Source organism: Neofelis nebulosa, chromosome 10 (assembly GCF_028018385.1).
Source record: "Neofelis nebulosa isolate mNeoNeb1 chromosome 10, mNeoNeb1.pri, whole genome shotgun sequence".
Taxonomy (NCBI): domain Eukaryota; kingdom Metazoa; phylum Chordata; class Mammalia; order Carnivora; family Felidae; genus Neofelis; species Neofelis nebulosa.
This window is the reverse complement of record NC_080791.1, coordinates 11,164,216-11,270,074: the sequence shown is the minus strand read 5'-3', so window position 1 is coordinate 11,270,074 and position 105,859 is coordinate 11,164,216. Positions and strand designations below refer to the sequence as shown.

The window sequence follows — 105,859 nt, the reverse complement described above, 5'->3', positions numbered from 1 at the left end:
ATGTGGTTGAGAGCTCATGAAATAGCTGAGGGATGGATGGGTGGACGGATGGACGATGGACGGATGGACAAACTGAATGAATGAATGAGTGAAGGTGAAACTCAGGCTGACTTTCAGCAGTTCCTCCCGCCTCTCTCCAGGGTCTTCTCTAGTCCCAGTGAGCTTCTCCATCCCTTACAGTTTCCACATCTGCCCACAGCCTGTGGCCAAGATGCTAAGAGCTATAGGCAGTTAAACTTCTGGACGTAAGTGTCTGTGACTGTCCATGGACTCCTTTTTTCTGGGGGAAATCCTTCAGAGATTCCCGTCCCCACTGCTCTCCTCCCATCAGATCCTTATGATCATTTACTATGCTCTGTGCATGTTTTTATAAATACAGTGTTTTTTTGTTTTTTTTTTTTTTTTTCCTGGCAAAGGCTTTTCTGATGAATGAGAAGAAATTGATGGTGAGGCGTTTAGGGACCAAAACAATGATAAGACTTGTCATTTGCGAGTCTTAGCTTTGTGCCCATTCCATCCTCAGTGAGCAGCCTGCATTACCGCCTCTAATCGATCCCCTGAGGTAAGTGCTATTATTATTCCTATTTTTACAAGTGTAGAGGAGCTATGTAACTTGCCTACGGTCATGCAGTAGGTAATTAGACGCCCCAGGACTTGAATCTGGCTTGCCCCTTGCCAAGGCAAATGCTCTTAGCACTGTAACAGGCCTGAAGAGTTTTGATAAAATCAAACATGGACCTAAGACTTAAGTCAGCAGTGGGTGTTCAGTGACACCCCCATCCTCCATCAACCTCTCAGGTGAATGAATGTGAGGGTAGGTGGGCTGGTACTGAAGACCGAGCTTTGAGTAATATACTGTCAGGACTTTGCCTGAGGCTAAGAGATATCTTTGGAAGCTGTGCCTGTAGAAAGGTCTGTATTAACTCAATCAATTTCAGCGTCTGGAGAAACTTATAGATTATTTAGTCATAGTGGAAATGAATCTTTGTCTCTGCCTTTTTTTTTTTTTTTTTTTTTGGCTGGAAAGAAAACAGTGTGTCCCTAGGATGGTCAAAAGACTTTTCCACCAGTAAGAGGGGACTATGCATGTGCTGGTAAATTTGCATTTGAATATGGAACCTCAGAGCATAAAGTGTCACACACAGATGGAGTCTCTGGCTGAGAAAGGGGAGCCTTCCTCCAGCTCTGAGGTATCCTGTGTTTCCTGGAAGAGTTACACAGGGATGTCCCAGAAGGAAAGGAGTGATGGGTGGTCCTGGGAGCACGCAGGCAGGAGCAATTTGGAGCAGAGGTGAGTTATCAAGGAGGAGAACTGAAGCGTCGCCCCCTTGCCAGGCATCCAGCGGCACGGGTGTGGACTGCGAGGGCTGGCTTTTCACAGAAACAAAGATGACACTGAATGATGTGGAAGCAGGTGACCAAAGGAGTTTGAGTCTTTTTGACTTCAAACACAAGCATAAAAGGCCCCCACTATGTGGCCTTGTGAGGGAGAACATGGTCTGGAAGCAGAGAATAGATAAGGGCCTAATGGAGCTGTCTTAGGGCAGCCCAGCCCAGTGAAGGAGGGAATCAGCACACATTTTCCTGCCCCAGCCCTTGGCATAGTCTGAATTTCTTCATTTCTTGCCATCTTCTCTCCCCACTCAACCTATGCCCACCCTCCATGTCCTTCCATCTTAGGAAGGGGACAGCTCAGATAGCACCTCTTCCAGGGAGGAGCCTCTGATCCCTGTGGTCCTTGCTGGGCTAAAAGCACTAGCTCTATATTGCACACATCACATTAGGCCCAATGGTACATGATTATCTGTGTGTCCACCCCATTTCTCTTGACCTGATCCCCCACCCTTGAGAGAAGAAACCGTGTCTGTCTTCTGTGTGTGCCCAGCACTTACTTCAGTGCCTGGCACATGGTGGGCACTTAACAAATGGAAGCTGGTGTTCATTGTAGTATTTTACCCCAAACCATTACCACAGGTAGGAGGTGGAGGCAGGCATGGAGTTTAAAATGGGAGTGGGTGGGCATAACCAGACTTCACCCCAAACTGGCCCTGCTGTGAGTCTCCTAATGCCTTGCCCTGCTAAATTTTATCATTCAAACACTCGGTGTTTTGTTTTGTTTTGTTTTTTTACATTTATTTATTTTCGAGAGAGAGTGAGACAAAGTGAGAGCGGGGGAGGGGCAGAGAGAGAGGGAGACACAGGATCGGAAGCAGGCTCCAGGCTCTGAGCTGTCAGCACAGAGCCCGATGTGGGGCTTGAACCCACAGACCGTGAGATCATGACCTGAGCCGAAGTTGGACGCTCAACCGACTGAGCTACCCAGTCACCCCTCAAACAAGTGTTTATTGAGCACCTATTATGTGTTGGCACTTTTCTAAGTACTTGGTCACACTAGTGAACAGAACTAACAGAAACCATGGAGTTCACATTTTGGTGGGCAGAGAGGTGGTGTGCAAGTAGTAAAGAGTACATCCTGATAAATGATATAGGATGCTATAATGGTACATGTCTATTAAGATCTTAAATTGTGGGAAGAAAGGAGCTGGGGAAAATAGGGCAGGACCACTCAACATTTAAACAGGTACTTTCCGGGTAAGTAGAACTTAGGCAGGATAAAAGGGACAAGGGGACAGATAAGGGCTCCTTTGGTAATAGCAACAACTCAAACTGGCTGAAGCAAAGGGGGATTTGTTATTTCAAGTAACTGGGAAGCCCTGATAGCCTTGGGCACACAGGATCTAGGGGCTCAAACAATGGTGTCAGGGCTCTCAACTGCTTGGTTCTGCTCTCATCTGTTGACTCTGTTCTCTGAGAAGCCCAGCTCAAGGATCATAAAATCACCAGCACCCCTCCAAACTCATCTCCTACTATCTGAGCAACATCAGCGGAAAAAAAGAGAGCTCTTTCCTTTCCTTTGCTCTGGCCCAAGTCCGGGCTGAGCTCTGACTGGCACTGCTCAGGTCACATGACCATCTCTGAACCAACTGCTGTGATGAGAGGGACATGCTAGGCTGTGATTGGCAGGTCCTGGATTCTGTGTTCATCTCTGGAACCAGAGTTAGAATCAGCTCCACCTGCATCCTGTGCTTAAGCATGGCAGAGGAATAGTTCCCCGGGGGGGAAATCGAGCTGTCATTACCAGCACAGAGGAAATGGGTACTGGGCTAGAGAATATCAATTGTCCGGTCTACAGAGAGATGGCAAGTCAGAGGCTGGGACCCAGGGAGGTCAGCTGATGAGTCCTGGGTCATAAACCTGGCTAGGGCAAGGCTGGCACTCCAGCTGTTGGTCCATGCTGGTTTCAGAGTGCCTTCAGAAAGAAGCCAGTGGGGGCTCACCTTTCCTAGCCTCCTGCTCAACAAGTGACATTTCTCCACTCCTGCAGATAGTGATTTTATTTTCTCAATGACCTTGGTAATAGCAGCACATAGCCCAGTGATTTTAAAAGTTCTTATTTCAAAAATGCCATTTCTGCTTCAATTCCTGACCTGAATTTTATTATGATTCTACTTGTTCTGAGAAGTCGATATACATGTGTGTGTGTGTGTGTGTGTGTGTGTGTGTGTGTGTGTATTTTTTTTTTCTTTTTTAATGTTCCAGAGGCTCAGCTGTGTGGTCCAAGCAGGATCCCAAACAGACAGCACTTTAAGGGAGGAGGGCATCGCCAGCAAACATCTAGGGGAAAGATGAGAACAGGCCTAGCTCTACTTCTCAGACATTAGTAACTGGTGCTCAGGGTGTCGGCCCCGGGGGCGGGGGTGGGGGGGTGGTGGCTGTCCACCCCTTCTGCTGATTGTGTAAATTGGGCACACCAAATTTCTCCTGACATATTTCCAAAATGCCCTGGGGGGAAAAAGTCACAGCTGAGTCAGGCACAAACACTGACCTAGAAATACAGACCACATAGGAGAGGGTCTGCTTCATCAGGCGCAATCCCTCCCTTTATAAACTACTATAGTACTGGTCACAGACCAAGAGAAGTCTGAAGACTTCTAGATGCTTCCCTTTGCTTGAAGGACACCAGGCACCCTGCCATACCTCGATTTTGGAGTGATAATCCCTGTAATCCAAGGGCTGGGGTTTTGAGAACCCTCAGCAGATGTTGGCAGGTGCGTGGATCAGGGGCCAAGACCACATTAGCACAAAGAGGAGGTCTCTGCTGTGTCTCATTTTTTTTTCACCCTCATAATGCTCTGCTATCATTATAGTAGAAATTGTGAGGAGAGGTTATTCAGTTCACTCAAAGGCATTTTATGCTATCTAGCACAGTGCTTGGCACATAGTAGGTGCTTGATAAATATTTATTGAATGAATGAGGAGTTTTTCAGGGTCGAGTTGCCATTTAAATGACCTTGGCTGAGGAACTGCTTAATGGAACAACATGCTCTGAGCTCCCCCGTGTTGAGGATCCCTCAGTCCATCTGGAAACCCAAGCAGGGTCACAGAGAAGGCACGCTGGCCTCAGCACACCGCCATCCCACGCCTCTGGTAATGTGCCACGCCAGATCGGCTGGGAAGGTAATCCTTTGCAATGGGGAGACTTAAGCTGTTATCTAACTGACCGCTGATGGATTAGCAGGGCTTTCAGATAAAACCCTAAAGGGGTTAGGGTTTCACTTTCCCCTTCATGCTCAGGGAGTGAGTGAGGAGTGGCCACTTCCCTGAGCTGCGGCTTAGGCCAGAAAATCAATGAGAGGAGAGACAGGGATGGGCAGTGGGCAACGAGGCTCAAGGGTAAGGCTGGATTCGGGCCCCAGCTCCGCCATGATGTCCCCAGGAAATTCCGGGCGACACATCAAGTCTCTGAGTTTCTCTTTCCTTGGCCTCAAATGGAAAGTAATGATGGCTACTCGAGAGGGGTGTTGTTCACATGAACTGAGTGCAAGGCATGCAAGCCCTTTGAAGAAGTTAAAAGTACTTCCCTGTGGGAGGCTGCTATCATGCCACAAAAGACAGGCTGCAGGCTGAGGGCACTGCCCAAAACCCCAGGATAGTCTGGGTGGGACCTTGAGTGAGGTTTTGGCCTAGGTTTGCTCAGCACCAGTGTAGAGGGGACCGTCCTATTCCACATCCTATAGCTACTGTGAGGGAGAATTGTGGTAGCGGTCACATTCTGAGGAGCAGGGGACCCAGGGGCCTGGGAGCCAGACACGGTGATGCCTTCACTGAGAAGGAAGCCACTGTCACTCTAGTGACTCATCCACGTGCTTTTGAAGACTGGGCCAAGCACAAAGTTAAGGCATGCCCTCCTTAGAGTAAGGTTGATGAACACCTTTTGCACATACCTGTCATGTGTGTCCATGAAGCTTTTCACAGAAGAAATCTTCCAGGTCCTCCAACTAGACTTTATTCATTTTTTTAAATGTTTCATTAATTTTTGAGAGAGTGAGAGTGAGAGCAAGAATGAGAGAGAGAGCATGAGCAGAGGAGGGACAGAGAGAGAGAGGGAGACACAGAATCTGAAGCGGGCTCCAGGCTCTGAGCTTTCAGCACAGAGCCCAACATGGGGCTCGAACCCACGAACTATGAGATCGTGACCTGAGCTGAAGTCAGATGCTTAACCGACTGAGCCACCCAGGCGCCCCTAGAGTTTAAATTCTAGTTCTAGAGGGAAAAACACAAAGACACAGAAAATAATTTCACAGGAATGAAGTTCAGGAAAACCTTGGATTGGGAGTAACTTGTTCTGCGAATGTTCTACAAGATGAGCAAACATTTCTAATGAATTTTAACTTGATAAACGAGCGATGTCTTACAAGTAGTATGTGACCCTGAGCATCACATGATCACAACTGAGCCAATGGTTCTTGAAATCTGCTTTGGTGTACAAGTACTTTGGATTTCAAGCATGTTTCCAGAACAAATTGCACTTGCAAAGCGAGGTTTTCCTGTATTTAAAAGTGTAGCACAGCCATGAAAGACTGAGAGAAAGGCTAGCCTCGTGGGCTGGAGAGGGCATCATGTGGAGTAGGGGGGTTGCCTGCCTGGGGAACCTTGTGCAGATCATGGACCAGCTGCTTGACCCCTAAGTGTTCTCATCTGTAAAAGTACTCATCTCATTAGGCAGGACATGAAACCTAGTGAGTACTTAACAAAAAGTACCTGCCAGTTTTATGATGTTGGGGCTTTGAGGACGGGTAGGGTTTAAAAACAGGGAAGGAGAAGGTGTTTTAAATGAGGGTCGGCAGGAGCAAGAGGATAGAAATGAGCAGGATGTACACAGACAAATATTGGGGAGCTGGCCTAAGGGGACAGAGCACGTTGTGGGGAACCACCATTCAAGTGTGCCCTTGGCTTCATGAGGTGATGAGCCCCATGAGAACCACAAGATCAGCCAGAATATGACTCCCAAACCAGGCTGACTTAAGGCTCAGCGAGATCACACTGAATGGGCCCTGGGTGATTTTATCAATATTATTTATAGGAACAATTAATTTGGGGGGTAATAATAGATATGCTTGTTTTAAATTATACCTAGGGCACCTGGGTGGCTCAGTTGGTTAAGCGTCCAACTTTGGCTAAGGTCATAGTCTTGCAGTTCATGAGTTTGAGCCCCATGTCAGGATCTGCACTGACAGCTTGGAGCCTGGAGTCGGCTTCGGATCTGTGTCTCCCTCTCTCTGCCCCTCCTCCACTTGTACTGTGTCTCTCTCTCAAAAATAAATAAACAGTTAAAAAAAACACCTAAACTTATGAATCATAGCTCTTACTCACATGCAGTGTTAGGAGTGCATATAAATCCTACAGTAATTCAAGCAAGAGAAGATGAGTGCTTTATGAGCAAAACTTTAGAAAATTTAGAAAGTGCTATAAAAAAAAAAGCATTGTGTTCTTACCATCCCACTCACATACGCACACCCCCTCACACCCCACACACAAACACACACCCCAGCAGAGGAGTTTGCCCTTGATCCTGTAGGCAGTTGTGCGAAGGTGCCTGAGAGGGGTACATCACAATGAAAGTGGTGTTTAAGAGGATTATTTGGGCTGCAGTGTGCAGGAGGCTCAGAGGACAAAGCAGGGACAAAGGAACAAGCATGCCTGTATTTCTGACCCCTGTTCCCCCAGAAATTGAGGATGCATTGCTGGATTACCATCGCTGCGTAGCTCAGTCCCTCAGGCTCTCCCTTGCCTGCCTCTACCCCCACCTTGACTCCCTCCACCCATCCTCACCAGCCTGGCCCTCCACACCCCGGGGAATGGTCCTCTATCTTCCTCCTTTGGTGAGAGTCACATACCAGCACTTCTGACCCTGATAAGAATCCTCATACTTAACTCTGCAAAAGAGCACTTAGGGATGGCCAGGCCCGGGGTGCCTATGGAAGCAACCGATTCAGTATAAGGGTCACACGGTGGCTACTATTTCCTGTGGGCTTACTGTGTGCCCAGCCCAATGCCGAGAGCCTTCCGGAAATTGTCTCATTGAATCCTTACTTCACAACCACCTGCACCTTCTATGAACAAGGCAATTGAGGGGCTCAGTGACACACTGGGCCGTGAGCCCAGGCATCTAGACATCCAGACCCCAAATGGGCACTCTGGCCCCTGTGCAGAACTGCTTCCCCACATCTCCTGTGAGACCCTGCCCTTCTCTGCACCCTTGGCTCAGAGGTTCTCATGCGTAGAGGACAACTCAGCCTCCTGGAGTCTTGATTTCCTTATTTGTAAATGATGGACTGTGGATGGACACTTTTGAGCAGTGAATTATATTTAGCTGGTGAAATCAGATGAATTCCAATTAAGCAGACACTGGACTAGATGGTCCCTGAGTTATTCTCAGCTTGAACATTCTGGAAACCTTTGTCCTCATCACCCATTCAGTATTTGTCATGATCTTGAGTGCCTTTGATCCGACCTAAGTCCCCACTGCATGTGAAGTAACCCATTTGTATGTGGAAACTCGTGTCTCTGCAGCAGAGGCAGTGTGCGTGTGTGCATGTGCGTGGTGGACGTGGGGCTCGAGGGGCGGGTGAGGGATCTAAATGAGCAGATGGAGCGGCTGAAGAAGAAAAGCACAAATGGGGAGACAGACGTGTGGCAGGGCCGCGATGCTCTGGCTGAGCTGATCGGGCACATCTGGCAGGCAGCCACCCTCACACGGGTCAGCAGCTCCTCTCAACCCACCAGCGGCCAGAGCCCAGCCCGGAACCAGGCTGACCTGAGGCTGGGGTGGCTGGGAGCAGACGGGCAGTCACTGCGGTTGCTGCTCTGCTGGGACCCAAGGGCCCCTTCATACCCCTGCCAGGGCTGACACAGAACAGCCAGAGAAATCCGATCCTGGCTCAAGGGCAAAATCAGACTGAGGGCAGAATGCGTTCCAGGAGAGCCCATTCTTCATTTTGCCATTAAAACAAAACAAAACAAAACCAAAAGCCATATTAAGTTTATTTATTTTTGAGAAACAGCATGAACAGGGGAGGGGGAGAGGGAGAGAGGGAGAGAGAGAATCCCAAGTGTTCCCATTTTGCCATTTTAAAAGTGAGATCAAATTAGAAGTCTCATTTATTTATTTAATTATTAAATTTTTAAAAAATTTATTATTTTTTAATATGAAATTTATTGTCAGATTGGTTTCCAAACAACACCCAGTGCTCATCCCAACAGGTGCCCTCCTCAATGCCCATCACCCACTTTCCCCTACCTCCCACCCTCCATCAACTCTCAGTTTATTCCGTTTTTAAGAGTCTCTTCTGGTTTGCCTCCCTCCCTCTCTAACTCTTTTTTTTCCCCCTTCCCCTTCCCCATGGTCTTCTGTTAAGTTTCTCAGGATCCACCTAAGAGTGAAAACATATGGTATCTGTCTTTCTCTGTATGGCTTATTTCACTTAGCATCACACTCTCCAGTTCCATCCACGTTGCTACAAAAGGCCAGATTTCATTCTTTCTCATTGCCAAGTTGTATTCTATTGTGTATATAAACCACAATGTCTTTATCCATTCATCAGTTGATGGACATTTAGGCTCTTTCCATAACTTGGCTATTGTTGAAAGTGCTGCTATAAACATTGAGGTACAAGTGCCCCTATGCATCGGCACTCCTGTATCCCTTGGGTAAATTCCTAGCAATGCTATTGCTGGGTCATAGGGTAGATCTATTTTTAATTTTTTGAGGCATCTCCACACTGTTTTCCAGAGCGGCTGCACCAGTTTGCATTCCCACCAACAGTGCAAGAGGGTTCCCATTTCTCCACATCCTCACCAGCATCTATAGTTTCCTGATTTGTTCATTTTAGCCACTCTGACAGGTGTGAGGTTGTATCTGAGTGTGGTTTTGATTTGTATTTACCTGATGAGGAGTGACATTGAGCATCTTTTCATGTGTCTGTTGGCCATCTGGATGTCTCATCTTTGGAAAAGTGTCTATTCATGTATTCTGCCCATTTCTTCACTGGATTATTTGTTTTTTGGGTGTGGAGTTTGGTGAGTTCTTTATAGATTTTGGATACTAGCCCTTTGTCTGATATGTCATTTTCTTCTTGAAGCTAGAACAAGCAATCCTAAAATATGTATGGAACCACAAAAGGCCCCGAATAGCCAAAGTAATTTTGAAGAAGACCAAAGCAGGAGGCATCACAATCCCAGACTTTAGCCTCCACTACAAAGCTGTCCTCATCAAGACAGCATGGTATTGGCACAAAAACAGATACACAGACCAATGGAATAGAATAGAGGCTCCAGAATTGGACCCACAAAAGTATGGCCAACTAATCTTTGACAAAGCAGGAAAGAATATCCAATGGAAAAAAGACAGTCTCTTTAACAAATGGTGCTGGGAGAACTGGACAGCAACATGCAGAAGAATGAAACTAGACCACTTTCTTACACCATTCACAAAAATAAACTCAAAATGGATGAAGGACCTGAATATGAGACAGGAAACCATCCAAACCCTATAGGAGAAAGCAGGAAAAAACCTCTCTGATCTCAGCCACAGTAATTTCTTACTTGACACATCTCCAAAGGCAAGGGAATTAAAAGCAAAAATGAACTATTAGGACCTCTAGATAAAAAGTTTCTGCACTGCAAAGGAAACAATCAACAAAACTAAAAGGCAAGGGAAGGAATGGGAAAAGATATTTGTAAATAGAAGTCTCATTTAAATAATAATTAAAAAAGTCATCCGGCAGGCTTCAGATCACAGGTGCCAGGCCACAGCAGGACCCCTGGAAGCTCCTTGTTGGAGGCGATTGTCAGCTGTTACTCCCTTTCCTGGGCACTCACTGAAGGTGGCGGGGGTGGGGGTGGGGGGTCTGTAGTCTCTGGCAGTATCTTGATGAATGAGCACCGTCAATTTTTTTTAATCTTTATTTTTGAGGGAGGGAGAGAGACAGAGTGTGAGCAGGGGAGGAGAAGAGAGGGAGACACAGAATCTGAAGGAGGCTCCAGGCCCCGAGCTGTCAGCACAGAACCCATCGCGGGGCTTGAACTCACCAACCGTGAGATCATGACCTGAGCCAAAGTCAGACAACAGACTGAGCCACCCAGGCGCCCCCAGGCTCTCTTGATTCTAAAGTGAGGACAAATACAGGGAGCATCTGTAAGTCATGGGGGCTTTGAAGCCCTTCCCGTTTCAGGGCTCCCAGCCCACTGCTCATGGGGTGCTGCTGGCGTAAATGCAGCCTGTCCCCCCTCACCTCCACAGGCAGTAAGCACTGTCACACCACCAGTGAGCCCTGTTCATGGCCCCACCCCGCCCAGGCCACCAGACCTTGATGCCTTGGAGGTGTTAGAAGGCAGGTCCACAGCTGGGTCTTGGGGAACCCTCATGTTTGCCAGCGGGCACAGGAGAGAGGGAAAGGCAAACACACCTTGCCTGCGTTGAGATGGGCTGCCTAGGAGATGAGTGTATTTTGGTGAGGGTGGGAGGAGGCAGGTAATGAGCTCCTGGTAATTTCTAGCCTAAAAATAGTCACCTGAATAGTCACCATTAAGTACAAGCCTTCTGTTTTCCAGTCACCTGTGCCAGGCACTTCAAGGTTGTTAAATTCAAACCCAGGAATGCTGTAAGTAGGGACTGCTGCTCCCATTTTACAGAGTGGAAACTGAGTCTCAGAGAAACTAGAAGCCTTTCACCCCAAGCTATGTTCAGTAAGTGGAGGCATGTTTGCATCTGGAAGGAGTGAAGACCCAGGCTGGAGTGAAATTCTGACTCCCCTACTTACCAGCCATGTGGTTCTTGATAAGAAGTACTTACTGTCTTCATGTCTTAGTTTCTCTACCCATCACATGGAGATGATACCTGCCTCACAGCGTCTCTGTGAGGCTTTGATGGGGCAAGATATTTAGGCAACTATTACAGTGCCTCGCATAGAGCAAATGCTCAGTGCATGGGCGTGATTCATTCTCTCTGTAGGCCTGCAGGTCAATGGCCCGTGGGGACCAAGAGTCCCTCCTCTGGCAAGGCGCCTGGGTGGCTCAGTTGGTTAAGCATCTGACTTTGGCTCAAGTCATGATCAAATGGTTTGTGAGCTCGAGCCCTGCGTCGGGCTCTGTGCCGACAGCTCAGAGCCCAGAGCCTGCTTCGGATTCTGTGTCTCCCTCTCTCTCTGCCCCTCCCTCATTCGCACTTTCTCTCTGCCTCTCAAAAAATAAATAAAACAAAATAAAGAGAGAGTCTCTCATATGGGGGAGAAGAGTAAATGTTTTCTTCACCTCCAATGACTCTCTCCTCTTACGGGGCCTTCTGAAGAGCCCCTACTCTAAAGGCATTTAGAAAACAGGCTCTCCAAGCCAGGAAGTTCTTGTTAACAGATCCTCAGGAAAGTGCCTGCAGAGGCATGTCCTGCCCCTTCCTGCTATTTCCTCCCAACATTTAACCTTAGTCCTGCCTTGCTGACCTCTAGGACCATGGCCGTCACATTGTCTAGGACAGCTGTTTGCCATCTGTTACCTGACATCCCTGTTGTGGCCTCAGGGTGGTCATTCTGTTCCATATTGGTCATGGCCACATTCTCTTTAGGATGGATAATCTCAACCCCTTTGCCCATGGAACCAGTGGTTGGCTTTCCCTGAATAAGCCGTGGCCCAGAGAGTGGGAAGGATGGTGGGAGCTGTATTTTCCATGCCTCCTGGGAGCCTGGCATGGTGACGTGTGCTGGGGATGACAAGGTTAGGGAGGGCTGGCTTGCACTGGAGATGAACACCGGCATGGAAAACATCTCTCTCCATCCTTGAGAGGGGAGAGCTCTTCGGGGGCAGCCACACCTTCCTCCAAAGCGGGGAACATTACTGCTCTGGCAGGCACTCTGAGGCAAAGAGAATAATATAATCTGATATTTCCCACTCTTTGGGGAAGAGATTACACATATAGTAGCCATTTTCAAGAGCCACGGAGGAGTGCAGCCAGAGGGGGAGGAGGGGCCTGAACTTGGAATCCAAGGAGAGGAGCCTGCTGGTTGTGCAGGCAGGCAGTCTTTTCCATTTTTAAAGCTCCACTGCATTCCCTCTGAAAACAGCACATTTGGCGGCCTCTGACTTTCTTCTCTGGGCTCTGCTTAGTTAGCATCACGCCGACTCCCTTTGCAATCCAGTAGCCTCTTGAAGTGTGTTTGTTTGCCTGATGGGACTGAGTGGACAGGTCCTGGCCTCTCTGCTGCAGCCTGTCCCTGCCCCTGGGGATGGTGCTGTGGCCGCATCACAGTGCTCTAGCGAGCTCACTCCAGCCCCAGGCAGTGCTCCGATCCCAGCTCTAGGGTCTCAGGGCTATTGATTTCCTTTTGGCCCCTCAAAATGCCAATTCTCTATCATGGTTTCAGGAGCAGAGTTCTTAATTCATGCCAAGGGCTACCTCACTTGTGGAGAATCATTTCTTGGGTGTGTTGAATAAATACTCTGAGGAGGGGGAGGATTTCATTTCCTATATGGCCTGGAAAATGTCCAGCTCTGATTCCTTAAGGGACATGGGCTTTACCCTGGCTTGGGGCCCTCACATTTAATCTAGCTGATGCCACAGTCAGTCCCCTCAACCTCAAGGTCCACCCTGGTAATCTATTTGTGCAGCACTTTGTAATTCCCAAAGTGCCCTTAGCTCCCAAACTTCATTTAGGCTTGACGGCAACATGGGTGATAGGTTGGACAGCTATTAGTCTGGCTTTTCCAGAAGCTGCAAAGCTCAGACAGGTTAAGCGACTTGTCCAGAGTCATGCACCTGCCAGGAAGCGGGGTAGGACCGTAAGTTTTGGGAACTCCAGTCTGAGACTCTCGGCGTTCACTATACCATGAGGGGCCTGCTCTCTACCCTGAGATGGTCACGTGACTGTGCTGAGATGCCAAGGAGTCGTGTCACTCACTAGACTCTTCACTTAAGGACTTGGGGTCCAGAGGTGGCCGCTGTAAGGGTGCAGTGCATTTTGGGGATGGGGCAAGGGTGCAGAGTGGGCTCAGGGAACAAATATGTCGATGTTTATGCGAGTTCAGGGCAGAAACAGATGCCCCTGCTTTGGCACTTGAAGCAGAAAACCATCTGACACAAGGAACAGGGTGCTGAGAACACCCTTAGATGGGCCGGACTAAGACACCAGGCGGCGCCTCCAGGAACGATTCCCTGGATCACAGAGAACTCCCTGCCTCGGGAGCCTCCCCCTACTACTCAACCCCCTGAATTCAAGAGTACATGGCACAGTGGCAGGCCAGGCCCAAAGAAGCTGCCACTGCCGCTGCCACTGTCCCTGGGCACTCTGGAGCTGGAGTTCAGACACTGAGATCCCGCTGTCGAAAAACTTGATGTTTCTTGGATGTTACCAGCAGAAACAGCCAAAGGGGCGGGAAGAGTCTGGTTCCTGTCTAGAAACATTGCTTACAAGGGGATCTGGGAAATGTGGCTTTTTGTTTGCTGGCATCCAGGCCCTGCAGGGCAGGAAGGGACAGGAGGAGGAAAGTGTGATGGATGCTGAGTGGTTTCCAACACCGCGGCCGGCCTGACGCCCACTCTGCCATTACCAGTGAGAACCAGAAGCCAAACGTCTGAAAACAATGCCCAGCTCTGGAGTGGCCATTCAGACAGTCTTTATTAGCACAGGAACCACCCCTAGCACACAGTCCCGTGATGCTGAAAATGTGCACAGATGCCATGTATCTTAAGAATCAGCCACGTACTTCATGGTGGAGTTGAGAATCTCTATCCCGTGCAGCTCTCTCAGCTGAGCGACAAATCTGCCATAATCAGAACACCAAGTTCAGGACATCAATGCCATGGTGCCTGGAGCCACCCCCTCTCAGGTAGAAGCTGGCTGGTGAGGCAGAAAGGGGAAGTAGCTGTTGCCCTGGGAGCCCTGGCAATCAAAGCATGTAAGGTGCTCAGGGAGGTACAAAAAGCACAGTAAATACTGTCATGAGTGGCAGATGGACAGGCTGATCCGACGGGGCCTTGCTCTCGGGGACTCCCCGGTAGGTTGCCACTTTGAGCTCAACCTAGCTAACGTGCCTTGCTTTCTGTAGAAGAAAGATTTTATCTGTGCCTTCCGTCTAAAAATCAGACAGAACTTGAAGGGGCCTCAGATGTGATCCCAGTCAACCCTTTCACTCTCTGGGGAGGAATCAGAGGGCTTAGTCTGGAAGAGAAGGAGCCAGCTCTGCTCCCTGTCCATGGAAGGCACCCCCCTCCTATGCCGGGACTCCATCCCTCAGACACGCATGATAACTAGGGGTTTCAGCACATCAGAACCCAGCCAGAGCAAAACATAAGCCTGAGCTAAAAGGGAAGCAATGCACACAGTGAGAGCAGAGATCTCTTGCCCTGGCTTGTCTTAAACATGCCATTCTTGCTTCAGTTTCCTCCAGCACGGGAATGTGGCCCTCACTGGGCATTCTCCCACATGCTCAGGCAACGGGCAAAAAAGTGAAGGAGGAGGGATGCGTGGACAGATGGGCAAGAAGCTAGAAGAGAAGGAGAGAATGGAATGGAGGGAAGATGATGGCAGTGAGTGGACAGGACAGATGTCTGTCAAAGAAGCATCTTCCCCCTCTCTCACTGGAGCCTGAGAGCCCAGGTCTCTCAGGGATGTAGCTACTGGGCCTAACACCTGTGTGCACAGGAAGCACCAGGACTCCCGGGGCTCTCCACGGAGTTCTGGGTGGCACGGAGGCCCAGCCACCACATGGCCACCGCATGGTACCTCTGCTGGCCGTGCGTCTTCCAGGATGTAACTGACGCGGGCCACCCCAGCTTGGAGCGGGTGCATACCTGGGCTCGGCCGTGCACAGCTTCCCCAGGGCGATCCCTGAGTTCAGCTGCACGGCTGTCTTCTGGGCGTCGCCACCTGCGTGCCTTAGCAGCACCTGCACAATGTCCGTCTTCAGCAGGGAAGACGCGGCACGGGGCACCTCCATGCAGTTCCCCAGGCAGAGGGCAGCGTTGGCCACCACAATCTCATCCTCTGAGCTGAGCAGCCTCAGCAGAATGCCAAACTCTAGAGGGAGGGGAGAGAACCAGCATCTGTCCCTCTGAACCTCAAACAGCAAGGGACAGGAGGAGCACCTGGAGTCAGTGACACTGAGCCTCCCCAAAGCTCTGACATGTCACTTGGTCACTCGGCAAGTATTTGCTGAGTACTGTGGACCTCCTCGGCTCCTGGATGCGTCTCTGATGTTTCTCGGGTGCCCAGGGCAGTGCCCAGAGTGGCACAGTCGTTGTGTGGCTGAATGTTATGTGTCACACAGGTCTGTCTTCCCTAAAGTCCCCGTTCTAAGCCCCTGCACTCCACCTGAGGGCCCCGAGTAGGGGGCCCCGGGCCTGCTCCCTGTGGCTGCAGGGCAAGGAGCAGGATGCAAAAGAAGGGCTCCTTCTTCCACGCCAGAGGACGTGTGAAGAACATTCGCAGGCTGCCTCGCTGGGAACACCTGCTGTACATGACCGCAGCCATGTTTAGTTACTAGACTAAGGCTGCCTCCGACTCTGCTACCTTCCCTGCTCACTAAAGGTCCGTGAAGGGAGAGAATTCGCGTTAGATCAGCCGAAGCAGATGCTCTGCATGAGCCCACTCATGCTCTGTCTCTCTCTTAAAAATAAATAAATGTTAAAAAAATTAATAAAAAAACCCAAAGAAACCATTCCAGTTTACTAGGAGAGAGGCAGTGGCTCCTGGCCTCGACCCTGTCATCTTTGAGTTGCTTCACAGCAGGGTCTCCAGCATGGGTGTGCTACCTGTGTGCAGTTGAAGGCTAATTAAATGCTTCCAGAACAGGGTGAAACAGATAATCTTAGTAAACAGTGCAGAAGTCTAGAGAGAGGTTAACAGGGCTCTGCAATGCCTCTCCCCACGCCTCGCCCCTGCTCCCTGGGCAGCTGTGAGGCGGGATTAACCTCTGGGATGTAGACTCTTGCCTAGGGAAACTATCACTTACTTTGATCCAGTCTTATCACTTCTTCTCGTGCTTCGTGTTGGCTATTAGTGCAGATAGCTAGTATCTTCACGGCATATCGTGATGCGGTCTGGCCTCCCGTCTGGGTTTCAGAATGAAATTGGAAAAATAAAGTCACTCCTCTGATTGTTCTTGGCCACAAACCAGCGAGCAGCTGTGCCTGTGTGAGCGGCTTCCTAAACTTCTAAAACACAGTTCCCCCGAGAATGGCGGGTGCTTCCCGGTGAGCAGGCCCAGGCCCTGCCAGGCTGGTGTCATTCCCGTCCCCAGCAGCACAGCCCACAGCCCGACAGGAATGCGGGCCTGTCATGTGCACCTGGGTAATTGCCTGGAGAAGGTTTTATGAGTGAGTGGCTGAGGAAGGCATGATGCTGTTGACTGGCAGATGTACCAAAGAGGGAGGAAGGGCCCCCCCCCCACCCGCCTTTCACCGTGTCACCTCACCACTGGAGAATGGGGAATGACTTGCTAAGGCTGTCAGGCTGACAGGCCTGCATGGAGAACATCACAAATCTAGATCATTTTAAGAGGTGACAACTGTCAACTCATAACCCTCAAAATCACCCAATGCAGGATCTTCAAGAGGCACACGTGCATATATACATGCACAGTGCACACGTGTGTGCATGTGATCAGCAGTTTCCGGCGGGGTGCAAGACTTGCATCGGGTGAGTGTTGGTCATTGTCCATGTGGCAGCTTAATAACGCTGACCCAACCTTCTACCCCTCAATGTTGCCCCTGCCTCAGCAGCGGCCCCCCGACAGAGCATGCCTCCTGGCCCTGCTCAGCCTGGGGTTTTATGAGAAGGCCTCCTGTGGGGTCCTTATTCACCTGGTCCTTCTGGTGGGTCTACTTCAGCTGCTGCGCTGACTCAGATCACGGAAGCACCATTTTGTCCCAGAGCAACGCTGCCCCCTTCCTCCCTCATAAGCGGAGCTACAGCCAACATTCTCCAGACAGCCGGAGAAAGCATGGCCAGCAGAACACGAGCCAAACAAGGGGCCCGTGGGACCTTGTGGAAAGCCACACCAACCATCTTTTTTGGGGACAGAGCCTGTATATTTTAAGTGAGGCTCGAGTGGCCACCAATTGTTATGGATGCTTCTAATGAACAATTTACGGATTTGTTCAGCAATCTTACGGTGACGTTCAGAGCACTGTCTTGGGTGACAGGTGGAAGGAATCCTCATTCAAGAAGTTTCACAGAGGGCAGGGGTGAAATGGCAGCCCCTGAATGGAACAAAACCCTCCTTAATTCTTTCCCTCAGATAACCTGTGCCGCTCCTGCAAATGCAAGTGGTTGTAACCCAGTAAGTTGCTCTACCTTTAGGAACTTAATCATCTTCTTCACCACTCCTGCTCTGAGGGCCTCCTCAATAATCTTCCGAGAGGAAGACAGGGTGCGGCTGAGGACGCCAGCGGCTCTCTGGGTGAAGCGGAAAGTGAAGATCATTAATCGTTCTGTTCATAAATTCTGATGACCTTTAAAAGTCAGCAAGTAGTTTAGTGAGGCGAAAACAATCATTAGTGTGGGGAGCAAAACACGCACCTTGGTTTTACAAATATGTAGTGGCCAAGGAATAGGCAGGAAGCAGTGTTCATTGTACAGGTACAGGACAGGTGACTCAAGGGCTGGAAACAGGGCCCCTGGCATGCAGGGGCCCCGTTCATTTCAGCTCTACATGGAACCGAGCAGGTCAGCTCTGGCACAGAAAGTCCTGCCCCGACACCCTGCAGTGCTCCGGGAGTAGCAGGGTCTTTACTAGACGGCAGACTTCTTGGATTGATCCTCAGGGTCTCTCTCTTAGCTTGTCCTTCATCTTGTCTGAATCTCTGTCTGCCGGTTCTGCTTTCTGGCGGACGCCATTTATGATTTTCTAGTTCCACTTTGCTTTTTATCAAAGAGCTAGCTGTTGTTTTTATCAAAGAACTAGCTAGGTGTTATAGATATGTTATCTTGAATCTTTCGGAGGACACAAACGATCGTCACTTTTTCTTTTGTTTCCTATATCATCTCTATTTCTTCTGGGTTCATGTTTTTCTGTTTCACTTGGTTTTTCTATTTCTGTGTGTGGCTTCCCTGAAATGTCCCGTGACCCTTAGCTGCCCATTTATGGGCACACTTATGAAAGAGCAATAAAAATATATTCCGGTGTGCTGTGTTTATTGGGAGTCTGTCGACTGACACGTGCAGAGGTAGCACTCCCGGACACTAGAAAGCAAAACATTTTTCTCTGGTCTGTCAATTCCCTTAGAGAAAAAAAGCTCTGATTTTCCACCAGAGGTATAGACACCTGAGTGCCACACGTGGTCCCCCATCTCTTACTTGTAGCCTCTGTAGCACCTGGTGTTCTGGAGTCTCGAGCCTCTCCAGGGTCCTACAAGGCAAATCTGTGTCCTCTGTATCTGTTCTCTGCACTGAGGTTCCTTCAGCCCTGACTCACTAGCTATGACGTTTGTAGGTGTTCTTTATCTTCCAGAAACGGGTTAAAATTATTTAAAAACTGACTGATGATCTCTTGCCTGTTCATTTTGTCAGTGTGGATTTCTAGTTTTTTTTCCTTCCCTAATGTTTTCAGTCTGATTTTAATGAGGTTTCCCTACAGAGAAGGGATAAATATGGGTATTACCATATGATCAGTCTTATTTCCCTCATCTGCTCCCTACAGGTGCCAGAATGTTGCCACAGCTGACACTGCAGATCTCTTGTTAGGCCCAAGACAGAGGGGAGAGCCCACTACCAAGGGACCAGATGGCCCTGGTGACACTGCTGCTCTGTCCAACAAGCCGGTCGGTCAGCACCTGACTGAGGCACAGGCAGAGAGTCCTAGAAACATCTGGCCAGGAGAGTCCTTAAAAGGTTAGCTCACTAGCTCTGGTCAAAACCATTCTGGAAAACCCAAGCACCTGACAATAGCGATGCTTGCCACTTTTGGGGTGATGGGTCTTTATTTTGAGGATCTGATGAAAGGCATGATGCCTTTGCCATGAAAATGCATGTGCCCCCAAAACCGTCTATACAATTTCAGGGGGTTCCAGGGACCCTGAAGACCTGCCATGCACTCCAGGAGTCCACATGAAAACCCTCCACCCTGTCCTGTCTGAATTGACTTTGGGGAAGTTGCAGGCACACTAGTCCCACACAGGGTTTGTTGCATCTGTTCAGAACCTTTATTGTGATCCTGGACCCAGTCTCCAGTATGTGCTCCCTTGGAGGACTGGTTTCCCACACCTGCTGGATGTGCCCCAGGTGTTTCTCTGAGCACTAGGGCCCTGACCTAATAGGTGGAGAAGTTGGGGTGATTACTTCTGTGAGTAAACAACACATCCTTGGATGACAGCAAATGGTCTCCCCCGATGCTCTGTGTTGACCACAGGTCTTTCTCAGCTTTCTTGTCCAAATGTCAGAAGCACAAATAAGAAAGCCACCCCAGCATGCATGTCCAAGGGGGCTAAAACCATTGTGCATAAACAGCCTCTGGGATCATGGGCTTCAAAATACAGGCCTGGCTTTCTTGACTACGGAAAAAGATTGTAAATGAAATCTCATCACCTGTACAATTTGCACCAGGATATCTTGGAATAGGACAAATCCTATAATTAAACTGTGGAAGTTGTTAGTTGCAAACCATACAGAAAAGAGATTCCTGACTTGGGTCCATGGACTCTTGGGGGTCCACAGATGGGCACTGGGTTGGAGGGTCACCGACTCCCCTGGAACAACAAAGGAAGCTGTTTCTGGATCTCCCGGGGAGACACTTACTGTCAGGATCCCTCCATCCTGGCTGTTGAGTAGAAACATGCACCTTCTGCTCACCTCCACAGCCCAAACCTGCCACGACAGGAGAGAGGAGGAGGTCTGAATGGCCTGTTAATCTGAATCCTCCATGGAGCTCCTTCTGAGCCAACAGCACTGGCCTCTCCCTCTTCAGCATGGCCACACTCTGTCCATATTTCCCTCATGATCCCTTCTTCCATCGCTCTTGCTTCTTCCCACAACTGTCTCATCTCCCTAACTACAGGGCAATGCCTTGGGGGCGGGGAGCACATTTTACTTGACTTTGGAAAGGCAGAACCTAGCACTGTGCTCAGCACATCCTGGACACTCAGTCCACTTTCTGGAGCAGAGTGACACAGCGTCCGTCCTGCTCTCCCCATTCCCGCCACCAGGGTGTGAGTCCCCCGCTTCTACTCTCTCTCTGAAAGCCAGAGCAGTTCTATCAATGCACAGGCTTGGGCTTGGGTTGTGCCGGGGCTCCCGGCAGGGAGGAAAGACTGCTGTACCTCACAGATGAAGGGGGACTGAAGACACAAGTTCATCACAAGTCCCAGGAGCGTGTACAGGACATCTCTGAACAGGTCCACAGCCTCTTCACACCTGGCCTTGGGAAACAAAGCAAAGGGATCAGTGACCTTTCTGCCCTGCAGCTTTTCACGGCCACCTCATCCCTTTGGCAGTGATCTTAGTTACTCACGCGCCCTGAACTGTCAGTGTTGTGACCCTAGGAGATGGTGGAAGATCAGAGACCAGTTCCGTGAATTAGTGTTAGTGGAGAAGACTTGCAAGGAATCTCTGGTGCCTGAACCATGAGACTGTGGCTTGGCCCGGTCCTATGTTTAAACTGGGGAGTGGGCAGTCAGGCCAACTCCACCGGAAAGTCCTCCAAACTCTCCAGGGTGGATGGAGGGCTCTTTAAGGCCGGCCACCCATAAAATCTATGGTTGTGGAAGGGGTAAGCCACTGGCTCCAGCACCCTCAAAAAGAATTTTTGGAAAAGCCGGCTAATCAAGAAGAAGCCACTGCTCCCAAAACAGGTAAAGGACTACATTCTGAACGGAAGAGTCACAGTACCATGAGGCCCAGACAGGCATCCCCGAACTCTTCAGAGGCACACATCTGTCTTCGGACGGCAGCCTCAGCACTAAGGTTTCCCACGAGGGCAATACACTGGCAAAGAGCTGACGTGTTGGTTATTGTAGGTTCTCTCCTCTAAGAACGAGCCAAGAGAAGGAAAGTCTGCAGAGAGCAGGCAAACGATGCCAGAGCAATCTGTAGGGGCATCCCTCACTCAGCAAAACGCCTGGGAAGCAGACTGCGGAATGTCACCCAGGGCCACCAATGGGGCCACCTGGCACCAGCATGGAGGGAGGCACACAGGCAGTGGACCCAAAAGCACCCTAGCCTGGGATGGGGAGGCCTGGGGCTTCATCTCAGTGACTCCACCAACCCGCTGGGAGGGCTTGGGTGAGTCTCGTCCCTTCTCAGAGCTTCCATTTCCATGTGCGTGGAATACGGGCATGTGGGCAAGTTCTCAGGTCCCCTGAGACTTTGATGACTCCCATGGCACAGGGTCCAGTCATAGCATGCTGTCCTAGGAGGACCCCACCTTGCTATGTCCTGCTTCATCAGCTCAAATCACTACTTGCCTTCCCGCTGGGGATGACCACCACTCAAGGACACGGCTGCCCGTGGTACTTACGACGAGCCTTGGGGTCAGAAGGGGACTGACCGACCGGAGCTGACACCCTCTCTCTGCCTCCACCTAAGACACAGTCCACACCCATCCTCTTTTCCCCGGCACTCGAGCCCCATCCATAGGCCCTCCCCACCTGTCCCAACTGCACTTGTTGTAATAACAGAATTGTGTCAATTCCAGCTGTGAAGAAATGATTAATCAACCCGAGAGACAACAGGAGTTCTGGAGCGTAAACTGTGTTTAAACGGCTCTGCTCACGCGTCTGCGAATGTCTGTCACAGGTGCGAAAAATGCGGGCTTGCTCACCAGAACACCTGTGAGTGCCGGGAGCACACCTGGAAGGTTGGCCTGGAACCAGACTTGGAATCTGTGGAGAAAACATCCCTACGATTTAGTTCTACACTGTACAAACTATAACAGAAATACGGTGTCTTGGGTAAGGGAGCAGAGTATCAGAGGCTCAGGAACCGTGTGATGTGCAGTGTGCATGGATGATTTATTCTGAACAACAACAACAAAAAATGTCACTGGGTATGTAATGTGGCTTTAATTTTTCTAAGTCTGGAGAATTGCCTTTGACGTTAAACAGCAGACCTCACGTGGTAACTCTTTTAGTGCGGAAGTTGCTGGAATCCCTCGATTTCTGCCAAGCTCACTCACCACCAGCCCGGCCCTCCCCTGGTTCTGTGTGCCATGCAAACAGGAAACACAGAGCAAGCATGTTTATTGCACAGCGGTGAGGAGGGCCCAGATACACACACATCTGCTCCTACTAGAGCGGCTTTGACACATTCCCAGCCCATGCCATGGCCTGTCTGTGGGCACAGACAGCTCTTTCTCATCATAGGACCATGCTAAGCAAGACACCCTTAAGTTTGTGAGATTTAAAAACAGACCAAAGATGCACTTAAACCCCCAAGAATTATGAAAATTGAAGACCTCTGCTGTCTTCCCCAGCAGCTAAGTGGAGGGAAGGGGGGATTACCCATAATGCCACTGAGAACCCAAGGGCAGGTTGCTTTCTATTCTCAGACTCATTCAACACACATTTGCTGGGCAGTTCTGAGTGGGCACTGATGAAGGGAAGGAAGCTTCTCCAACTGACAGTAGCTTTGTAAACTGTGAGAGGTACCGTTTTTTAAGTCTGTTACTGCTTCCAGACCCATCAAGGACGGGGGTCCCCCTGCAGGCAGGGGGGACTGGAAGGGCCAGCCACAGCTCCCTGCTTGGAAGGCAGCGGCCCTTCTACTCAGTGAATCTTATGCTCAGTTGGCCAAACCTGCCTGCATACTGCATATTTTTAAAGATCAGACAGTTTTACAAATGTTGAAAAGGAAATGTCAGTTTCTGGAAATAAAAATTACCTTTCTTCCAGAGCCAAGTCTGTGAGCAGTCCCATAGCAGAGTTGGCCTTCTTATCTGAGAAATCAAGAAAGGACACCAGGGCTTCCAACAATCTGCAAAAATCCAGAACAACCTCAGAGCGGGCTGTCCTCCAGCTGACAGCATCCCCAACAAGGAGACCTCACAAAAAGGCCAGAAAGGAGTCTGCGTCTGGGTCACATAAGCTGAAAGGTGGCCTCACTACGTCCTCCTGAGCAGCCCAGCTCCCTGCCCACCCCAAAGAGACAGACGCTTTCCTATGGGGATGACTCTGCCACTTAAACTCCCAGAGGGTTGAACAGTTTTAACCAAAGTTCACTGACTATCAGATGCCAACTGGGACGGAATCTCTGGCACCTCTGCCAAGTTCAATCACCATAAGTGACATCTAGGTGGCATGCTTCCTAATCTGCTGCCGACTCAAGTGGGAGGGAGGGCCCCCTAACGAGGTGGGGGATGGAGTAAGTTTTCAACAAGATTTTGACGGGCTGCTGAATATGTCGGATGATATTGAATAGGGTTAAATTCAAAGCCCTCCCTTTAGAGCTGCAAATTCTGTATGAGCAATAGACCTGGGAGACCTGGTTCAGACCTGGCTCATATGAAAGATTCAAGGGCATTTAGCCGATCGCAAACCCAGGATGAACAAACAGTGTGCTACAGCTGCCAAAAAAAGCTAATGCAATCTGTGGCTGTCCTAACGGCCTGGCTGCCACCGCTAGGAGTCATCTGTCCAGCCAACCCGCACTAACCACCTACTGTGTGCTCGGTGCTGGGCTCAGTGCAGGGATACAGTGCTGGGCGCCTGGTCCCCTACAGTGACACACGTGTTAGGTGGTATGTTAGAAACAGATGCATGTAAAGTGGGCACAGTGTCTACCTGGCGTGTGGTGTGGGAGGACGGAGATAAAGGCTTCAGAGAGCAGAGGGCATGTCGGCTGTCCCCCGAAAGTACAGTGTTCACTTGTGTTTGTTCGTTCAAGCGACGTCACTTACTGATGACAAAGTGCCAGGCGGTGTGGTGGGTTCTGGGGCCGCAGCAAGGAAATAAGACAACGTCTCAGCTCCGTGTCAGGCACACGGGGGCAGGGGCAGAGCATCACAAGCAGAGCACACGGCATTCACAAGGACGGTGAGGCACAAAACGGCAGGGGCACACGTGGGGACGCCAGCAGTTCCTCATAGCTGCTGCTTATGGCACGAGGACAGGACAGCGAGCGGCAAGGTGAGGTGCTGCGCCTTCTGTGGCCTGCTGGCCATTTGTGCTTCACCCGCGGGCCTAGGTTTTGCCGAGTGTGCTGGTGTATGGTGGGGGAGGCAGCTTCGTGGGCCTCTCGGTCTTTGGCGGAGGCTGCGTCTTAGTGAAGTGTGCAGGGAGTTCCCGAGCACTGTGTTTCGCGGTGTTGGACAATTAATGCTATAGGCCGTAGAGAGTCATTCTGGAGTTTTAAGTAGGCACATAACAGAACAGATGTGCATAGGAGGCAAATCCCTTTGGTGGAATGGCGGAGGCCGGACTGGAGCCCACCGTACAGGAGACAGGGGATCCAACGGGGGGAGAACTGGAATGGTCCAGACAGTAAAGATGGGGGGATTCGCTGAGGCAGGGGCAGGGCGAGACACACAGTTGGGAAGAGAGAGGCCCTCGTGAAGGCCTAGAAGGGGTGCTCACAGATGCCAGAAGAGAGCCCTAAGGAAGGATCCCGGGATGCGGAAGAGGGAGAAGTGACAATATACCATCTTCCCACCCAGAGGGGCCCTCAGGAGTCTGGCTTAAGCGACTGGGTGGATGGAAGTGCCACCTATGAAGATAGGAAATTCAGGCAGAGGGTCTGCTTTGAAGAACCATTTGTGATTTAACCTAGTGATGCCTGTGGTGTTGACATGGAAGATGTCCGGCAGCAGAGGAGGGTCTTCTGGCACTCAAGAGAGGGACTTGTATGTGATAATTGAGGCCACGAATGAGAAGAGAGCCAAGAGTAGGATCCCTGATTTGCAAGGGTGACCGCATAAGGGGAGCTTGCCAAGGAAACCAGGAAGGAAGAGCCTGGGGGCAGAAGGAGGGCCACGAGGGGTGGCCAGCCACGTGCTGGAGTTTCACGAAGAGTGCAGCAATCCACAGGACCCAGTGCCACGGGGCAGCCAACAATAGAGGCAGAAAAGGGACCATTGGGTTGGGGATTGGGGTTTAGGAGTGGACTCCAGCCACCCACATCTATGCCACTGGATTGTTCAGCAGCTCGTTCCAGGAGGGGTCTGGAAGTCAAATAATCTGAAGAATGGTCAAGGAAACCAGGATGCTTAACCTGGAAAAGATCGGTGTCTTGAGATGCCGCAAACACTGGAAAGTGGGAGAATTGAAGCGGTCCGGAGGCCTCCAACAGACTGGACCAAGGCCTCCCTGTAAGGAGTGTGGAATGGGGCAGGCAGTTTGTGTCCAGTGCAAGGAGATAGCTTTCCATCAGTCAGAACTAGCCCGGAACAGGATGGGCTGCCCTGGGAGGTGAGATCTGCATCCTCTAATTGGCTGGGGCAAGTTTCCCAGTCTACTAGCTGCTCTAGCGCCCGTCCTAATCACATGGAGAAGAATACAATGACGATGCTGGAGTCTTCCCTGGAGGGCATCACACACAGACCATAGTGGGGTACCGCAAAGGGGACAGCGGCACTGGATGGGGCTGGACTGGACTGTTTCTGTGGTCCCAGGTAACTCCAAGCTTCTGCAAATCCCCAACTTCCTTAGAACAGTGTTCTAGTGTTCCTGCTATCAGAAATTATGGATTTTACAGTTAGTTCAGAGTCTTCACTCATCAGTTTAACTCTGTTTTCCTCAGTCTTGAGGGTGGACAAAATGACGCTGAAATGCACAGAAGTGGAGCCGGCAGTCTTGGCTCACCTTGGTGTTTGTCTCGAGAGACATGAACAACAAGACTTCCTCTCCATGTGACAAGACACACATCCTAACTGGAGTCATTATCCAGTAAGGACATAGCGGTCCTTTCTCCTCCCTCCTGTCTCCTTTTTGGATGGCAGATTTTCTGCTCTGCTGACAGACAGTTGTCCCTATAGTGGACCCCAGGTCAGAAAATGCTCTGGTGAACCAACAAATGCATGTTCACCTCAGTTTAGGACCCTGAGCAAATAGACCCTGAAGAGAGAAAATGAAAATGCTTTTAAAAGTTATTGAGTCCACACCATGTGTCAGGTATGACTCCAGTTCCTTCCTTCCTTCCTTCCTTCCTTCCTTCCTTCCTTCCTTCCTTCCTTCCTTCCTTCCTTCCTTCCTTCCTTCCTTCCTTCCCTCTTTCTTTCTTTCTTTCTTTCTTTCTTTCTTTCTTTCTTTCTTTCTCTCTCTCTTTCTTTCTTTCTTTCTTTCATGTTTATTTTTGAGACAGAGTTCGAGCAGGGGAGGGGTAGAGAGAGAGAGGGAGACACAGAATCCAAAGCAGGCTCCAGGCTCTGAGCTGTCAGCACAGAGCCTGACCTGGGGCTCAAACCCACGAACCGCAAGATGATGACCTGAGCTGAAGCTGGACGCTTAACCAACTGAGCCACCCAGGCACCCCACCAGTTCCTTTCTTTACTGTGGCAGATGCCGTTTGGTGGCTAATCCCACAGATACGCTGCTCTCCCCTTCTATCCTACCTGAGTCTCCTGGAACCACTTTCCCCACAGGAGTAGCATGGGACACAATCCTGATCCAACAGAAATAAGGAGTAGCTTCTCTTGATAAATGGGACAGATCCTAGCTGCTATTAACCTGTCTCAACAAGGGATGTGATACTTGGAGCTGCAGCACCCTCGTGGGACCATGAGGGAAAGGTCAAGAGAAGGACAGAGACCTTGACCCGGATATCTTTAAGTCATTGAACTGGTGTTGCCATCTTTAGTCTTTTTTCTTACGTGAGGTAAATGAGACCAGCGTCTCCTGGCCAAGTGCTGTGTAAAATGCTGCAGAGAAAACTGTAACTGGCATACGTGTATCACTTCTGTTAAGCTTCATCGTTAGCCTGTGATACAGATTGAGACACCGGAGTGCGGGAAGGCTAAGCAGCTTTCCTGGGCCACATGAATAGGAGACGAGCAGAGGCTGTGGGGTCATGACTGCTGAACTGAAAACCCCAGTGCTTTCCACAAAGTGATACTAGCCCTCGCTCGGTTCCTGTCAGAGCACATTTGTTGCTCCAACGTCTCATTTGGGGAAAAGCACGTGAAGAGGAATGTGGTATGTGTGCCCGTGAGGGTCATGGGACCTGGGTGCCTCCTTGTCCTGCGCGGAACCATCTCCCTTCATTTCAGAGAACACATTCCATCTCTTTCTGGTTTAATAGTGGGCAGAAGGTAAGAAGCTGAGGTGTCTTCGACAGCCTGGGGACTAGGCCGTACTGTGTGAGATGCTCATAAATGCCACTCTCCAAAACAATGGAAAAATTCAAATTACAATTCAAGCAATTCAGAGACAGCTGGGAGGGGGTGGCTTATGACAACTCAGCTACATTTACTCAGACCAAAACCAAATGAAAAACCATGAGGAAGGTACTGGGGAAATGACTGCAGTCATGTGAAATGTGAAACGTGCTTTTGAGGACTTAACTCGAATGATCCATCTGCTTGTGTGGGCTGAGCTTCAGGGGGGTTGCCTTTGCCTGTGAGCCATGGGGGCTGCCCCTGGGCTGAGACGGGGAGGGGCTCAATAACCACCCGGTCCTGAGCACAGAGGACGTCCTCCCCACACGGGGTGGGGCCCCGGAGGCCTCAGCTTGGTCGGGGATCGGAGAGAGGGCGGGCCTGCAGAGACGTGGCAGGGTGAGATTCCCTGCTTCTCTGAGGCAGCGCCCCCTGCCCCATTTGTGAAATGGTGTCATAACACTGATCTCGCCAACCTCCCAGGCTGAGAAGAGAGAAGGTGAGGTAATGATAGTGAGAAGAATCGGAAGCCAGCTCATTTTTAGACGGTGTGTGAAACACGAATAGAGCAAGCTGTCGTCACGGCTCCTGCTTCTACTGGGTTGAACGACACGAAATTGCCAACGTGCAACTCTTTTCATGGAGAAAATGAGAATTTTGCATGGAAAAACTAATATTTCGACTGAAAAGCACCGGACAGAATCACTGGGGTTCAGTTGTTTCTTTTATCAGGTGTAGTAAGGGAGAGGCACATGCTGTTTCTACAGCCGGACGCCTTGGACAGACCTATGTGCAAGAGTATTCGAGATGTGTCTGATTTCTTTATGCTCTACCTTGCTCCAGAAGGGCTTGAAGAACATGCAAAATCAGTTACCACAAAGAGGAATGGAAGAAGTACAGGCAAAAAGAGGGTAGAAGGAGCACTGAGGCCGAGGGGGCAGGAGCCCACAGCCTGTCCTAGGGCTGGATGCCCAGTCCAGATGGGGGGCCACCATCTCCGCCATCTCTAGAATCTGTGAGACAGAGGCGGGTCAGAGGGGTGCCACTGCCCACGGGTGCTAAGTTCAGACGGGAGGTCGTCCCGTGTCGGATGGCGTGGGAAGGGGGACGGGCAAGCCTTAACGTGGCAGGTGACCGTGTGAGAAGCCGCAGAGAAGACCCTGCCAGCAGAGCCCTACCGGGTCAGGTCAAGGTGGCCGACGACAAGGCTCCGTCCGTGGTCCGTCCTGGCGAGCTGCAGCAGCAGGGCCAGGCTCTGCTTCCGGAGGCCCAGAACCCGGGAGGTCAGCAGGGAGGGCAGCAGGCCGCCCATCTCGGGGCGCAGCAGCAGCAGGTGCTGGTTCTCCTCTGCAAGACAGGGGACGGGCATCTCAGGCACGCGACAGCGGTCAAACCAGTCATTTGCCACCATCCCAACGGGCAAACCAGCTCTTCTGCCCTCATTTGAGAGGCAGAGTAATAAAGTGTTAGAGCCTGAGCTCTAGAGCCAGGCCGCCGGGTCCCGATGGCCAGGGAAACGATTGAGGCTGAGTCATCAACTCCCGCGCTCCTCAGTTTCCTCATCAGAGAAATGGGGAAGACAGCCAACATGGCCGAGGTGTTAGGAGGGTTCAGTGAGTGAGTCCGTGATGGCGCTCGGAACAGGGCCTGGCACACACGTTCGGTCACAGGCTCCTTGGTGTGCGGGATTTGGGATGTGAGGAAAGGGACAAGAATCAGCTTACCTGTGGCTAACTTTAGAGAGTCAATTTTCATATGGTGGCCAGAGGAACCACCGGTTCTTTCTAGAAAACTGGGGTATCATGTGAGGACATTGATTAATAGAGATGTAAGTGACTTCCAGAGTGCTGGCACGGATCTGCCCCCTTTCACCTGGTTCATTTTCTAGCCAGGTGCATGAATTTGAGAGGAAGCAGAGGGACAGGCTGGAGTGGAGACTTCACCAAGAAAGAGAGCAGAGTTTGTGCAGTTTATATATTTTTTCTCATACCGGAAAAGCAGCTCACTGCAAACAATCCAAAAGCTGAAAATGTGGGTTCCCTCGTCTTGGGACCCCTCCAGGTGACCTCACTCCTTAAAGGAGCTGTGAATAACATAAGAGAATGACCCATCCTATCCTGTAATTGGCTTCTGTCTCCCACTCAACAGTCTATCACAGACATGTGTCTCTGTCCTTAACTTTTTAAGCACCCCCTTGTCCTTTCTAAAGTCTTCTTTGTATTTACTGAGTTGGGTACACCAAGATTTCACGGCTCTGATAGAGCGTTTATATCACAGGCGGTGTCTGACAATATTTCTTCTGATGTCAAAGAAAAATGTGACCCCCAAGGTTCACAGAAACCCAAGTAGGTGCGTGCTGAGGAAATCAGGGCTGCAGGGAGGGAGGGCTATCTCTGGTTTTCCCTGAGTAAACGCACGGCCACCAAGCCCTGCCTCTCTCACCCTCCTGTGGTGGGGGAATGTGAGATCGCCCCCCACCCCCCAGGCAAGTGCAGGATCCTAAGGAGCGGCAAGGCACCTTGATAATGGTATTAGTCTGAGCATAATTCCCTTCAGGAAAGAGTCCCCCGGATTCTCTAGTCTTCTGCAACTTCCGATGATTCCCTGGCTCTACTAAATCAATGGAAAAAATCCTATTTTCCCATATTCAGCGTGTCATGGTCTGCAAATTGCACCCACAAACTCTTCTGCTGGCTTCCCACAGAAGCCTTGCAAAAAGGAGACCCAGGCATCACTATTCCCATTTTCAGTGTTTTCTGTCCAAGGTCGGACCTTTTCCTATGGAAACACCACTTTTTTAACATGAGGGAAATACGTAAAAAAATTTTTTTTACATTCACTACATTACAAAGGGGTAAGAGAGATTGTGCAGAAACTTCATGAACCCCAGAAGATGCTGATATGTAAAAAGGTAAATAAATGTTAATATGGTAAATAAAAGCCCTGCAGCATTTTACTGTCTCATTATCACACGAATCAGTGTCACAAGATGCTAGCAGGGACAACCGAAAATCTCAGGATGCTGAAATGGGTACCATGGTCAGCCAAAAGGAACCGTAGTTTTAGGTGGACAGGAAAGGAACATCTCCGTCCCCACCCGAGGCACAAAGCCCAAGGGGTGCCCGTGGAGCAGGAGCTGAGGTCATGAGTCTGCAAAGGGCAGAGAGGTAAGACCTCTCAGTATGCTGACAGTGACTGTGTCCACCGTCAAGGCAGTAGTAAGGGTGGCAGAGACATGACTCTAACGCAGGCCTCGCCTCTGATCGATATGCTCTTTCTGGGGGAAGGTCTGGACATCAGCTCCCTCGGGACCGGCCAGGATCACGCCCGAGCGCGGTGCTCCCGCATCAACAGTACGCTAACGGTGATGAGCAGTGACCACCCTGGCTTACCATTCCCAGCGCACACTGCCTGCCAGAGTCTGAGGACGGACACACAGACCGTCTCTTCCACTGCATCTTTCCCTGCCGTGGAGAAGCACCTAGAACAGACAAAGGATGGCAATATTAAAACTGGAAAGCAGTACTGATCTTTGTAGTTGGTTTTACTTCACCTCCAGACTTCTCCAATGTGGGTTTAAGAAAGTCATGTTATAGCCCAGAGCCACAGGTCACCAGGACTGGAGGGCAGAGAGCTCCAGGATAGTCATGCAGGCCGAGGAGTCGGGGCTGCACAGAGGGAGGCTGGTGAGCCGCGGCCATGGGCAATGGCTGCACGGTGACCGGTGAACTGTAGTGGGCCAGCAGGCCACTGAGGGTCCATGGGCTTCCTCACACATGCAAACGTGTGCCAGTGAGTCCAGCCCATAGCAGTGTCCTCCTTAGCCTGGGGGGCTGCACCCAAACCATCAAAATAGGAAATAAAATAAAAATAAAATAACATTTAGCAATCCACTTCTTTCCATATGGATCTCTTTTCAGATAAAAATTAGAAATGGGATCAGCCAGGACCCAGCTGGTCTCACTTCTTGAGGCGATCAGCAAATTCCAAAAGAGAACAAATAGCAATCTTGCAAACATTGGTGGGAAACCAGGAAAAGATGGTCACTTCTCGGGCTCTGCAGTGCCTGGAGGGACCCGGGAAGTTTTGCGGACCCCTTCTCTCTCTGCGGTCGTTGCCTGTGGTGTAACTCAAACCACCCGAGGCACAAGGCCCAAGGGGTGCCCGTGGAGCAGCACCGCTCTCTCCCAGGGGCCCCCAACACTGACTAAATGGTCAGGCCACCCGGTGAAGCCACTGCCTGTGCGGGCAGGGGTTTTGGGGGAAACTGGTTGTCCTTCCTCGCTCTACTGCTGGCTGACTTTACAAACACCCCTACCTTCTTATGACCTCATTCTCGCTGATGACACTGAATCCGTTGTGTGTTCTGAATAAAGTCTGTTCTGGGCCTGGAACAAATTCATAAAAAACCGGGTCAGACTCCTGAACTGTCTGGCTGAGGTCTAGCGGACAGTGAGAAACCCAACATGGAATGTCAAGCTCACCAAATTAACGGTTTGGGCGGAAACAAATACCTTTCCTTTCTGAAACCTATGGCTGTCATCAGCCACTTGTTGCCCCAGTAGAAGGGACATCCTGTTCAGAGAAGGGGAGCCGAGCCTGCGTGGCCTCGTGGGTTATCTGACATCTCGTCATTTTACAATCTTTAGAGAGTCTCCAGGAGCTGCTTAACCTCTGGGACGAACTAGCATATTCACCTCTCTTGAATATTTATTTTGAAGCTCTGTCTAGGCTCTAGAGAACCTAAAACCTCCAAGAAACTACTGCAGGGAGTATTTGAGTGTCTTCCATCATATGCTAAAGGGAGGTCAGAGATCCTGCCTCATTGTACAAACGGCATCCTGTCACTGAGTGAAAAAGTGGCGTAAGCCCCGATGGCAAGAACTGGTGAAGGAGAACAGCACGGCTCTCGTTAGCAGGAGAGCTCATGTTTGCTCTGAAACTACGTGTCCCAGGCAGCCATTAAACATAACGGGATGAACCTTAGAGTTTATCCTACAGAATCGGGTCTTCCATTCCTCGACGTTTGGGAGATTTGTGAGGGCAGTATACGGTGTTCGGGGTGTACGTGGGGTACGCGTGGGATATGCAGCAGGTGTGCAGGTATGTGTATGATGTGTGGAGGGGGGAGTATGTGTGGCGTGTGTGTATGTGATGTAAACAGATGCGGTGCGTGTGTGTTCTGTGCTTTATTGCGTGGAGGGTGTTTACTGCATATGTGCTGAGCACATGCAGGCTCTGGGGGAGGATGGAGCTGGGGCGGGGGTATATTTCCTGCACCCCCTGTTTAGTCCCCACATCACAGTACATCTTGAGTATCTGTGGAAGGAAGGGACACAGAGATTCTTTGCCTCATCAGGGCTGACCTCTCAACTGCCCCTTTACACCAACTATATCCACGAGGCCATACGCGTCTCCGGCTTACAATCCTTTATCATTTCAGTCAGGATTTCAATCCCTCCTGCATAGAACAAGGGGGTCTGATCAGGCTTGCAGAGAGTCTCCAGGACATTCTTGACTGTCACTGCCGTGTTCTTTCCCGAATCCAGCAATTCGTGGGCTTCCTTCTCTTGAAGATCTGCTTTCTCCCGGAGATTTACTTGATTGAGGTATTCTAGCAAAACAAGAAGGAAAACAAAAGGAAAGAAACCAAATAAAACTCTAACCATCAACATCACCACGCAAAGAGCAGCGTTTTTGAGGACGGGAGGTTGAGATGATGAAGCATTAAAATCATTCTTACCTGGTTTCAGGAAGGAAAATTTTAGGAAGGGTGGACAGTCTATACCCAGAATCTTAAACCATCTTGGGGATTCAAGGACAACATTACTGCCTTGTCTAGAAGGTTTCTAAGGGGCAATGGTTGTAGAAAGGAGGAAGGCAAAGGTCTGAGTGGGAGAACAGAGGAAAGAGAAGGAGGTAGCCTGCTAACAGTGAGGGTTTGATGTGGCTTTGAGGCCAAGAGCAGAGAAGGAGTGGAAGGCACCTTAGGGCCAGAGCACAAAGCAAAAGTGGAATTCAAACTAAGGACACCAGCAGGAACATTCTCACCTTTCACTTGGGTCTGCAGCTGGGGGTTTATTTCTAAGATCTTCTGATAACACTCTCTAGACTGGAAAAAAAGAAACGCGACCTTGAAGAGTGGTCAGGGGTAAAGGTGATTATTAAGAAAGACACTGGGTACCACAAGCCTTGGCTTCATTATTTCCTCCCAGCCTCCTCTTGCTCCCAGCGTAGGAGGTAGGCATGGGGAACACAGCATGCGTGTGACATTTTGTTTAGGCTTCTCTGGTTCTGTGGGACAAGAGGTATTATTTCAGAGTTTATTTTTAAAAAGTAGTATTGTCAGATACAGCCTGTGATGGAAAAATAGCTAGTCCTAAATTCTCATGGATTATGTCTGGTTGGAATAGGATTAATCATAAGGTAATTGCAAAATTTAGATATGATATTTGCACTGAGAGAGAACGGGAGGCTACTTGTCAGATATGCCCACAAGGAAGGAAATAAATGAAGCTAGACACTGTTGACAGAAACTTTTGGGAATAGGAAAAGAGAAGTACCTATTTATTTATTTATTTTTTTAACGTTTATTTATTTTTGAGACACAGAGAGACAGAGCATGAACGGGGGAGGGGCAGAGAGAGAGGGAGACACAGAATCGGAAGCAGGCTCCAGGCTCTGAGCCGTCAGCCCAGAGCCCGATGCGGGGCTCGAACTCACGGACTGCGAGATTGTGACCCAGGCCGAAGTCGGATGCTTAACCGACTGAGCCACCCAGGCGCCCCGAGAAGTACCTATTTAAATTAACAGGGCTGCAAAGACAGCCAGGAAGGGGTCCACTCACTGGCCATATAAGGGTCGCAAGAAAACTTGAGTGAGGGGCTCTCAGTGAAGAAATTTCTAGGAAGTTTCTGGAGAAAAGACAGATTGTAGTTCGTGGGGCATGTTACTGGGTTTAGAGCAGTACTGTCCTCAGGGTTATCAAGAACGGCCTCGTCATTGAGAAAAAAGCTAAAAAAAAATGGTTCTGAGACATCTTGAAAGCTCAAGGCTCATCTAGAAGATTAGGATGAAGAAAGGAACTGAAGAAAAAAACATCACATTAAAACAGAGAATAGTGTTGCAGGACAGAAGTATACACATCAAACATGGTAACTGCTATAGACTGAGTGCTTGTGTCTCCCCAAAATTCATATGTTGAAACTGAACCCCCAATGTGATGCACTTGGAGGTGGGGCCTTTGGGAGGTGATTAGGTCATCGGGGTGGAGCCCTCATGAATGACATTTGTGCCCTTATCAAAAGACCCCAGAGCACTCTCTTAACCCTTCTGGCTGTCTGTCAACTAGGAAGCAGGCCTCACCAGACACCAAATCTACTGGTATTTTGATTTAGACACTCCAGTCTTCAGAACTGTGAGAAATGAATGCTTGTTGTTTAAGCCTCCTGGCCCCTGGTAGTTTCTATATGGCAGCCCAAAAGGACTAGGACAGTGAACCTGTGTCCAACTTCTTTTTAACCCTAGATCTAGGCTACCAGCAATGGCTCTTGGCTTCACTGTTGGTATATATCCAGATTCCCATCATTTCTTACCACCTCCCTCAACACCAACCTGATACAAGCCATCATTACATCTCACTTGGAAAGTCTGTTGCATTAGCCTTCTAACTAGTTCTCTGTTCTTTTCTGACTGGGCCAAGATCTATTCTCGATGCAGCAGAGCGATCCTTTAAAGCATGAGTCGCATCATTTCACTCCTTCCCTTAAAACCCTCCAATGGCTCCCACCTCACTCACAGTAAAAGCCAAAATCCTTCCAAAAGCCTGGAAGGCATAGGGAATTAGTCCCCTACCATACCCCCCTCACCTGTCTGACCTCATCTCCTATCACTCTTCTCTAGCTATTCTGCTAACTGGACCACTACTCTATTATGTATCCACATGGCTTGCTCACTTCACTCCCTCCCTTCCTTCAGAGAGGCCTTCCCTGACCACTCCATATAAAACCAATCTCACCTTCATTACTTCCTGATTTTGTTTGCCCAATAACACTTATCACCATCCAACATACTACACATCTATTTATTTGGTTCCTGTCTCCCGGCCCCACCTATCCCAAGAATGTAAGTTCCATTTAGTCAAGGAGTTTGTCTTGTTCACTACTATATTCCTATTGTCTAGGACAGTACCAGAGACACAGAAAGCATGTATACATGTTGGCTAAGTGAATTAATTAACTCAATGAACGAGTGAATAGAATTTGGTGGAGAAGGGAGGATTAACATTTTGTTCTTCCACTTTTTTATTATTTGACCTTACTAGAATAAGCCTGTATTACTTTTAGGATTAAAATCCAACAAAGCAAAGAATTCTTAAAATGTACAATAGAAGTCAATTTCTTTTTTAAAAACATAATATCTTCTAAGTGGAAAGACATCCCACGTTCATGGATCATAAAACTTAATATTGTTAAGATAGCAATACTCCCCAAATTGATCTACAGATTCAATGTAATCTCCATCAAAATTCCATCTGGCTTCTTTGCAGAAATTGATAAGCTGATCCTAAAATTTGTATGGTAATTCAAGGGACCTAGAATAACTAAACAAGCTTGAAAAGGCAGAGCAAAGTTAGAAGACTCAAACTTCCCAATTTCAAATTCTACTAAAGCTATAGGAATTAGGACAATATGGCATAGAGATAAGAACAGACATAGATCAATGAAATAAAATGGAGAGTTCAGAAATAAATCCATTCATTTATGATCAATTGATTTTTGACAAGGGTGCCAAAATCATTCAGTAGGAGACAGAATAGTCATTTTAACAAATGGGGCTGGGATAACTGGATATCCACATGCAAAAGAATAAAATTAGGTCCCTTCCTCACACCATATCTAAAAATTAACTCAAAATCAGAGCTAAAGTCATAAAACAGAAGAAAACATGGAAGTAAATCTTGGATTAGGCAATGATTTCTTATATATGACACCAAAAGTATAAGCAATCAAAGGAAAAAATAAATAATTTAGACTCCCATCAAAATTAAAAATTTTTTTGTGCTACAAAGGACACAATCAAGAAAGTTAAAGGACAACGCAAAGAATGAAAGAAAATATCTGAAAAATCATTTATCTGATAAGGAACTTGTATCCACAATATATAAGGTACTGTTTATTTAATATAAAAATACAAATAACCTAATAAAACATGGGCAAAGAATCTGGAGACATTTCTCCAAAGGAGATATACAAATGGCCAACAAGCATGTGAAAAGAGACGTAACGTCATTAGCTGTCAAGGAAATGCAGATCAAAACAACAACGAGTTATGTTTTACACCCACTGGGATGACTATAATCAAAAAGAGATAATGAGAAGTATTGCGCACGATGTAGAGAAATGGAAACCATGTCCTGCCAGTGGGCCTGTAAGACGGTGCAGCCACTTTGGAAAACACTTTGGCAGTTCCTCCAACGGTTAAACATAGAGTTATGTAACTGAGCAGTTCCACTCCTGGATAGAATGTACTCAACAGGACCATACACACATGCCCACACAAAAACTTGTACGTGGATGTTCATATAATGGTCCTAAGGGAAAATAACCCAAATGTTCATCAACTGATGAATGGATACATAAAATGTAGCCTATTGATACAATGGAATATTATTCAGCACTAAAAGGAACGAAGTCCTGATAGGTGCTACAACATGGGTGAACCTTGAAAACATCATATTAAGTGAAAGAGGCCAGTCACAAAAGACTATCTCTTGCATAATTCTATTTATATGAAAAGCCTAGGCAAATGTATACAGACAGAAGTAGATTAGTGACTGCCGTGGGTTGAGGTTAGGGTGGGGGGAAGGAGAGTGCTACTAATGGCTAGAGTGCTTTTGGGGAGGTGACAAAAATGTTCTAAAGTTGAGTGTGGTGATGGTTGCACATCTCTGTGAATACATGAAAACCCACTGAATTGTATACCGTCCACAGATGAACTGTCTGGTATGTGAATTATATCTCAATAAAGCTGCTATTCACAACATATTATATCTTAGTCTGCCTATATATCCGCATGGTTACTTTTGAGTGAAGAGATTACAAGTGAGTTTTCTTTTCATTTGTTGGCTTATATTTTTCTCTCCAGAGATGCTCCTCCTGGGGCTAACGGAACAGTAAAAGATATTGCAGAAGGGATTCCCAGAGAAGGTGGGGATGCCACTCAACGTCCTTCCCAACTCAACATATGGTAAGATGTTCCTTGGAAAATACTGTAAAAGGCAGATTAATATCTAATCGGCTTGGAGGAACGTAGTCCTTCTCTGAGACAATCTGGAGCATTGCTCTGGGATCAAACAAGCCACTTCTACTCCTCTAAGAACTTACCACATTGTAGTTCTTCAGGGCCAGATGGGCCTTTCCCATATGGAAATATGCTTTTGTGCATTTTTCATCACACTGCATAAAAGAGAATGATCAGATGTTTGAAGTCATTAGCCACTCCCCTCATCGCCTGGCTAATAGAGTTAAGGCAGTACTTCGGTTCTCAGCACAGCTACCACGGTTGACAATTAAAACTTTTCTGTGCATTTGTGACTAAACTAATTGGTGCATGCTGCATGTACAAGTAAGCTCTCCATCAAATTAATTAATGATACTTGCCAGTTTTCATTTCCACGTAATGAGACTCAATCAGGAGACAAACCAGAAACCCTTAGTTTAGGAGAGCTCTCAACCTTGCCTAAACATTAGAATCGCCTGGGATGCTAATCAAAATCTGGAAGGCCAGGCTGAAGCCCATACCAATTAAATTATACTCCAGGGTAGGGCTCAGGCATCGACAGTTTTTTTAAGCTCTCTAGGTGCTGTAAACATGCAGCCAAGCTTAAGGACCACTGGTTTAACAGAAGAGAGAGACACCAACCCTGGGTCAACAGCTGAGGTTATGGTTACATCTTAGCGGGTCTGGCAATAAATCACACCACACATCCTGGGAACTTCTATTCTTTTTTTTTTTTAATTTTTTTTTCAACGTTTTTTATTTATTTTTGGGACAGAGAGAGACAGAGCATGAACGGGGGAGGGGCAGAGAGAGAGGGAGACACAGAATCGGAAACAGGCTCCAGGCTCCGAGCCATCAGCCCAGAGCCTGACGCGGGGCTCGAACTCACGGACCGCGAGATCGTGACCTGGCTGAAGTCGGACGCTTAACTGACTGCGCCACCCAGGCGCCCCGGGAACTTCTATTCTTATCACTGAAGATCAGGAGGGATGCCTCCTTCAAAAGGCACGATCAGGATCGAAACTTATGGGAGACCACGGCATCTGCACAGGGGCCCTACACCTGCCTGCCCCTAATGATTACAACTTCAGAGGGACTGATTGGGCACAAAGACGTCAACTGTAACTTCTAGCATCCAGTTAATCAAACCCTTTTCCATGCGAGGCATTGTGCCAGGGATGCCCTCCAAGGGTCTAGATTTAAAGAGGTGATGCGTGCCAGCTCAGGAGTCTAAAAAGTCCTGGGTGAACGCCTGGCCCGCCTCTCAGCAGAAGTGGGGTGTTGGCCAGGCCACCTAACTTCTGTGATGCTCATTCTCCTCATGTGGAAAGTGCAGACAGTGACAGTGTCTCGCTCGCAGGTTGTCATGGGGAGGAGACGCACGTGGCACTCAGTGCAGCACCAGGTGGTGCGGCATCAGCAGTTGTTGCCACAACTGTTACCACAGCAGCTGCTGTCCATTTCAGGGCAGAAGGGACGTTTGAAGAAAAGCTAAGTGGTCATAGAAGAGGTGACACGGTCATACTTGGAGAGGGCTTTATAGCTGATTTTCATGAACATCATTTGCTGACGCGCTGAGTGAATGGCAGCGGTAAGTAATAGTGCATTATTGTTCAGTCCTAACCGTGCGGCTCATAGGACTTGTCTCGTATAATCCTTGTAACAAGTCTACAAAGTTGATGCAGTTACTATCCCCATTTTACAGAGGAGGAAACTAGGGGGTGGAGAGGTTCAAGGTCACATAGATACTAAGTGGATGAGCTGGGATTTAAAATGTGGCCATCTCACTCTGCCCCAAAGGCTTCAAAGGACACCAAATCACCTTGAGAAAAGTGCCCCAGCAGGTGAGGAGAGGGAAACCCACTCCAAAGAGGCCTGGTCTAACAAAGAGTGTGCGAAGGAGGGATCTGAGGTGGGTCTCAAAGGATGTGGAGAGGTGGAGAGAAGGAGGGAGGGAGAATGGGCTGAGCAAGGTCGGGAGGTGGGAGGGGGCAGGGAGCTTCCATCCAGGACAAAGGGCAGGGGCAGGGCAGGGAGGGTGTGGCTGGAAGGGGTGAGTGAGCAGCGGGGGCATACAGGATAGTCTAGAGGTGGCGCACAGAACTGACCAGAGGCGGGAAAGGCAGGGGCCAAGTGAGGAAACCAAGACAGTCATGCAGAATGAGCGGCCGCATCTGCCCTGGTGGAGCAGCAGAGAGAGTGCAGACGCCAGAGCTCTGTCACAGACAGATGACAAAGAAGAGGAGGATGTCAAGTAACGAGTTTGGGGTTCGGATGTCTGGAAGGCAGCGCACGCCATTAACAGAAGGGGAAGTCGGGGCTGGTAGTGAGGAAGGCTGGGGGAAGATGATGAGTTTGTTCCTAGACGCATCATCTTTCCAGTGATGCGAAGACAATCACGGAGACCTGCGCCCTGCGGTCCTCGGAGGTGGAGATGGGGAACAAGGTCTCCGGGCCGGGTGGACCCAGGAGAGACAAGAGCTTTGAGGCGGAAGCTGCAGAGGGAGGGCAGGGAGCCCAGGAGTGAAGCCTGGAGAATCCACAAAGGAAGAGGTTGAGGGGGCAGGAAAGGAATGGTGAGGGGGAAAGAAAGTGCCAGTGCCGCAGCCCATGAAAGCCAAATGTTCACTGTCCCTTGGCTGCAGGGTTACAGCAGGGGGCAAAATAAACCCGGAGCCTCAGAGCCCTGTCCTTGCCACCCTGTGTGTCCCTGTGTGTCCCAGAGATGGGGCGTGGTCATGACTCTGCCCGCCCTGGCTGCTAACAGAAGTCCTCTCTGATGGGTCCTTCTCCTCTGATCATGTGTCAACATTCACCAGGATTTTTTCAGGTGAGTCCCAGATCCCCTTAAAAGGAGTCCTGTTTTGGGACACGTGGGTGGTTCAGCCAGTTAAGCGTCCGACTCGGGCTCACGTCATGATCTCACGGTCCGTGGGTTTGAGCCCCCATATCGGGCTCTGCTGACAGCTCAGAGCCTGGAACCTGCTTTGGATTCTGTGTCTCCCTCTCTCTCTGCCCCTCTCCTGTTCACACACTCCCTCTCTCTGTCAAAAATAAACATTAAAAAAGATTTTTAAAAAAAGGAGTCCAGTTTTCAGAGGATGATGGATTTTATCATGCAGAAAGTATTCCACCAAGAAAGAAATGACTCTGACTGGAACCAGCTTCACTGCCTCATCTTCCCTGATGAGGAACGGGAGTCTTGAAATATCCTCATGTGAGCTTGTCTCTACCAATTCAAAAGTGTCAACAATCTTAAATGAGCATGAAAGTTACTAACACCATTAATAATGGGATGGCAATGACATGCGTTATTGATATACTACTTTTAAAGAGAGAAACTTTTGATTCACCACTTTGACACAGAACTGACACTGTTAGTTTTTAGAGCTCCTCATGCATTTCCCCCCAGCCCTCCAAGTGTTTACACAGCCTCTTCAACTGGGAGCCTCGCTGAGCATTTCACAAGACTGGCTGCTGAATGTCAGAGTTTTTTAATGTCAGCTTTGCTGGGCCCGCTTTGCCTTGGTTTCACCATTAATTACACTGTGCTTCATTTAACATTTGGGAACCGGCCAGCATGTTACCCTGAATCCGCATGCTGATGGTGTCACTACCTCTTTGGTCCTTTTCAGATCAGAACAGATGCTCCTGGGAGCCCCACTGGGAGATCTTGCTTCTCCCACGGAAGGGAGCAAGATCCACACCCAGGGACTGTAGCGTTTCTCAGGTCCAGTAGAGAAGCTGTACGAAGTACAGGATTCACACACTGGCTTACGGTGAGACTAACATCAGCTATGCGGTTCGGCACAGGTTACTTCATTCACCTTCAAGGCTTGGTTTCCTTGCCAGAAAAATAAGGATGACGGTGGTAATGAACAGAAGAGAAGGTTGTGAGGCTCATGGCCAGCACGCCGCAAACGGGGGCTTTAACACTTGATCTTAGCCAAAAGGCCGAGAAGCAATAAACGGGGGCTTTTGCTGTGATTATTGGAATAATTGAGGAAAACATCCTTGCCTCTCTCTTCTCTTATGGAATGGGGGCAGAAAAGAAATTATGGTCACATAAAGTGACAAGACAGGTTGGGGACCTAGGCTGGCCCTAAGCTGTGAAGAACCTGAGGTCATCAGCTCTGGGCAGCTCTTGTAACCTCAAGACCATAACGCAATGGGACAGGATTTGCCAATACGCCGGATCTTCTAAGGGAAAGGGGAATCATGCACCCCACCTGTCAGTTCCGGAGGAGCCCTCGTACTTTATAAACCATCATTCATCAAGGTGAGTTTCTAACTCTCCCCAGTTTCCCTTGCTTACATTGTCAATAAAAAAATAAGGAAGGAGGTGTGGCCAATATGCTGCTGTCAAAACATGCTCTAGTTTTGGGCCACGCTCACTGCCCTGGGGTTCAGTGGGCTGAACTGGAGGAATCTGGGCCAGAAGATAAACCTGGCATGTTCTCCTGGCACTTCAGTTTTACGTGATTGTAAGTTACCGAAGATACTATGGGGATATTAAGACAGATAAATTTCATGGAATGCCATGCCAAATTTGCAAGATTTTTATGATAAAACATGTATCTAACAAGAAAAGTCCTGCTCTCCGCCTCTAGACCCTGTGGTGGGTGGGGGGGTGGTGGTCCTCATGTTCCTCTGTCAGCAGCCCTTCCGTGAAGAGAGAAACGCTCGTTTTGGTTCTTCAGTTAAAGCCCCTACAACACAGCGACTCAGCTGAACGGGATGAAGACTTATTTAAATATTTAGTCATCTGAAATAATGTCCCTAAGAAGTGATCATGACATTTCTCTTTTAAAAACTCTTGTACTATTTCCACTGACAGTCCTTCCCTCTCCTCACCTTAAATGAGCTATTTTGGCAGATTTGGGAGGAAGTATCCTGCACAGAAGTATGTGATCTGCCTGAGCCTTGACTAGTATCCAGGCTGAACAGCAGGAATTCTACGTGCTGATCATTCCTCTGCAAATATGCCAAATTACTGGAGCTAGAGGAAAAGCACAGACTGATGAGGAAGAACAACACTGCACAAACGAGTTCCCGTGGTTGGTTCTAGAAACAGAAAGAGGCGTTACCACTGCCACATGAAGCAGAGCTGCTGATAATACAGCAGAAAAGAATGAGCCCTTGCAAAATAAACCTTGAAAAACCAGCATTAACAGCAGCCTCTCTGGAGTACTTACTACGAGCTGGGTGTTCCATATGCATTACCGTGACCCTTACAACAATTCTGTTTATCCCATTTTATAGATGAGGAAACTGAGGCTCTGACTGCAGAGCTCATGGCCCGCCATGAAACTCTGGCCGCTCCCCTCCATTCCCTTCAGGACCGAGATGCCCTGCCTGGCAGGCCAGGCTCCATCATGTGGAAAAGGACCCATCTTCTTACCTTCAGAGCCCACTCACAATCCACTACTGCTTTCTGGAAGTCCCCGAGTTTTATATAAGCCTGTAATGACACAAACAGCTGCTGTTGATACATAATTCTTCAGCAAGTGGTCTTCAGTTGACACAGAAAGAGCAGTCCAACAACAGAAGGGTGATGACAGGGAACCAGCCCCTCCCCATGTCAGCCAGGGCTCCAGCAGAAAACGGAGGGCACACACACGAGGTGACTTTAACAGAAGGACTACTTACAAGCTGAGGGCAAGGCTCAGGGAAACCAACAGGAACGTTACAGAACCCCAAGTCTAGCAACAATGGACAGCCGTTACCGCTGCTAGGGTGAGGGGGCAGAAGGACGAGCCATGGACAGATGGGAAAGGACAGCTTTGTGGACAGCACTGCCTGGTGGGAGCTGAGGCCTTTAGTAGGGCTACAGGTGGGAGAATAAATACCCCACTCTCATTTCCTCCTTCCTTCTGATCTCACTGGCTGAACCCATGCAAGCTAGAAAGCTGGGAAGTCAGGGGGCCAGTCCACAGAGGTCAGTCCCCCCAGGGCACAGAAGGCAGGGAGGAAGAGGATCTGGAAAGGCAAAAGAAAGTACGTAGCACACTAAACACATCTACGAAGTAAGAGCTGACTTCTAGAGTCTACCCTACTGTGGATGCTCCAGAAGGAAACCAAATGGTAGAGCGAATCAAAGAGGTAATAAAAAGTGTTGGTGAGAATGCAGAAAAATCAGAACCCTCACACACTGCTGGTGGGAATGTAAAGTGGGGTAGCCACTTTGGTAGACAGTCTGGCAGTTAGTTCTTCAAAGGGTTAAACACGGAATTACCATATGATCCAGCCACTCCTGGGTGTATGTATACCCAAAGGGACTGTAAACACAGGCACATAAAAACTTGTACACAGATGTTCACAGCAGCATTGTTGATAATACCCAAAAAGCAGAAACAACTCAAATGTCCATCAACTGATGAATGGATAACTAAAACGTGGTCCATCCATACAGTGGAATATTATTTGGCAATAAAAAGGAATGAAGCATCAGTACATATTACAACATGGATGAGCTTTGAAAACATGTTATAGGAGAGAAGCCAGACACAAAAGGAAAAAATATGCATGGCTCTATTAGAATGAAATGTACAGAGGAGGCAGATGTATGGAGACAGAAAGTCGACTCGTGGTTGCCTAGGGCTGTGGGTAGAGGTGCACAGGAGGGCTGGGGCTGGGGGCAGGGGTGCATGGGAGCAGTGAGGGTGCAGGGGAGCACTGAGGTGGGGGTAGGGGTGCATGGGAGCACTGGGGCTGGGGGCAGGGGTGCATGGGAGCGGTGGGGGTGCAGGGGAACACTGGGGCGGGGGGGTAAGGGTGCACGGGAGTGCTGGGGCTGGGTGCATGGGAGCACTGAGGCAGGGGTAGGGGTGTACGGGAGCATGGAGGGCTACTTAAAGGGTATGGGGTTTCTTTTTGTGATCATGACAATGTTCTAAGATTGCTTACAGTGATGGTTGCACAACTCTGTGAATACACTAAAAACCACTGATTCGTGTACTTTAAATGGGTGAATTGCATGTTACTCCAATTATATCTCAATAAAGCTGGTACTACAAAAAAGACGAAGAAAAATTTCTCCTTCTTTCCTCATAAGCACAGCAAGAAGGAAGGGATATAGAAAATGGGCTGACATTTAAGAGTCAGACCATCACTACAATCCACCAGTGCCAAATGCCCTGGGAGCCTCTTCTGGGATTCCCTCCTACCCCCTCCCCCCACCCCAGACTCAGAATTGGGGACAATCTTGAAAATCAAGAATCGACTCAGAATCCTGGGGTCCACTCAATCGAAACTGAATTCAGTTCATTTATAGTTTCAGAGAACCAGTGACATATAAACTAACAAAGCGCTGCTCAACAGCAAGTGTGATGGCTACCATACCTTCTGAATTAATTCTGGACACAATAGGTACTCAATAAATTCTTATTAAGTTGAACTAAACAGACTTTAAGCACTCTTCTCTTGGAAAGCTCCCAGGAAGCAGCAATGATCACTCTGGTGTGAAAAAGGAAAACCAGGCACTTGGAGAATAAGGGGTTCCCCAGGGTCCCATAAGTCACCCAAGCTAGAGCCCATACATGTATACTTCTGCCCCTGATCAAAACTGTACTGGGCACCGTGACATTGTTATTGATAACTCTGAGCAGATATTTACATGGTCAAGCCAATTATGGGGCCAGTGTTATAACTCATCCCAAGCAAGGAGGGAGCAGGCAAGAGCTGGCTAATGAAGTTCAGCAGGGCAGCGATTTGCTCCCATAGAAAGGAAGCTGCTGAGCAGTGCTTTCATTAACTCAGGCTCTGGACTAATTGAAGATGATGACTCTTTGAACTGTCTGTTCCACAGAGCACCATTCTTTCCCCCAGGGTTTGGGGTTTCATTTGAAAGTCAGATGATGTGAGGAGGAAACTAGCATCCTTTTAGACAAAGGTAGTCACAAATCCGTGACATTGTTAGTCAGGAGACATACAGACTCTGAAAATGCATACACCGGCTTCAACAATTTCTCTACACAGACTTTTCCTTTTCCTTTTCTTTCTTTCTTTTTTTTTTTTTTTTTTTTAAGGCTTGGATTCAACACCCTATAAATTCCCTCTTCTCTTTTGCTTTTCCACTTCTTAAAAATAACTACTTTCCCAAATGGCAATTAAACTCCTGATTGATCTAAATTATGCCAGCAACCTATTGATCATAACATTAGCTCCAGGAGAAACACAGAGCAATGAAAGGGTATGTTTTCTCTCTAGCAAACATCAACACTCAATTCACAGGGTCTTATTAAGTGTTTCTAACATTGCATGCAAACGGGAGGCATTTTAAAAATAGCCAATGGTGATTTGGTGATTCTTTTTTTTTTTCACAGTTCTTATTTTACTTTTTAATTTACATCCAAGTTAGTTAGCACATGGTGCAACAATGATTTCAGGAGTAGATTCCTTAATGTCCCTTACCAATTTAGCCCAACCCCCGCCCACAGCCCCTCCAGTAACCCTCTGTTTGTTCTCCATAGTTAAGAGTCTCTTATGTTTTGGCCCCCTCCCTGTTTTTATATTATTTTTGCTTCCCTTCCTTTAGGTTCACCTGTTCTGTGTCTAAAAGTCCTCATATGAGTGAAGTCATATGATATTTGTCTTTGGCCAATTTTGCTTAGCATAATACCCTCTGGTTCCATCCATGTAGTTGCAAATGGCAAGATTTCATTCTTTTTGATTGCTGAGTAATACTCCACTGTGTGTGTGTGTGTGTGTGTGTGTGTGTATATATCATCTGTTTTATCCATTCATCCATTGATGGACATTTGGGCTCTTTCCATACTTTGTCTATTGTTGATAGTGCTGCTATAAACATTGGGGTGCATGTGCCCCTTCAAAACAGCATACCTGTATCCCTTGGATAAATATCTAGTATTGCAATTGCTGGGTCATAGGGTAGTTCTATTTTCAATTTTTTGAGAAACCTCCATACTGTTTTCGAGAGTGGCTGCACCAGTTTGCATTCCCACCAGCAGTGCCAAAGAAATCCTCTTTCTCTGCATCCTGGCCAACATCTGTTGTTGCCTGAATTGTTAATGTTAGCCATTCTGACAGGTGTAAGGTGGTATCTCAGTGTGGTTTTGATTTGTATTTCCCTGATGATGAGTGATGTTGAGCATGTTTTCATGTGTCACTTGGCCATCTGGATGGCTTCCTTGGAGAAGTGTCTATTCATGTCTTTTGCCCATTTCTTCACTGGATTATCTGTTTTTTTTGGTGTTGAGTTTTATAAGTTCTTTATAGATTTTGGATACCAACCCTTTATCTGATATGTTGTTTGCAAATATCTTCTCCTATTCCATCAGTTGCCTTTTAGTTTTGCTGATTGTTTCCTTCACTGTACAGAAGCTTTTTATTTTGATGAGACCCCAATAGTTCATTTTTGCTTTTGTTTCCCTTGCCTCTGGAAACATGTTGAGTAAGAAGTTGCTGTGGCCAAGGTCAAAGAGGTTGTTGCCTGCTTTCTCCTCTAGGATTTTGATGGTTTCCTGTCTTACATTTAGGTCTTTCATCCATTTTGAGTTTATTTTTGTGTATGGTGTAAGAAAGTGGTCCATGTTCATTTTTCTGCATGTCGCTGTCCCATTTTCCCAGCACCACGTGCTGAAGAGACTATCTTTATTCCATTGGATATTCTTTCCTGCTTTGTCCAAGATTAGTTGGCCATACGTTTATGGGTCCATTTCTGGTTCTCTATTCTGTTCTATTGATCTGAGTGTCTGTTTTTGTGCCAGTACCATACTATCTTGATGATTACAGCTTTGTAATATAGCTTGAAGTCTGGGATTGTGAGGCCTCCTGCTTTGGTTTTCTTTTTCAAGATTGCTTTGGCTATTTGAGGTCTTTTCTGATTCCATACAAAATTTAGGATTGTTTGTTCTAGCTCTGTGAAGAATGCTGGTGTTATTTTGATAGGGTTTGCATTGAATATGTAGATTGCTTTGGATAGTATTGACATTTTAACAATATTTGTTCTTCCTATCCAGCAACTTGGAATATTTTTCCATTTTTTTTGTCTTCCTCAATTTCTTTCATAAGCTTTTCATAGTTTTCAGTGTGTAGATTTTTCACCTCTTTGGTTAGATTTATTCCTAGGTATTTTATGGGTTTTGGTGCAATTGTAAGTGGGATCAATTCCTTGATTTCTCTTTCTGTTGTTTCATTGTTGGTGTATAGGAATGCAACCGATTTCTGTGCATTGATTTTATATCCTGCCACTTTGCTGAATTCATGGATCAGTTCTAGCAGTTTTTTGGTGGAATATTTTCAGTTTTCCATATAGAGTATCATGTCATCTGCAAAGAGTGAAAATTTGACCTCCTCCTGGCTGATTTGGATGTCTTTTATTTCTTTGTGTTGTCTGATTGCTGAGGCTAAGACTTCCAATACTATGTTAAATAACACTGGTGAGAGTGGACATCCTTATCTTGTTCCTGACCTTAGGGGGAAAGCTCTCAGTTTTCCCCATTGAGGATGATATTAGTGTTGGGTCTTTCATATACAGCTCTTATGATCTTGAGGTATGATCCTTCTATCCCTACTTTCTTGTGGGTTTTTATCAAGACAGGATGTTGTATTTTGTCAAATGCATTCTCTGCATCTATTGAGAGAATCATGTGGTTCTTGTCCTTTCTTTTATTGATGTGATGAATCACATTGATTGTTTTGTGGTATTGAACCAGCCCTGCATCCCAGGTATAAATCTCACTTGGTCGTGGTGAATAATTTTTTTAATGTACTGTTGGATTCAGTTGGCTAATATCTTGTTGAGGATTTTTGCATCTATGTTCATCAGGGAAAGTAGTCTATAGTTCTCCTGTTTAGTGGGGTCTTTGGTTTTGGAATCAAGGTAATGCTGGCTTCATTCAAAGAGTTTGGAAGTTTTCTTTCCATTTCTATTTTTTTTGGAACAGCTTCAAGAGAATAGATGTTAACTCTTCCTTAAGTGTTTAGTTGAATTCCCCTGGAAAGCCATCTGGCCCTGGACTCTTGTTTTTGGGGAGATTTTTTTTTTATTACTAATTCAATTTCTTTACTGGTTATGGATCTGTTCAAAGTTTCTATTTCTTCCTGTTTCAGTTTTGGTAGTGTATATGTTTCTAGGAATTCGTCCCTTTCTTCCAGATTGCTCATTTTATTGACATATAATTGCTCAAAATATTCTCTTATTTTTATTTCTGCTCTGTTGGTTGTGATCTCTCCTCTTTCATATTTGATTTTATTTGGCTCCTTTCCTTTTTCTTTTTGGTCAAACTGGCTAGTGGTTTATCAATTTTGTTAATTTTTTCAAAGAAACAGCTTCTGGTTTCATTGATCTGTTCTACTGTTTTGTTGTTGTTGTTGTTGTTGTTGTTGTTGTTGTTGTTGTTGTTTTCGATAGCATTAATTTCTGCCCTGATCTTTATTATTTCCTGGCTTCTGGTGGTTTTGTGTTTTAGTTGCTGTTCTTTTTCCAGCTCTTTAAGGTATAAGGTAAGGTTGTGTATGTGAGACCTTTCTTCCTTCTTTAGGAATGCCTGGAATGCTATATACTTTTCTCTTTTAAGCGCCTTTGCTTCATCCCACAGGTTTTGGGCTGTGGTGTTATCATTTTCATTGCCTTCCATGTACTCTTAAATTTCCTCTTTAATTTCTTGGTTAGCCCATTCATTCTTTAGTAGGATGCTCTTTAGTCTCCAAGTATTTGTTACCTTTCCAATTTTTTCTTGTGGTTGATTCGAGTTCCATAGCATTGTGGTCTGAAAATATGCACGGTATGATGTCGATCTTTTAGTACTTGTTGAGGGCTGATTTGTGTCCCAGTATGTGGTCTATTCTGGAGACCATTCCATGTGCACTGGAGAAGAATGTATATTCTGTTGCTTTAGGATGAAAGGTTCTGAATACATGTGTTAAGTCCATCTGGTCCAGTGTGTCATTCAAAGCCATTGTTTCCTTGTTGATTTTCCAATTAGATGATCTGTGCATTGTTGTAAGTGGGGTGTTGAAGTCCCCTAATCTTATGGTATTATTATCAATGAGTTTATGTTTGTGATTAATTGATTTTTATATTTGGGTGCTTTCACATTTGGAGCATAAATGTTTACAATTGTTAAGTCTTCTTGGAGGATAGACCCCTTAATTATGATATAATGCCCTTTTTCATCTCTTGTTAAAGAGTGTAACAAGTCTTTAAAGTTTAGATTGTCAGATTTAAGTATGGCTACTCCGGCTTTCTTTTGTCAACCATTAGCATGATAGATGGTTCTCCATCCCCTTACTATTATGTGAAGGTGTCTTTATGTCTAAAGTGGGTCTCTTGTAAACAGTATATTAGATGGATCTTGTTTTCTTATCCATTCTGGTACCTTATATCTTTTGATTGGAACATTTAGTGCACTGACGTTTAGAATGAGGACTGAAAGATGTGAGTTTATTGCCATTATGTTGCTTGTAGAGTTGGAGTTTCTGGTGGTGTTCTCTGGTCCTTTCGAGTGTTTCTTGCTTTTGATATTTATTCATCTTTTCTCCCCTCAGAGAGTCCCCCTTAAAATTTCTTGCAGGGCTGGTTTAGTGGTCACGAACTCCTTTAATTTTTTTTTGTCTGGGAAACTTTTAATCTCTCCTTCTATTTTGAATCACAGCCTTGCTGGATAACGAATTCATGCTGCACATTTTTCTAATTCAGCACATTGAATATATCCTGCCACTCCTTTCTGGCCTGCCAAGTTTCTGTGCATAGGTCTGCTGTCAACCTGATCTGTCTTCCCTTGTAGCTTAAGGACTCTTCTTCCCTTGCTGCTTTCATGATTCTTTCCTTGCCTGAGTATTTTGGTAATTTGACTACGATATGCCTTGTTGATGGTCAGTGTTTGTTGAATCTTATGGGAGTCCTCTGTGCTTCCTGGATTTTGATGTCTGTGTCTTTCCCCAGGTTAGGAAAGTTTTCTGCTATGATTTGCTCACATAACCCTTCTACTCTTTTTTCTCTCTCTTCCTCTTCTGGGACCTCTATGATTCTGATGTTGTTCCTTTTTAATAAATCAATGATTTCTCTAATTCTTAAATTGTGCTCTTTTGCCTTAGTCTCCCTCTTTTTTTCTGCTTCATTATTCTCCATAAGTTTGTCCTCTATATTGCTTTGTCTCTGCTCTGCCTTATTCATCCTTGCTGCTGTGGAATCCATTTGGGATTGCAGCTCAGTTATAGCTTTTTTTATTTCATCCTGACTAGGTGTTACTTCTTTTATCCTTGCAGAAAGGGATTCTAATCTATTTTTGACTCAGGGCAGTATTCTTATTATCATGATTCTAAATTCTGGTTGGACATCTCGCTTGTTATCTGTGTTGGTTAAGTCCCTGGCTGTTGTTTCTTCCTGCTCTTTCTTTTGGGGTGAATTTCTTCATTTTGTCATTTTGAAGGGATAAAGGGAATTAATGAGGTAAAAAAATTAAAATTAAAAAAATATTAAAAGTAAAAAATTAAAAACAATACACACACACACACACATATCATACAAATGATGCTATACCCGAGGAGTGTTTTGGTCTGGGTGTTGAAAGGGGCTTGATAGATTAGAGCAAAAAAGAAGGAAAAAAAAAGGAAATAGTTTGAAAATTTGAAAAAAATGAATACATTGAAATAGAACACAATGAAATGATGGAAGTTAAACAGAATTTGAAAAAATTTACACAACAGTAAAAAACACAGTTGAAAAAAATTAAGAAAAAAATATTTAATAAAAATTGAAACTAAAAATAAATATTTTATCTTTCTGTATTCAAGAAAAAGAAAAGAAATGAAAAAGAGAAAAAAAAAGAAAACTGAATAGATGGACCAGGGAACAGACTGAAGTACGAATGAAATTACTTCACTTTCCCCTAGAAGTCAAAGTATGAAGTGTTTTATACTCCATAAACTAAGCAGGTGGAGAGACTTGTGTTCCCAAAGAGCGAGGTTGACCCAGCTGGGCAGGGCTTAGTGTAATCGCTCCGTTCTCCACTAGATGGCGCTGCTTAGCTTACTGGGGTGGATTGTTATGGAGCTTGTAAGTGTGAACGTGCATGCGCGGGACCGATGAAAATGGAGTCACCCAGCCACCCAGTCCCTAGAATGGGAACTCTGCCCGGTCAGCAATTGCACACCCGTCCTTTGTTTCCGGCTTCCTTTCACTCCCTGCTTTTACACTGTCCGTGACCGTCAGGTTGCCAGGTGGCACCTCCCTCCTGAGTCTTGTCTCAAAGGCAGCTGTTTTTCCTGACCTCTCACCTCTGAAGGACTGCGGCTTTGACCCGTTCTGCCCCTCTGCTGAACGGTCTCACTGAGCAATGGCCAGGTGCCGGCCACACCCAGAAACATTCGCAGGACCATGCTGCTGCCAGTGCCCAGAGACTGCTGCCGGGTGCCAGCCCCCCCAACCCAGAAAAAGTTCCCGAGATCGTGTAGCAGCAGCGTTTCCAGGATTACGGAAAACCACAACACACACCTGGCACCAGGCCTCACCCTTAATGACCTTGTTCCAGCACCAGCGAATGTGGTGGTTCTCCCGGGCCCACTGGGATCTCTGCCTGTGGGGAGTCCTTCCAGCAGGGGAACCGACTCTGCCCATGTGTCCCAAAGACTCCCAGACTTCACTCTGCGCCTGTGGATTCGCCCTTTCCACCAGAGCACCACCAGGTATGGAGCTGCAGAGTTTCAGACTTGAAACTGCGTTCCTTGTTTATAGAGTCTTAACGGAATTTAAACCCTCTCCTTTCTCCTTTCTCCCTTTTTAGTTCAATCCCTGTGGCTGTTTCCACTTTCTCTCCAGCTGCTTTTGGGGAGGGTGCTTTTCCTACACTCTCTCCCCTGTCTCCGTCCTCTCTCCACACACAAAAACAGCTCCCTGCCCTCCATGGCTTCTGTCTCCCCCAGCTCACCTCTTTGCGCCGCATACCTGCTGAACCCTGTGGTTCAGGTTGTGCAGATTGTCGTGTTAATCCTCAGATCAGTTTTCTAGGTGTGCAGGGTGGTTTAGTGTTGGTCTGGCTGTATTTCATGGACGTGATACACAAGAAACCGTCCGTGCTATTCCACCACCTTTGTTCCTCCCCCCGCCCACCGAGATTCAGTGATTCCGTGATTGTTAAAACCAAGCAGCGCACTCTGCATTTCTTCATCTCTGAATAAGTTTTCTCTTTGGGAAAGATGGGAGGAATTACTTCCCCAAAGCTTTTCATTACATTTATTTATTTTTATCCACATTCATTCTTAATGTGATTCTTCAGAACTAATCAATGTGCTGCTTAGACTTGAGTACAGTAAAAACGTAACTAATTTAGGTGGATTGGGGTACAGACCATCTGAATTAAAGTCTGAATTACATAACATTTTAAAAGCAATTCAATTTTACTGCTTTCAAATAACTTCAAAGTAACAAGACTGCAAAAGCATCAGTAGGTAAATGTTTTGGAGACCAAATCTGGTGATAAGTAAAAAGGAATTTTAATTATTACATTAATTGCTTGCATTTGAATCCTTCTTCCAAAGCGTCAACAGAAACGTAATTCCGTTAAATAGACTTATTGTGCTTCCAGTGTTATGTAACTTAGCAAGGGTTTATTAAACATCTATTATAAGAAAAGCACTGGGTGGGGGCGGGGAGGTTGATGGAAAAGTTTATAATCTTGTTACGGTGGTAGAATGCACACCAGTAAATCAGTCTCTGGCCGTTCTCTTTACCAGTTCACTCCCTTATATCAATTTTTTTCCCAGATGGGGCTAGGTAAGTTACACCTCAACCCTCAAACTACTGAGGGGACGGTGTGCCTGGGTGCTTGGATTTATTTCTCAGGAAATCACCATCACTTCCCAGACTTTTTGGCCTCCAAACGTCCTGTTTCTTGCTTTCACTGTTCCTCTCAACCTACCACAGCAGGACACTCCTGATCCTGAGTTACAGAAATTGGAGCTGATGAGGGCTCTGCTGCGTCCTGTTCCTCTTGTCAATGACACGGTGGCTAGTGCACCTCACACCGGTCCTGCTGACATCTCCTGACCAGTGGGTCATTGTGCCCACAAGTCCGCCACCTTTTCAGGCCTAACACAGAGCTCTGCCTCACACAAGCTCAAGTGCCTTTCAAAGATAGGCCACAGGGGACATTTCTGTTTGAGACCTATCAACCTTGTCCCTTTACTCGGTAGTAGGTAGTAAACGTCTGGGTGATGCCTTTTACCTGGTGTACCACAAAACTGAGCTCATATGATACAAAACTGAGGTTTTAGGGAGTTCAGAAACTCAAAATTTTTGCAAAACTGGGTCTAGGCCCATCAGCTAGCTATCCAGTTGATCCCAGTCATAGGATAATCTTAATCAAACGGGAGCTGATGGAGTAAGGAAGGGAGCCTGAGGAGTTCAGGCTACCAGCCAGAGGGGGCTGGACAAACCCAGTGACGCCAGAATCCAATGCTCATAGGCCGTTTCATTCACCCGTTTTACCATCGGTGATGTGTGTAAAGCTGGGTGTAGCTCTTCCCAAGTCACCCTTCCACCCCTTCAAGACAGCAGCTGGAAGGTGGACCACTGTGAGAGCACAGACACCGTGGAAGGTAGCAAATGCTCCATGCAAAGCGGTTGCCCCTGCACCCCAACCAGAGCCAGCTGGTGAGCGCTGACAGTGCACCGCTGGTGACATCTGGTCTCATGTTCGGTTTCACAAACTCGGTGGCCACCGTCCCCTGAGAAGGCACCACTGACACACTGCTGGCTCACTGACCTGGGCTCGGTTGGTATACAGCACCTTCATATCCCTCAGCTTCTGCAAACCCTCACTGTAGCACAGGATGGCCGCTTCATAGTCACCTCTGGCAAACGCTTCGTTCCCCTTCTGTTTTAGGGCTGGAGAATAAAAGTCATACGGGTGAGCTCTCCCCACACACGGGATAATTCTCTCAGACTTTATTCCCCTGGCTTTGGAACCCAGCTTTGAAGGTCATAGCTTCCATCAACCCAGAGGACATCTGCTGCCTGTTTCTCTACAGATGTTTTGGGATCGGCCTCTTTAAGGATTTTTTTTCCCCTCCAAACCTATCCCCAAGTCTCCTCAGTAGCTTCTCCGAAAAATAAATGTTTCTGGGGCATGTGGATGGCTCAGTCGGTTAAACGTCCGACTCAATTCCAGCTCATGTCATAATCTCATGGTTTGTGAGTTCGAGCCCTGCGTCAGGATCTACGCTGGCAGCAGAGAGCCAGCTGCTCTCTCCCCCTCTCTCTTTCTCTGCCCCTCCCCTGCTCTCGCTCGCTCTCTCAAGATAAACTGAAAAAAAAAGTGTTTAAGAAAAAAAATGTTTCTGCCTCAAAACTCAGAACCTCTCCAAGTTTGCCACAAAGGCCAAGTCTGACATTCAGTGTCTCACAAAGAGGGCCAAATAAGTCATTTTCCAGCAGACGTGGAGCACAGCACATGCCGCTGGGAGACACAAAAGGGCCAAATGCGTGTGTCCCTCCAACACATGCACAACCCCGTCTCTCTCTCCATTTCTCCTCTCCCTTCTCACATCTACATTTTACTGCCTGATTCTTCTTTTTCACTCTCCCTCTGTGCCTCAGGCCAGCCTGCGCACCTCACTTCCACCCTCCCTACTGACTGCTGAGCGCTGGTCTGCCAGGTCCGTCCCTGTGCTTTAGAAAGAGGTCTGGCTGTGGAGCCTGATGGAGGGCTCTGCCCTCTTCCCTATCTGCTGCAGCAGGCACAGGGAGCAGACAGCGCTGGCTTCTGCCTGGCCAGGCTCCACTGCCTCGAGACCATTATGAACCCCCAGCCGGGAATCTCGCTGAACTCAAGTATCAGCAGACAGACTCATGATCTTTCGGGCACAAATCATCCCAGCTCTTGGGAAGTGAAGATAGACAGTTACCATCTGCTAAGACTTTGTTCTCCCTTCTTCTCCTGGCACGTTCCTTTGCATCCAACTCCACGGATGCCAAGAAGGCTTCTGACAGCAGAGTAATTTCAAATATTAGAGAGAAAAATCCAGATATCATAATCAGTTCTTTAGCTCAAATTCAGAAGAAAGCTTCTTTAAAAGCTTTAGAGACACACACCTCATGCATATATATGTAGGCACACACTCCTGTGCACGCACGCACACGAGCGCGCACACACACAGATTCTGAGGCAACTAAAATGACATTTTCTTAATTTGACATTAAATGGTAATCTGTGTGGTATATTATTATACATGATGGCTATGTCTGTGCTTCAAATTTGAATTATGCCTTTGAAAAGAGTTTTTCTTTAAAGGTAGACTTTTTGTTCCATTTAGCATAATGAGTTTCTGAGCTGAGCAACAGAGAAGCTACCTGGATCCCTTCAGCAGCTAACAAAAAATTGGCTGATACAGAATAACTGAATTCAGTTTATAAAAGACTGTCCAGGAGAAATTACAGAAAAACCTGTGAGCACTGTTTCCTCTGACCACTAGTAAGAGAAGTGGCTGATCAGTAGGTTTTTGTTCATGGGTTGTTTGTAAGCCCAGAGGCTATAATTTAAGGGTCTGGAAGCTACAGTTGATAAACACTGATCCTAAACAAATAGGAAGAGAGATGCTGTCCTTACCTGAGTTTATTTCATCTGTATTCTGCAGGCACGGGTTATCATAAAAACAAAGAAACAAATTTCAAAAACTACTCTCTGATTTATGTGAATATACACCAAGAATGCAGATCTGTCACAAGTGGGGTGGTAGGGTTATTTCCTTTAACCGCGAATACTGAAGGGCCCCAAATTCTGAAGGCTTGCTTTAAATCAGTTCTGATTATGCATATGGTTGTTACAGGGTGAGCAGGTCAAAGGACCCCGGCTGTGGCTGTGTGAGTTGGAAATATGAGACAGGATATATTACCTTAACAGTACAGCTTAGATATGGTCTCAAGCTCAGGAGGTAGAGAGACCAAATTTTCATTAAAATAAACCTATTATTTTAAAGATAACTCAGAACGACAAAGAAAAAAAAATCAGAGTTTATATTTCCTTGTGGAAAATAAATCTAGTGAATCTAAAAAGCAAAAGACCACTTTAGCCTCACTAGGCAGTTTGAGATTAAACTACCACTTTTCTGCTTCAGTGCAGACCTCTTCTCTGTATCTGCTTATCTAACTCCAAAATAGAAAAAGAAACCTCAGGAGAAACTTGTGGAGGACTGATCATGGTCTTGTTCAGCGTGGTCCGGCATCCATCCTCCTCTTGGACTTCCTCTGTAAACAGCAGTCTCTTTTCTGTCTCTAGGACAGCTCTCTGTTGTACAACCGGGTCATCAGAATTCATCTCCTGAATTAAACTGGCTGCAGGAGAAATCAGATGTGAATCATTCAAATGAGGTCTTCAAAAGAAAAGACTCCATTCACTAGGAAGGATGGGGTAGCAGTCATGGGGAAGAACTTTTGTTTCTCCACCTTTATTGGCATATTATTGACGTACAACACTGTGTAAGTTTAAGGTTCACAGTGTGATGATTTGATCCACGTTGTGAAGTGATCCCACAATAAGGTCAACACAGCCATCTCCTTATGCAATTACAATTTTCACGTGCGCTGGGAACATTTAAGATCAACTCTCTTAGTGACTCTCAAGTATAAAATGCAGTGACTAACTATAGTTACCATGTTGTACATTAGAACCCTGCACCTACTCATTTTATAACTGGAAGTTTGTACCCTTTGACCAACATCTCCCCATTTCTTTGTTTTCCCTCCAGTTTTATTGAGAAGTAATGGACATACATCACTGTATAAGTTTTAGGCGTATTGCATGATGGCTGGATTTATTATATTGTTAAATGATTAGAATTGGTTCCATTAATATCCATCTTTTCTTATAGATGGGATAAAAAAAAAAAAAAGGAAAAAATTCTCTCCTTGTGATGAGAACTCTTAGGATTTGCTCTCTTGCTAACTTTCCCGTCTCTCCTACAGTGGTGTTAGCTATAGTCATTTTGTTGTACATCACACGCCTGACACCTACTGATCTTATATCTGGACGTTTGTGCTTTTGACCCCCTTCCTCCAACTCCCCCTCCCCCACCCTCAATCTCTGGTTAGCCACAAGTCTGATCTCTGTGAGTTTTTTCTTTTCTTCTTGTTCTTTTTTTTTTTTTTTTTAGATTCCACATATAAGTGAGATCACAGAGTACTTGTCTTCTCTGACTTATTTCACTTAGCACTATGCTTTCAAGGTCCACCCATGTTGTCATGAATGGTAGGATTTCCTCATTTTTTATGGCTGAATATCATTCCCTTGTTTATACATAGCACAACTTCATTATCCATTCATTCACAGATGGACACTTAGGCTGTTTCCATGTAAGTGATGCTGCTTTGAACATGGGGGTGCAGATATCCTTTTCCAGTTAGTGTTTTCATTTCCCTCAGATATATTCCCCAAAGTGGAGTTACTGGATCATATGGTATTTCTGGTTTTAATTTTTTGAGGAACCTCCATACTGTTTTCCACAGTGGCTATGCCAGTTTACATTCCTACCAACTCTGCAAGGGCTCCCTTTTCTCCACAACCTTGCCAGCATCTGTTGTCTCTTGTCTTTTTGATAATGGTGACTCTGAAGGGCATGTGGTGGTATCTCAGAGTGGTTTTATTTTGCATGTCCCTAGTGACTAGTGATGTTGAACATCTTTTCATGTGCCTGTTGGCTTTTCAAATATTTCTTTGGAGAAACGTCTATTTGGGTCCTTTGCCCATTTTTTAATTGGGTAAGCTGGTATGTTTTGTTTTTTGCTATTGAGTTGTTTGAGTTCTTTATATATTTTGGATATCAACCCCTTATCAAATACATGGTTTGCAAATAGCTTTTCCCATTCCTTAGATTATCTCTTCCCATTTCTTTTAAAAAATTTTTTTTTTAATTTTAAGGTTTATTTATTTTTCAGAGACAGAGAGAGACAGAGCATGAGGAGAGAAGGGGCAGAGAAAAAGGGGGACACAGAATCTGAAGCAGGCTCTAGGCTCTGAACTGTCAACACAAAGCCCGATGCGGGGCTTGAACTGAGACCGTGAGATCATGACCTGAGCTGAAGTCGGACTCCCAACTGAATGAGCCACACAGGCACCCCACTTAAAAAAATTTTTTTTAATGTTTATTTATTTTTGAGAGAGAGACAGAGCATGAGAGGGGGAGGGGCAGAGAGAGAGGGAGACACAGAATCTGAAGCAGGCTCCAGGCTCGGAGCTGTCAGCTCCAACACAGGGCCCAACACAGGGCTCGAACTCACAAGCTGCGAGATCATGACCTGAGCCGAAGTGAGATGCTTAAACTCCTGAGACACCCAGGCGCCTCTCTCTTCCCATTTCTTAAAGAAGGTTCTGAATGGAAAGCAAAAATTAGAGCCATTAGAACCATTGAGAAAAAATTAAGATCAGGATTTGTTTTGCCTGGAAGAAGCTGCAGGACAATTTTACCGTGGCCTTCAAATTACAGTTTTAAGGTCCTTATTTAATTCAGTGACAATTTGTGGAGAGCTTATTATGAGTCAGATATTATGCAGAATGCCCTCGATAATGATGAATAAAAAAGATGTTAACTTTTGAAGAGTTTCCCATCTTGTGTGGGAGACAAACAGGTAAATTTAGAAAGCACTGAGATGACAAAACAGCCCTTAAAGCCATCCTTCCTGGTCTTCACTTTACCGCCCACTCAGCTTAGAGCCCGTGGTCCATCACTAGGCCACCATCCTGCCCACATGCTGACGTCCCTTGCCCTTCCACCACACCTGCCAGACAAAACTCCCAACTCCAAATCCAACTCCCCACTTCTCTGGGCCTTTGTTACGGATGCAGAGTATTGACAGAGAAAGCGATGGACACCAGGGAGAACTGGTCCTAACTCAACTGCCCTGTCAATGGTGCTTGGAAATCCTACTGCTGGCCTAGTAGGATTCTGACCCCAATTCCAACATGTGCTTTTCCCCACACCACCATGGAATTCTGACACCGGCTGGGTGTCCCTACAATTCAGCTTAATTCTAACATTGCCTACCTGGGATAGTGTCAGATCCCACAGCTTAGGGGTCCGGTCCTATAAGACTGCCCCCTCCCCACCTCCCAGATGGTCACCTGTGCTTCTGCCCGAACATCTATAGATCAGAGGGTCCCACGACCTCTTCTTCCTCTGGTTTGATTAATTGGCTAGAGTGGCTCACAGAACTTAGAGAAACATTTTATTTACTAGATTACCAGTCTGTCATAAAAGGATGTAACTCAGAAGAGCCAGACGGAAGGGATTCATAGGCCATGGTGTGTGGGAAGGGGGTGTAGAAGACTCTCTGAGCGCACCCCTCTCCCAACATGTCCATGTGTTCATCAACCTGGAAGCTCCCTGGAAGCTCAAAAGGTCCTTTTGAGTTTTTATGGAGGCATCATTACATAGGCCTGATCAATTAAAAATCATTGGCCACCGCCAGCCCCTCTCCCCTTCTGAGAGGGTTGAAACTTTAGCACCAGGTTGGTTCCCCTGGCAACCAGCTGCCATCCTTAGGTTCCAAAAGTCACTCATTAACATAAACTCAGGTGTGACTGAAAAGGGTTTGTCATGCATATGAGGATGTCTTTGTCTGTCTTATCACTTAGGAGTGCCAAGGGTTTTAGGAGTTCTGTGCCCAGCACAGGGACAATGAACAAACATGTATTTCTTATTATAAGTCACAGTATCAGGGCGCCTGGGTGGCTCAGTTGGTTAAGAGGCCAACTTTGGCTCCGGATATGATCTCGCAGTTCATGAGTGTGAGCCTTGCATTGGGCTCTGTGCTGACAACTCAGAGCCTGGAGCGTACTTCATATTCTGTGTCTCCCTCTCTCTCTGCCCCTCCCCAACTAATACTCTGTCTCTCTGTCTCTCTCAAAAAATGAATAAACATTAAAAAAATAAATAAAAAAATAAATCACACTATCACATCCAGCCAAGTCATCCTGTCCTCCTCTCATGGACTTTAAAAAACTGCCTCCCATCAAGGGAACCCTTGTGCACTGTTGATGGGAAAGCAAACTTGTGTAGCCATGGTGGAAAACAGTTTGGAGGTTCTTCAAAAAATTAACAGCAGTGGGACACCTGGGTGGCTCAGTCAGTTAAGCCTCCGACTTTGACTCAAGTCATGATTTCACCGTTTGTGGGTTCGAGCCCTGCATCAGGCTCTGTGCTGACAGGAGCCTGCTTGGGATTTTGTGTGTCTCTCTCTCTCTGCCCCTCCCCTGCTCGCACGTGTGCGTGCGCTCTCTCTCTCTCTCTCTTGAAAATAAACATTAAAAAAATTAATAGCAATAATTGCCATATGATCCAGTAATTTCACTACTAGCTACTTACCTAAAGAAAATAGAAATGCTACTTTGAAAAGCTACATGCAGTCCTATGTTTATTACAGCATTATTTACAACAGCCAGGTATGGAATATCACAGCCATAAAAAAGAATGAAACCTTGCCGTTTGCAATGTCACGGGTGGAGCTGGAGAGTGTGATGCCAAATGAAATAAGTCAGTCAAGAGACAGACAAACACCACATGATTTCACTCACGTGGAATTTCAGAAACAAAACGAATGTACAAACAAAGAAAAAACAGAGACAAAAAAACCAGACTCTCAAGTACAGAGAACAGAATGCTCGTTGCCTTCCTACCTGTTTGGCCATCGCTGTTCAGTCTCCCTTGCTTGCTCCTGCTCTCCCTGTCCTACCTGCCTTGGAAACTGTGATCATCCTCAAGGCTCCGCCTGAGCCTTCTTCTCTTTTTCTCTAGCCTGTCCCGAGGTATTCCTGTTCTCTCCCACGGTTATAAGTAACATTAATGCCAAGTGCCCCCTAAACTGACGTCCCCAGCTCTGTTCTCTCCTAGGCTGACACTCGCACAGCCAACTGCCCTCTGAACATCTTCGCTGTCGTGTCTCACCGATCTTGGGCTGCCCATCCTCGTTCCCCTGAGGCTCTTCTTCCTCCAAATGCCCTCTATCTTAGCAGATGGCTGAACCACCCACTGGGCATTCAACCCAAAACTTTTGGGCCCCATTTTTTTTTAATGTATTTTGACAGAGAGAGAGACAGACAGACAGACAGTGAGTGCACGAGGGAGGGGCAGAGAGACTCAGAAACAGAGAATCCCATGGGAGCGCACAGCCTGATGCAGGGCTTGATGCAACGAATTGTGAGATCATGGCCTGAGCAGAAATCAGGAGTAGGATGCTCAACTGACTGAGGGCTCACTCTTGAGTCTTCATTCTCCCTCTGCCTCACAGCCATCAAACTCTAAGGTCATCGAGTAAATCCTAAATCCTAAATACATCTCAAATCCATCTGCCTGTGCCCAGTCCTGCTGCTCCAGCTCTACACCCAACCTGACTCCCTTCCCTGGCGCCGTGACACCCTCCTGATTGGTCTCCCAGCATCCATTCTTCTGTCCCCTCGTGTCCTCATGTCTACATCCAAGCTGTGGCCAGAGCGACTTCTCTACGGTGCAAATCTGATCACGTTCCTGAGTCAGCCCTCCAAAGGATTCCCACTGCTCTCGGGGTAGACGCGAATTCCATATTGTGGCTTCCAAGGTCTTCCCTGATCCGGCCTTTCTTGACTCACATGGGAGCCTTGTCTCCGTGATCTCTCCAGTCACATGCAGCTGTTTATGCCTTTAGTTTCTTAGAAGCACCTTGTTCTTTCTTAACTCCCAGCTTTTCTACTTATGTTCTCCCCATTGAGAATATTCCCTCACCTTCTCCCCAGTGCCCGAGTCCTACTCACACTTCAGATTTCTGCTTAAATCCCATGCTTTAGGGAAGCCTTATAAAACTCCTGTATGGAAGTGTGGCCCCCACCCCATTCCTATGCTGATGCCCTCCCCTCCCCCTCCCCCCCACCATGTGACTGTACTGGCAGAGAGCCTTTAAAGGTGGAATTAAGGTTGAATGAGGGGGCGCTTGGGTGGCTTAGTCGGTTAAACATCCGACTCTTGGTTTCAGCTCAGGTCATGATCTCGTGGCTTCATGGGTTCGCGCCCCGTGGCAGGTGGGCTCTGTGCTGGCAGTGTGGAACCTGCTTGGGATCCTCTCTCTCTGTCTCTCTCTGCCCCTTCCCCACTCGCTCTGTCTCTGTCTCGCTCAAAATAAATAAATAAACTTTTAAAAAAAGGTTAAATGAGGTCATGAGGATGGAGCACTGAACAACAGGACTGGCGCCTTCATAAGAAGAGGAAGAGACGTCAGGGACGTACACACACACACACACACACACACACACACACACACACACAGAAAAATGACCATGTGAGGATGCGGCGAGGAGGCCATCTCCAAGCCAGAGAGAGAGGCCTCAGGAAAAACGAAAACTGATGACACCTTAGTCTTGGACTTCCAGCCTCCAGAACTGTGGGAAGTAAATTTCTACTGCTTAAGCCATTCAGTTGGTGTTTTGTTACAGCAGCCCAACCAGACTGATACAATTTGTAAACTGAGTTACAGTCTCTTGTACTTTGCAAATCTCAAATCTCCCTTTGTATCACACATCACATTCCAGATGGCTTGTGTAGTATCTGTTCTCCCCACTGGACTCTAGATATCCCGAAGGAAGGGAAGTCTTATTTATTATTACCGGTCTCTCTGGTGCCTAGCAAAGCTCAGTACATAGCAAGAGCCCAGGAAATGAATGCATAGAATCTACACAGGTGGCTCTACAAATGTAAAGTAACTACAAATGAAATAAAATTGGAAATTCAGTTACCAGGTAGCACTAACCACATTTCACATGCTCGACAACTGCATGCAGTTACTGGCTACCATAGTGGACGGTGCGGATTAGAGGACATTTCCATCACCACCGAAAGTTCCGTCGGCTAGTACTGGTATAAATGGTACCTGCAAGAACTCTGAGCGTGAATGAAAGCGAGCCGGTAAAGACAGATGGGGAGGGAGGCAGAGGGAATGTCAAAGGCAACATGCAGAGCATGAACCACCAGGGTGTGTGCCGAGGAACTAGAAGTGTGAGGTAAGGAGAGGCAAGCGGTAAGGACAAGGTCACGGGAGGGCTTAAGTCCCCGATGAGAGCTTGAAGTTTATTGTGGCTGCGGAGAGAATCCAAGCAGAGAAGTGTCTGGGTCAGATTTGCATTTTTAGATACATTACTCTGTGGGGAGCGTAAGCCTGGAGGCAGGAACAACAATCAGGGGGTTGTTGAAACAGTCTGGGTCAGAGAACCAGGACAAAGCAGGGGGTGGGGAGGAAGGAGTTGGAGAAGAAAGCTAAACTTGATGGCTGATCGAATGGAGGGTGAGATGGCAGGAGTCCATTGTGACTGGTAAACTTCTGGATGGTTGTGCCAACGGAGACTAGAATGAAGGGGAAGGGAGGAGAAGCGGTATTATTTGGGAGGAGGATAGAAGGGTAGGGCAACAAGCAACTGCACTTTGGACGCATTAAGTCTGCGGTGTTCGTGGGGTACTGTGGCCGTGACGAGTGGCACAGAGCCCGAGCCTCGGCAAAGAAGGCCGGGTGGCAATGGAGATGTGGGGGTCGTGAGTAAACGGGTTGTTGGGAAAACCCTGTGCTTGGACCAGACCCCCTGAAGAGCAAAGTGAGCAGCAAGTGGGCCGAGGCCAGAACTCAGCAGAACAGCATTTAGGGATGCGCAGAGGAGAGGCCCAGGGATGTTATCTTTTATCAAGTGACCCAGACTATTTTTAAAACCGTTTTAATGGTTTTGGGCCCATACAGGCTGCTAGAAGGAGCCTGCTTTGGACCCATACAGGCTGCTAGAAGGAGCAATTTCAACCTATTTCTGTTTGATATGCAAGATTTGTTGGGTTGTTGGTTTGCTTGTTTCCATCATCAAACAAGCTCCCTGAAGCCTGAAGAATAGGAACAAACTACTTTGGAATCTAGTGAATGTGCTTTGTGGGATCAGAGTCTGTCCTTTGAGATCCCACCTATCTGAGCTGGGGAAGGGGTCTTCTGTCTTCTTGCCTAGAGGCAGAGAGATGGGGATAGGACAACCAAAAGCCATTCATGTAATCAGATGGACCCAGGGGTAGAGCCACTTGATTTTGCTTCTGCAGCTCAAAATCAGAAACGGCTCTGCCCTAAAGCAAGAAGAGACTGATTACTGAGGTTCCTGAGCGATCTCGAAGGGAACAGCTAGGGCTCCTTTGACCTGAAGTCTACGTGGAAGGGGACAGAATATGGAGGAGACTTGTCCCCCTCAGTTCCCATCAGAATGTTAATGGCTTCTCTGATACCAATGAACAGCCTCAAAATACTACCCCAGGCTCTAATATTACTTGCTTCTTAATACCTTTTCTGTTTAATTCCAGTTATATTTTCTCTTAGAGTCATAAACCTATCAGGCAACCCAGGAACTAACTTCGGGTGGTCACTTCTCTTCAGTCACCCCACCTTGCTAACGCAGAATTTAATTTGTTTATGATTTACTGGTACTTACTGATTTCATCCACATTTTTAAGAAATTTCTGCAAGTCTTTCTCGTGATCGTCTGCCATCGTCAACCAGAATCCCTGAGGGAGGCAGTGGAAGTGACGAGAATTAATAGTAATAAAACGCTAAACAGGATTTTTCAGGCTTATTAGCCTTCTAAAACTAAGAGCCAAGTGGTTATTTTTTTTTTTTTTTTGGTATATCAAACTTGAAAATTTTATTTTATTTTATTTTATTTATTTATTTATTTTTTTATTTTTTAATATATGAAATTTACTGTCAAATTGGTTTCCATACAACACCCAGTGCTCATCCCAAAAGGTGCCCTCCTCAATACCCATCACCCACCCTGCCCTCCCTCCCACCCCCCATCAACCCTCAGTTTGTTCTCAGTTTTTAACAGTCTCTTATGCTTTGGCTCTCTCCCACTCTAACCTCTTTTTTTTTTTTTTTTTCCCTTCCCCTCCCCCATGGGTTTCTGTTACGTTTTTCAGGATCCACATAAGAGTGAAACCATATGGTATCTGTCTTTCTCTGTATGGCTTATTTCACTTAGCATCACACTCTCCAGTTCCATCCATGCTGCTACAAAAGGCCATATTTCATTTTTTCTCATTGCCACGTAGTATTCCATTGTGTATATAAACCACAATTTCTTTATCCATTCATCAGTTGATGGACATTTAGGCTCTTTCCATAATTTGGCTATTGTTGAGAGTGCTGCTATAAACATTGGGGTACAAGTGCCCCTATGCATCAGTACTCCTGTATCCCTTGGATAAATTCCTAGCAGTGCTATTGCTGGGTCATAGGGTAGGTCTATTTTTAATTTTCTGAGGAACCTCCACACTGCTTTCCAGAGCGGCTCCAAGTGGTTATTTTTAAGATGGGTTTGTGTTCATAAATAACGTCATGAATAACGGCAGGTGATCTATTTCACTCTGATTGCTGGGAAGGCCAAGCAAGGGATACTCATTATTTGTGGTGATGCTTCTGGAAAGCTGTCAGCCCTCCCTCCTCTGGGAAAACTGCTCTGCAAAATGTTCCTCCAAGCCCGACATCCACTGCTGTGATTCAGGGACTGGGTATAAAGGAGACCAGGAGGGGAGGGGCTGCCAGGAATGGAGGAAAGTAACACTGGACTTTGGTCGTGACAGGCCCGCCCAGCCAGAAGCTTGGACCTAGCTGTGTGACTGGTAACCAGGAACGGGAGAATGTGCATTTAAATGTCCAAACTTGCTTAAAATATAAGCCTCTAGGGGAGCCTGGGTGGCTCAGTGGGTTAAGCGGCTGACTTCGGCTCAGCTCAACTCACGGTTCCTGAGTTCGAGCCTGGCATGGGACTCTGTGCTGACAGTTCAGAGCCTGGAGCCTGCTTGGGATTCTTTGTCTCCCTCTCTCTCCGCCCCTCCCCCACTCATACTCTGTCTCTCTCTTCAAAAACAAAACATTAAAAAGAAATTAAACCAGGGGCGCTGGGGTGGCTCAGTCGGTTAAGCGGCTAACTTCGGCTCAGGTCATGATCTCAGGGTTCCTGAGCTCCAGCCTGGTGTGGGGCTCTGTGCTGACAGCTCAGAGCCTGGAGCCTGATTCGGATTCCGTGTCTCCCTCTCTCTCTGCCCCTCCCCAACTCACACTCTGTCTCTCTCTAAAAAAAATAAATAAACATTAAAAAGAAATTAAAACAGGGGTGCCTGGGTGGTTCAGTGGGTTAAGCTTCCGACTTCGGCTCAGGTCATGATCTCATGGTTTGTGAGTTTGAGCCCCGCATAGGGCTCTGTGCTGACAGCTGGGAGTCTGGAGCCTGCCTGGGTTTCTGCGCCTCCCTCTCTCTCTGCCCCTCCCCCGCTTGTGCTCTATCTTTCTCTCTCAAAAATGAATAAATGTAAAAAAAAAAAAAAATTAAAAAGAAAAAAGAAATTAAAACAATAAAATATAAGCCTCTGTCTTGTTTCCTAGGTGTGAAGAGAAGCTAAAAATTGGCTGAAGGGATGAGAACTCGATGGCACTGTGCATGCACCAGCATCTCTGTTCCTGTCCAGGTACTTTGGATTTATTACTTCTCTCTCAGTCGTTTGTGAGTAAAAAGGCCTCACGTTGTAGCCAGTGGTTCCCAAAGCTCACCCAAAGGCCATAAAAGTCGTCCAAAAAATGTGTTAAGTATACACAGTCCTCAGCCTTGGCGCCAGAGTCAGTAACCTTGCCGGGGCGCCGGGGAATGGATACTTTTAAACACTCGCCGAGAGATTCTGACTTACGATTAGGTTTAGCAGCAGCGCAGACCTGTAACGCTCCAGTTACTGCAAATTTGAACTCTGATACACAAACAAGCTGGGAGTGATTTGACCTCCTGAGACCCCACCGGTTATAAGCTGTGTGACCTCAGCTAAATTAACCAACCTCTCTGAGCCTAACTCATTCTATGGAAACGGTAATAGGAACCGAGAGGGCTACCCTGGGGGTTCACTGAAAGCGCCAGGTACACGATGAGTGGTAAATGCTGGTAAATGCGAGGCACCCTTATCTATAAAACGGGGGAAGTGGGACATGTGGCTTAACTAGGCGAGCGCTAGGGTTCCTTCCAGTTCCTTCCAGAACTGAGGCCTAGTGAAGCGAGTTAACTTGCCCAGGGTTGCCGGGTTAGAAGGAAGGCTCAGCACTTCTCGGGGCAGGTCGGACGCGAACTCTCGGGGGCCAGTGGCCGGGGGAGGGCACGCACGCGGGACCCCAGCGACGAGCCGGGGCGGGGCCGGAGGGGCGGGGCCGACGGCACCGTTGCCGGGCAACCGCTCCACAGCGTCCACCGGCCCCAGTTCCCAAAGCCGAAGTCCCAGCCCGCGGGGGGTCACCGTCCCATCTGCTGAGGCCCACACCAGTGTCCTGTGCTCGGCGCTGACGGCCAGATCAGGACCACATCCCAAGAAAGACCCCGAGACACCCCACCACACTGACCTGACACGCCCAGGGGCCGGACAGGAAATGGCGGCTGTTGGCGGGCGGTGACTGACCAGGGACGGGGGGCGTGGCCAGTGTCGGGGGCGTGCCCAGCGGCCGGGGGCGTGCCTAGAGTCTGGGTGCGGGCGAGGCCTCAGTGCTCTGGTTCTGGAGCCAGCGTGCTGCCAGTTCGTGGCCGGGCTGGGGGCCCTGGGTCCAGGATGTGTACCCGGTCAGGGGCTGGAAGCAGGTCTCTGAATCAGGGCCAGGTGTTCGTCCCTTTTTCCTCTAAGGAAGGGGCATCTCTCTGATCATCTTACTATCCCTGTCCCAAAAAGGGGACAATCTCCAGTGTACTTGGGAGAGGCAAACTTGGGTGAAATCTGGGCTTATTGTTAGATGTGAGACCTTCAGAGAGCTCTGTAATCTTCTGATCTTTTCTCGTCTATAAACTGGAGAAATGGCACGTTCTCCCAAGGTTTATGGTTAAAGTGCCAGGCATCTAGTCAGTAGGAATACGTGTTAGTTATTATCCAGGGAATCCTAGGATTTGGAGCTGAATGAGACACATTCACATTTTGAATAAATGCACACAGTTTTAAAGAGATTCCAGTCTGTTTTTTGAAACAAAACTTCAGTATTATGGTGCTGGGTTAAAGGGGCAAGGGGAGAAAAGCCAGTTTTGGGGAAAGTTCCATCTTGAGTTTAAGCTCAGAAACCCTTGGGATGCCTTGGCAAATTTGTGGGTGCATTTCAGAAACCTGTTTGCTGGCTGAGGAGCCCCTGGGGATAGAATTTACCAGAAGGGAAGGGGGTTCAGTCATGGCCAGTTAGATCCAACATTGGCTGAGCACAGTCTGCTGAGTCCTGTGTTCTCCATGGGGCTGTTTGACTGAAATCTGCACAAGGTGTTGGTACACATCAGTCCTGCTTGAGAATCCCTTGTAATGGAGTAGAGCACACAGGGGCTGGGGCATTGACCTCTTCGCTGCAGCCTGGGGGCCGCTTTAGCAGAGTCCTTAGTACATCAGCTGCAGCAGGAGGCCGTGGGACCTGGGGGACCCAGCAGTATAGTCACAGCAGCTGTCCCCAGGGACTGAGCTGCCTCATGAGAGGTAGCACAGCAGAGGTGTCTGGGAGAGTGGGGCTGCTGTGAGGCCACACCCTGGACATTCTCAGAAAGACCTGGGTTACTTTACAGTGACCTTGGAGCGTGTGCGAATTTGTGGAGACAGGAACCCGTGACAAGTCATCACTGTTAGCGTTGTCCCATTTTCCCCTCAGGCTTGTGAGTTCTTGAGTACACACAGGCATAGTCTCCAACCTCAGGCTCCTTCTTGTCGCTTTGAGGCTGACAGTTTTAACTCCAAATCGCTTACTTCTCATTCTACTACTGTTCACCAAACTCCTGTCCTGGACTTCAAGAGGGGCCTTCCCACAACCCAGTGTACCACACTACCATTCGTTCACACATTCCTGTGTCGATTGTGGATGGTCTGCAGTGTGCCAGGTGCTGGGGAGAGAGAGCCCCCCTGGTGTACTTCATAGCTATTTATCATGCGCTGAGTGCTCAGGGGCTCTAGAACCCGTCAGCCCGGGTCCAGATCTCAGCTCTCCACTTTGCAGCATTTATTAAAATATTAAGCCCTTCCTGTGCACCTTTAGTGAGCTAGGTACTGGAAATCTTTTTCTCTTCTTACCATTACTAGTTGTGTGACCTTGACAAGTTACTTCATCTCTTAGTTTCCTCCTCTGTAAAAACGAGGATGTTAAATAGTATTGATCTTACAGGATTGCTGTGAGAGGTACACGAGTTAATACAGGTAGAGTGTCTAGACAAAACATGGAGCATTATCAAGACTCAGTAAATGTTATTAATTCTTATTACTACTCTTGTGATTAGTATGCATTAGACCAGTGCTTCAGAACCTGGACTATGCCTAAGAATTACCTGGGGATTTTGCCAAGTTGCAGATTCAGATTCGGCAGGACTGGGGTGTGAGATTCTTCAGTGATGCCTCTTTGTGAAGTGTAGGCCACACTGAGTAGTGCATGAATGATGTTTTCTTTATGCTCGAAGTTATGTATAGTTTTTATAGTTACAAGTTATTTTTTTCCCCTTGAAGTCATATTTCCATTTTACACCCCTCCACACGCATACTCACTCAGAATACTATCCTAATACAGTGTACGTTTTTTAAAAATATAATTTATTGTCAAGTTAGCTAAAATACAGCATATACAGTGTGCTCTTGGCTTCAGGGTTAGATTCCCGTGATTCACCGCTTACATGCAACACCCAGTGCTCATCCCAGCAGGTGCCCCCCTCAATGCCCATCACCCATTTTCCCCTCTCCCCTGCCCCCCCAATCAACCCTCAGTTTGTTCTCTGCATTCAAGAGTCTCTTAAGGTTTGTCTCCCTCCCTCTCTGTTTGTAACTGTTTTTCCCCTTCCCTTACCCCCCCCCCAGTCTTCTGTTAAGTTTCTCAAGATCCACATGAGTGAAAACATATGGTGTCTGTCTTTCTCTGACTTATTTCACTTAGCACAATACCCTCCAGTTCCATCCATGTTGTTGCAAATGGCAGGATTTCATTCTTTCTCATTGCCAAGTAGTATTCCATTGTTAATACAGGATACTTTTATGCTTGAATGTCTTTTACTGATCATCCCATCCTAATTCTCTGCCACAGAAATATCAACAAACATTGCTGGGATGTTTGCTTTAACCAGACACCATACTGTAAGTCAGGGACACAGCCCCTGCCCTCAATGCATTCACAGTCCAGTGAGGAAGATAGATACACAAACAGATTATTACCAGGCAGTGTGGTAGAGGCGGTGAAGGACTAGTGCTTACGGAAGGAGGAAGGAGGAAGGAGAGGAAATGGAGGCAGGGCCCCACAGGAATAGGGGTTTACAGAGTTCATGTGGAAGCTGAGCATGTGTACAGTGCTCCAGGCAGAGCTGACAGGACGAACAAACATTCAGAGGCAGGAAGCATTGCTCCACGGGTGAGAAAACCGAAAAGTTTAAGGCAAGAGTGGTGAGAAATGAGCCAGAGGAATGCGTTATGGCACAGAGTGTCAAGGAGGGAAGCCGTAGGAAGAATGGGAGGAAAGGAAGAGAGCAGACAAGAGTGGGACAAGATACCTGGGCAGGAGGGACGCCAAGGAGAGGGCAGATGTGTTTGCTCCTAGGTCAGGATAGGTGTAAGGATACTCAGCAGCAACGCACACTTGTGGCATCTTTAGAAGTCATTTCCATCTTGATGGCTCCTACCTGGGTCTCTCTCCAGCCGAGACCTCGCTCTATGCCCTGGCCCTCTGATTCAACAGAGTGATTAGACTGTGAATCTCTTGGGGGTAGGAATTTTGTTTTAGTTTGTCTTAGTATTCCCAGTGCCTGGTCCTTAGATGGAGCTAAATTTAGATTTGCTGAGTGAGTTGATTTCTTGCTCTGCATGGAGGAAGGCTCCAGTCTAAGTCATTCTACATGGGAAAGGAATATGGATGTTTACAGTTTCTCTGCATCAGGCTTCTCAGGAAGGTCCATCCTGGAGGACAAACATTGTTATAGTCACAAAATATGTTTTAGGGTAAATCTACTTGACAGATTGATCACTTTAAAATGTTAGAGGTCCTCGGGGGCGGTTGAGCATCCAATCTTGATTTCAGCTCAGGTCATGATCCCAGGGTTGTGGGATCCAGCCCCACATCAGGCTTTGCCTTGAGCTTGGCACCTTCTTAAGATTCCCTCTCTCTCTGGGGTGCCTGGGTGGCTCAGTCGGTTAAATGTCCGACTTCCATCAGGTCATGATCTCACAGTTTGTGAGTTCGAGCCCCACATTGGGCTCTGTGCTGTCGGTTCAGAGCCTGGAGCCTGCTTATGATTCTGTGTCTCCTTCTCTCTCCACCTGTCCCCTGCTCATGCTCCGTCTCTCTCTGCCTCTCAAAAAATGAATAAACATTAAAAAATTAAAAAAATTTAAAAAGATTCCCCCTCTCTCTGTCTCTGTCTCTCCCTCTGCCCCTTCTCCCCTGCTCATGCTCTCCCTTCCCCCCTAAAATAAAATAAAAAAATAAAATAAAATAAAATAAAATGTCAGAGGTCCTAGTAAGCCTTGGGTAGTCACTGGACTGTCTGCAAAGATTCCAATATTCCTTCTCCCAGGCATATAGTAGAATCTCACTTCTCTGCGACCAGGTGATTTGCTTGTTCAGTGCCATGTGGGAAGAAGTGAAGAGGGCAGAAGCCTTTAAGAGCCAGTGTGTGACTCACCATACAGAGCCAGCCTGTCCTCTGCCCCAGCAACCAGGTAGTGAAGGCTGTATCTGCTTGAGTCCCTGAGTGAGGGTACATGGACCAGAGATGCCCTTCTACCTTTGATGGACACGTAGCAATAGACCTTCCTTGCTTTAATCCACGAGGATTTTGGACTTGTTTGTTAGGCAACATAACAGCCTTTCATGTCTAATATGACAACTCAGACTGCTTGCTGTCGGTCATTTGCTACAGTGACAAAATCTAGGGACCATGCCCATGAGTGCACATAGATTATGATCACTGTGACTTACGTTTTAAGTATCAATGTTTGCATTTTCATACATGTTCAAATACACAGAGGAAAACAGACGTTTGAAACGTGTGTGCCTGGTATCTCAAATTTATTCCTCTTAGGGAAACTTTATGAATCATACAACTGCCACTTCCACTCAACCTAATCCCCCTGTGTGGTATATACAAATTTCACTTTTTCTTTATGTCCTCATAAAAGTTGGAGAACATTTGGCCACCTTCCACTGTGCAGTATATTGGAGACTTGGAGATTATTATAAGCTGTCTCTTCTCTCTGCTTTCCCTTTTGTGTAAATGATTCCAGCTCTTTGCTTTTTCTCACCAATCATACTTTATACACTTAGGAGAAATTAAAAAAAATGGTTTTCACCCAAGGACAGCCGCATGCAGAATACAGGGATCCTGCCTTTTCCTGCTGAAAGTGAAGAGTGCTGACAACATGAGCCAGGAGCCACACTGTGAAGATGTCCCATTGGTCAAAACCCTTCATGTAGATGCCGGGCCCACAATTCTTTCGGAAACTTTGGCTTTAGGATTTCTCAGGGAAGGAAGCTAAAAGAATTCAGCCCTGTGTCTTCCCTCCCTAAGGGAAATTCATGAGTCACATTTGCTATTTCCCCCCAAACATATGTCCTTTCATTAAAAAGAAAAGAGAAGCTAAACCATTGGCGTCTTGGATGCACCCTTTTCTCTTTCAGTTCCTGCCTGGTTATAGATGAAGAAATGATTTCAAGATCTAGTCACAGATTTAGTCTGGATGTCCACAGAGGAAAAGAGTCTTCCTTGGGATGTCCACGTGTAAATAATGACACCACAGTTACTGACAGCAGCAATAACAAAAACCACGGTGATGACAGTAACTGGCCTCACTGACTCACTTGGGGCCAGGAGTCGCACTCAATCCTTTACAGGCATTAGCGGACTTAAAACTCTCAGCAGCCTTATGAGCTCAGCAGCCTTATTCCTATTCCACAGGTAAAATGCAGTCGGGGAGGTTACAGGACTTGCCAGAGCAGAAGCCAGGATGGGTACCCTGGTCTGAGTGTTCCTCCAGCTCATCCTACCCATGTCGCCACCCTGCCTCCAAAGTGGCGCCCTTCCCGGAGAGCTCTGTCTTCAGCTTCCTTCTGGTAGTCCGGAGCCCTAAGTCTGCCTCCTGGGCATATCCACCTCCCTACAGGGTGCTCTGTCTGCTTTACAGGCTGGTCCAACCCTCTGAAGGTGAGGGGTGCATCTCTCCTACAGCCAGAGGACCATGTCGCCTCCTCCATTAAGGACAGGGTGACTCCAACAGTGTCCTCCCTTAAAGCCTTTCTGTGGGTCTCAGATGCCTACGTGGAAGGAGACTCAGGCATTGAGCAGCAGGTGGAAACCGGATCCTCTTGTCTCTGCCTGATGTGGAGCAGCACTGCCACCATGTGGGCAAACTGGCTGTGCGGGGACAACCATGGAGCCCAGGAAAAGTCAGGAAAGCAGCCACAGAAGCCCGCATTCGTTCATTTATTTAAAGTTTGTGGAGCACCTACTACGTGTCATGGGCTTGGCTAGGCTCCTTCTATTGATGCGGCTGCTGCCTAGGTAGTGAATTAAATTATGGCAACGATCTGGGCTCTAGTGAATGTCCAGCATTTCTTCATCATTTACTTGGGGGCACTTTCGTCTAGGGCTGATTTGCAACACCCAGAAATTATAAAGATACATCAGCTTTGTGCACCAGGGTTTCCTTTGCCTCCAAGGTTTTGGGGACAAGCGGACAACAGAGAAATACAGGACTCCAGAGTTACTTACCGTCCTGATACGGGCTCCATCTCGATGGTTATGAAAGGGCAGGATTATGTATTTCTAGTACATGCCTTTGCTTCTTTTTGTATTAACTGGGAAATACTGAGGCGCCTGAGTGGTTCAGTCAGTTAAGCGTCTGACTTTTGGTTTCAGCTTAGATCATGATCTCATGGTTGGTGAGACTGAGCCCTGCATTGGGCTCTGTGCTGACAGTGTGGAGCCTGCTTGAGATATTCATTCATTCATTCTCTTTCTCTCTCTCTCTCTCCCTCTCTCTCTCAAAATAAATAAACATAAAAAAACAGGTAAATAGTACATTAAAAGCTTATCCTAGAAACTTAGAAAGTAGAGAAAAACAGAAAATTATACCTGACCTCTTTACCCTGACACTATCACTGTTAACATTTTTTGTAATTTATTTTTTCTAATTTTATTTTTTCAATTTACATCCAAATTAGTTAGCATATAGTGCAACAATGATTTCAGGAGTAGATTCCTTAGTGCCCCTTACCCATTTAGCCCATCCCCCCTCCCACAACCCCTCTGGTAACCCTCTGTTTGTTCTCCATAATTAAGAGTCTCTTATGTTTTGTCCCCCTCCCAGTTTTTATATTATTTTTGCTTCCCTTCCCTTGTGTTCATCTGTTCTGTATTAAAGTCCTCATATGAGTGAAGTCATGATAATTGTCTTTCTCTGACTAATTTCGCTTAGCAGAATACCCTCTCGTTCCATCCACATATTTGCAAATGGCAAGATTTCATTCTTTTTGATTGCCAAGTAATACTCCATTGTATATATACACCACATCTTCTTTATCCATTCATCCATCGATGGACATTTGGGCTCTTTCCATACTTTGGCTATTGTTGGTACTGCTGCTATAAACATTGGAGTGCATGTGCCCCTTTGAAACAGAACATCTATATCCCTTGGATAAATACTTAGTAGTGCAATTGCTGGGTCATAGGGTAGTTCTATTTTCAATTTTTTACATTTTTTTAAATGTTTATTTTATTTATTTTTGAAGGAGATAGAGACAGAGTATGAGTGGGGTGGGGCAGAGAGAGAGGGAGACACAGAATCCGAAGCAGGCTCCAGGCTCTGAGCTGTCAGCACAGAGACTGACGCGGGGCTCGAACTCACAAGCCGCGAGATCATGACCTGAGCCGAAGTCAGACGCTCGACTGACTGAGCCACCCAGGCACCCCTATTTTTAATTTTTTGAGGAACCTCCATACCGTTCTCCAGAGTGGCTGCACCAGTTTGCATTCCCACCAGCAGTGCCAAAGAGATCCTCTTTCTCCGCATCCTCACCAACATCTGTTGTTGCCTGAGATGTTAATGTTAGCCATTCTGACAGGTGTGAGGGGGTATCTCCTTGTGGTTTTGATTTATATTTCTCTGATGATGAGTGATGTTGAGCATGTTTTCATGTGTCACTTGGCCATCTGGATGGCTTCCTTGAAGAAGTGTCTATTCATGTCTTTTGCCCATTTCTTCACTGGATTATTTGGTTTTTGGGTGTTGAGTTGGATAAGTTCTTTATAGATTTTGGATACCAACCCTTTATCTGATATGTTGTTTGCAAATATCTTCTCCTATTCCATTGGTTGCCTTTTAGTTTTGCTGATTGTTTCCTTCACTGTACAGAAGCTTTTTATTTTGATGAGATCCCAATAGTTCATTTTTGCTTTTGTTTCCCTTGCCTCTGGAGACATGTTGAGTAAGAAGTTGCTGTGGCCAAGGTCAAAGAGGTTGTTGCCTGCTTTCTCCTCTAGGATTTTGATGGCTTCCTGTCTTACATTTAGGTCTTTCATCCATTTTGAGTTTATTTTTGTGTATGGTGTAAGAAAGTGGTCCAAGTTCATTCTTCTGCATGTCACTGTCCCGTTTTCCCAGCACCACTTGTTGAAGAGACTATCTTTATTCCATTGGATATTCTTTCTTGCTTTGTCAAAGATGAGTTGGCCATACATTTGTGGGTCCATTTCTGGGTTTCCTATTTTGTTCCATTGCTCTGAGTGTCTGTTTTTGTGCCATATCACTGTTAACATTTTGATGTATTCCTCTCTGCTTTTTTTTCCTGCATTTTTTTTTGCAATAAAGTAACTGTGCTTATATATGATTTTACATTTTACTTTATGGTGTAGCACATTGTCATCATAATGATAATAGATGATACATTCTGAGCAGCCATGATGTCCCAGGCCCTTTGCTAGAGGCTTTAAATGTCATGCCATGAAGCCAAAGAACAGGTATTATTAGGAGATGGTATTATTATCCCTTTTTTTTTTTTTTTGAGAGAGAGAGAGAGGAAGAGAAAGAGAAAGAGAAAGCGAGAGAGAAGATCCCAAGCAGGCTCTGCACTATCAGCACAGCCCAACGTGGGACTTGAGCCCACAAACCATGAGATCATGACCTGATCTGAAATCAAGAGTTGTATGCTTAACCGACTGAGCACTCAGGTTCTCCAATTATTCCTCTTTTAATAAACAAGACAACTGAGGCTCAGAGAGGATCCAAACATCCACACATCTCTTGCCTCTCATAAGTCTGAGCCGTGTCACTGCACTGTTTCAGTAACGCTCATTTAATGTCTGCATTGCTTCCCATGGGTCCCTGCCCTGTGCTGCACTCGCCTGCTTGCCCTATTTTAGACCTTTAGTTGCTGCTAATCTCATTTAGCTGATGTAAATATTGCTGCCAGAAGCCTCTCTAAATGTAACTTTTTACAAATCCAGGATTAATTTCTTAAGGTGGCTTTTCAGAAGTGGGTTTCCCAGTCAAGAGTTTGGACTTTTTATGGCTGTTAGTATTTTTGAATTGCTTCTCAGTGGGTTGCACAAATTTGTACACATTAGCCCTGCAACCAGAGATGCATGACAATGCCAGTTTCACAGCATCCTCACCAGCACTGAGGGTTGATTTCTTTTTCAGTCTAAATGATGATAGGGGCACCTGGCCGGCTCAGTGGGTAGAGCATGAGACTCTTGATCTCAGGGTCATAAGTTTGAGCCCCATGTTGGGTGTAGAGCTTACTTTAAAAAAAATAGAACATGATAAATGGCCTGATAAGAAAATCTGTGATAAGTGGGTTGTTTTGTGGGTCTCTCATCATTAGAGAGGGTGGAATGTCTTTTACTTCTCACCACTGTGCTGGCACTTTCTGCCTCCTTGGCCTCCCCAGAACATCTCTACTGTCATGGTTCCTTGTCATCCTAGGGTCCAGGGACTCTCCCAGGGGGTCTGTAGATAGAATTCAGCGGGTTTTGGAACTTATTTAGGAAAAAAATACCTTTGTTTTTATAAAACTTTCACTGAAGAAGCACCCCTTCCATCCCATCATGAGTGCAGGCAACAAACCACAGTAGAGTTACCAGGAGCTGTGATAGCATTTATGCTCAGCAACACTTGGAAATTACGGTAGTTACTAGTCATGCTGCTAGAACTTGTGTTTGGATGTGTTAATAAACAAACACATTTATTACCACATCACATATTTGTTTATAAAGTATTTCGCTAATTGTATTTTAATATCGTTTTCCTTTGTAATCCTAGGTTTTCTTTAAATAAATACATTAAATTTTATTTTATTTTATTTTTGAAATGATCATGTTTTTTCAGTGTGTTTTTAAATAAATGTTTTTAAATGTTTATCCATTTTTTTAGAGAGAGAGAGAGAGCATGCAAGCTGTAGAGGGGCAGAGGGAGAGGGAGACAGAGGATCCAAAGCTGACAGCACAGAGCCAGCTTTGGGGACTTGAACTCACAAAGTTGGACGTTTCACCAACTGAGCCACCCAGGCACCCATATTTTAATTTTTAAGTTTATGTATTTATTTTGAGAGAGACAGAGATAGTACAAGTAGGGGAGAGGCAGGGAGAGAGAGAGAGGGAGAGAGAGAGAGAATCCCATCCAGGCTGCCAGCCCAGAGCCTGATGTAGGACTCAAAACTCATGAACCTCAAGATCATGACCTGAGCAGAAACCAAGAGTGGGATGCTCAACTGAATGAGCCACCCAGGTGCCCCAAGTAAGTAAATTAAATTTTAAAGTGCTATTCTGAGAAGAGATCCATAGGCTTCACTTGACTACTTTCTGGTGGGGTCATAGCAAAAATAAAGTTTAAAACTCCTGGCCTACAAATCTTCATTATAGAATAATTCCAAATAAATTCATGGTACCACTCCAGGGAGAAGTCAATTTCTCTCCCCTTGAGTGTTCATTGGACTTAGTGATTCACTTCTAAGAGCCTCCACAGTTGAGAAATTTGCAGACACCTCCTTAACCCAGTGACCAAGGTCAACCTGACCAGTGAGAAGTCATGTTGATGTCGTGAATCTGTGATAAGAAGGGCTCTCCACCTCTGTGCCATTCTTCCCCGTCAAATCCATACCCCAGATCTAGCCACAAGCAAACATCAGACAACCCAGGTTCAGGGACATTCTCCAAAATATCTGATCAGTCCTCTTCAAGTGTCAAGGTCATGGGAACAATGAAAGACTGAAGAACAGCCACATACTAAAAAGTGTAAGGAGACAGACTAAATGCAACACGCCCTTCTCAGCTGCTTCCACTGCTGAGGTGGAGTAGGTACAAGATGTTTCTGGAATGTCTCATGCCAACAAGCAATGAGGTCCTCAGAAACCTTGGGGTCATGTACAAAAGATACAGAACCCAGCTTGAATGGGTTTTCACTGAGTATGGGGACAAGGGACAATTTGAGCGTGAAGATAAATAATGAGAGTAACAATCCACTGGGAAAAAAATAGCAAACCGTTAGTTTACATTGATATAAATAAAGAATGACACAATTGAAAGTTCGTTTCACGTGGGATGTTTACAAATTTAAATACCTCCCCACATACTAAGCCCTCAATTAATGATATTTACTACAACAATGGACAAATGCTGATTAACTACAAAGGGGAAAAGAGGAACTTTACAGTGGAGAGGCTTGGCAGACATCACCTTAATTAAAGGATCAGAGTGGACATTGTCAGATGCGGGGAGTGGGGAGAGGAGGGGGTTGGAAATGAAGTGCTACCTTCCAGGATGCAGTGAGAAAAACCCATTACCACCTCTGTGATATCCCTATCAAAGAGGCATTGTCTGACGTTAATTGTGAGAAAATTTCAAACAAACCAAAATCAGGGGACATCTTACAAAAGAAATGGCCTGTGCCCTTTGAAAATATGAGGGTCGTGATAGACAATAAAGGATAGGTCTTCCGCATTGAAAAAGATCAGGGTCACAAAACTAAATGAGATGTGTACACACAAACATGGTTTTTCTTTTCCTTAAAGATAATCAGTGAAACCACTGGAGAAATTTGAATGAGGGCCTCAGATTAAATAATAGTGTTGTAGGGGTGCCTGGGTGGCTCAGTGGGTTGAGCGTCCAACTTCGGCTCAGGTCACGATCTCGCGGTCCGTGGGTTCAAGCCCAGCGACGGGCTCTGTGCTGACAGCTCAGAGCCTGGAGCCTGTTACGGATTCTGTGTCTCTCTCTCTCTGACCCTCCCCCATTCATGCTCTGTCTCTCTCTCTGTCTCAAAAATAAATAAACGTTAAAAAAAATTTTTTAAAAAATAAATAATAGTGTATCAATGTTAATTTCTTGGTTTTGCCTGCAATTGTGCTTAGGTAGGGGAGGAAATGACCTTGATGGTACAAGATGGTAAAATACTTGCAGATATTGGGACATCAGGTCAGAAACCAATATTTCAGTAAAAACAAAGTTCTTTGCACCTGTACTCACAACTTTTATGTAAGTTCATGATTATGACCGGGAGGAGTTGAGGCTACCTTTTTGTGGCCATTTTTTTTTCAATCCAATAGAATATTATGGCTGTATTTTTTTTTTTTTAGTCTACCACAATGTCCAGAATAGAACTCTTGTTTTCCAACCCTAAATATACTTCTTCCTCTCTCCGAAAATGATCCCAAACACCCACCTTCTTGCTTAAGGCAAAAGCTCTCTTTATTTCAAACCCTGTATCTCATCCACCAGGACGTCTTACCAAGTCCAGCTCCAAAGCGGGTCTTGAATCTGTTCATTTTCCATTGCTGGTCCTGCCCCCCCTCACTGAGCCACCACTTCTGGGCAGCCGTGAAGGAGATGTTCATGGGGAGGTCTGTGGGAGCCCATCGCCTCTGCGTATTCCCCAGCCAGGTGGTGGTGGGTCTGAGGCTGGGGTTGGAAGGATGCTAATGGGCAGCTGAACTTGAGTGGAGAAGAGAGAAGATGTACTGGAACTCAGCGAGGCCCTTGGCATCTGGCCATCAGCGCCCGTGACAGCACGACGTCCTTCAGAGAGTAATGGCATCACTTCTGCCTTCAAACGTCGCAAGAGCCTCTTCTTTGGGTCAAGTCTAGTTGGAACCATACAAAGAAGGGAGTTCTGGGAAACACAGTCCCCAGTGTAACCAAGTTGACAGTGCACATTTCCACCATGCAATTCCCATACTGCTCAGTCTGAAGTGGCCACTGTCGTACTCTATCACATCACAGAGCTGTTTTAATTCTCTGCTTTAGCTATCAGTCTCATCTGTTTCCTGGGGCCTTCCCTGCCACAGAGTTATCTCAGCACAGCTTGGATCTTGTCTGTCCTCAGCACATAGAACAGGGAGTGGCACATGGTGTGGAATAAATGTCCCCTCCCCCATCACCTTGACTTTGACAATTCCTATTTTTGGATCCATTATTTATAATACCCTGCTTCCACGTGCTAATTTATTTTATTAAATAAGAATTAATAACATTCTTTTGAGTTTGAGTAAAGAAAAAAAAACCCTCTCCCCACCCCCACCCCCAACAAATAGACTTCAGTAAAGGGAAATGTATCGGGTCATGGAATGGACAAGTCCAAAGACTCTTTCAGGCACAGCTGAATCCAGGAGGCTCCAATACTGCTGAGATTTGTTCTGCTTCTTGTGTGCTGGTTTCGGGCTCAGGCAGTCTTTCCCCTCAGGGTGGCACCTGAAGATTTCCCTTGTCATGGTTCAGTGAGAATAGAACTGCTTTTTTACTGGTAGTTTCAATAACAGTCCTGTCCTGGGAGTAGAAGGGGAATCCCCCTCCCAAAATATTGAGGTGCCATTGAGAGCAGAGAGGAAGATTTGTTTGTTCACTGCAGCATTGTTGTGAGGATTAACAGTGGATGTTTTGAAGTTTCTGGCACATAGTAAGTCCTCGATTAATGACAGTTGCTACAACGATAATTAATATTGTCGTATAATTACCATTACTGCATGAAAGCATTTTCTACACTGCAGGGTACCAAACGAACGTTAGATATCATTATCTCTCTCAGAGCCGGGCAGATCAGACAACCCAATTCAGGAGCGGAGGGGAGGAGGAGCTTTCCTTTCTCAGACCCCACGGAGACCTCGGCGTTCTGTCTGGGGGCAGCTGGGTCGGAGGGAAGGTGTGGTCCTCCTGTGGTTCTCAGGATGGCCACTTGGTGGCAGCTTTAGCCCATTTTGTGCTCTTCTCAGCCAGGTCCTCACTGGGCTAGCCTGCACACGTGGGCTTCCCCGGGAGCCTCAGGGTCCACACTCCTCCTCACACCTTCTGCCTGAGATGCTTCCTTGTGCTGGAGATGATGGTGGGGGGCGAGTCACATGTGGATAGATGCATACAGAGGATTTCAGTGGGGTTTCAGGGCTGTGGGATGGGGGCAGGGAGGCTTGGGTGAGTCTGGAGCATCTCCACCAGAAGTCTGCAAAACTGGCAAGAGGCTGGGTGTGTATTGGGTGAACAGCCTGGGTGCGGGGCTCCAGGAGACATGTGTCACGTTCTGGATGCCCATCATCTGTGGACCATCTTTGCTCTATTGGAGGAAGTTCCAGCCTTCTGAGTCATGTGGAAGCCTGAGAACGGTATTCCCCAGGTTTCTTTGCAGCTACCTACGGGACACAGGTGAGACCCAGGCCCCTCTGACTAGACTCACAGAGGTGAGACTTCACTCTGGAGATGAGAGCAACCTGAGGAGAGAGGTTCTGCCCAGAACCCCCTCCCTCCCTTTTTCTTTCTGGCAAAGATAATGACAGAGGTATTGGCTTTCTTTTGGAGGTGAGGGTGAGGTGGGTAGTTGGTAGCAGTGAGAAGGTCAAGTGTCTGACCCATACGTGGGCACTGCTGGGGGAAAGTGGGCAGTGCTGGTTTTCTCCTCAGACCTGTTCACAGGACTGTTACAGGCTTTGCTTTTGGAAGCCTGGTCTAAATCCTTGTTCTCCAGGCGTCCTAAGACTGTGTTAAACCACCCAATATCTTTTTAGTAAAATCTTGTTCTGGTTTAATCCATCAGAATCGTAATCTGTTGCCTGCAGCAAAGAACCTTGACAAAGGTAAGTACGAGCCCTGTGTTTATCCCATGCCAAGTACGAGGCCTCTTTTAAATTTCAAACAATTCCATGAGGTAGGAATTCTCATTTTATAGATGAGGCGAGCATACTTAGAGAGGTTAAGTACTTTGCCCATGGTCACACAGCTTGTATGTACCAGTGCCTCGAGTCCAGTGAAAGATATGTTGCTCTCTGGAGTTCGTGATCTTTCCAGTGTGCCCCAATAGGGACATTATCTGTACCCGCCCCCAACCTAACTCAGTGACAGAAGCTTATTCGGTGCCCAATAAAGATTCAGCCTTAATAAATACCGAACAAGTGAGTAAATGAAAATGCCACAATCTTTTGTTCTTGGATGGTGCTTGAGCTTGGATTGTCTCCTGGAGTGTGGGGGGCAGGCTCAGGTAAAATGGCAGGTGAAATTCATCTTATGAAGTCTCACCTCTCCCTTTAGAGCCCTTCCCCTCCTTGTGCCCCACGTCCCTGTTTGCTGCCCCTGCTCCAGCTTCTTGGTTCCATCTGGAACATAGTTAAATGCTTGTCTGTCCCCAGAGGTGAATTCCAAAGATGACGATGGTCACATTCACAATTTGCTCCCTCTGTGGTCAGTGCTCCAGCCCCCGGTGGGTGCTCAGAGTCGTTGCTATCAAAGCATCTAGAATCTGAACAAAATCACCCATGCATTGATGCATCAGTGTCCCTGTCCCCATGCTGGAGGGGTGGCTGTCCACCTCTACTTAAAGACTCCACTGTCCACTTTTAGTGGCCCTAATGAGACAATAGTCTCCCTTATGTGTGTGTCCAGCCAGTTTCTCTGTAACACTGGGTCTAGTCAGGACCTCCGGAGCAATACTTGGTAAGCCCACTCCCATCCTTAGTTGACAACCCCTCAGACGTGTGAAGGCAGCCGCTGGAAGTCTCCTGCGTTCTGCCCCACGGTGCCCTCCCACTCTGTTCCCAGGGTTTTGTTCCCAAGTGAAGCACACCCCCACCCCTCCCCATGCTTCTCTGCAGAAGTGGCTGCCAGTTCCTTCCCCCTCCAGCCCTGGACACGCCCCACTGGCCAGTGTTTCTTCTTGTGTGTGACCAGGGGTCTGAAACCTAAACTAGCCAGGGCAGGGCCGAGTGTCAGCTCACATGTCCCTCGCTGTGGATCCCTTATGACCAGGTTCAAATTCTGGCTCTGTTTTTTAATGGCTGAGTGACTTTGGGCAAGTTATGAAACCTCTCTGTGCTTTAGTCTTTTCATGTGTAAAATAGATGAAAATCTACCTCATAGATTATAAGGATAACAGAGGAAGTATTTGTTAAGTGCTTAGAATGGTGTCTGTCATAGTGCTATAAACTTGTTTTCAAAATAAATACAACTATTAATGTCAACATCAGAAGTATTTTTTAAGTAGAAAAAAGTAGTTTTATTTTATTTTATTTTTAAAATTTACATCCAAGTTAGTTAGCATATAGTACAACAATGATTCCAAGAGTAGATTCCTTAACGCCCCTTACTCATTTAGCCCATCCCCCCTCCTACAACCCTTCCAGTAACCCTCTGTTCTCCATAGTTAAGAGTCTCTTATGCTTTGTCTCCCTCCCTGTTTTATATTATTTTTGCTTCCTTTCCCTTGTGTTCATCTGTTCTGTCTTAAAGTCCTCATATGAGTGAAGTCATATGATAATTGTCTTTCTCTGACTGACAAATTTCGCTTAGCATAATACCCTCCAGTTCCATCCACGTAGTTGCAAACGGCAGGATCTCATTCTTTTTGATGGCCAAGTAATACTCCACTGCATATATATACCACATTCTTCTTTTTTTTTTGAGTCTTTACTCCAGAAACATGGCAAATGTCTGCATTTATTCAGATATTATTTTATTCTTTAATAAACATTTGTTTTTAGCATAGCCCTGTCAGTCTTTGAACATTTTCTTATTTTCGAGAACAGCAAGATATTCCAGCTCACTCTCCTGTTTCCCTGCCAAAGATCTATAATCAAGCATTTCATTAAGGACTCTAGTTCATTTCAGTGGGGAATAGTACTTAGACACAACTATCTGAGCCCTAGGTGCCCTCTCATTGGAATTACTGTGGCTTTCCTGGTTGAAGGGAAGAAAGCTAATGGTAGAGGCATAGATCACCCAGGCTACATGTTCCTGGTTAGACCTACTTCTCTCTCAGACTGAATCTGTGCATGTTAATTTAATCCTCCTTAAACTGAATGTTAACTGTCATTTCAAGGATTTTCAAAAGTTGCTCAACTTTACCTCCCCCCCCCCAAATCTGGTTATGTATATCAGTCAAAAGTTTTTCCAAAATCCCTAGAGGACTTCATTTTTGTGTTAGTGCTGGAACAGTTACATATTAAACATGTCCTAATAAATCAGTGCTAGTAAATATTTCCAGAGTGCTAATAATTTGAAAGTGGCATCTTTCAAATCTTTTAGGCAAAGATATCACTTTCTTTTAGCCTCAAGAGCATTTTTATACCTTTATCAAATAAAGACACCCACTTATCCTCTGCTTTTTATGTCCTTATACATCACATGTTTTGGAATTCCTTTTGATGTCCTTAAATTCTTGTTTTGTCTAATTTCTAATATATAACTGACTTGCCACACTTAAGAATTCAGGTACATTCATTCCTCATGAGTCTTCATATTATACTGTGATTGCCTCTACTTTGATGTAATATTTTCCCCTGAATATTTTAATATATTTTTTAATATGAAATTTATTGTCAACTTGGTTTCCATACAACACCCACTGCTCATCCCAACAGGTACCCTCCTCAATGCCCATCACCCACCCCCCATCAACCTTCAGTTTATTCTCAGTTTTTAAGAGTCTCTTATGGTTTGCCTCCCTCGCTCTCTAACTTTTTTTTTTCTTTCCTCTCCCCTATGGCCTTCTGTTAAGTTTCTCAGGATCCACATAAGAGTGAAAACATATGGTATCTGTCTTTCTCTGTAGGACTTATTTCACTTAGCAGAACACTCTCCACTTCCACCCATGTTGCTACAAAAGGCCATATTTCATTCTTTCTCATTGCCAAGTAGTATTCCATCGTGTATATAAACCAAAATTTCTTTATCTATTCATCAGTTGATGGACATTTAGGGTCTTCCCATAACTTGGCTCTTGTTGAAACTGCTGCTATAAACATTGGGGTATAAGTGCCCCTATGCATCGGCACTCCTGTATCCCTTGGGTAAATTCCTAGCAGTGCTACTGCTGGGTCATAGGGTAGGTCTATTTTTAATTTTTTGAGGAACCTCCACACTGTTTTCCAGAGCAGCTGCACCAGTTTGCATTCCCACCAACAGTGCAAGAGGGTTCCCGTGTCTCCACATCCTCGCCAGCATCTATAGTCTCCTGATTTGTTCATTTTGGCCACTCTGACTGGCGTGAGGTGATATCTGAGTGTGGTTTTGATTTGTATTTCCCTGATGAGCAGCGATGTTGAGCATCTTTTCATGTGCCTGTTGGCCATCTGGATGTCTTCTTTTTTTTTTTTTTAATTTTTTTTTTTAACGTTTATTTATTTTTGAGACAGAGAGAGAGACAGAGCATGAACGGGGGAGGGTCAGAGAGAGGGAGACACAGAATCTGAAACAGGCTCCAGGCTCTGAGCTGTCAGCACAGAGCCCGACGTGGGGCTCGAACTCACCGACCGCGAAATCATGACCTGAGCCGAAGTCGGCCACTTAACTGACTGAGCCACCCAGGCGCCCCATGGATGTCTTCTTTAGAGAAGTGTCTATTCATGTCTTCTGCCCATTTCTTCACTGGGTTATTTGTTTTTAGGGTGTGGAGTTTGGTGAGCTCTTTATAGATTTTGGATACTACCCCTTTGTCTCATATGTCATTTGCAAATATCTTTTCCCATTCTGTCGGTTGCCTTTTAGTTTTGATTGTTTCCTTTGCTGTGCAGAAGCTTTTTATCTTCATGAGGTCCCAATAGTTAATTTTTGCTTTTAATTCCCTTGCCTTTGGAGATGTGTCAAGTAACAAACTCCTGAGGCTGAGGTCAGGGAGGGTTTTTTCCTGCTTTCTCCTCCAGTGTTTTGATGGTTTCCTGTCTCACATTGAGGTCCTTCATCCATTTTGAGTTTATTTTTGTGAATGGTGTAAGAAAGCGATCTAGTTTCATTCTTCTGCATGTTGCTGTCCAGTTCTCCCAGCACCATTTGTTAAAGAGACTCTTTTTTCCATTGGATATTCTTCCTGCTTTGTCAAAGATTAGTTGGCCATACTTTTGTGGGTCCAATTCTGGAGCCTCTATTCTATTCCATTGGTCTATGTGTCTGTTTTTGTGCCAATACCATGCTGTCTTGATGATGACAGCTTTGTAGTAGAGGCTAAAGTCTGGGAATGTGATGCCTCCTGCTTTGGTCTTCTTCTTCAAAATTACTTTGGCTATTCGGGGCCTTTTGTGGCTCCATACGAGTTTTAGGATTGCTTGTTCTAGCTTCAAGAAGAATGCTAGTGCAATTTTGATTGGGATTGCATTGAATGTGTAGATTGCTTTGGGTAGTATTGACATTTTAACAATATTTATTTTTCTAATCCATGATCATGGAATGTTTTTACACTTCTTTGTATCTTCTTCAATTTCCTTCATAAGCTTTCTACAGTTTCAGCATACAGATCTTTTACATCTTTGGTTAGGTTTATTCCTAGGTATTTTATGATTCTTGGTGCAGTTGTGAATGGGATCAGTTTCTTCGTCTTTCTGTTGCTTCGTTATTAGTGTATAAGAATGCAACTGATTTCTGTACATTGATTTTGTATCGTGCAACTTTGTTGAATTCATGTATCAGTTCTAGCAGACTTTTGGTGGAGTCTATTGGGTTTCCATACATGGGAGTCCATGTATATCGTGTTATCTGCCAAAAGTGAAAGCTTGACTTCATCTTTGCCAATTTTGATGCCTTTGATTTTCTTTTGTTGTCTTATTGCTGATGCTAGAGCTTCCAATATTATGTTAAACAACAGTGGTGAGAGTGGACATCCCTGTCGTGTTCCTGATCTCAGGAGGAAAGTTCTCAGTTTTTCCCCATTGACTATGATATTAGCTGTGGGCTTTACATAAATGGATTTTATGACGTTTAAGTATGTTCCTTCTATCCCGACTTTCTTGAGGGTTTTTATTAAGAAAGAATGCTGAATTTTGTCAAATGCTTTTTCTGCATCGATTGACAGGATCATATGGTTCTTATCTCTTCTTTTATTAATGTGATGTATCACATTGATTGATTTGCGAATGTTGAACCAGCCCTGCAGCCCAGGAATGAATCCCACTTGATCATGGTGAATAATTCTTTTTATATGCTGTTAAATTCGATTTGCTAGTATCTTATTGAGAATTTTTGCATCCATATTCATTAGGGATTTTGGCCTGTAGTTCTCTTTTTTGCTGGGTCTCTGTCTGGTTTAGGAGTCAAAGTAATGCTGGCTTCATAGAATGAGTCTGGAAGTTTTCCTTCCCTTTCTATTTTTTGGAACAGCTTGAGAAGGATAGGTATTATCTCTCCTTTAAATGTCTGGTAGAATTCCCCAGAGAAGCCATCTGGTCCTGGACTCTTATTTGTTGGGAGGTTTTTGATAACTGATTCAATTTCTTCTCTGGTTATGGGTCTGTTCAAGTTTTCTATTTCTTCCTGTTTGATTTTTGGAAGTGTGTCAGCGCTTAGGAATTTGTCCATTTATTCCAGGTTGTCCAGTTTGTTGGCATATAATTTTTCATAGAATTCTCTGAAAATTGCTTGTATTTCTGAAGTATTGGTTGTAATAATTCCATTTTCATTCATGATTTTATCTATTAGGGTCATCTCCCTTTTCTTTTTGAGAAGCCTGGCTAGAGGTTTATCAATTTTGTTTATGTTTTCAAAAAACCAACTCTTGGTTTCATTGATCTGCTCTATAGTTTTTTTAGGTTCTATATTGTTTATTCCTGCTCTGATCTTTATTGTTTCTCTTCTTCTGCTAGGTTTGGGGTGTCTTTGCTGTTTGGCTTCTATTTCCTTTAGGTGTGCTGTTAGATTTTATATATGGGATTTTTCTTATTTCTTGAGATAGGCCTGGATTGCAATGTATTTTCCTCTCAGGACTGCCTTCGCTGCATCCCAAAGCGTTTGGATTGTTGTATTTTCATTTTCATTTGTTTCTGTATATTTTTTAATTTCTTCTCTAATTGCCTGGTTGACCCATTCATTCTTTAGTAGGGTGTTCTTTAACCCCATGTGTTTGAAGGTTTTCCAGACTTTTTCCTGTGGTTGATTTCAAGTTTTATAGCATTATGATCTGAAAGTGTGCATGGTATGATCTCAATTCTTTTATACTTGTGAAGTGCTGTTTTGTGACCCAGTATGTGATCTATCTTGGAGAATGTTCTGTGTGACTCAAGAAGAAAGTATATTCTGTTGCTTTGGGATGCAGAGTTCTAAATATATCTGTCAAGTCCATCTGATCCAATGTATCATTCAGGGCCCTTGTTTCTTTATTGATCCTGTGTCTAGATGATGTATTCATTGTTGTAAGTGGAGTGTTAAAGTCCCCTGCAACTACCACATTCTTATCAATAAGGTTGCTTATGTTTGTGATTGTTTTATATATTTGGGGGCTCCCGTATTCGGCGCATAGACATTTATAATTGTTAGCTCTTCCTGATGGATAGACCCTGTAATTATTATATAATGCCCTTCTTCATCTCTTGTTACAGCCTTTAATTTAAAGTCTAGTTTGTCTGATACAAGTATGGCTACTCCAGCTTTCTTTTGACTTCCAGTAGCATGGTAGATAGTTCTCCAACCCCTTACTTTCAATATGAAGGTGTCCTCAGGTCTAAAATGAGTCTCTTGTAGACAGCAAATAGGTGGGTCTTTTTTTTTAATCCATTCTGATACCCTATGTCTTTTGGTTGGAGCATTTAGTCCATTTACATTCAGTGTTATTCTTGAAAGATATGGGTTTAGAGTTATTGTGATATCTGTAGGTTTCATGCTTGTAGTGATGTCTCTGGTACTTTGTGGTCCTTGTAACATTTCACTTACAGAATCCCCCTTAGGATCTCTTGTAGGGCTGGTTTAGTGGTGATGAATTCCTTCAGTTTTTGTTTGTTTGGGAAGACCTTGATCTCTCCTTTTATTCTGAATGACAGACTTGCTGGATAAAGGATTCTCAGCTGCATATTTTTTCTGTTCATCACTCTGAAGATTTCCTGCCATTCCTTTCTGGCCTGCCAAGTTTCAGTAGATAGGTCTGCCACTAGTGTTATGGGTTTCCCTTTATAGGTTACAGCCTGTTTATCCCTAGCTGCTTTCAGAATTTTCCCTTTATCCTTGTATTTTGCCAGTTTCACTCTGATATGTTGTGCAGAAGATCGATTCAAGTTACATCTGAAGGGAGTTCTCTGTGCCTCTTGGATTTCAATGCCTTTTTCCTTCCCCAGATCAGGGAAGTTCTCAGCTATGATTTGTTCAAGTACACTTTCAGCCCCTTTCTCTTTCTTTTCTTCTGGAATTCCTATGATATGGATATTGTTCCATTTGATTGTATCACTTTGTTCTCTAATTCTCCCCTCATACTCCCGGATTTTTTTAATCTCTGTTTTTCTCAGCTTCCTCTTTTTCCATAGTTTTTACTTCTAATTCACCTATTCTCTCCTCTGACTCTTCAATCCGTGCTATGGCCACCTCCATTTGATTTTGCACCTCATTTATAGCATTTTTTAGCTCCTCATGACTGTTTCTTAGTCCCTTGGTCTCTGCAGCAATAGATTCTCTGCTGTCCTCTGTGCTATTTTCAAGCCCAAGATTAATTTTATGACTATTATTCTAAATTTTTGTTCTGTTATATTGCTTAAATCGTTTTTGATCAGTTCGTTAGCTGTCGCTACTTCCTGGAGTTTCTTTTGAGGAGAATTCTTCCATTTTGTCATTTTGGGTAGTCCCTGGGGTGGCTCCAAACTGCAGGGCACTTCCTCTCTGCTGTCGGGAGTAATTTGTCCTGGTGGGTGGGGTCGTAGTCAGACCTGATGTCTGACTCCAGCACACCACTGGGGCCACAGTCAGACTGGTGTGTACCTTATCTTCCCCTCTCCCAGGGGCAGGACTCACTGTGGAGTGGTGTGGCCCCTGTCTGGACTACTTGCATACTGCCAGGCTTGTGGTGCTGCTTGGATGGGATCTGGCATATTAGCTGGGGTGGATCTGCAAGGTGCACAGGGGCGGGAAGGGCAGGCTTAGCTCGCTTTGCTGTTGGTGGTCCCCTGTAGGAGGGGCCCTGCAGCACCGGGAGGGAGGCAGACCCGTCAGAGGGATGGATCCACAGAAGCACAGCATTGGGCATTTGCGCAGTGCAGGCAAGTTCGCTGACGGGAACTGGTTCCCTTTGGAATTTCGGCTGGGGGATGGAAGAGGGAAATGACACTTGCCAGCACCTTTGTTCCCTGGCCGAGCTGAGCTCTGTCTTCCTGGGCTCAACAACTCTCCTTCCCAGTGTCCCCTCTCCCTTCCTGCTCTCCAAGAGCAGAGCTGTTGACTTTTAACATTCCAGATGTTAAGTCCTGCTGGCTGTCAGAACTCATGGAGTTTGGCCCCTCCACTTTTGCAAGCCAGACTTTGGGGGCTCTGCCTTGCCCAGCGGGCTGCCCCTCCACTGCCTGGCTCCCTCCTGCCAGTCCGTGTAGCACGCACTGCCTCTCCACCCTTCCTACCCTCTTGTGTAGGCCTCTTGTCTATGCTTGGCTCTGGAGAGTCCGTTCTGCTAGTCTTCTGGTGGTTTTCTGGGTTATTTAGGCAGATGTGGTGGAATCTAAGTGATCAGCCGGACAAGGTGAGCCCAGCATCCTCCTACGCCTCCATCTTACCCTCTGAGTCCATACCACATGTTCTTTATCCATTTATCCATTGATGGACATTTGGGCTCTTTCCATACTTTGGCTGTTGTTGATAGTGCTGCTATAAACATTGGGGTGCATGTGCCCCTTCGAAACAGCACATCTATATCCCTTGGATAAACACCTAGTAGTGAAATTGCTGGGTCGTAGGGTAGTTCTATTTTCAATTTTCTGAGGAACCTCCATACTGTTTTCCAGAGTGGCTGCACCAGCTTGCATTGCCACCAGCAGTGCCAAAGAGATCCAGCTGCTGGTGGGAATGCAAGCTGGTGCAGCCACCTTGGAAAACAGTATGGAGGTTCCTCAAAAAGCTAAAAATAGAACTACCCTGCCATCCAGAAATTGCACTACTAGGCATTTATCCAAGGGATACAGGTGTGCTGTTTCAAAGGGACATACACATCCCAATGTTTAGAGCAGCACTATCAATAATAGCCAAAGTATGGAAAGAGCCCAAATGTCCATTGATGGATGAATGAATAAAGAAAATGTGGTATATATAGATGATGGAGTATTACTTAGCAATTAAAAAGAATGAAACCTTGCCATTTGCAACTACATGGATGGAACTAGAGGGTATTATCCTAAGTGAAATCAGTCACAGAAAGACAAAAATCATATGGCTTCATTCATATGAGGACTTTAAGAGACAAAACAGGTGAACATAAGGGAAGGGAAACAAAAATAATGTAAAAACAGGGAGGGAGACAAAACAGAAGAGACTCATAAATATGGAGAATTAACTGAGGGTTACTGGAGGGGTTGTGGGAGGGGGGATGGGCTAAATGGGTAAGGGGCACTAAGGAATCTACTCCTGAAATCATTGTTGCAATCTACGCTAACTAATTTGGATGTAAATTACAAAAAAAAAAAAAAGAGAGAGAGATCCTCTTTCTCCACATCCTTGCCAACATCTCTTATTGCCTGAGTTGTTCATGTTAGCCATTCTGACAGGTGTCAGGTGGTATCTCATTGTGGTTTTGATTTGTATTTCCATGATGATGAGTGATGTTGAGCATTTTTTCATGTGTCACTTGGCCATCTGGATGTCTTCTTTGCAGAAGTGTCTATTCATGTCTTTTGCCCATTTCTTCACTGGATTATTTGGTTTTTGGGTGTTGAGTTGGATAAATTCTTTATAGATTTTGGATACAAACCCTTTATTTGATATGTTGTTTGCAAATATCTTCTCCCGTTCCGTTGGTTGCCTTTTAGTTTGGCTGATTGTTTCCTTTGCAGTGTAGAAGATTTTTATTTTGATGAGTTCCCAGTAGTTCATTTTTGCTTTTGTTTTCCTTGCCTCCAGAGACATGTTGAATAGGAAGTTGCTGTGGCCAAGGTCAAAGAGGTTGTAGCCTGCTTTCTCCTCTAGGATTTTGATGGCTTCCTGTCTTACATTTAGGTCTTTCATCCATTTTGAGTTTGTTTTTGTGTATGGTGTAAGAAAGTGGTCCAGGTTCATTCTTCTGCATGTTGCTGTCCCCTTTTCCCAGCACCACTTGCTGAAGAGACTGTCTTTATTCTATTGGATATTCCTTCCTGCTTTGTCAAAGATTAGTTGGCCATACATTTGTGGGCCCATTTCTGGGTTTCCTATTTTGTTCCATTGATCTGAGTGTCTGTTTTTGTGTCAGTACCATACTATCTTGATGATTACAGCTTTGTATTATGTCTCGAAGTCTGGGAGTGTGATGCCTCCAGCTTCAGTTTTCTTTTTCAAGATAGCTTTGGCTATTCAGGGCCTTTTCTGGTTTCATACAAGTTGTAGGATTGTTTGTTCTAGCTCTGTGAAGAATGCTGGTGTTATTTTGATAAGGACTGCATTGAATATGTAGATTTCTTTGGATAGTATTGACATTTTAACAATATTTCTTCTTCCTACCCAGGAGAATGGAATATTTTTCCTTTTTTTGTGTGTCTTCCTCAATTTCTTTCATAAGCTTTCCAACTGTATAGATTTTTCACCTCTTTGTTAGATTTATTCCTAGGTATTTTATGGTTTTTGGTGCAGTTGGAAATGGGATTGACGTCTTGATATCTTTTTCTGTTGCTTCATTGTTGGTGTATAGGAATGCAACCGATTTCTGTGCATTGATTTTATATCCTGTCACTCTGCTGAATTCATGGATCAGTTCTAGCTGTGTTTTGGTGGAATCTTTTTGGTTCTCCATATAGAGTATCATGTTATCTGCGAAGAGTGAAAGTTTGACCTCCTCCTGGCCAATTTGGATGCCTTTTATTTCTTTGTGTTGTGAGATTGCTGAGACTCAGACTTCCAATACTATGTTGAATAACAGTGGTGGGGGTGGACATCCCTGTCTTATTCCTGACTTTAGAGGGAAGCTCTCAGTTTTTCCCCATTGAGGATGATATTGGTGTTGGGTCTTTCATATATGGCTTTTAATAATCTCAAGGTATGATCCCTCTTTCCCTACTTTATTAAGGGTTTTTATCAAGAAAGGGTGTTGTATTTTGTCAAACGCATTCTCTGCATCTGTTGAGAGAATCATGTGGTTCTTGTCCTTTCTTTAATTGATGTGATGAATCACATTGATTGTTTTGTGGATATTGAACCAGCCCTGCATCCCAGGTATGAATCCCACTTGGTCGTGGTGAATAATTTTTTTAATATATTGTTGGATCCAGTTGGCTAATACCTTGTTGAGGATTCTTGCATCCATGTTCCTCAGGGAAAGTGGGCCTATAGTTCCTTTTTAGTGGGGTCTTTGTCTGGTTTTGGAATCAAGGTAATGCTGGCTTCATTCAAAGAGTTTGGAAGTTTTCCTTTCCCTTTCTAATTTTTGGGACAGCTTCAAGAGAATAGGTGTTAACTCTTTCTTAAATGTTTGGTAGAATTCCGCTGGAAAGCCATCTGACCCTGGACTCTTGTTTTTTGGGAGATTTTTTATTACTAATTCAATTCCTTTACTGGTTATGGGTCTGTTCAAATTTTCTATTTCTTTCTGTTTCAGTTTGGTAGTGTAGTGTATATGTTTCTAGGAATTCGTCCATTTCTTCCAGGTTGCCCATTTTGTTGGCATATAATTGCCCATAATATTCTCTTATTGTTTTTATTTCTTCTGTGTTGGTTGTGATGTCTCCTCTTTCATTCTTCATTTTATTTATTTGGATCCTTTCCTTTTTCTTTTTGATCAAACTGGCTAGTGTTTTATCAATTTTGTTAATTCTTTCAAAGAACCAGCTTCTGGTTTCATTGATGTGTTCTGTTTTTGTTTTTTAGTTATGATAACATTTGATTTCTGCTCTAATATTTATTATTTCGTGTCTACTGCTGGTTTTGTGTTTTAGTTGCTGTTCTTTTTCCAGCTCTCTAAGGTGTAAGGTTAGGTTGTGTATCGGAGACCTCTCTTCCTTCTATAGGAAGGCCTGGATTGCTATGTACTTCCCTCTTGTGACCACCTTTGCTGCGTCCCAGAGGTTTTGGGCTGTCATATTATCAGTTTCATTGGATTCCCTGTACTTTTAAATTTCCTCTTTAATTTCTTGGTTAGCCCATTCATTCTTTAGTAGGATGCTCTTTAGTCTCCAAGTATTTGTTACCTTTCCAAATTTTTTCTTGTGGTTGATTCGAGTTTCATAGCATTGTGGTCTGAAAATATGCATGGTATGATCTCAATCTTTTTGTGCTTGTTGAGGGCTGATTTGTGTCTCAGTATGTGATAAATTCTGGAGAATGTTTCATGTGCACTGGAGAAGAATGTATATTCCTTTGCTTTAAGCATGAAAGGTTCTGAATACATGTGTTAAGTCCATCTGGTCCGGTGTGTCATTCAAAGCCATTGTTTCTTTGTTGATTTTATGATTAGATGATCTATGCATTGCTGTGAGTGGAGTGTTGAAGTCCCCTAATCAAATGGTATTATTATCAATGAGTTTCTTTATGTTTGTGATTAATTGATTTTTACATTTGGGTGCTTTCACATTTGAAGCATAAAAGTTTATAATTGTTAGGTCTTCTCGGTGGATAGACCCCTTAATTATGATATAATGCCCTTCTTCATCTCATGTTACAGTCTTTATTTTAAAGTCTAGATTGTCTGGGATGTAGGGCTGGTTCAACATTCGCAAATCAATCAACGTGATACATCACATTAATAAAAGAAAAGATAAGAACCATATGATCCTGTCAATCGATGCAGAAAAGGCCTTTGACAAAATTAAGCACCCTTTCTTAATAAAAACCCTTGAGAAAGTTGGGATAGAAGGAACATACTTAAACATCATAAAAGCCATTTATGAAAAGCCCACAGCTAACATCATCCTCAATGGGGAAAAACTGAGAGCTTTTTCCCTGAGATCAGGAACACGACAGGGATGCCCACTCTCACCGCTGTTGTTTAACATAGTGTTGGAAGTTCTAGCATCAGCAATCAGACAACAAAAGAAAATCAAAGTCATCAAAATTGGCAAAGATGAAGTCAAGTTTTCACTTTTTGCAGATGACATAATACTATACATGGAAAATCTGATAGACTCCACCAAAAGTCTGCTAGAACTGATACATGAATTCAGCAAAGTTGCAGGATACATAATCAATGTACAGAAATCAGTTGCATTCTTATACACTAACAATGAAGCAACAGAAAGACAAATAAAGAAACTGATCCCATTCACAATTGCACCAAGAAGCATAAAATACCTAGAAATAAATCTAACCAAAGATGTAAAAGATCTGTATGCTGAAAACTATAGAAAGCTTATGAAGGTAATTGAAGAAGATATAAAGAAATGGAAAGACATTCCCTGCTCATGGATTGGAAGAATAAATATTGTCAAAATGTCAATACTACCCAAAGCTATCTACACATTCAATGCAATCCCAATCAAAATTGCACCAGCATTCTTCTAGAAACTAGAACAAGTAATCCTAAAATTCATATGGAACCACAAAAGGCCCTCAATAGCCAAAGTAATTTTGAAGAAGACCAAAGCAGGAGGCATCACATTCCCAGACTTTAGCCTCTACTACAAAGCTGTCATCATCAAGACAGCATGGTATTGGCACAAAAACAGACACATAGACCAATGGAATAGAATAGAGGCTCCAGAATTGGATCCACAAAAGTATGGCCAACTAATCTTTGACAAAGCAGGAAAGAACATCCAATGGAAAAAAGATAGTCTCTTTAACAAATGGTGCTGGGAGAACTGGACAGCAACATGCAGAAGGTTGAAACTAGACCACTTTCTCACACCATTCACAAAATAAACTCAAAATGGATAAAGGACCTCAATGTGAAACAGGAAACCATCAAAACCCTAGAGGAAAAAGCAGGAAAAGACCTCTCTGACCTCAGCCATAGCAATCTCTTACTCGACACATCCCCAAAGGCAAGGGAATTAAAAGCAAAAATGAATTACTGGGACCTTATGAAGATAAAAAGCTTCTGCACAGCAAAGGAAACAACCAACAAAACTAAAAGGCAACCGAACGGATTGGGAAAACATATTTGCAAATGACATATTGGACAAAGGGCTAGTATCCAAAATCTATAAAGAGCTCACCAAACTCCACACCTGAAAAGCAAATAACTGAGTGAAGAAATGGGCAGAAGACATGAATAGACACTTCTCTAACGAAGACATCCGGATGGCCAACAGGCACATGAAAAGATGCTCAATGTCGCTCCTCATCAGGGAAATACAAATCAAAACCACACTCAGATATCACCTCACACCAGTCAGAGTGGCCAAAATGAACAAATCAGGAGACTATAGATGCTGGAGAGGATGTGGAGAAACGGGAACCCTCTTGCACTGTTGGTGGGAATGCAAACTGGTGCAGCCGCTCTGGAAAACAGTGTGGAGGTTCCTCAAAAGATTAAAAATAGACCTACCCTATGACCCAGCAATAGCACTGCTAGGAATTTACCCAAGGGATACAGGAGTACTGATGCATAGGGGCACTTGTACCCCAATGTTTATAGCAGCACTCTCAACAATAGCCAAATTATAGAAAGAGCCCAAATGTCCATCAACTGACGAATGGATAAAGAAATTGTGGTTTATATACACAATGGAGTACCACGTGGCAATGAGAAAGAATGAAATATGGCCCTTTGTAGCAACATGGATGGAACTGGAGAGTGTTATGCTAAGTGAAATAAGTCCTACAGAGAAAGACAGATACCATATGTTTTCACTCTTATGTGGATCCTGAGAAACTTAACAGAAACCCATGGGGGAGAGGAAGGAAAAAAAAAAAAGAGGTTAGAGTGGGAGAGAGCCAAAGCATAAGAGACTCTTAAAAACTGAGAACAAACAGAGGGTTGATGGAGGGTGGGAGGGAGGGGGGGCGGTGATGGGTATTGAGGAGGGCACCTTTTGGGATGAGCACTGGGTGTTGAATGGAAACCAATTTGACAATAAATTTCATATATTGAAAAAAAATAAAACGATTTATGTAGTGGAAAATAAAATAAAATAAAATAAAATTGATAACATCAATAAAAAAATAAAGTCTAGATTGTCTGATATAAGTATGGCTCCTCTGGCTTTCTTTTGGTGACCATTAGCATGATAGATGGTTCTCCATCCCCTTTCTTTCAATCTGAAGGTGTCTTTAGGTCTCAAGTGGGTCTCTTGTAAACAACATATTAGATGGATTTTGTTTTCTTTTTTAAAATTTTTTTTTTCAACGTTTTTTATTTATTTCTGGGACAGAGAGAGACAGAGCATGAACGGGGGAGGGGCAGAGAGAGAGGGAGACACAGAGTCGGAAACAGGCTCCAGGCTCCGAGCCGTCAGCCCAGAGCCCGACGCGGGGCTCGAACTCATGGACCGCGAGATCGTGACCTGGCTGAAGTCGGCCGCTTAACCGACTGCGCCACCCAGGCGCCCCTGGATTTTGTTTTCTTACCCATTCTGTTACCCTATGTGTTTTGATTGGAGCATTTAGTCCATTGATGTTTAGAGTGAGTACTGAAAGATAAGAGTTTATTGCTATTATGTTGCTCGTAGAGTTGGAGCTTCTGGTGGTGTTCACTGGTCCTTTCTAGTCTTTGTAGCTTTTATTTATTTTTTATTTTTTTGTCTTATTTCCTCTCAGAGAGTCCTCCTTAAAATTTGTTGCAGGGCTGGTTTAGTGGTCATGAACTCCTTTAATTTTTGTTTGTCTGGGAAACTTTTAATCTCTCCTTCTCTTTTAAATGACAGCCTTGCTGGATAACGAATTCTTGGTTGCAGATTTTTCTGACTCAGGACATTGAATATATCCTGCCACTCCTTTCTGGCCTGCCAAGTTTCTGTGGATAGGTCTGCTGCAAATGTGATCTGTCTTCCCTTGTAGGTTAAGGACTTTTTTTTCCCTTGCTGCTTTCACGATTTTTTCTTTGCCTGAATATTTTGTGAATTTGACTATGATATGCCTTGTTGATGGTCAGTGTTTGTTGAATCTTATGGAAGTCCTCTGTGCTTCCTGGATTTTGATGTCTGTGTCTTTCCCCAGGTTAGGAAAGTTTTCTGCTATGATTTGCTCACATAACCCTTCTACCTCTTTTTCTCTCTCTTCATCTTCTAGGACCCCTATGATTCTGAAGTTCTTCCTTTTTAATGAGTCACTGGTTTCTCTTAAATCATGCCCTTTTGCCTCAGTCTCCCTTTTTTTCTGCTTCATTATTCTCCATAAGTTTGTCCTCTATATTGCTTTGTCTCTGCTCTGCCTCATCCATCCTGGCCACTGTGGCATCCATTTGAGATTGAAACTCAGTTATAGCTTTTTAAATTTCATCCTGACTAGCTTTTACTTCTTTTATCTCCTCAGAGGAGGACTGTAATCCATTTTTGACCCCAGCTAGTATTCTTATAATTGTGATTCTGAATTCTGGTTCAGACATCTTGTTTGTATCAGTGTTGATTAAGTCTCTGGCTGTCGTTTATTCCTGCTCTTTGTTTTGGGGTGAATTTCTTTGTTTCATCATTTTGAAGGAAGAAAAGGAATTAGTAATGTAAAAAGAAATTTTTAAGTAAAAAATTAAAAAGAACACACACACACACACACACACACAATCAAATAAATGATGCTAGATCCTAGGTGTGTTTTGGTCTGTTTATTGAAAGGAGCTTGAAAGAGTGGAGAAAAAAGGGAAGAAAAAAAAAGGAAAAAAAATAAAAATGAGGGAAAAAAGGAAAACGTTTGAAAATTTGCTAAAATGAATACAATGAAATAGAATAAAATTAAATGATGGAAATAAAATAGAATTTGAAAAATCTAAGATAAAGTATTAGTAGAAAAGTATATATATTAAAATTTTTTTAATGTTTATTCGTTTTTGAGAGACACAGAGAGACAGAGCATGAGCGGGGAAGGGGCAGAGAGAGGGAGACACAGAATCTGAAACAGGTCCCAGGCTCTGAGCTGTCAGCATAGAGCCCGATGTGGGGCTCGAACTCACAAACTGCGAGATCCTGACCTGAGCCGAAGTCGGATGCTCAACCGACTGAGCCACCCAGGCGCCCCTAAAGAAAAATGTTTTTAATAAAAATTGAAAAAAAATAAAATTTTCTTCCTGTATTCAAGAAGAGAAATAAAAAAGAAAAAAATTTTTGAACAGATGGACCAGTGAACAGACTGAAATATAGTTGAAATTATATCGTTTTCCCATAGAAGTCAAACTATGAAGCACTTTATAGTCCGTCAACTAAGCAGGCAGAGAGATTTGTGTTCCTGAAGAGCAAGATTGGCCCAGGAAGCTGGGGCGGGGGGCGGTGGGAGTTGGTGGTGCTTAGTGTAATGGCTCTGCCCTCCACTAGATGGCGCTACTTAGTGTACCGGGGTTGATTGGTGTGGCGCTTGGAGATGTGTATGCGCATGCGCGGGCGCGGTGAAACTGGTGTCAGCTGCTGCTTCGTTTCTATCCTCCCAACTCCATGCTCTCCTCAAGGAGATATCGCGCACCCGTCCTTTGTCTTCAGTCCGTCCGCTCCCCGCTTTTACACGGTCTGTGTCCAAGCTGTCAGGTAGCCAGATGGCACCTCCCTCCTGAGTTTTATCTCAGATGCAGCTGTGTTTCCCGACCGCTCACGTCTGCGGGACTGTGGCTTTGACCCGTTCTGCCCCTCTGCTGGAGGGTCTCACGGAGCCATGGTCGGGTGCCGGCCGCACCCAGGAACTTTCGCGGGACCATGCTGCTGCCAGTGCCCAGAGATTGCGGCTGGGTGCTGGCCGGCCCCAGAAAAAGCTCCCGAGATCGTGTAGCAGCAGCGTTTCCGGGATTACGGAAAACCACAACACACACCTGGCACCAGGCTTCACCCTTAACGACCTCGTTCCAGCACCAGCGAATGTGGTGTTTCTCCTGGGTCCACTGGGACCTCTGCCTGTGGGAGTCCTTCCAGCAGGGGAGCCGCCTCTTCCCATGTGTCCCAAAGACCCCCGGACTTCACTCTGCGCCTGTGGATTCGCCCTTCTCACCAGAGCACCACCAGGTATGGAGCTTCCGAGATTCAGACTCTGTGCTCCTTGTTTATAGCATCTTAGTGGAATTTAAACCTTCTCCTTTCTCCCTTTTTGGTTCAGTCCCTGCGGCTGTTTCCACTTTTTCACTTTCTCTCCAGCTGCTTTCGGGGGAAGGTGCTTTTCTCATACTATCTCAGCAAGGAAAAGCGGCTCCCTGCCCTCCGTGGCTTCTGTCTCCCCCAGTTCACCTCTCCGCGCCACGTACCTGCTGGGTTCTGCGGTTCAGGTTGTGCACATTGTTGTGTCAGTCCTCAAGTCAGTTTCCTAGGTGTGCAGGATGGTTTAGTGTTGATCTGGCTGTATTTTATGGACGCGAGATGCAAAAAAACTTCCATGCTGTTCCACGATCTTCAACATCACAAGTATTTTTTAATGTCTATACTCACACTGAGTTTATAGCCAATTTATAACTTGTAGCCTTTTTTTTCTTTTCATTTCCTTTTTTTTTTTAAATGCTCTCCTCTCAGCCTCCCACCTGTCAGTGTGCGCTCCAGTAACTGGTTTTCAGAGAGCATAGTTTACATCTGTCCCTCTTGTGGGGCATGATCTGGCTGCTCATCACCTCCAACGGCAGGGCTCGTTGGGATGCTCATTGGCCTTGGGTGTGTGCGGTGAAGTGTGCTGAGCCTCGGGAAGTGCCTTGTTGACATCCAGACACTCCGTGTGTCTGCAGTGCTTCCTGTCTGTGTGGTCCCGCAGAGCCTCCTGGGGGATCCAGGCTGGCTGGGTCCTGCCTGCGTGTCTCCAGGTGTGGGCTAAAGACCACCTACAGTGGAGCCCTGAGTCCCAGACGTACGGCCTCAGGATCCACAGGCTGGGTTCCAGAAGGTTCCATCCACAGAGTGTCCCTAGAGATGCAGAGGCCTGCAGTCGGGGGGCAACAGAAGAGCTTGGCCAACCAGGACTGCTGCTGACTTCCCGGCCCAGGGTGCAGGGTGGGCTGGCGGCTGCCCGGAGAGGCCTTCTCCTGGGCTGCAGACCCGCTGTCTTTCTTCCCTCAGCAGGAGTGTGGCAGGACTTGCAGGCTGGGTCCTGGGCTCCAAATACATGTTCCCTGGCAGAGTTTCATCCTGTCAGAGAGATCTTTGCGCTTTTGTTCCTCATGCTGACCACCACATTTCCAGCAGGCTGTTGATGGCCATCGCGGTGGAAAGCACCCTAAACGGACAGTCTCTTGTGGGTCATCTTGTTCTGAGCTGGACTTCATAGTCGAGTGCCTGGGCTTGCCTGCTCAGGAAGACACAGCATAGTACCGTCCCCTGGAAAGGCAAACTCCTGCCAGCGAGACCTGGGGACCAGCAGATCCTTTACAGATCACACTGCCCTGTTCTCCTGCCTCTTGTCTGCTCTTCCCTGCCTCCCAACCCATAGATTTGCCCCCTTAGAGAAAACTCCGAGGAAGGAGTTTCCCTGGTTTTGCTGGGTCAGCCTTGTCCATCAGAAAACTGAGAGTTTTGAGTAATAGACACAGGGTAGTATGTCTCTGCCTTTCAGGGTCCCCTAACCCACGTCGTCCCTGCCTGACTCCATCACGCAGGTGCTACTCACTCGCCAGACACAGTCACCAGCCTGGAGGGAGGAGAGGGGCATGGTGACCCATGATTATGGGGTATGGCAGGCAGCAGCTCAGGGTCCCGAGCAGGTAGACCCTCTCCAGCCACATGTAAACCCTGCAACTAAATTGTGTTTGTGAAACTCTGTTCAAGCCACCATAAGCTGTGTGTTCACTTCCAAAGAGTAGGTAAAAAGTGTTGAACAATTTCAGGCAGTGCAGGGAAATGAAATATGGCTTGTGTAAGTTCTGGGGCGTAGGGGAGGAGACAGATGCCTTTAGTAATAGTGGATTAGGGCTGGAGCAGAGGAGGATTTGGAGGCGTGCTAACAATGAGGAACAGTAAGCAAGGGGTGGGGCAGTGGCCAAGACGGGTGTTGTTAGGACTTTGTGTTTTATCCTCAGGGTGGTTGGGAGCTCGTAAAGATCTTTTGGGGAAGGTGGGAGAAAGAAGTGGTTGGTATGATGAAATTCGTTGTCCGCACAACTCGTTCTGTGCCGAGTGAGGCCAATGGGTTGGAGGCTACCAGGTAAAATCCGACGAGACCTCCTTCATGATCTAGCTGCTGCCACCCAAGCTCAGCCTATGTGATGGGAGTTACTGGGGTGATTTCTGTAAGAGATTTATAAGGCCATGTTGGGAACGACTCTCATCGCCCAGAGGCAACCTACCCTGCCTGCCCTAAGCACCGGGGCTGAGGCTGGGGCTCTCATTGCACGAGGCAGTGCTCGTGGGTGACCTTGCTGTGGAGGGTTTCTGAAAGCCACGTGGGAGGCAGTGGCCATGGAGGACTTCCACCGGAATGGCAGCGAGCATACAAACACCAGGGTGGCAAGGGGTCCTGGTCATCTTTTTTGTAGCTACAAGTCAACATCTATTCTCTAGACTCCTGAGCAGAAACCCTGTGTGCCAGCCGGTGGGACAGGTGGAGGCGAATTCTGTTAGGGGAATAAGAAGAGAAGGCTCATGTAGAAAGAACATGGAGTGTCGCTGTCTGTCTCCCTCTTTTCCCCTGAGGTGAGGCTGCAAATGGCACAGTGGGATTTTCCCATGATTCTCCTTGACAGGGAGCTGCCTGTGAATTTTCTTTCCGGGTTCTTTCCTCTTCTTAATCCATGTTCATTTCCTTGGTGATTTCCCCAAGTGCCAGAGATCTGAATACGAGTTCCATGCTGACAGCTCCTAAATGTGTCTGCAGACCAGACCCCCCTTGAACTTTGGCCCGCGCATCATCTCCACTAGGGCGTTCACAGGCATTTCAGACTCCAAGTGTTCAGAACCAAACTCTGCATCCTCCAGATCTGCTTCTCCTTCACTCTTTTTGGAAGGTGAATGACAGCTCCATCCTTCTAATTGTTTAGCCCCCAAATCTGGAAGCTGCCTTTGATGCCTTCTTCAAACCCCACCTCTGATCCATTACCCAATCTTGCTAGCTTCACCTTTGGGAGATAACTGGAATTGGGCTCTTCACTCTCCACTGGAACCAACTTGGTCCCAAGCACACTGTCTTGTCCCATCTAGATTATTGCCTCCTAATTGGTATCCTCACCTCCTCTCTTGCCCTCCTGTGATGTCTCCACCCAGCAGCCAGAATGATCTTGTCAAAAATCAAGTCACGTCAGGCTTCTGCTCAAAACATCCCTCTGGCTTTCTATGTCGCTTGAAGAAAAAAGCTAAAATTCTAACAGTCATCTACAGACCCCTATGTGATCTGTCCAGCTCATGGGTGCCGATGTCCCACCCCATCCCTTGCTCTCTGCTTCAGCCACAATGGCCTTCTTGCTCTTCCCCAAACACACTGAGCAGCCCCCACCCCAGGATCTTTGCGCTTGCTACGCCCTCTGCCTGAAGGAAGTATCTTTGTTCAGATATTCACGTGGTTTAGTTTCTCACTTCTTCCAGGTCACTGCTCAAATGTCACCTTTTCAGAGAGCACTCTGACCTCCTCCTCACCTGGATTTATTGTTATCTGTGGCACTCACCACTCAGTGTTGAGCCACGATAGCCTAAATCATGCTGTGGTAACAGATCTGAAGGTTAAGTGGCTGACAGCACAAAGAGCTGTCCAGCGGTATGCTGGACCAGCCTTTACTGCTTTGAGAGAATCGTTCTATTTTCAGGAAATTTATGAGCCAGTTGTTAGTAAAAGTTAAATTGCATAAACCTACAATCAGCAAAATTATCTTTAAAATGAAGGCAATATATACTCAAAATGTACCGCTTCTCAATTATTTTACTACCTTTTTACTATTATGAATGTATGTTGATAGTTTATTGTTATTACTACATATTACTATTTTCTCTGTGCTTGTGCTTATTTTTTGGTAGAGATAAGCTGTATGATGCTGTGCTACCGTGCTTTACTACTAACTCCTCGTTCAGTGCTGACATATTGAAATCAGCCATGTAGGGAATATTTACATACTAGTAGAAACAGTAAATGCTACAAATAGGGTTTGCTTGAGTTTTGGTGTTTGTCTAGACTTGAGAGCGATGGGGCAAATATTTATGATGTGGATTCAACTTACTGTGCTGTGTCTGGGGGCGCCTGGGTGGCTCAGTCAGTTAAGCATCCGACTTCGGCTCAGGTCATCATCTCCAGGTCTGTGAGTTCGAGCCCCGCACACATGTGCTGACAGCTCAGAGCCTGGAGCCTGCTTCAGATTCTGTGTCTCCCTCTCTCCCTGCCCCTCCCCAGCTCATGCTCTGTCTCTCTCTATCTCAAAGATAAATAAACATAAAAAAAAATTAAAAACAAAAACAAATGTGCTGTGTCTGCAGCCATTCCACTGTGGCTGGCATGAAACATCGAGGCCATATCCTGGTATTCAAAACTTCTGTCCAGTTCAGCAGTGGTCCCTCACACCACTGATGAACAAGTGAAGTTCCCACACACTGATCTTCATTGCTTCGCTTCCATCTTATCTGTTAACACAAGCGAATCAGCCAGTGTTCTTG

General features: G+C 46.0%; 1 protein-coding gene across 4 annotated transcripts; it reads right to left on the bottom strand.

The window, feature by feature from the left end:
• Positions 1-13,987: 13,987 nt before the first annotated feature.
• On the bottom strand, positions 13,988-68,349 carry TTC12 (tetratricopeptide repeat domain 12). 4 transcript variants are annotated; one of them, XM_058686745.1, is made up of 22 exons: positions 68,282-68,349; positions 65,337-65,409; positions 57,039-57,202; positions 56,478-56,499; positions 55,777-55,854; positions 54,636-54,757; positions 43,310-43,369; positions 38,013-38,084; positions 33,679-33,739; positions 33,053-33,241; positions 31,946-32,015; positions 31,020-31,108; positions 28,806-28,974; positions 23,202-23,294; positions 22,144-22,204; positions 21,213-21,350; positions 20,645-20,743; positions 20,124-20,192; positions 17,685-17,786; positions 16,342-16,441; positions 15,182-15,407; positions 13,988-14,151 (listed from the first exon to the last, which is right to left on the bottom strand). In XM_058686745.1, exons 2-22 carry the CDS (start codon positions 65,392-65,394, stop codon positions 14,076-14,078), a joined length of 2,118 nt encoding a protein of 705 aa, XP_058542728.1. In that variant the 5' UTR covers positions 65,395-65,409; positions 68,282-68,349; the 3' UTR covers positions 13,988-14,075. The 4 variants fall into 4 exon arrangements, with proteins under 4 accessions (XP_058542728.1, XP_058542729.1, XP_058542731.1 ...); XM_058686746.1 differs by lacking the exon at positions 68,282-68,349 and adding an exon at positions 67,588-67,766; XM_058686747.1 differs by having other exon boundaries at positions 14,121-14,228.
• Between the last annotated feature and the right edge of the window lie 37,510 nt (positions 68,350-105,859).

Bases quoted from the DNA above. Each gene is read 5' to 3' on its own strand.
- TTC12 (XM_058686745.1), bottom strand. From the start codon at position 65,394: ATGGCAGACGATCACGAGAAAGACTTGCAGAAATTTCTTAAAAATGTG. The intron at 22,205-23,201 runs GTAATTTTTATT...TTTTCTCCACAG, and splicing joins GACTTGGCTCTGGAAGAAAG to ATTCCAAGTCTGGTTCCAGG. The intron at 17,787-20,123 runs GTAAGTGTCTCC...CGCTTCACCCAG, and splicing joins AGGATGGAGGGATCCTGACA to AGAGCCGCTGGCGTCCTCAG.